The sequence below is a fragment of the Rhinoderma darwinii genome, chromosome 2, assembly GCF_050947455.1.
Source record: "Rhinoderma darwinii isolate aRhiDar2 chromosome 2, aRhiDar2.hap1, whole genome shotgun sequence".
NCBI classification, from domain to species: Eukaryota; Metazoa; Chordata; class Amphibia; order Anura; family Rhinodermatidae; genus Rhinoderma; species Rhinoderma darwinii.
Genome location: NC_134688.1, coordinates 106,863,998 through 106,993,954, shown reverse-complemented (window position 1 = coordinate 106,993,954; position 129,957 = coordinate 106,863,998). Strand labels below are relative to the sequence as shown.

Sequence of the window (129,957 nt, the reverse complement as noted above, 5' to 3'; positions counted from 1 at the left end):
TGTTCTTTCAGGTTGTTTGTTCACTGATGTTTCTCGCCTGACACTCCAATGTCCATCAGTTTGATGAAGCAGAAAACATGACTCATCGGAGAAGGCAACCCTTTGCCAATAATCGGTGGTCCAATTCCGATACTCCTGTGCAAATTGAAGCCTTTTTGTCCGATGCACCTTTGTTAGCATAGAAGCAGTGACCATCAGTCTGCTTCAGAGTCTCCATACGCGGTAGCGTTCGCTGAACTGTTGTTTTAGACACATGTCTGGTAGCCTCCTGGTTGATTTTCACATTGAGCTGCTCCCCTGTAGCGTGTCGTTCGGCCCACATGCACCTTCGTAGCCGACGTTCACTTCTCACATCAATGGCATGTGGTGCTCCGCAGTTTCCACGTCGGTTATTCCCAATGGTGCCATTTGTCCACTCACGATACACTTTCACCACAGCAGCAGACGAACAGTTCACAAACTGCGCTGTTTGAGAAATACTGCCACCCTTGGCCCGAAAGCCAATAATCATTCCTTTTTGCAACTCTTATAAATCACCCCTTTTACCCATGGCAACGAGTCATATGTGTTCACACAGCCTATCCCACACCTTATATACCCACCAAGAGCCCATGACATATCACTTCCTTTATGGGATACGCACTGCCAACATCAAAATTAGGAGGTGGTCATAATAATGTGACTCGACTGTGTACTTCTGCAGTTCATCTCCTAAAATACATTCAAATATTTTACATACCACAGATGTCAAACTTACTGTACGGTAGTTACTCGATTCCACTTCTTACCTTTCTTAAATATTGGTACAACATCAGTCATCCGCCAATCCTGTGGCACTGATCCTGTTACAAGAGAGTCTAAGAAGATGAGATGCAATGGTCTGTGCATTACTGAGTTAAATTCTCTCAATACCTCTGGATGAATGCTGACTGGGCCAGGGGCTTTATCAATATTTAATTTGCTCAGACACAGCTGTACTTCCTCCTGTGTTAAGCAGGCAATATTGGGTAGAGAACCTTTATTACTTTCCCCCTGAATATCTGGCACTGGGAGCTTATCAGTGAACACCGAGGAAAAGTATGTCTTTAACCGTTTCCCGACCGCCCACTGTATATTCACGTCGGCTTTTGCTGGGCTCTGTGCAGTGCCGATGTGAATTCACGGTTGGTGTTAAAAGCACGATCCGGGTGTCTCAGAGTAGTTAACCCCTGCCTCTGGTCCCGGAGACATGACCGGGACCTAATTGGTTCAGGTCCCGGTCATGTGATCGCAGGGAAAGATTGTTGTAGCAACGAACTGGAAAGTTTGTTACTACAACAAACTGGAAAGCTTGTTGCTACAACAAACTTTCCCGGGGACTGATTGCAGGTGCTGCAGTCGGTTATAAGGCAGAACCGGGGGCCACACAACGGCCCAGGGTCTGCCATGCACGGCAGCCTATGAGAACCAGCCGGAGGCCGGTCCTCATAATCTTCCTGTCAGGGTGACTCTCAGCGTCACACTGACAGTTTATAATACGTTACACTACCTAGGTAGTGTAATGTATTATAGCAGAGATCAGAGCTGCCAGTCGTCAAGTAAAACAAGTAAAAATTAAGGTAATAAAAATGTTTTCTAAAAGTGTAAAAACAAGTTATAAAAGTTACAAAAACAAAAAATGATATTTTTCCTATAATAAGTCTATAAAAAGTACACATATTTGGTATCACCGCGTTCGTAACGACCCAAACTATAAAACTATAATATTATTATTTTTCCCGCACGGTGAACAGCGCAAAAAAAATGCAGAATCACTATTTTTTTGGTCATCAACCCTCCAAAAATATAGAATAAAAAGTGATCAAAAAGTTGCATGTACCCTAAAATAGTACCAATAAAAACGACAACCCGTCCCGCAAAAAACAAGCCCTTACACAGCTTTTTTGACTGAAAAATAAAAAAGTTATGGCTCTCAGAATATGGTGACACAAAAAAGAAATAATTTTATCGAAAAGTGATTTTATTGCGTAAATGCCACAAAACATAAAAAAAACTATATACATCTGGCATCGCCGTAATCGTATCGATCCGCAGAATAAAGTAAAATGTCATTTATAGCGCACGGTGAAAAGTGTTAAAAAAAAAAAGACAAAAAACATTGTCAGAATTTGTTTTTTTGTCACTTTGCTTGCCAAAAAAATCTAATAAAAAGTGATAAAAAAATCACATGTACACTAAAATGGTACCAATAAAAACTACAGCTTGTCCCGCAACAAATAAGTCCTTGCACGGCTCCGGTGAAGAAAAAAGAAAAAAAGTTCTGGCTCTCAGAATATAGCGACAGAAATAATGCAGTGTCCAAAAGCTGATAAGATCGGGCCCCATTTATCAGTACGACATCAGCCACATATCTGCGGATTATTATTTATTTACCAAATTATTATGCCCTCTTATTATGTGCTGATGTACTCCAGGGCCGCCATCAGGGGGGTATTAGGGGTACTGGTGTGAGGGGCCCGGCCAAACCTAATTGAAAGGGGGGCCAGGCAACTGCCGCGACTTGCCTTTGGTAGGAAAAAACGGGCCCCTGCAATGGGGCCCGTTTTTTTCACCAAAAGAATGTCGTGAGCTGCGGGCCCCCCCTCTCGTCATGGGGGCCGTGAAACCGCCCGCGCGCGTGACCGATCGCGCGCACAAGGAAACTCCGGCGCGTGCACACCCGTGAGCACGAACGGCCGCACTCGAGACCACGCACACCCGCGAAAGCCCGGAAGCGCGCAACCGCGATAGCTCGGGGGCTCGCAGCCGCGATCGCCCGAGCGCGCACCCGCGAACGAAGCGCGCGCAGCTGCGGACACACATGGACACAACTTACCTGGAGCCTGGCTGGAGGTGAAGGACTGGACGTCTGGACCGAAGACATCGCCTGGAAGACATCGCCCGAAGAGGACTGGAGTGTGGGAGCAGCTCTTCTGACACAGTGGGTAAAGTATCTCAAAGTTCTGTTTATGTATGGCCCTGTTCACACAGAGTATTTTGCAGGCAAAAAAAAATCTGCCTCAAAATTCCTTAAAAAATTTTGAGGCAGATTTTGACCTGCCCACACTATCTTGCCGCGTATTTTTGCTGCGTTTTTTGCCCGCGGCGATTGAGGACAGCAGACAAAAAATGCAGCGAAAAATGCATTATCTGCCTCCCATTGATTTCGATGGGAGGTCAGAGGCGGAACCGCGGCAAGAAAGGACGTGCTGCTTTTTCTTTTTTCTGCGACTGGCTCCCATTGATTTCAGATTAAATTAATGGGAGGCGGTTTTGGAAGTTGTTTGGTGCTGATTCTGACGCAGTGTCCGAGTCAATATCAAAGCCCAAAAACTCTGTGAACTGGGCCTTATTGTTAGGGCTTATTCAGACGAACGTGTAATACATCCGTGCAACGCGCGTGATTTTCACGCGCCTCGCACGGACCTATGTTACTCTATGGGGCCGTGCAGACTGTCAGTGATTTTCACGCAGCGTGTGTCCGCTGCGTAAAACTCACGACATGTCCGATATTTGTGCGTTGTTCGCGCATCACGCACCCATTGAAGTCAATGGGTGTGTGAAAATCACGCCCAGCACTCCCGCAGCAGTATAAACTATGAATGAAAACAGAAAAGCACCACGTGCTACAAATATACAAACAGAGTGTCATAATGATAGCGGCTGCGCGAAACTCACGCAGCCGCGCATCATACGCTGCTGCCACACGGAGCTGTTATGGACCTTTTGCATGCGCAAAACGCCACGTTTTTTGCGCGCGCAAAAAGCACACGCTTGTGTAAATCCGGCCTTAGGGTAGGAACACACTAGGCATGAACACTGCGGATTTTATGCAACACATTTTATTGCGGAAAATCCACAGCGTATTACAGTCGCAGCAGAGTGGATGAGATTTGAACAAATCTCATCCACACGCTGCAAAAAAAAAATTGACCTGCAGTGTGGCTTTTTAAGCCGCAGCATGTCAATTTATGCTGTGGGATCGCTGCTCCTCTGTTGCGGAAATGCTGCGGTTCTGCTGCAAAAATCACAAAATGAGAAAAAAAAGAAGAACTTTTTTAAATTAATAAAAAAGTTTAGACTTGCCCCGGCCGTAGTTTAGGCGACGCGATCCTCTACTCTTAGCGCAGCCCGGCCTCCTGTCATGACGTTTCATCTCATGTGACTGCTGCAGCGGTCACATGGTCTACAGCGTCATCCCAGGAGGCGGGGCTACGTTCAGAAGAGAGAGATGTGTCACCTAAACTACGGCCGGGGCAAGTCTAAACTTTTTTTTCCCTGCAGGATTCCCGCTGTGCTGCCACTTTCACTTTCCGTTGCGGGGTTCACCCGACGGAAACCTCAGACGGAACCCCGGAACGGAAGCGAACGGTGATGTGAACAGGCCCTAACACAAAAGTTTTGTATTTTTTTAAGCTGGTTCACAAAAAAAAATAATTCCAAATTCTACAGGACCAATTGCCTATTTAGAGACAGGCAGCAGCCCCAGGAGCGACATCATAAGGGTAGGAACACACTAGGCGGATATGCTGAGTAAAACTACACAGCTTATCCGCCCCGGTAGCCGCAGAGAATTCTGCCAGCAAAACCGCACCAAATAGTGGCGCAGGTTTCATGAGGCATGTCCGCTGCGGAAATCCTGCAGGGAAAAAAAAGTTTAGACTTGCCCCGGCCGTATTTTAGGTGACGCATCTCTCTCTTCTGAACATAGCCCCGCCTCCTGGGATGACGCTGTAGACAATGTGACCGCTGCAGCAGTCACATGGGATGAAACGTCATGACAGGAGGCCGGGCTGCGCTAAGAATAGAGGATCGCGTCACCAGGACTACGGCCGGGGTAAGTATAAACTTTTTTATAAATTTAAAAAAGTACCTTTTTTTTTCTCATTTGTGATTTTTGCGGCAGTACCGCAGCATTTCCGCAACAGAGGAGCAGCGATCCCACAGCATAAATTGACATGCTGCAGCTTAAAAAGCCACACTGCAGGTCAAATTTTTTTTGCAGCGTGTGGATGAGATTTGTTTAAATCTCATCCACTCGGCTGCGACTGTTAGGGGGGATTCACACGAGCGTGTATTCGGTCCGTGCGGGCCGCGTGGTTTTCACGCGGCACGCATGGACCAATACAAGTCTATGGGGCAGTACAGACAGTCCGTGCTTTTTGCGCAGCGTTTGTCTGCTGCGCAAAAAGCGCGACAGGTTCAATAACTCTGCGTATTTCGCGCATCACGCACCCATTGAAGTCAATGGGTGCGTGAAAATCACGCGCACCACACGGAAGCACTTCCGTGGGACGAGCGTGATTCGCGCAACAGCAGTGAAAAGGATGAATGAAAACCGAAAAGCACCACGTGCTTTTCTGTTTCCGAACATCCAAACGGAGTGTCTTTGCGATGAGCGAAGCCGGACAAGCGTACCGAACTTCACCGGGTTCGGCCAAACTCGTTTTGGCCGATCCCGGCAAAAAAATTATCGGTACGCGACGTCGGGAGAGATTCACTGTGCATGGTGCTGAAAGAGTTAAACTGTTTCAGCACCATGGACAGTGACTTGCGATCCCAAAATACATGAACCTGTAAAAAAAAACGAAGTTCTAACTTACCGATTACTCCTGTCTCCTTCCTGCAGTCCGACCTCCCGGGATGACACTTCAGTTCAAGTGACAGCTCCAGCCAATCACAGGCCAAGCACAGGCTGCAGCCAATCACAGGCTGCAGCGGTCACTTGGACTGCCGCGTCATCCAGGGAGGTGGGGCCCGATGTCAAGAGAGGCGCGTCACCAAGGACGCGTCACCAAGGACGCGTCACCAAGGCAACGGCCGGGAAGTTCTCGGTAAGTAGGAACTTTATCTTTTTTTTTTACAGGTTTTTCGCTGTTGTGTTCGGCATTCACTGTCGAGGGTGCTGAAAGAGTTAGCTCTTTCAGCACCTTGGACAGTGACGGGCGTCGACAAGCCTCATCTCTATGATGCCGGCTGCGCGAAAATCACGCAGCCGCGCATCAGACACGCATGACACACGCAGCTGTCAAATGGTTTTTGCGCACGCAAAACGCCGCGTTGTTTGCGCGCGCAAAAACGCAACGCTCGTGTGAATCTCCCCTTAGGGTATGTTCACACGCACTAATTACGGACGTAATTTTTGCCCCGAATTACGTCCGAAAATAGCGCCTCAATAGCGTTGACAAACATCTGCCCATTGAAAGCAATGGGCAGACGTTTGTCTGTTCATACGAGGCGTATATTTACGCGCCGCTGTCAAATGACGGCGCGTAAATAGACGCCCGCGTCAAAGAAGTGACCTGTCACTTCTTTGGCCGTAATTGGAGCCGTTATTCATTGACTCCAATGAATAGCAGCGCCAATTACATCCGTAATGGACGCGGCATTCAAGCGCCTGCACATGCCGGTACGGCTGAAATTCCGGGGATGTTTTCATGCGGAAACATCCCCGTAATTTCAGCCGCTACGGACGCCCTAGTGTGAACATACCCTAATACGCTGCGGATTTTCCACAATAAAATGTGTTGCATAAAATCCGCAATGTTCATGCCTAGTGTGTTCCTACCCTAAGGCCGGATTTACACAAGCGTGTGCTTTTTGCGTGCGCAAAAAACGTGGCATTTTGCGCATGCAAAAGGTCCATAACAGCTCCGTGTGTCAGCAGCGTATGATGCGCGGCTGTGTGAGTTTCGCGCAGCCGCCATCATTATGACACTCTGTTTGTATGTTTGTAGCACGTGGTGCTTTTCTGTTTTCATTCATAGTTTATACTGCTGCGGAAGTGCTGGGCGTGATTTTCACGCACCCATTTACTTCAATGGGTGCGTGATGCGCGAACAATGCACAAATATCGGACATGTCGTGAGTTTTACGCAGCGGACACACGCTACGTGAAAATCACTGACAGTCTGAACGGCCCCATAGAGTAACATAGGTCCGTGCGAGGCGCGTGAAAATCACGCGCGTTGCACGGACGTATTACACGTTCGTCTGAATAAGCCCTAACAATAAGGCCCAGTTCACAGAGTTTTTGGGCCTTGATATTGACACTGCGTCAGAATCAGCACCAAACAACTTCCAAAACCGCCTCCCATTGATTTAATCTGAAATCAATGGGAGCCAGTCGTGGAAAAAAGGAAAAGCAGCACGTCCTTTCTTGCTGCGGTTCCGCCTCTGACCTCCCATCGAAATCAATGGGAGGCAGAAAATGCATTTTTCGCTGCATTTTTTGTCTGCTGTTCTCAATCGCTGCGGGCAAAAAACGCGGCAAGATAGTGTGAGCAGGTCAAAATCTGCCTCAAAATTCGGTGCGCGGTTCCAGGCGGTCGCGGGCGGGCGGTCGCGGGTACGTGCGGTTGCTGGTGTGCGCTCGTGGACGCGGACGCTCGTTAGTGCGCACGCGCGGCAGTTTGCGGGTGCGCGCGATCGGTCACGCGGGCGGTGTTTGACGGCCCCCATGACGAGAGGGGGGGGGCCGGCAGCTCACGACATTCTTTTGGTGAAAAAAACTAGCCCCATTGCAGGGGCCTGTTTTTTTTCTACCAAAGGCAAGTCGCGGCAGTTGCCGGGTCCCCCTTTCAATTAGGTTTGGCCGGGCCCCTCACATCAGTACCCCTAATACCCCCCTGATGGTGGCCCTGGGTAGCATGATATAGTGCTGGACGGAGTACCCTTAACAGGCGGTGCCACGGTAGGGGGGCCCAGAAAATGTAGCTGTATGGGGCCCGGAAATTCCTGATGGCGGCCCTGATGTACTCTGCCCAATTTACACATACCCCCACATCATAAACTGAAATACCAGCAAAACCCCAAACAGAACAGTTACCAAGCAAACTCTGCGCTCCAAAAGCCAAATGGCACTCCCTCCCTTCTGAGCCCCACAGCGTGGCCAAACACCAGCTTACGTCCACATATATGATATTTTATATCCGGGAGAACCCGCTCAACATTGTATGAGGTATTTGTCTTCAGTGGCACAAACTGGGCACAACATATTGTGCGTTAAAATGGTATATCAGTGGAAAATTGTAATTTTCACTTTGCACCATCCGCTGCGCATTAACGCCTTTGCGCACCACGACTTAATAGCATGTCGTGGTGCGGGGGGTTATATATGGAGCGGGCTCATGCACTGCACCCGCGCCATATCCTGCAGGTGTCTGCTGTGTATTACAGCTGACACCCGGCACTAATGGACAGGAACAGCGATCGCGCTGTTACAGGAGGCTGTAGAAATGATATTATACTGCAATACATTAGTACTACAGTGTATTGTACCAGCGACCTAATGATCGCTCGTTGCAGTCCCCTAAAGGGACTTTTGGGAGGTTTCCACTGTTTTGGTACCTCAGGGGCTTTGCAAATGCGACATGACACCCGAAAACCATTCCAGCTAAATTTGAGCTCCAAAAGCCAAATATTGTTCCTTCCCTTCTGAGTCTTGCCGTGGGTCCAAACAACAGTTTATTACCACATATGGCGTATTGCTGTAATCAGGACAAATTGCTTTACAAATTTTGGGGTGATTTTTCTCCTTTATTCATTGTAAAAATTAAACATTTCTATGCTTTTTCAGAAAAAAGTCGATTTTCATTTTCACGGCCTAATTCCATTAGATTCAGCAAAAAACCTGTGGGGTCAAAATGCTAACTATACCCCTAGAAACATTCCTTGAGGGGTGTAGTCTACAAAATGGGGTCACTTTTGGGGGGTTTCCACCATTTTGCTCCCTCCAGGGCGTTGCAAATGCGACATGGCACTGAATACCAATCCAGCAAAATCTGCGCTTCAAAATCCAAATGGCGCTCCCTCCCTTCTGAGCTCTGCCGTGGGTCCAAACAGCAGTTTAGTACCACATATGGGGTATTGCTGTAATCGGGAGAAGTAGCTTTACAAGTTTTGGGGTGCTTTTTATTCTTTATTCCTTGCAAATATCTTTTTTTTAAATATTTTTTCAGAAAAAAAGTAGATTTTCACTTTCACAGGCAAACTCCAATAAATATAGCAGAAGACCTGTGGGGTCAAGATGCTAACTATACCCCTAGAAAAATTCCTTGAGGGGTGCAGTTTCCAAAACCGTGTAACTTTTGGGGGATTTCCACTGTTTTGGCACTACAAGACCTCTTCAAACCCGACATGGTGCCTAAAATATATTCTAAAAAAAGGAGGCCACAAAATCCACTAGGTGCTCCTTTGCTTCTGAGGCCGGTATTTCAGTCCATTTTCACACTAGGGCCACATGTGGGATATTTCTAAAAACTGCAGAATCAGGGCAATATATATTGTGTTGCGTTTCTCTGGTAAAACCTTCTGTGTTACAGAAAAAAATGTATTACAAATGAATTGCAGCAAAAAAAAAATAATTTATCAATTTCCCCTCTACATTGCTTTAATTCCTGTGAAACGCCTAAAGGGTTAAGAAACTTTCTGAATGCTGTTTTGAATACTTTGAGGGGTACTGTTTTTAATATGGGGTGATTTATGGGGTCTATCTAGTATATAAGGCCCTCAAAGCCGCTTTAGAACTGAACTGGTCCCTGTAAAAATCGCCTTTTGAAATCTTCTTGAAAATGTGAGAAATTGCTGGTAAAGTTCTAAGTCTTGTAACGTCCTAGAAAAATAAAATAATGTTCAAAAAACTATGCAAATATAAAGTAGACATATGGAATATGTGAAATAGTAACTATTTTGTGTGGTATTACTATCTGTTTTACAAGCAGATACATTTAAAATTAGAAAAATCATAATTTTTGCAAATTTTCTCTAAATTTTGGTGTTTTTCACAAATAAGCAATGAATTTATTGACCAATAGGCAAAAGCATTCCGGAGTTATTACCACATAAAGTAACACATGTCAGATTTGAAAAAATGGGGCTGGTCCTGAAGGCCAAAATGAGCTCAGTCTTGAAAGGGTTAAAGGATCACTCCACTTTTATTTTTATTGTGCCCTTCATATGTACATTGCTGTTTCAGTGAGGTGCTGTGTGGAGAAATACTTACCAATCTCCGCAGCTCGTCTTTTTCAGGTCCAGCGCCACTCACGTGATCTTCCCTCTGACTTGTCTTGAATCTATGTGCTTTTCGGAAAAACGGTAGTAAGGCTCTCAATCACTGGCGTAGCTATAGGGGTCGCAGCGGTCGCAATTGCGACCGGGCCCCGAAGCCAGGAGGCCCACAGCCGCCCGCACCACATCAATAAAAAGTTACCATAGTAACTCGGGCCGCGGGCCCCTGTTACTATAGTAACAGACTGTACTTACGTTCCTGGTTCCGGATCGCAGCGGAGGTCCTGACGTCAAGCGGTGTGGGCAGCGCATGACGTCACAGCGCAATGCGCCGTGCACAGCATCGAGAGGACAGAACTTCCGCCGCGGCTGAAGAGGAAGGTAAGATTAGCCCTGACTGGCGGGGTCCGACTCCCGGGACCCGCCAATCAGCTGTTTTGAAGGGGCCAAAGCACTCATACGAGATCTGCTCCCCTTCATTCCGGTCACACTGTGAATCGGTGTCAGCGATTCACAGTGTGAGCGAGTAGTGAAATGAAGGGGAAGCAGCTCTCGTACGAATGCTGCGGCCCCTTCAAAACAGCTGATTGGCGGGTCCCGGGAGTCGGACCCCGACACATGAGCTATTGATGGCCTATCCTGAGGATAGGCCATCAATGTTTAGGGACTGCACAAACCCTTTAAACCTACGATGTAGCAGGCTTAGAGGACCCATTAGACAGGATCACAGATTGTGTGATCCTGTCTGCTGGTCCCTGTATCTAAGCCAATCACATGGTAGGCTTAGATACATGGCCCATGTGTGATCCTGTCTGATGGGCCCTGTATATAAGCCTACCACACTGTAGGCTTAGATACAGGGCCCAAGCACACAGTAATCTTATACTGTATAAGATTACTGCCTGCTGGATCCTGTATCTAAGCCTACCTTGTGGTAGACTTAGATACAGGGTCCCACAGACAGTATCACACATGGGCCCTGTATCTAAGCCTAACACATGTGTTACTAATCGTTTTTTTTGTGTTTTCTTACAGGTTCGGTCGTTGGACTACGTCGGATTCCAGGACTACTTCGATGACGGCTTTTTTTTATTATCAATAAAATGGTTAATGAGGGCTGTGTGTTTTTTTTTTATTTCAATAAAATATTTTTTTCTATGTCTTTGTGTTTTTTTTTAAACTATATTACTACCGCCTTAGTAATGGCCGCCGGCTGATTGACAGCGTCCGTTGCTAAGGCGGGGCTTAGTGCTAGCCGATGCAGAGGCTAACACTAACCCCCTTTATTACCCCAATACCCACTGCCACCAGGGGTACTGGGAAGAGCCGGGTACCATCCAGTACCTGACCATCTGTAGGGATGGTCGGGCACTGGGGTGGCCGCAGGCTGGTATTATCAGGAGGGGAAAAGCCAAAAACAGTGGCCCTTCCCACCCTGGTGATGCTAGGCTGCTGCTGCTTTATTGTATCTGGCTGGTTATGAAAAATGGGGGGGACCCCACGTCATTTAAAAAAAATAAAATAAAAAATAATTGGAAAGAACGATGTCGGGTCCCCCCCCCAATTTTCATAACCAGCCAGATACAACACAGCAGCAGCAGGCAGCATTACCAGGGTGGGAAGGGCCACTGTTTTTGGCCTTCCCCAGCCTAGTACTACCAGCCTGCGGCCACCCCGGTGCCTGCCGTCGCTACAGATGGTCGGGTACTGGTTCGTACCCGGCTCTTCCCAGTACCCCTGGTGGCGGTGGGTATCGGGGTAATAATGGGGGTTAGTGTTGGCCTTTGCACCGGCTAACATTAAGCCCCGCCTTAGTAATGGAGGTTGTTAATCAGCCAGCAGCCATTACTAAGGCGCTGATAATAAAGTTTAAAAAGATACAAGCACATAGAAAAAATATTTTATTGAAATAAAAAAACACAACCCTCATTAACCATTTTATTGAGTATAAAAAAACGCTGTCATTGAAGTCCTCGTATCCGAAGTCCAACAACCGAACCTGTAAAAAACACAAACACACAAAAATAATCAGTAACACATAAAGAAGCAAAATTATTATTCTTACCTTTCCTGGGTCCAGCGCTGGAGCCGCAATGTCAGCGAGCTGAGTCCTGTATCTAATCCAATCATGTGTGATACTGTCTGCTGAGCCACTGTATCTAATCCTATCATGTGTGATACTCTCTGCTGGGCCCTATCTCTAATCAAATCATGTGTGATACTGTCTGCTGAGCTGTGTATCTAATCCTATCATGTGTGATACTGTCTGCTGAGCCACTGTATCTAATCCTATCATGTGTGATACTATCTGCTGGGCCCTATATCTAATCCTATCATGTGTGATACTGTCTACTGAGCTGTGTATCTAATCCTATCATGTGTGATACTGTCTGCTGGGCTGAGGTATCTAATCCTATCATGTGTGATACTGTCTGCTGAGCCACTGTATCTAATCCTATCATGTGTGATACTGTCTGCTGAGCCACTGTATCTAATCCTATCATGTGTGATACTGTCTGCTGGGCCCTATCTCTAATCCTATCATGTGTGATACTGTCTGCTGAGTCACTGTATCTAATCCTATCATGTGTGATACTGTCTGCTGGGCCCTATATCTAATCCTATCATGTGTGATACTGTCTGCTGAGCCGTGTACCTAATCCTATCATGTGTGATACTGTCTGCTCAGCCACTGTATCTAATCCTATCATGTGTGATACTGTCTGCTGAGCCACTGTATCTAATCCTATCATGTGTGATACTATCTGCTGGGCCCTATATCTAATCCTATCATGTGTGATACTGTCTGCTGAGCTGTGTATCTAATCCTATCATGTGTGATACTGTCTGCTGGGCTGAGGTATCTAATCCTATCATGTGTGATACTGTCTGCTGAGCCACTGTATCTAATCCTATCATGTGTGATACTGTCTGCTGAGCCACTGTATCTAATCCTATCATGTGTGATACTGTCTGCTGGGCCCTATCTCTAATCCTATCATGTGTGATACTGTCTGCTGAGTCACTGTATCTAATCCTATCATGTGTGATACTGTCTGCTGGGCCCTATATCTAATCCTATCATGTGTGATACTGTCTGCTGAGCCGTGTACCTAATCCTATCATGTGTGATACTGTCTGCTCAGCCACTGTATCTAATCCTATCATGTGTGATACTGTCTGCTCAGCCACTGTATCTAATCCTATCATGTGTGATACTGTCTGCTGAGCCAATGTATCTAATCCTATCCATAGTTGATAGGGTCGTAGTGCTATAAATATGCTGTCTCCTATACACACATTTTTTTGGGGCGGACACATATGTATTGGGGCTATTTCCCCTGACATTTTAAGTCCTTAGTGATGCCCCCGGCTGCTAGTGCTGCATTGTTGGGTCACTTAGGAGACTCAGCGATGCAGCTGAAAGTTGCGGACCGTCGGCCATTAGAAGTTTGCGGGGGGGGGGCCCAATAAGAACTTTTGCATCGGGGCCCATGAGCCTTTAGCTCAATGCATTCCAATGGAGCCTCGTTCTGGCTCCCATAGTAATGCATTGAGAGCCTGAGTTCCGGTTTACTCAAAAGCACAGTGACTTCAGAAAAGTCAGAGGGAAGATCATGTGAGCGGCGCTGGACCCGAAAAAAACAAGATGCGGGGATCGGTAAGTATTTCTGCACACAGAACCCACTGAAACACCAATGTATAAAGGGAGGGTGCAATAAAAAAAAGAGGAGTGCTTCTTTAACCCCTTCCCGACATTTGTCGTAAGTACACATCATTAAAAAAGCCAGTGCTTCCTGCAAAATGTTGTATACTTACGACAAATGGATGGCACCGGCTCAGAGTCGGTGCCATCATCCCCGGATGTCAGCTGTATCTTACAGCTGACACCCTGCTGTAATGGTGGGGACTGAAGTTATCTTCGATCCCCGCCATTAACCCCTTAAATGCAGCGGTCAAATGTGATCGCTGCATTTAAGGTGTTTGCATCTCATCGGCACCCCAGCAATTGAATCGCCGGGGTGTCGGGGGCTGTAATGGCAACCAGAGGCCTAATATTGCCATGCAATCAGGGCTGCGGACTGCTACTATGGCAACAGGAGACCTAACAATGGCCTCCTGCTCTGCCATTACGGAAGCCGATTAGGCCCTGCCCGGAGGCGAAGCCTAATCGGCTTGCTGTCAGTGAATGACTGACAGATCTAATACATTGCACTACATAGGTAGTGTAATGTATTAGAAAACAAATCTGACAGTGGGACCTTCAAGTCCCCTAGTGGGACTAAAGAAAAGTGTAAAAAAAAAAAGTGTAAAAAAAGTGACAAAAAAAAGGTGAAAAAAAATCTAATAAAAGTTTCAAGTAATAAAATAAAACACAAACGCCCTTTTTCACTTATCAAATCCTTTATTATTGAAAGAAATAACTAAACCACACATATTTGGTATAGCCACATCCGTAACAGCCTAAACTATAAAATATAATGTTATTTATTCCACAAGGTGAGCGGCGTAAAAAAAAAACCCGTAAAAAACAATGCCAGTATTTCTGTTTTTTGGTCACTTTGCCCTACAAAAATTGAAATAAAAAGTGATCAAAAATTTGCATGTATCCAAAAATGGTACCTAAAAAACTATAGCTTGTCTCGCAAAAAACAAGCCCTCATACAGCTCCGTTGATGAAAAAATAAAAAAGTTATGGTTCTCACAACATGGCGACAGAAAAAATACATTCTTTTTACAAAAGTAATTTTATTGTGCAAAAAGTTGAAAAACATAAAGTGCTATAAATTTGGTATCGGCAGAATCGGACTGACCCGCAGAATAAAGTTAACATGTAGTTTATAACGCATGGTGAATGCTGTATGAAAAAAAACAATGCCAGAATTGCTGGCAAAAGATAGGATAAAAAGTCATCAAAAAGTCACATGTATCCCAAAATGGTACCAATAATAACTACAGCTCATCCCAAAAAAAAACACAGCCCTTATACCACTACGTCCATGAAAAAATAACAATTAATTAAGGCTCCAATAAGTCAGGAAACAAAAATATGCGGTTATGCAGGCCCGAGGGGAACATTTCTTCTGTTTCAAGAGGCGATTTATCGAGGCCCTAAAATTAGGGAACCAGGAAGGGTAGAGCCCAAACATATCTGCTGGAAGCGAGGGTGCCCGCATTATACCAGGACAACACTTCCCAGCAAAATTCCCCAAACTGCAAAGGTGCAGAGTGTGGACCAAAAGGCGGATAAGGAAGGAAATAATTTATCAGTGCTACAACGGCCTATTTAGAAAGGATTGCTTCACAGCGTAACACACATCTATGGATTATTATTTTTTATTTTTTTTACCCCATTATTATACCACCTGACTATGCCCTGCTTACATGTACCCCCACATTATAAACTGAAATACCACTAAAACTCCAAACAAAACTACTACCAAGCAAAATCTATGCTTCAAAAGCCAAATAACGCTCCCTCACTTCTGAGCCCTACATTGTGCCCAAACAGCAGTTTACTTCCACATATATGGCATCATCATACCCTTTTAACAATTTTTTGGGTGTGTGTCTCCAGTGGAATAAGCTGGGCATGACATATTTGCCACTGAAATGGCATATCTGGGGAAAAATTGTCATTTTTACTTTGCACCATCCGCAGCGCAATCATTTAATGCATAATAAATACCTTGAGGGGTGTAGTTTCCAAAATGGGGTCACTTCTCAGGGGTTTCTTTTAGTATTTCACATCAGTGCCTCTACAATCGTGAACCAATACTGTGTAAGTTGCCAAATTAGGCCTCAACTTCGCATGGTACTCTTTCACTCCTGAGCCCTGTCAAATGTCCAGGCAAAAGATTAGTAGCAAATAGAAATAATATATATACAAGGGTTCGCTCACCGCATTTCCACTGCGTTATTCCATGTGTTTGTCCAAACCACGTTATGAACGGTGATGGTGCTCGTAGATATCCAAAGAAAGGTCCTGAGTCGACCGCTCATAGCTATGATTAAGAACCCTTGAGGTTTGAAACGCGTAAGTGGTCCCGGGATTATAATTTTATTGTTACTGTTTTTTTTAAATGACCAAATAAATTGTTTATTTTACAGCTTGATATCTCGCTCCTAAGCAAAGGATTAGTGCCCCATGTAGGGTGATTCTAAAACCGGGAAACACTGCATAATAATTAGAGAGCTGTTTTGTTATGGTGGCACAAGCTGGCCATATTGGCATATCAATGGAAAAAAATCCAGTTTTCACTCTGCAACATCGCGTGCAAACTAATTTCTACAAAACACCTGCGGGGATAACATGCTCACTACACCCCTAGGTGAATACCTTGAGGCGTGTAGTTTTCACAATGGGGTCACTTCTGGGGGTTTCCACTTGTTTTGGTCCCACAGGGGCTTTGCAAATGCGCCATAGCGACCAGAAACCAATCCAGTAAAATCTGCACTCCAAAAGCCAAATGGCGCTTCTTCCCTTCTGAGCCCTGCCGTCTGCCCAAACAGCAGTTTATGGCCACATGTGTGGTATTGCCGTGCTCAGTAGAAATTGCTTAACAAATGTTGGGGTTCTTTTTTTCTTTTATTTGTTGAGAAAATGAGAAATTTTGAGCTAAAGCTATGTCTTATTGAAGAAAAAGGATTGAAACCCCTGTGGGGTCAAAATCCTCACTACACTCCTAGATGAATTCCTCAAGGGGTGTAGTTTCCCAAATGGAGTCACTTTTTGGGCGTTTTCACTATTTTGGTCCCTCAGGGGCTTTGCAAATGCGACCATGGCCTCCGCAAACCATTGCTGCTAAATTTGAGTTCCAAAAGCCAAATGGCACTCGTTCCCTTCTAAGCCCTGCCGTGTGTCCAAACAGCTGTTTATGACCACATGTGGGGTATTGTTTTACTCGGGAGAAATTGCTTTACAAATGTTGTGGTGCTTTTTTTCCTTTATTTCTTGTGGAAGGGAGAAAAAATTACCTAAACCTACATTTTCTTTGAAAGAATGTAGATTTTCATTTTCATGGCCTACTTTCAATCATTTTTGTAATAAACCTGCAGGTTCAAAATGCTGACTATACCCCTAGATAATTTCCTTGAGGAATTGTTTTACAAATGGGGTCACTTTTGGGGGATATCCACTGTTTTGGCACCTCAAGAGCCCTTCAAACCTGACATGATGCCTAAAATATATTCTAATAAAAAGGTGGTCCAAAATCCTCTAGGTGCTCCTTTGCTTCTGAGACTAGGACCACATGTGGGATATTTCCTAAAACTGCAGAACCTGGGCAATAAATATTGAGATGCGTTTCTCTGGTAAAACTTTGTGTTACAAAAAAAAAATGGATTAAAAATGAATTTCTGCAACAAAAAAAAATATAGGCCTCATGCACACGACCGTAGCCATGTGCACGGCCGTGATTTTCCGGTCAGACGGCCGCGGAGTGTCACCTGCGGGCCGCCCGCAAATCGTGGGCCGTGCACATGGCCGCGTGCATTAATTTCTATGAGCCTGGACCGCAAAACACGGCTGTAATAAGACATGTCCGTTCTTTTTGCGGTCCAGGCTCCTGGGCCATGCACGGACCGTGGAAACCACGGCCGTGTACATGGGCCCATTGAAATGAATGGGGCCGCAATTCACTTGCAGATTTGCGGGTGAATTGCGGCCGCAAAAATACGTTCGTGTGCATGGGGCCTAAATGTGTAAATTTCACTATTTTACTTTCATTCCTGTGAAACGTCTAAAGGGTTAAGAAACTTTATAAATGCTGTTTTGAATACTTTGAGGGGTGAAGTTTTTAAAGTGGGGTGACTTTTTGGGGGTTTCTAATATATAAGGCCGTCAAAGTCACTTCACAACTGAACTGGTCCCTGAAAAAATAGCCTTTTGACATTTTCTTGAAAATGTGAGAAATTGCTGCTAAAGTTCTAAGCCTTGTAACGTCCTAGAAAAATAAAAGGATGTTCATAAAATGATGCAAACATAAAGTAGAGATATGGGAAATGTTAACTAGTAACTATTTTATGTGGTATAACTACCTAACTTACAAGCAGATACATTCAAATTTAGAAAAATCTTAATATTTGCAATTTTTCACTAAATATCTGTGTTTTTCACAATTAAATACTGAATGTATCCATCAAATTTTGCCAGTAACATAAATTCCAATCTGTCACGAGTAAAGTGAAACATGTCAGATTTGAAAAATTAGACTCTGTCAGTAAGGTCAAAAGTGTCCAAAGCGGGAAGGGGTTAATGTCTCAGCCCTGCCTTTGTCCTTTACATTTATATTCCCATGGTCATCTTTAACCCATTAGTGACCGCCCATAGGTGTTTTTACGGCGGCCACTAACAGGCTTTATTCTGATGCATAGGCCTTTTTACGGCGCTGCATCAGAACAAATAAACAGAGAAGGGAGCCGTTAAATCTCCCTGTTCTTAGCTACTAGAGGTAGCTGAGAGCAGGTAGCAGACCTTCTCGAATGGGCGAGATCGATATCAGTATCGATCTCGCCCGTTTAACCCCTGAGATGCGGCGCTCAACTGCGAGTGCGGCATCTGAGTTGTTTTTGAGAGCTCCCTCTCTCACCCCACCGGCACCGTGCGTAAGATCGCAGGGTGTTGGTGTCTAATAAAGGCCCCCAAAGTCTGCCTCTAGTTAATGCCTGCTAGGCCATGCCTCTGGCATGGCCTAGCAGATGCCTGTCAGTTTTACACGGACAGGCAGTAATACACTGCAATTCAAAGGTATTGCAGTGTATTATAAAAGTGATCGGATGATCAGATAGTGAAGTCCCCTAGTGGGACTAGTAGGAAAGTAAAAAAAAGGTTTAATAAAGTTAATAATAAAAAAAATAAGTGAAAAAAAATAAATTAAAAACTCACTTTTTCCCCTTAGAAAATGCTTTATTATAAAAAAAATAACAAAAAAAAGTTTAAAAAGTTGCACATATTTGGTATCGCCACGTTTGTAATGACTCCATCTATAAAGTTATTACATAATTTAACCTGCTCAGCGAACACCGTAAAAATAAAATAAAAAAACAATACTAGAATTGCTGTTTTCTGTGAATCATGCCTTACATTTTTTTTTATAAAAAGTGATCAAAAAGGCGCATGTACTCCAAAATGGTACCAATAAAGACTACAAGTCGTCCCGCAAAAAAAAAGGTCCTCATACAGCTGCATCGATAGAAAAATAAAAAAGGTTATGGCTCTTCAAATATGGAGACACAAAACCAAATAATTTTGAAAAAAAAAGTGTTCTTACTGTGTAAAAGTAGTAAAATATAAAGTTATATAAATGATTTATAGTATGCATTTGTGAGGCCGTCTGGTCCAGGTGATTTGTCTGGGGGTAGTTTAAGAATTATGTTATTTATTTCAGATTCAGAAATCAGGGCATTTAGAATATGTATTTGGTCCTCCGTTAGTTTGGATAAGGGAATGTCGTTCAGGAAATTTTGAATGTCATCTGTAGTGGGGTGAGACACGAACGGATCAGTATTCAAATTATATAAAGATTCATAAAAAACCTTAAAACGATCGGCGATGTGTACCGGATGTGAAATTTGATCTTGCGAGATAGGGTCAAGTAAAAAGGGGATTTTTGTCTTTTGACGCTGTTGTTTAAGACGAGAAGCTAGCAGTTTACCCGCTTTGTTATTTTGCAAATAATAATGAATTTTCGTTTTGCGCAAGGTTCTCTCATACTCAGATACCATAGCTAGTCTCAATTCTTGACGCAGTCTATTCAAGCTCTCAGCTTGTTGAGCTGATGGGGCGACCTTATTTAACGCTTCTAATTTGTATAGTCGTTCCGTAAGGTTAATAATTATAGCTAGTCGTTGCTTTCTTTCTATATGTCCCATACGGATCATGGATCCTCTTATATATGCTTTATGAGCATTCCAAAGCATGTTAATTGGTACCTCCCCAGTATCATTAGTCGTAAAGTATTCAGTAAGATCTCTCAATATGTCCTGTTTATATTTATAAGGGGTTGCATCTCCAGACGAAGGTGCAGTTGGCGTTGTTATTTTCCTGTAGTGTTAGGGTTATGGCTGCATGGTCTGACCATTTAATGCATTCAATCGTGGAATTAACCATACGGAGCAATGAGTTTTTATCAATAAGAAACATATCTATTCTAGAGTAACCGTTATGCGGACTAGAATAAAAAAAAGAAACCCCTTTCTATAACATGGTGTAATCTCCAGCCATCATACAAATCTTCCCGCTGGATCAATGACTTAAGTAATGGTTGACCCGATCTGTTACTAGAAGTAGAATCCAGAGTTGTGTCCATTACCATGTTAAAATCTCCACATATGATCACTTTTCCGTCCTTGTGTTTATCTAGTGCTCTAAACATTTTGTGCAAGAATCTTAATTGATGTGTGTTGGGAGCATATAAGTTTACTAGCGTAGTTTTTACATTGTTAATGACACACACCAACAGTATATACCGGCCGTTAGGATCTATGTGAGCATGCACCAGTTGAAACGCTACAGTGTTCTTATTAGCAAGCACCACACCTTTGGATTTGGTCTTGTAATGAGAGTGGAATATATGTGGGAAAGCGGGGCACTTAACATGGTGTGAATCTTTGGAGAGGAAGTGAGTTTCTTGTATGCAAAGGATGTCACAAGCTAAGGATTTAGCCTCTTTCCACAGAAAGTTTAGCTTTTGGGGGGTATTAAGCCCATTAACATTTAGAGATGCTAATTTAAAGAGGCTCTGTCACCACTTTATAAGTGCCCTATCTCCTACATAAGGAGATCGGCGCTATAATGTAGGTGACAGCAGTGCTTTTAATTTAAAAAAACGAATGAGAGGAGTGCATGACGCTGATTGGTCACTGATTGGTCAGCGTCATACACTCCCCTGTACAACGCCCACTTGGTCTAAAGTAAAAATACGCCCACTTGGGCATTAAGCAACTCATTAGCATAAATCTAAAATCGCTAATAAAGTGGTCAAAATAGATAGTTTTTTTAAATAAAAAGCATTACTGTCACCTACATTATAGCGCCCATCTCCTTATGTAGGAGATAGGGCACTTATAATGTGGTGACAGAGCCTCTTTAAGCGTCATTGATTACAGTAAAAAAGTGTGCTGCAAATACTTCCCCATATACCTCTCGTTAAGGACATGAACCGACCCAACATTAATGCATAAGAATTGACCCAGAGGACTATCTGATTGTATAACTAAATACAAAAATATTGATATGAGAGATAATATTAGTATCACAAATTTCAAAAGGACACTTGTTCTGCCCAGAGAATTAGTAGAAAAGATTGTAAAGTCATATGTAAAGCACAGTTTTCAACACAAAAATAATACAAAACCACAGAAAAAGAAAACAAGAAAACAGCAAAAGCTGAGAAACATACGTGTGTGGGGGAAAAAAAAGTCAGTATGAAGTAGAATTCAAGATGGACGTCTTGTGCACCACATGAATGTAAGAAAAAAGCCCTCTACAAAAGGCCGCCGATTACCGTCAACGGTGCTGTTGTGATTTCTGAGAGTTCTGCTGCCAATCTACCACCAAATGATGTGGTTGTTGCGTCACTGGTTTTGATGGAAGATGAACCTTTATATTCCATTGCTGTAACAACTTCAAACCATCTTCCAATGAACCTATGACATGCATAGTGTTGTGTCGCTTCACCAGAAGTTTGCCTGGGAAACCCCATCTATACAGGATTTGACTTTCTCCGAGGGCTGATGTTATGGGGATCAAATTTCTTCTCATTAGTAGAGTCACTGCCGATAAATTGGTGAAGACCGAAATCATCTTAAATTGAGATGGTATCCTGTCCTTCTTTCTGGTAGCTTCCATCAGACGTTCGTGATATGAAAAAAATGGATACGTGCTAAAACATCTCTTGGGACGTCCGTCTTTTTTATTATATTTTTTACGTTTTTTGCTGTATTTTTTTTTTCTTCCACATGGTGGAAAGTATTAAAAATTAAATAATAATTTAACATGTTTTCCTATGTTGGCCACCAGAGGGAGCACTTCCCAGAATAACAGCAAGGTGAATAAGGCAAAGCAACCTGACACACAGCAGCCGTAAATAAGGGAGGGAATCTCACCCGCCTCCTACAAGCCAGGAAAAGGTGTCTTCAAAGTGCTAAGCAATGTCCTGCTGCCATTTAGGGAGTGATTGTACAAATGGCAGCTGGCAGAAGCTATAGGACACACCAAAAGGCTAAGGGTATGTTCACATGCTTACTAAAAAAAAGTCTGAAAATACAGAGCTGTTTTCAATGGAAAACAGCTCCTGATTTTCAGCCGTTTTTTAATCAAACACACTTTTTTCGCAGCGTTTTTTACGGCCGTTTTTGGAGCTGTTTTTCTATAGAGTGAATGAAAAACGGCTCCAAAAACATCCCAAGAAGTGACATGCACTTCTTTTTCACGGGCGTCTTTTTACGTGCCGTTTTTTGAAAATGAGGTGTAAAAGAACGCCCCATTCCAACAGAACGCCGTATTTCCCATTGAAATCAATGGGCAGATGTTTGGAAAAACCGGAAGCAGAACGCCTACAAACATCTGCCCATTGATTTCAATGGAAAATACGGCGTTCTGTTCCGACGTGGAGTTGCTAAAAAAAAACGTCTGAAAATCATAAGTAGTTTTTCTTTGAAAACAGCTCTGTATATTCAGACGTTTTTGATTTTGTGTGTGCACATACCCTAAGAATGATGAAAGTGAAGTGAATGACTTTTCAGTTGGCAGGTTCACACGGCATGTATTTGACACGTTTTTTTGCACACACACACACACACACACACACACATACGCGAGCACCCACAGCTCTGCTCCGCGAGCACACACAGCTGTGCTGCGCGAGCACACACACAGCTCTGCTGCGTGAGCACACACACACAGCTCTGCTGCGTGAGCACACACACACACAGCACTGCTGCGCGAGCACACACAGCTCTACTGCACGAGCACACACATAACTGCTGTGCGAGCACACACAGCTCTGCTGTGCGAGCACACACACACAGCCTGCTGCGCAAGCACACACACAGCATTGCTGCGCGAGCACACACACAGCTCTGCTGCGCGAGCACACACAGCTCTGCTGCGTGAGTACACACAGCTCTGCTGCGCAAGCAGACACAGCTCTGCTGCGCGAGCACACACACCTCTGCTGCGCGAGCACACACACAGCTCTGCTGCGCGAGCACACACACAGCTCTGCTACACACAGACACACAGCTCTTCTACATACATACACACACAGCTCTGCTACACATAGACACACAAACACAGCTCTGCTACACACAGACACACACACACACACACACACACAGCTCTGCTACACACACACAGCACTGCTACACACACACACACACACACACAGCACTGCTACACACAGACACACACAGCACTGCTACACACACACACAGCACTGCTACACACAGACACACACACAGTTACAGCAGGTGTGCGAGGGGTCGCAGGGGGGTCGCGAGTGGTGGGTCATGAGGGGGGGTCTGTGAGAGAGAGAGAGAGAGAGAGGGACAGACAGAGACACAAACACCTTACCTGCACTGTGGCCGGTCTTCATAATGGCACCTGCTATCTCCCTACAAACCAGCTTCTCTGCTGGGTCGCTCTGAACTGCGCTTGCGCAGTACAGAGCCAGATGGCAGATGCAATGGACGGGAGCCATTCGTTATGTCCTATGCCCTGTAGCTGCCGTATTCCATCTGTGTATGTGTCATTAAGAGACACATACACAGATTAAATAAAACATGGCAGCCCCCAGTACAGTAAGAAAGTGTTAACAAAAAAAAACTGTGTGAAAATTAAATAAAGTCAATATAATATTTTATTAAATAAAAACACATAAATTAATATGAGAAAAAAAAAATCATGACACTGTCCCTTTAAGGCCTAATATAGGCTGGTCACTAAGGGGTTAAGAGGGCTAATATAATCAGATTTCTTTTTGGCATTAATATATTTATAACAAAAATGCAGGATTCATTTTAACGTCGTTAGTGATATGTTTTTTTTTGTGGAGTACTTTGCTTTCCTGATTTAATTTTTACATTTTCTATTGAGATCTTTGTACGTCTGGAATGCTTTTGCTGAACTCTCAGCCTTCAATGTTTTGAATGAATTTTTTTTGTCTTATTATACTCAGTAATTTCCTATTCATCCATTTTGTTATCAGAGTGTATAAACCTACTACCCGATTCATCTAATTGATCTTTAAAGTTGTAAGGCCTCATGCACACGACCGTAGCCATGTGCACGCCCGTGATTTTCGGGTCGGCCGGCAGCCGACTGTCAGCCGCAAGCCGCCCGCAAATCGCGGGCGATGCACATGGCCGCGCCCATTATTTTCAATGAGGCCGGACCGCAGAAGACGGCCGTAATAAGACATGTCCGTTCTTTCTGCGGTGCGGGCTCCCGGGCCATGCACGGACCGTAAAATCTACTGTCGTGTGCATGGCCCCATAGAAATTAATGGGGCCGCAATTCTCCCGTGGATTTTCGGGGGAATTGCGGCCGCAAAAGCACGTTTGTGTGCATTTAGCTTCTGTATCCCTATTTGCCATTATATGCTCCAAGCCAACAAGTCTAAGTGTTTCCCGTAGTCGATTGAATTTTGCTTTTCTAAAATTCCCGTTTTTGTAGCTCCCATTCGTACTCTTTTTTGAATATTATATTAAAACTTACCATATTGTGGTCACTGTTAGCCAGGTACTTACCAGCCTTTACATTTGCTATTGTATCTGGTCTATTAGATAAGACCAGATCTAGCACCTTTCCCTCTCTGGTTGATCAACCAACTGCGCAAAATAATTTTCTAAAATTGTGGATAAAAACGTACAGCTTTTAGGACATCCAGCGGCCTCTATGTTCCAATTAAAGTCAGGATATTAGAAATCTCCCATAATAAGGACCCCATTATTATTTGCTGCCTTTTCTATTTGCTGCAGCATTTCATCCTCAGTCCATTCTGCTATGTTCGGTGGCTTATAACAAACTCCAATTAATAGCTTACTGTTAATGCCTGCTCCATGAAAAGTTACCCATAAAGACTCCACACTGTTACAGTCCAGCCCCCCCAATGTCTTCATTCTGCACTGGTCTTAGGCTGGATTTTACAAAAATGACAAACCCCTCCCCCTTTTAAAAAAAAAATATTTTCTATCCCTTCTGAATATGGTGTAGACCTCCACATTTGTTACCCAGTCATGGCTCTCATCCAACCAGGTTTCTGTTATGGCCACTACATCATAATCCATGTCAGCCATTAGAATCTCCAACTCGTCCATTTTATTTGCAAGACATTTTGCATTTGCCAGCATACATTTAATCTTATCATCACCTTTATATTTCTTAGGTCCCTATATATTCCTAGTCACCTCCCTACTTGGCTTACTAACCCCATCCTCCACCAAATCCCCATTAACCCCTGCTGTATCCTACTCTCTATCTACTCTATCTAACCCTATGTAACGTCCAATGGGGTTGTGGATCCACTGGGCTAATCCGTTGGATCGGAGTTGCTGCCCGACCAGACAGGTGTTAAACAGTCACTGGTAGATGGTACCTTGGTGGCAGCTGGATACAGGCAGATAGTGGAACAAGCTGGGTTGCCGGTTTACTGGAAGCAGGCTGGTGCCTTATTACTAGATGCAGGCTGGTGCTGGATTACTGGAAGCAGGCTGGTGCCGGATTATTGGAAGCAGGCTGGTGCCTTATTACTGGAAGCAGGCTGGTGCCAGATTACTGGAAGCAGGCTGGTGCCGGATTACTGGATGCAGGATCCTGACTGGTAACGGACACTCGATACAGGATACCGACTGGTTATGAGCACAGGATACCGACTGGTCAAGGCACCAGAATAAGGTAATCATTATACAGAAACCTTAGCTGGATAGCACTAGGAAGTACAACATTTCTTAGGCACTGGGATAGTGGGCAGATTTCCTTAAATAGTCCTGGATGTTCAGGAATAGGCTGGGGGCACTATCCTGGCACGCGTACTAGCCCTTTAAGGAACATCCGGAGCGCGTGTGCGCAACCTACAAGTCGCAGGAGGCAGAGGGCACCGGCATCCCAGGGAAGGGGGAAATGGACGCCAGCGGTAAGTACATACAGACTGATGGCCGCTGGGATGGGGGAGATGCTGACGGTCCGTGGCCGTCGGCGCTACACCCTGCTTGTGTATGGTACCCCCCCAGATCATAGTTTAAAAGATCCTCCAGCCGTCTGACCTTTCTTTCCCCCTGAACAACTGCATCCTCCCTATTTAGGTGCAGCCCGTTCCTACCAAAGAGCCTGTAGATGACAGAGAAGTCAGCCCAGTTCTCCATGAACCCAAACCCTTCCATCCTGTGCCAATTTCTAAGCAACTTGTTTAACGCCTTTATTTCCCACAGTCTTTCTAGTGACGCTCGTGGCACTGGTAGTATTTCTGAAAACACTACCGTGAAGTTCCTAGATCTCTAAAATAATTTCTAAAGACCTTTCAACTCCCACTGTCTTTGTCATTGGTCCCGATATGTACCATGGCCATCGGGTCTTCCCCAGCCCCACCCAGCAATCCGTCTATTTGTTCCACAATATGCCAAATCCGAACACCTGGCAGACAGCACATGCAATTTTTTTTATTAGTTTTTATTAAATTTTTTGAGAGGCAAGTTGATCAAAAAAACAGCAATTCTTGCTTTTTTTTTTTTTTTTTACAGCATTTACCGTGTTTTATAAATGACACGTTAACTTTAGTCTATTAGAGTCATAACCTTTTTGTATTTTCATCGTTGGTGCTGTGTAAAGGGCTTATTTTTTACAGGACAAGTTGTAGTTTTTATTGGTACCATTTTGGGGTTACAGAGGCTGAAAAAAGACATAGGCCCATCAAGAACAATCTTTCTCAATCAATTACACGTCATTCATTCCTTATATCACTGAGCTTCTGCGCCTGTGCCATCAGCTTTCCATAACAGTACGGCAAACCCCTTGCTGACGATGACGTACAATTACGACAAATGACGGCATTGGGTTATGCTAATATTTAATGTACTTAATTGTTTGTATCATCTCACGTTATGTATATAAACTCCTCTGCATTTTATATGTATAGCGCTCTGGTAGTTAATGGTGCTATGATAATACTAATAATAATAATAATAATAATAACTGCATGCATTTGAACACTTGAGACTAGATTATCTTACTTTGTACAGCTAACATCATGAGCTGCTGGGTTGTTATTTATTTATTGGACCAAACTGATCTGCACAATACATTTGAGGACCAGAACAAAAGAAGTATTGATAAAATTAGAACAGCTCAGATAATAAGTTGGAAGCCTGCGATATGACCTAGTTTGTCCTAAATTCCTAATCATTATTTTGTTAAAGGGACACTCCGGCCAAAACTAAACTCTCCCATGTGCTTCATTCCATGTGTCAGTCTCTCACCTGTTATTTTTCTTGCTGCCTCTATCTCTATATATCAGACTGGGATGGTTGCTTAGCAGCAGTGTGAATCAGACTCGATGACACGCTTTCCCTACTTGACCCCTGATGAAGCCGTACCAACGGCGATACGCGTGGGGTCTCAGCCCCACTCTTGCCCTCGCAGGACCCGGCCTTTAACTCCACCAGCATGGTGTGGTAATCGCATCTTTTCCTATCTTGCACACTATCTTTATTTATTTGCATCGTCTTTGCATTCTATATTTGACACTGCATTTCCAGTCATTTAAATGCAGATTTTTCCGGGTGTCCTTTCTTTTAAGTGACATTTCTCCTGTTTAAGTTCTTATAGGGCAAAAGTGGGGGTCCCTTTGGCATTTATTCAGGCCAGGGACATGTGCTCTCCTTTTTTTCTTCTAATTTAATTGTTTTTAGAGGTTTTATTTCCCTTTTGAGTACTGCTGTGCTCGTTGTTTGTACTTTTTCATGTATATTATACAAATAAAGTATTATAATATTATATAAAGTAATTTCAATTGGATGTGCGACTCTAATAGCATTTGTCTTTCCTCTTTTTTTTGTGTAATTGTTACACATTTGTTTCAGTATTTTTTTTTACATATAGCGTCGTGCCCATCTTTTTTCTTTGTTACCCTTTCTCTACTTGACTCTATAGAGAACTATGTGTCACCCATCACAGGCTTCAGCAGTTCCTGTACCACACTAGTTTTGCACAAGGAGGGGGGGGGGGGAGACAGAAACTTCTATCATCATCTACCACTGATACTTAGACAGGTGCCTGTCACACAGGAATCATGTAGAATATAGTGTGCAGCCTCCCTGTCCGTATTCTTATGGTTTCTCTGCTTATTTAGGACAATATAGAGAGAATGATAATCAGAGTGTCCCCCAGCATACAGAAATGGTATGGTCTGTAGCGGGTCATGTGATGCTGTACTAAAGCATCATGGGATTGATAGCAAAGCAGAGAGGAATAGAAAGCTGGGGAAATCTAAGATTTTTAAAGCACTGACAAGGCAGCAGTTCAAAAAGTAAGTACAGTATATATAAAATAAGTGTAGAGTGTGGTATACAGTCAGGTGGGGAATGCAGACATTGAAAATTGTGTTTGCACTGGAGGTCTTCTTTAAGTAGTTTTTTTTTTTTTTTTTACATTTTGTGAAGTCAGTGATCCTTTAATGGAGACAACTATACATATAAGATACAACTCAAAGATTACCATTCAATACCAAACATTAAGTGGAATAATATTTTTTATGTGACCTGCTACATTCATATGAATAGGCCTGTAGATAAAGGTCTATAGATAAATCAATAGAAGTAAGAGAGTAGTACTTTATTAAGTATTCTTTCATGAAGACAACCCCATATGCTCTATAGGGTATACGGACATCATAGAAGGGGATCACAACTTGGGTCCCCCCTCAATGAGCCATAGTGGACTTAAACTCACAAAAATAACTTCACGCTCTCGCAGACCCAGCGGCCACTGCCGAGGAACTGTAAGGCAGACCGTAGTTTCCCATGCTGATAACAGCTGATCGCCTGGGGATTCTGAAACCGAACTGGCATTGATCAGCTGATCACCGGGCCGGCTTCAATTTTAAAAGAGGTTGCCGAGACAAGACAAGCCCTAAGGCCCCATGCACACGACCGTGCCCGCAATCACGGCCCGCGATTGCGGGCACGGCCGGCCACTGACTGACAGCCGCATTTTCGGGCCGTGCTCCCATACAAAGTATGGGAGCACGGCCCGCAAAATGCGAAAGAACGGACATGTTCCATAATTCCCGGAACATTTCCACAGCACTGACACCCTTCCGTAGTGCTACGGAAAGGTGTCAGTGTTCAATGAAAGTGAATGGCTCCGTTTTTGCGGACCGCGATTGCGGTCCGCAAAAACGGAGGTTTTTTACGGTCGTGTGCATGGGGCCTAACTCAAGCACTCTAACTCATAGTGGTGGGAGTGGGTATGAAGCCCAACTTGCAGAGAAGACAACCAAGAAGATCTTGCATTTTTAACGTTTATAGTCTCGGTAATGTTTTTATAAGATCTGATAAATTACTAACATGGCAGATTGTCACTTTATAGGAAAGCTCCACCTTTAGAGACACTTTAAATATTATATTATCTCATTTTAGAACTAGCATTTCTCTATATAATTGTAATATCTGTCACTCACAGATGGGAACAATTATGATAATAGATTCATAAATGTAATAACATATTAAGGGACTGCTAGCTAATCATTTATCTAATATAAACAATATAAACATTAAAGTGGAGCTTCCCGGTAAAGTAAATCTATTACTTTATAAATTATGTCATATTAAACAAAAACATATCTCCACAATAGCGCTCTTGTCATTTACACACATTTCCAAAGCTTGATTTTATGGAGTCCTTTGAAATATCTAGTAAAATATTTGCACTGTAGACCGGGGTAATTATCACAGCTTGAAAACTCAAGCCAATGTGTTAATCACACACGTAAGCTATAGAAAGAATGAAAATAAATAAGCCAATCTCTTTATGTGCTCCATGGGAGAAAGGAAAGACTTATTTGTTTAAAAATTCTTCTTAGCTGCATTCTTTGCACCAGGACAAAGGGACCGATCGACTTTATGGCTCGGAGAATCTTAGAAGGTGTTTGCCTTTGCATAAGAGGATATCCTGGGCTACAAGAGCCACAGAAATGATTGCAGCTTCAGGATATATAGGATCATTTCCTGATAGTGAGTGTTGCTAACAAGTGTAAAATAGTCCATGTCACTTGCTGCAGAGAAAGAGAGAACGGAAGAGCTAGAAGAAAGTCTGAACTAAATTGTAAAAAACCTGTACAGCCTCGTCTCAGGTAAGAAACCCTTCTGAGATGTTGAATTAATACGATTCCATTATACGGGTGATAGAAAACAGGTGGAAACAGCTGCAGGTTTTTATGCTGGCACGTAGGATATAGCTTTGTCTAACATGATTATTACAAGGGGTCTCCTGTTGAAATTTTAGAATATTACTCTACTGTGGAAATATCTGTATATTTGATATAAAGGTTGTGATCTATACTGGTTTCTTTCTCTTCCACATTACATCATATATAGAGGTTATCACTACAATACCATGTTAAGAGTCTACACTGATGGGCATGGGTTGCGGATGCGTCACCATTATATTTGCATGGTATAGTACCTCTACAGAAGTGCATCAGTGTCTTTTCTTATTATATTCTTACTGATTCTGCTGGTCTCTTGATATACTTGGTATACTTTGCACCATGCAATTTGAAGTATCTTTTTGTATATCTCGTAGCACTAGGATTTTACAAGAACAATTTTTCAATATTTAATTTTAAAATATATAGTTTGTAATATAGTAATTACAATAGAAAATTGGAAGTTTCTTCAACTTACAACTTGAAAATGTCTCTAGGGCTTTAATGAATCGTATCATTTTTGTGATTACTATTAGTGGGGGTATGCATTAGGGAAAAATTGTATTTTAAACTATTACTAGTAGTAGTAAGAAAGCAACTAAAATGACATATTATATGATTTATATAGCACCAACATTATACAGCGCTGTACACAGGATGCATACGACCACATCAGTCACTGCCAACCAGTGGGGACAACACACACACACACACACACACACATACATGCACACACACACGAAGAACAATTTCATATGAAGTCAATTGAAGTATTAGTATTTTTATGGAGTTACAGCTACAAAACAAAATCAGATACTGTATGTAGAAACAATTGTGTAACCATGTGTATGCTTGTAATAGTACTGCACGTGTAGCCTACACATTCATGTCTTTTGTTCTGCGGGTCCACTATTCTCTCAACAGATAAATATTTCCACACATTTCCTCTGTGAAGCTGGGATAGAGGGCATAACCTCTCATTGTGGAACACTTTGGGAAAATAACTTTCTATGCACCTACTAAATATCAATCAACATGAAACTATTTTTTATCTTCCTTTTGAAATTTTAGTGATATTTCTTTATCTATGGAATGTGTTATGGATCTGTTATTCTAAGGGGCAGTGGTGATGTTTATACTATGATGCTGTTGATCTCGGAACTATATATGGAGAACTTCCCAGTATTTGTCCAGTCCATTTATTACCAACTAAATTTAGCTAGATATAACGAGTTTCAATACTGTTGTCACGTTGGGTATGTGGACCTACTGGGCCGTACCGCCTTGACGGTATGGCAGCTGGCCAACAGGACACAGGTAACAGTCTATAGTTCGTATAGTGTACTTGTGGTAGCTCAGACAGTAGCAAGACAGGCTCGGCTGGGACTAGGCGGCAGGCAGGCACCAGGTGCAGCATAGAAGGACAGGCGTGGTACACAACACAGCATGACTTCAGCTCAACACAGCACTTGACCAGGATAGCACGGGATACAGGTTATAGGCAGCTGGAACGGGAAACACTGGGAGCTGGAAAACACTTAGGAGACCATTTGCATAGACATACTAGGATAACGACAACAAGGCTCAGGCATTGAAGGGAGGGGCACAGCCCTTCTTATAGTCCAGGGTGCTCTGGGAGCCATCAGCTCAATCTCCCACCTGTGTGCGCTTTGGCTCCTTAAGTCTGGACTGAGCTCGCGAGCGCACCCTGGTGGTCACTGTGGAACAGGATGGCCGCATGGGCAGACATCTCTGGAGAGAAGGGCGTCGACCAAATGGAAGGAGTTACAACTGTCATATAATATACTGTATAACTAAAATGAAGGGCTTACTCACATTTAGCATTTAATTTTTTTATTAATAATAATAATAATAATGATGATAATAATTCTTCACAATGGATCCCAATAAGGGGAGGGTAACATTTTCATTTGGACAAGTTTATTCTTCTATTGTCTGTAGCATTCATTCTAACTGTGAAAGAGTCTACTTTGGACATTCCCTTTTTGTTAGTGCAGCCCCCCAATGATAAACTGATGAAAGAGTGTCCTGCTGTGACCCACAGTGATCATGTGTAATCTATTGAGGAATTTGGCAGCAAGAGTTAAATTCTTCTAAAGCTCTTCTACAGGGGAAATCAAGAAAACATAGTGCCCAAATACATCAATGGGCAGTCCATGTAGTGCAGGGATTTGCCTGGCCCTCCAGAGACAGTAGCTTGTTGTACCTGCTCTTTGTTTTGTCTTTAAGGTACAGATGTGTTTTTTATGTGTTAGGGCCTGTTCGCACCAGCCTTGCCCTTCTGTTGAGGGGTTCCATCGTAGGTTTCCGTCAGGTTAACCCCTTAACGGAAAGGCAAATGAAAACCTTAGCTTCCGTTTCCCTCACCATTGATCTTAATGGTCACGGAAACGTTGTTAATGGTTTTGGTTGGTCACCGTGGTGACAGGGTTCCGTTGTTTTGACAGAACCAATAGCGCAGTCGATTGCGCAGGTTGGACATTGCAGGTGAGGCATGGGTATCTGGCCTGCTCTGCTCCCCGTTCAGCATCTCCTGCTGCGTGTGTGTGTGTTTGTTTGGGGTTCTCCTTTGTGGAATAGATAGTTTTCTTTAGGAAACAGCCAGCGTGTCTTCACTGCTTCTGTGTACTTATCTTAGTGGTATTTTGGTGGAAAAAAATATGAAATAATGTTTTAGTAGGCAGCCAGTGGTTGGAGTCTTCCTGTGAATTTTTCTTTTCTTTTTTTAATTGCTGTGTGATGAAAAATAAACAAAAAAACGAATCAGTACTCCCCTTTCTGGCAAACTACAAGCCCAAGCGTCTGTGTGCACATTGAGCCCATTGGTATTCCACTATTTTCCACTGTTGCATGCCTCTTTAACAAACAAGACCAAGTAGGATTCCAAAAATGTCCTTCCTTTACCCAAATATTACAATCACCTAGTATTTTCTTACTGCAGAGACCCCCCATATAACATACTGTATATACTATAACAGTTCAAAGGCAGGAAATTCTGTAACTTCATTCTGGTTCTACTACTTAAAGGAACAGTGTCACCAAATTTTTTTTTTTAATATGTTAAAGATGTTAGTGCTTTATTAAAAACGTTTGGATTAATTTGTGTGTTTGTGTGTTACTTTTTTTTATTTTTACACTTTTTCTTCCCTATGGGGGCTGCCCTTTTTTTTTTCATTTCTGTATGTGTCGATTAACGACACATACAGACATGGAATACGGCAGCTCCAGTCCCATAGGGACTGCGAACGGGGCCCGTTCCATCCACTATCGTGTACGCCGCTGTGTGGGAACGGCGCATGCGCCGCACCCACGCAGTTCAATTTGCAATGCGCGCCGTCCGGCGCCATTTTCCTGTGGACCGGAAGTCGCGGCCGGACAGTAAGATTACTACTTCCGGTCGCGGCTTCCGGACTTGTGCACATGGAGCAGCGGCAGCAGACGGAGCGGATGGACCGGAGGGAGCGGCGGCGACTGGAGCCAGTAAGTTATTTCTATGTATGTTCGTGTTTCAGTGTGTTTTACTACTGTATGTTAACCTTCTACACTGTGTGTTAGCTCAAAAAATGGTGACACACAGTGTAGGAGGTTAGACCGTTCAAACCCCTCGTTTCTCCCGGCACTAGCCAGGATAAAGGAGGGGGGGATTCTGAGAGCTCACTAGAGCGAGGGATTTTTACCCAATTTTGCAGCATAAAGCAATGTGGTTGCTTTACCACATGCAATGCTGCAATTTTGGGAATGGCTCCATCTAGTGACCAGTGCTGGGAAATATTATAAATTGAATCCAATTTATAATATTTCCTGACTCGTGAAAAAAAAATAAAAAATTAGAACAATGTTTAATCACCTATACACTAACTGTTTAACTAAAAAAAAAAACATGTTTTGCTGGCAACACATTCCCTTTAAACTTTTAGTTGCAAATGGGGTTTCGGGACAATTTTAACACTTCTGATATACTGCATTAAAATAAAACCTGAATCATAAAATAAAAAATTTAAATGACACCCCAATGCTTATACTGTATGTTTTTTTTTTAAGTAGACTCCAGACACATGAAAATACCACCCAGAACTTTACACTCACTTTCACGCAATTCGGCATCAAATAGTAACAGTATTTTAAGTAAAAAATTGCATTTAACGCAAATTTGCAAACATAATTCATAATCGTCATCGCTATGCCTTAAATATATATAGCTAGAGAAGCAGTAATAGGGTTTTTCACTAAAGATCAAGTAGGGACAGAGATGGGAAGAGTGTAAAAAGTATAAACTTTATTAAAATGTGCGTGTTCATGCATCTTGCTGACTTTGAAGAATTGCTGTTATTCAAATAACAGAAGCGGCTAGGGGTGTGGTACTGTTTTCTTTCTAAAGCCCAGAATATAGTACCTTTACTGTAATATGTGTTTTACCAGTTTGATTTTGATGCAAATTAAAATGAACGCTGATAATTCGCCAATACACCAGTAAAGCAAATTTACAGTACATCAATTCCCTAATATACAAGTATAAGTTTTAGTGCAGCACAGTGACTCAGTGGTTAATACTGGAGTACCGGGTCTGAATTCAACATCTGTATGGAATTTGTATGATCTCCCCAATGTTTGCGTGGGTTTCCTACAGCTTCTTCCAATACCTGAGATAGGGGATTGTAAGCCCCATTAGGAACAGGAGAAATTGTAGGTAAGGGGAGAGAAGGAAAAAGGAGCATGGATCCTTCTGCTATTACACCAGTCGGTATCAATACAACAATTGAAGGCGACATTTAACCCACCATGCTCCTTTTTCCTTCTCTCCCCTTACCTACAATTTCTACGATTCAATAGGTGGTGTACACCTGAGCATGGAGGGAAAACCAAATTAAATGTAACATCAAAAATTATAAAAAGTGGAGGTCTCCTCTACTAATTTCCATTAGGAACAGGAACTGATCTGATTGCTGACAATGTCTGTAAAGAGCTGCAGAATATGTCGGTGCGACAGTACATAGAAAATGGGAAATAAAGAAAACAGTTTTTAAAGGAAAATTATTATAAATAAATGTAATTTGTAATAACATATACCAACGTTTGGAGCATATTTCTGAACATTTCCCCTTTTCTTTTAGGCTCTTTTACCTTCACTTCAAATGGCTGAGGGCAATATTCACAACTTTACAGAGCTTCTGGATTTTCTCAACAGTTCATTTACTCTATGTGAGGATGACCTGGATGAAGGTGTAAAGAAGGTCTTCCTCTTCATTCTCTATCTTGCTACATTTGTTCTTGGATTGGCTGGAAATCTGCTCGTGGTATGGGTCAACTGGCAATCTAGAAGAAGAAAAAGCTCTATTAACCTCTATATCCTCAACATGGCAGTGGCTGACCTTGGAGTGGTCATTTCCTTACCATTTTGGATGTTAGAAGCAATGATGAATTACACTTGGCTGTGGGGTGGATTCCTGTGCAAATTTACCCATTACTTCTATTTTGCAAACATGTTCAGCAGTATTTATTTCCTCACTGCTCTGAGTGTGGATCGTTACTTAACTTTAACATCTTCCTCTGTTTTCTGGAATCAAAACCAACAGAAAATCCGTAAGGCTCTTTGCATTGGGATCTGGGTGATATCGGCCATATTTCCTATACCAGAAGTCATTCATATGCAATTGGTGGATATCATAGACCCCGAGTGTATGTTCATGGCACCATTTGAGACTTACGATGAATGGGCTCTGGCTGTTACCCTATTGACAATTGTTCTTGGATTCCTGATTCCTTTCTTCATAATCCTTATCTTTAATGTGATGACGGCCTGTTATATCAGGAAATCTGGAAGACCAGAAAGTAATAGACACTGTCGGCTTATCTATGCCTATATATTGACGTTCCTACTTAGCTGGCTTCCCTACCATTCTACTCAGATTATACTAGTTCTGCATGGAAGCTACATCTATCTTAACTGCCGTGTTACAGTTGTTCTTTATTTCCTATATGATATCATTGACTGTCTGTCATTGTTTCATTGTATGGCAAATCCAATTCTTTACAATGTTTTCAGTAAGGACTTCAGAGGCAGATTTATTAATGCAGTAGTTAAGTACATTCCTAAGGAAAAACAAGGTAATGCAAATCCAGCTGAACAATCTACATCCATCACAGATCATTCTGTTGTGATAACTACGGAACCCGCCATTGTGACAAGTGTAGTCCAGCTCTCAGAAGATAAAGTCCTGTAATATTAAGCTTTTCCTTAGCATTATAACAGTCACTTCTTCTCTTGTATACCATATGCATACTTGTTAAGAGGTCCATTGCCTGTGTAATTCGGGATCATCTGTCCAACCTGTTGCTTGGCACATGCATTCTGGATTGTAAAACTGGAAGGATCCATCATACTGACTTGTGGGCTTACTAATCTTATTACAATACAAACATCCACAAGTCTGATATTTTACCATTCATGAAAATTATTTGGTTAGTAGCATTCTTAGGAATGTTTTGGGACATAGGAAGCTTAAAGAGTCTTGAATCGACAACCCTTTTCTCAATCGACGCCAGCCTGATGATCCTTGCAGTATCAATGTAGTATTACATACCAGCCATTCAAATGAATAGCTGATAATATAATACATGGATGGACCAGATCCACCACAGTCAGAGTCACTCTTTGATAGCAGTATTCCTCTCTGGTTTTCATATAGGGGAGTCCCTTATGGGCCACCACCACCCCAGAGATGAGACAACCGCTTTAAAATTAAAAGGAAAAACTGATATAAATGAGAAATCAAAGGCCATCTGTAGATAAAAGTTTGTTTGAATAAGTTTCAGTTCATCCTCTGACATTGTAAAAGGCAAAAATAGTATTAAATATAAAGTTTGCTGTATTTAGACATATTTATCAACTCGTCAGCTCAGAAAAAGGACTAAGAACATCACAGAGTTCTAAGAAATCATTTGTAAATACTGAACATTTTGTATCAAATAACTGTATCATATGTGTAAAACTGTATTTTCATTAAAAATATGGAAAACTTATTTTTGGATATAATCAGTCTCTATTTGCTTCAGCCTCTTCCCTAAATTACACTACAAACTGTCGATATTTTCCAAGATTATATTGCAACCAAAATATGTAATTCCCCAATGATTCATTTTCTTCCATATATACAAGATGTCCTTACTCTTATGATAAATATAATATGGTTTTACTTATGAGTTATTACACGTAATTCCTCTTGACTGAAGTCACATATGCAGCATTGCTTTCTGATGATCATTACAATTTATATAGTAAAATAAAATGAATTTCACATCCCACAATTTGATGTGCTGCTTGTGCCTATCTAGGAAAGACTGCGGGGACAACCAGAAAGTTGGTCGATATCTCCCATAGATAATAACTAAGAGTGCACACTCTATCAGTTAGAACATATAACTGCTCTCAAAAAGTGGCACTCGCTCTGGTAGACTGTATGATGTACAGTACTGTAGTCATACACATAATTACATAAGCATGTAACACTACATTCCCCCTACAGAAGCCTATGGTCAGACATCGATTAGAGAAGCTGGGTCTGCAGAGATCAGCGGATCACAGGGCTTGCTTCTATTTACAAAGGGGTTGTTAAAGGTTAACCCATTTAACTAAATTGCAGTTTAAAGGAACGCAGGAGATTTGAAGCTCTGTATAGGGGAAAACGGAGGATTGACCAGTATAAAAGTATATTAAGAAATTAATCAGTACAGAATTTTGGACCTATTTAGATTAAAAAATAAAAAAAAAGATGAAACAATAGGCTCACTTTAAAATAATTTAAACCCATTAATGACCAAACCATTTTTTTATCCTCACATTTTATACCTTTTTTTTTTCCGTCAATGTAGCCGTATGAGGGCTTGTCTTTTTCTATGCCACCATTTTGGGGTACATATAATTTATTGATTAGCTTATTTGCTGTTTACTGTGCAGTAAAAATATTCTACAGGTCGGTACAAAAGCAGCAATGCCTAGTATTTATAGTTTTCTTTACATTTTAGTACTTTTACACAATAAAACATGTTTATAGAGAACTGCTTGGGATAAGTTGTAGTTGTTATTGGTACCGTTTTGGGGTACAATACAATTTAATGAGTAATTTCTATACGTGCGGTTCAAATGATAAATTATCTTTATTCTATGGTTCGTTACAATTGCAGCGGTATCTAATACGTTTTAGTTGTTTTTAGGTAAACCATTTTTAGGTAAACCATTTTTAAAAAAGAAAATACGTTTTTTTGAAAACAGGGTTTAATTACGAAAATGTTGTCAATGCAGGACAGGCAATCTTAAAACCTGCCCCATAGTACATATACGGCACAGGTTTAAGCCCTTAAAGTCCAAGACATTTTTTGAAATTCTATGTGAGGTGGAATTGAAAAAAATATATATAGAGGAAGGATTAGTATCTAAGATATAACTTTTAATTTTTAAATTTTTAAAAATAGAATAACAATGATGGTATCCATTGTGCAATTGAACGTATAGCGTATACACAATTTAGCATTGAGCTTGCCAAATCCTTGATTTTCGTTCCATATTGTATACAGCTGGATTTCTCAGGATCATGGGAATAACACAATGGTATTCTGCCTGTCCCTATAGCCTATTATATTCCTAACTGTTGACAACGTACCTTGCACCCGTTCTAAAAAGAACGACCCCGTGGTCTCCGGAACCTGTCCCTGTAATAAAGTCCGTATTTCTAACTACAGCTCCTGCTCCTACGCGTTTCACCAGGTTTGCTGGCGCATCAGGGAGATAGTGAGCATGACAGCGTGACAGATAGTGTGACAATGGCAGCGAGTCCATGGGAACACATTATTTTTGTGTATGTATGAGCTCCGCCTCTTCCGGGGGCTCGGTCAACAGACGTCCAATAGGATGAGAGCGCTACTATGTCATCACCTTCCCATTACTATCGTGTCCTAACTACCTCCACAGTCTGCTGGATTAACGATATCGTATCAGGGATTGATTCAGCCATACCCCTATATGGCTTATAAGCTTTCCCAATTCATGATTGCATTTGTAATGTAATGGGTCTAAGAGGGCAAAGAGGAGATTGCAGCATTAGACGTTTAGATAGGAGAAAGATGATACAAAAATCGATAGTTTAACCTATCGTGTGCCATGATGGCATACTGCATATTCTGACATTAACGCACGTATTGATAATATAGTATATTGTGGTATACACATCCTGTACTATATATATATCTCCAGCTCTTCTCCACTGTCTAGAGCTCGTATATATATTTATTTTGTATGTCCTTATCTATCCTTAGATGTACAGTAGATATTTTTATGCCCCAAAGGCTAGAGTGAATTATCGAATTTCAGAGAATACAGGCATAATTTAAATTATCATTAAGACCTTCAGGAGTCACTGATCTAATTCTATGGATCCAGTGACATTCCACTTGTAATAGATCCCTATCCCAATTTCCACCGAATAGAATACCATTGTGTTACTCCCATGATCCTGAGCAATCCAGCTGTATACATTATGGAACGGAAATCAAGGATTTGGCAAGCTCAATGCTAAATTGTGTATACGTTATACGTTCAATAGCACAATCGATACTATCATTGTTATTCCATTTTTAAAAATTAAAAGTTATATCTTAGATACTAATCCTTCATCTATATACAGTGAAGGAAATAAGTATTTGATCCCTTGCTGATTTTGTAAGTTTGCCCACTGTCAAAGACATGAACAGTCTAGAATTTTTAGGCTAGGTTAATTTTACCAGTGAGAGATAGATTATATTTTAAAAAAAACTGAAAATCACATAGTCAAAATTATATATATTTATTTGCATTGTGCTCAGAGAAATAAGTATTTGATCCCCTACCAACCATTAAGAGTTCAGCCTCCTCCAGACCAGTTACACGCTCCAAATCAACTTGGTGCCTGCATTAAAGACAGCTGTCTTACATTGTCACCTGTATAAAAGACTCCTGTCCACAGACTCAATTAATCAGTCTGACTCTAACCTCTACAACATGGGCAAGACCAAAGAGCTTTCTAAGGATGTCAGGGACAAGATCATAGACCCGCACAAGGCTGGAATGGGCTACAAAACCATAAGTAAGACGCTGGGTGAGAAGGATACAACTGTTGGTGCAATAGTAAGAAAATGGAAGACATACAAAATGACTGTCAATCGACATCGATCTGGGGCTCCATGCAAAATCTCACCTCGTGGGGTATCCTTGATCCTGAGGAAGGTGAGAGCTCAGCCGAAAACTACACGGGGGGAACTTGTTAATGATCTCAAGGCAGCTGGGACCACAGTCACCAAGAAAACCATTGGTAACACATAACGCCGTAATGGATTAAAATCCTGCAGTGCCCGCAAGGTCCCCCTGCTCAAGAAGGCACATGTACAGGCCCGTCTGAAGTTTGCAAATGAACATCTGGATGATTCTGAGAGTGATTGGGAGAAGGTGCTGTGGTCAGATGAGACTGAAATTGAGCTATTTGGCATTAACTCAACTCGCCGTGTTTGGAGGAAGTGAAATGCTGCCTATGACCCAAAGAACACTGTCCCCACTGTCAAGCATGGAGGTGGAAACATTATGTTTTGTGGGGTGTTTCTCTGCTAAGGGCACAGGACTACTTCACCGCATCAATGGGAGAATGGATGGAGCCATGTACCGTCAAATCCTGAGTGACAACCTAGTTCCCTCCACCAGGACATTAAAAATGGCTCGTGGCTGGGTCTTCCAGCACGACAATGACCCGAAACATACAGCCAAGGCAACAAAGGAGTGGCTCAAAAAGAAGCACATTAAGGTCATGGAGTGGCCTAGCCAGTCTCAAGACCTTAATCCCATCGAAAACTTATGGAGGGAGCTGAAGATCCGAGTTGCCAAGCGACAGCCTTGAAATCTTAATGATTTACAGATGATCTGCAAAGAGGAGTGGGCCAAAATTCCATCTAATATGTGTGCAAACCTCATCATCAACTACAAAAAACGTCTGACTGCTGTGCTTGCCAACAAGGGTTTTGCCACCAAGTATTAAGTCTTGTTTGCCAAAGGGATCAAATACTTATTTCTCTGTGCACAATGCAAATAAATATATATAATTTTGACTATGTAATTTTCTGTTTTTTTTATTTTTATATAATCTATCTCTCACTGGTAAAATTAACCTAGCTTAAAAATTCTAGACTGTTCATGACTTTGACAGTGGGCAAACTTACAAAATCAGCAAGGGATCAAATACTTATTTCCTTCACTGTATATATTTGCTTCTAAGTAGGAGGGTATAACGGGAACCAGCCCGTTGTTTCATTACTGGGAATATACAATTTATAATATACATAGCCAGTTTGGATAGCTTCCTAACAGGTGCACTTAGTACAGACAATTGGGTCTCGGAGGCCAAAGAGGTGTTTTCAGATAGCGACTACAGTCAAAATTCAACCTCCATGAATGTAAAAGGTATTTTCAAAGAACTAACCAAGGCTTATAAGGACTATATCTCTTCCTGGTGGGATATCCAGTCCCTTAGAAATAATATTGTACCCAGGGGATTACGCATTACCCTTTCACCTGCAGAAAGAACAAGAACCACTAAGCTTATGAGTAGATGGAAACAGGAGGCTACCGCTAGCACCTTAAGATTTATGAATATCCTTCTTGAGGAAGAAAGATCATCTTGGGTATCAAAAGTTCATAAACTTAATGAATTGAGAGAACAAGCTCTAAAATTGTTAACTGATATACAGTTTGATTAAAAGGAGGGGATTCTACAAGGAGTAGTAGAGTGCTTCCAGTATCCAATAAGAGAAAGAAAACACTCTCCATTTGTAAAGGATTCACAAGAGTTCAAAGAGAATCGAGCGCATACCTACCCGAATTGCAAAAATGACCATAGGGAAACTGAAACTGAGATCTCATCATCAGAAGCAGAGGGATCAGATACAGAGAGAGATATATCACATGGAGAAAGAGGTGGTAGGGTAAATAGAACTCCCAGAAACTACTTAAGGGGATATAACAGGACAGGGGGGAGAGGTAGGAAGTATCAGGATAATCAACATGATTTTTTATCCAGGCCCCCATCAGTGAGCCAATATCTACTACGAAATAGAAAGTAACACCTTGCATTCATAAGACTAGTATTCCAAAAAATTAGATCATTAACCTATCCAAACACGTGCTCAGTGAATCAGAAAGGTCTGTGTTGGAGAGGGGTCTGTCATTTGTCCCGATGAACAAATATGATTTGTTCGCCTGGACAAAGGACATAGCCCTCTTCTCAAGAAAACTTCACTGGCATAAGTTCTTCAAAGAAAGAGATAAAAGAACTTGTCAGGAATATAATCTAGAGCTTGAAGATTTGGCTACTGCTAGAGATTTGTCAGATCTAATTGAGGATAACAATAGGGATAGAGCGAAAAGGCCCTTTACCAACCTCAAACCTACCAGCAAACAGATGCCACCAGTTTGCAACAATCCCAATATCGAGATTTTTAAAAATTTGTTGAAAAAGATCTGAGGGTACTGGAGAGCTACAAAGTAGACCATACTAATTTGTCAAAAGTTGAGAGACATACCTTACAATCTCTATCAAATAATAAAGAAATCATAATAAAACCGTCAGATAAAGGGGGTAATGTGGTCTTCATGGACATTGAGAACTATATAGACATGTGTAAAATGGTTTTAGATGATAAAGAGACATATCATCGCTTGGAAGAAAATACCACTGAAATCTTCAGGGGACAATTGAAAGAGATTAGAGATGAGCGAACTTATCAAAAGTTCGGTTCGGCTAGTTCGCCGAATTTCACAAAAAAGTTCGGTTCGGACCGAACTAGTTCTGACCGAACCTGTCACTTCCGTGCGCCGAGCATGCTACTGTCCGGGGTGCTGATAGAGTTAATGGGCTGCACTAACTCTTTCAGCAACCTTGACAGTACATGCTCGGCGCGCGGAAAATACAATTTAAATGTAATAAAAAAATAAAAATTATACGTTCGTACTTACTTTCCTCCTGTCCGGCCTCCAGCGATGACGTTTCATCCCTTTCGCCGCTGCAGCCAATCACAGGCTGTAGTGGCGGTCACGCACGTCAGGATGACGCTTCATCCCACGTGACCGCCTCTGCAGCCAATCACAGGCTGCAGCGGCGACATGGATGAAACGTCATCGCTGGAGGCCGGACAGGAGGAAAGTAAGTATGAACGTATTATTTTTTTTTTTGGGCATGTATGTATGTATGTATGTATGTATGCATGTATGTATGTTGTCATGTATGTATGTATGTATGTATGTATGTATGTATGTATGTATGTATATCTGTGCATGCATATATGTGCATGTTTGTATGCATATTTGCATGTATATATTTGCATGTATGTATGTATGTTTGCATGTGTGTATGTTTGCATGCATGTATTTTTGCATGTATGTTGTCATGTATGTATGTATGTGCATGTGTGTATGTATATTTGTATGTATGTATGTATGTTTGCATGAATGTATGTATGTTTGCATGTATGTGTGTTTGCATGAATGTATGTTTGCATGTATGTTTGCATGTATGTATGTTTGTATGTATATTTGCATGTGTGTATATATATATATGTATGTATGTATGTATGTATGTTGTCATGTATGTATGTATGTATGTATGTTGTCATGTATGTATATATGTGCATGTATGTTGACATGTATGTATATATGTGCATGTGTGTATGTATGTATATTTGCATGTATATATTTGCATGTATGTATGTTGTCATGTATGTATGTATGTATGTATGTATATATGTGCATGTATGTTTGCATGTATGTTGGCATGTATGCATACATGTGCATGTTTGTATGTATATTTGCATGTATATATGTTTGCATGTGTGTATGTATGTTTGCATTTATGTATGTATGTTTGCATGTATGTATGTTGTCATGTATGTTTGTATGTATGTTGTCATGTATGTATGTATATATGTGCATGTATGTATGTTAGCATGTTTTTATTTTTGCATGTATGTTTGCATGTATGTTTATATATATATGCATGTATGTAATTATGTTTGCATGTATTTATGTTTGCATGTATATTTGTGCATGCTTGTATATATGTATGTATGTATCTTTGCATGTTTGTTTGTATGTATGTATGTTTTCATGTGTGTGTATGCATGTATGTATGATAGTTTGCATGTATATATGTGTGTATGTTTGCATGTATGTATATTTGCATGTATATATGTGCATGCTTGTATGTATGTTTGTATATATGTATGTATGGCCATGTATGATACTGTCTGCTGGCGCCCTGTATCTAAGTCAACTTCACGGCAGGCTTCTATACATGGTATAACAGTCAGTATCACACATTAAACTGAATCTAAGCCTACGACATGTTTTATTTCATTTTTTTTTTTTTACAGGTTTGGTGTTTGGACTACGTCGGTTTCGAGGACTACTTAGATGACGCTTTTTTTTTCTACAATAAAATGGTTAATGAGGGTTGTGTTGGGGGTGCTTTATTTCAATAAAATATTTTATCTATATCTTTGTCTTTTTCTTTTCAAATTTTATTACTACCACTTTAGTAATGGTCGCTGTCTGAGTGACAACATCCATTACTAAGGCGAGGCTTAGTGTTAGCCGGTGCAGAGGCTAACACTAACCACCATTATTACCCCGGTACCCACCACCACCAGGGGTGCCGGGAAGAGCCAGGTACGATCCAGTACCCGACCATCTGTTGTGATGGTCGGGCTCTGGGGCGGCCGCAGGCTGGTACTATGAGGCTGGGAAGGGCCAAAAACAGTGGACCTTCCCACCCTTGTAATGCTAGGCTGCTGCTGCTGTGTTGTATGTGGCTGGTTATAAAAGTGGGGGGGACCCCACGTCATTTTTTTAAATTATTAATTTATTTAAATTTTTTTTTAAAAAAAGACATGGGGTTCCACCCAATTTATCATAACCAGCCACATACAACACAGTGTTATTAGCCTGGGAATGGACAAAACCAGTGGCCCTTCCCACCAATGTAATGCCAGACTGCTGCGGCCTTGTATATGGCTGGTTATTAAAAATGTGGGGGACCCGTCTATTGCTAAATCTGTTAAATTCAAAAAAAAAAACGACATGGGGGTCCCCCCATTTTTATAACCAGCCTGATACAACACAGCAGCAGCAGCCTAGCATTACAAGGGTGGGAAGGTCCACTGATTTTGGCCCTTCCCAGCCTCATAATACCAGCCTACGGCCGCCCCAGTACCCGACCATCACAACAGATGGTCGGGTACTGGATCGTACCAAGCTCTTCCCGGCACCCCTGGTGGTGGTGGGTACCGGGGTAATAATGGGTGGTTAGTGCTAGCCTCTGCACCGGCTAACACTAAGTACCGCCTTAATAATGGATGCTGTCAATCAGCCAACTGCCATTATCTAGGCACTAATAAAGTTTAAAAAAAAACACAAAGACAATTCTTTTTTATTGAAATAAGAAATCCCCAACAAAACCCTCGTTAACCATTTTATTAAAATTTCAAAAAACGTAGATCTACGCAGTAGTCCAACTAATCGAAAATGTAGTCCAATCGGTACATCAAAATCTGCAACAACATAAAAAAACAGTTATCAATGTGAACAATAACAATACTTCTACTCACCTACACACATATATACACGCACACACAAACAAACAACCATACACAGACACACACATATATACACAAACACAACAAGATATACACACACACACACACACACACACACACACATAAACAGACAAACACACACACATATACACGAACTCACACATATACAAACAAAAACACACATATCCAAACACACACACACACAGTTATACACACACACACACACGAACACATATACACAAACACATATACAAACAAAAACACACATACCCAAACACACATATACACAAACACATATACACAAACACACCCATATATACACACAAACACACACCCATATACACACATATACACAAACACACACATATACAAAAACACACAAACATCTACACACAAACATATACACAAATACACCCATATATACACAAACATATACACAAACACATATACACAAACACACCCATATATACACACACACACACACACACACATATACACAAACACACATATAAAAACAAAAACAGACAAAGTCACATACCCAAACACACATATATACACAAACACACACATACACAAACACGGTTTCTTTTAAATGCTGCTGGGGAACCCGCTCGATCCACTATATAAGGCTGCGCTACAGTGCAGCATTTAAAAGAAACAGGATCCTGACCTGTCCATAGAGTTTAAGGCAGCACAGAGTATTTCAGGAGATGAGCGTGCAGATTCAGTGCTGCTGTGAACTCTGCTCTTACCATTACGTAGCTCTCAGTCTGTTACCTCTCCTCCACTCCTGCCCTCCAGAACACCTTCACATGATTGGCAAGTCACCACGTAATGGTAAGAGCAGAGTTCACAGCAGCACAGAGTATTTCAGGAGATGAGCGTGCAGATCTTGTGCGGGGTGGTGACTTGTCAATCATGTGAAGGTGTTATTGAGGACAGGAGTGGAGGAGAGGTAACAGACTGAGCTACGTAATGGTAAGAGCAGAGTTCACAGCAGCACAGAATCTGCACGCTCCTCTCCTGAAATACTCTGTGCTGCTGTGAACTCTGTTCTTACCATTACGTAGCTCAGTCTGTTACATCTCCTCCACTCCTGTCCTCTATAACACGTTCACATGATTGGCAAGTCACCACCCCGCACAAGATCCGCACGCTCATCTCCTGAAATACTCTGTGCTGCTGTGAACTCTGCTCTTACCATTACGTGGTGACTTGCCAATCATGTGAAGGTGTTCTTGAGGACAGGAGTGGAGGAGAGGTAACAGACTGAGAGCTACGTAATGGTAAGAGCAGAGTTCACAGCAGCACTGAATCTGCACGCTCATCTCCTGAAATACTCTGTGCTGCCTTAAACTCTGTGGACAGGTCAGGATCCTGTTTCTTTTAAATGCTGCACTGTAGCGTAGCCTTATATAGTGGATTGAGCGGGTTCCCTAGCAGCATTTAAAAGAAACAGGATCCTGACCTGTCCACAGAGTTTAAGGCAGCACAGAGTATTTCAGGAGATGAGCACGGGCAGCCGTTCGTTTTTCCGAGCCGTGCTCCCATTATGCACACGACCGTAAAAACACCCGTTATTGCGGGTCGTAATTACGACCCGCAATAACGGGCTCATAGACTTCTGTTACCCACGGGTACCTTTCCGTTTTCTCACGGGAAGGTGCCCGTGCCGTTAAAAAAATAGAACATGTTCTATTTTTCTATTTTACGGGCCGTGCTGCTATAATTATAATGACAGCACGGTTCGCAAAAGCGGCCGGCTGCCCGTGGCCGGCCGTGCTCTTAATTACGAGTCGTAATTACGAGCACGGCCCGTAAAATAAAAAAATAGAACATGTTCTATCTTTTTAACGGCACCTTCCCGTGAGAAAACGGGAAGGTACCCGTGGCTAACAGAAGTCTATGGGCCCGCTATTTCGGGTCGTAATTACGACCCGTGATAACGGGTGTTTTTATGGTCGTGTGCATGAGGCCCCGTAATGACGGGTGGCTACATGTGTGCACCCGTCATTACGGCAGCGTTGCTAGGCGACGTCAGTAAGGGTATGTGCACACACACTAATTACGTCCGTAATTGACGGACGTATTTCGGCCGCAAGTACCGGACCGAACACAGTGCAGGGAGCCGGGCTCCTAGCATCATATTTATGTACGATGCTAGGAGTCCCTGCCTCTCCGTGGAACTACTGTCCCGTACTGAAAACATGATTACAGTACGGGACAGTTGTCCTGCAGAGAGGCAGGGACTCCTAGCATCGTATATAACTATGATGCTAGGAGCCCGGCTCCCTACACTGTGTTCGGTCCGGCACTTGCGGCCGAAATACGTCCGTCAATTACGGACGTAATTAGTGTGTGTGCACATACCCTAAATAGTCACTGTCCAGGGTGCTGAAAGAGTTAACTGATCGGCAGTAACTGTTTCAGTACCCTGGACAGTGACTACCGATCACAGTACCTGTAAAAAAAAAGACATTCATACTTACCGGGAACTCCCTGCTTCCTCCAGTCCGGTCTCCTGGCCGTTGCCTTGGTGACGCGTCCCTCTCGACATCCGGCCCGACATTCCTTGATGACGATGCAGCCCATGTGAGCGCTGCAGCCAATCACAGGCTGCCGCGGCCTCTGCAGCCAATCACAGGCTGCAGAGGCCTCTGCAGCCAATCACAGGCTGCCGCGTCAGAAAAGGTCGGACTGGAGGAAGAAGAGGGACTCGTCACCAAGACAACGACCGGGTACGTATGAAATGCTTTTTATTTTATTTTTAATCAGCAGCCTCTTTTCTCTATCAGTGATTGATAGAGACAAGTGGCTGCCGATTTGTATAATGTTTTTGACCGGGTTCGGTCAAAACGGGTTCGGCCGAACCCGGTGAAGTTCGGATTCGCTGCGAACCGAACTTTTCCGGAAGTTCGGACCGAAACCGGGTTCGGTTGTCCCGGTTCGCTCATCTCTTTAAGAGATCCTAGACAGGGCTCTATCCAGGAGTCTGATCAAAAAAGCGGAATTTAATTTCCTATGGCCAGAATCACCAAAATTAGCAACCTTTTACGCTACACCTAAAGTTCATAAAGGGACCACTCCGGTGAAAGGGAGACCCATTGTCTCAGGCATAGAAAGCCTGAACCAAAATCTAGGGGTGTACATTGACCAAATCGTATGCCCATTTGTCTTCAGTCTCCCATCTTTCATGAGAGACACTAGTGATCTCCTTCTGAAACTGGAAGGCATAACGATGGAACCTAATATGATATTTGCTTCAATAGATGTTGAAGCGCTCTATAGTTCGATCCAACATCATATAGGACTTACAGCTACATCCCAATTCCTGAAAACAAGAGGCAACCATCTCAATGAGCATAACTCATTTGTTACTGAACTCTTGGAATTCAATCTTACAAAAAATTTATTTCTTTTTGGTGGGCACTACTACCACCAGCTCAGAGGTACAGCATTGGGGAGCCCCTGTGCCCCCTCTTATGCTAATCTACTTCTGGGCTGGTGGGAAGAAAATGTGGTCTTTTCAGACACTTATGCCAAATGGCAGGATTCAATAGGCCTCTGACTAAGATTCATAGCTGATGTATTCATCCAGTGGACAGGGACTCAGGCAAATTTTTAACAGTTTGTCTGAGCTAAATAGAAACCAATTTGGTCTTAGTTTCACTTTAGCCAGTGATCCGGATAGCCTGGCATTCCTTGACGTCAGATTCTCTAGAAGAATGGGAGGAAAGATGGAAACTGAGGTCTTCGGGAAGACTACTGCAACAAACAGTCTCCTGAGATGGGAGAGTGCCCACCCATATGCCCTTATAAGAGGCATACCAAAGGGACAATACCTCGGTCTCAGGAGAAACTGCTCTAATACTAAGTCTTCCTGACACAAGCGGCAGACCTTAGAGATAGGTTCCACCAGAGAGGCTATCCAGATCATATCCTAAGAGATGCGTTTAATAATGCGATCCAGGCCAAAAGAAATGATTTACTCATGCCCAAAGCAAAAGCATCTGCTAATAAAAATATGATGCATATTATAGGGACATTCGATGGAGCCCATGAACAAGTCAGAGAGGTCCTACAAAAGCACTGGGGGATACTCATGGAGGATGCTGAGCTGAAGGAATTATTGGGTGAAAAACCCCTAATTACCTTCAGAAGAAACAAAAGCCTGAGAGACAAGCTAGTACAAAGTCATCTCAGACCAGCAACTCCCTGCAATTGCTGGATTAATAGAAGACCCATTGGCACTTATAAATGTGGCAAATGTTTGGCATGCGACTCTATAGTAGTATCCAAGACGTTTGCTAGTACAACCACAGGCATAGAATACACCAATACAGAATTCATAAACTGTCTTTCAAAAGGGGTCATATATATGGCTAAATGTTCGTGTCCTATGGATTATATTGGTAAAACTAAACGAGAATTCAGGAGATGCATAAGGGATCACTACAATGATATCCTCAACAAAAAAGACACGCCAATTGCCAGACATATTTGGGCAATGCATGGAGGGAATCCTAAAGCCATCAAATTTCAGGGTATATAATATATTGAACCGAACCCAAGAGGTGGAAATTGGGATAGGGATCTATTACAAGTGGAATGTCGCTGGATCCATAGAAATAGATCAGTGACTCCAGAAGGTCTTAATGAAAATTAAAATTATGCCTGTTTTCTCTTAAATTCGATAATTCACTCTAGCCTTTGGGGCATAAAAATATGTACTGTACATCTAAGGAAAGATAATGATATACGAAATAAATATATATACACGCTCTAGACAGTGGAGAAGAGCTGGATATATAAATATAGTACTGGATGTGTATACCACAATATACTATATTATCAATACGTGCGTTAATGTCAGAATATGCAGTATGCCATCATGGCACACGAGAGGTTAAACTATCGATTTTTGTATCATCTTTCTCCTATCTAAACGTCTAATGCTGCAATCTCCTCTTTGCCCTCTTAGACCCATTACATTACAAATGCAATCATGAATTGGGAAAGCTTATATGCCATATAGGGGTATGGCTGAATCAATCCCCGATATGATATCGTTAATCCAGCCCATTGTGGAGGTAGTTAGGACGCGATAGTAATGGGAAGGTGATGACATAGTAGCGCTCTCATCCTATTGGACGTCCGATGACCGAGCCCCCGGAAGAGGCGGAGCTCATACATACACAAAAAGGACGTGTTCTCATGGACTCGCTGCCATTGCCACACTATCTGTCACGCTGTCATGCTCACTATCTCCCTGGCGAGCCAGCAAACCTGGTGAAACGCGTAGGAGCAGGAGCTGTAGTTAGAAATACAGACTTTATTACAGGAGCAGGTTCCAGAGACAACGGGGTTGTTCTTTTTAGAACGGGTGCCCGGTACGTTGTCAACAGTTAGGAATATAATAGGGACAGGCAGAATACCATTGTGTTACTCCCATGATTCTGAGCAATCCTGCTGTATACAATATGGTACGTACGGAAATCAAGGATTTGGCAAGCTCAATGCTAAATTGTGTATACACTATATACGTTCAATAGCACAATCTATACCATCATTGTTATTCCATTTTTAAAAATTTAAAAATTAAAATTTATATCTTAGATACTAATCCTTCCACTATATATATTTGCTTCTAAGTAGGAGGGTATAACGGGAACAAGCCCATTGTTTCATTACTGGGAATATACAAAGGGAATTGAAAAAAACTGTGATTCCTCCATTTTCACCATGCGGTAAAACCGACAAATTAACTTTATTCTGCTGGTCAATACGATTACGGCTATACCAAATTTATATAGTTTTTTTTTAATGTTTTACTCTTTTTACTAAGAAAAAACTATTTGTTAGAAAAAAAGCATTTATGTTGCCATATTCTGAAAGCCATTGCTTTTTTATTTTTTCGTCGGTTGATTGATTTTTTGGTACATACTTTTGATCACTTTTTATTCCTTTTTTTTTTTAACCGCTAAATTGAAAAACAGAGATTCTGGCATTTTATATTCTTTTATTTTTACAGCGTTTACCATGCGAGTTAAATAATGCTATATTGTACTATTTCTGACTTTTACGGACACAGCGATACCAATTTTGTTTATTTTTTACATTACTTCATAAAAAAAACTTTTCCCCTTTTTTGTCTAAACTTTTAATATTTGTTTTATTGTTTTTTCACTACTGAAAACTACCTTTTTTTCACTGTTTATTAGTCCCCCTAGGGGACTTGAACCAGCGATCATCTGATCGCTGGTTGAATACACTGCGATACTAATGTATTGCAGTATATAGCCATTTTTACAGGCTTCTGTTAGTTTAACAGAGGCAGAGTGAAGCCAAACCTGGGCTTCCATGACAACCATCGGCACCCGATGATTGCACCCCGTGACAACCGCGGATGCCCTGCTCTTTCTAGTGCCTTAAATGCTGCGGTCGCTATTGACCGTGGCATTTAAATGCTTAAACGGGCAGGAACAGGACGATCAGTAGTCCAGGGTGTCAGCTGTAATACACAGCTGATACCCACAGCTTATGGAGCAGGCTCAGTGCGTAAGGCCGCTCTATACTTCTCCCCCTGAGCCAGGACGTAGCGGCACGTCATGGGGTTAAGTTTTAAGTTCTAAAATAATAATAATAATTCTGTGTATACATTTTCAAAAAAAGAAACTGCACTCTTCCCGAAAAAAAAAAAAGGCCCAAAAACCACGTCGCTAGACCACAAATGAAAAAGTTATAGCCATTGAACCTATGCTAAAAATGTCTAAACAGCGTCTGGTCCTGAAGGCTCAAAATAGCCTGGACCTGAATCAGTTAAACTTTATGAAACTCAAAGCTTAATTTTTTCTTTGTCCCACTAGGGGACTTGAAGCAGTGATTCTTAGACCGCTTGTATAATGCTTTGGAATACTTAATGTTCCAAAGCATTACTGCCTGTCAGCATATCACTTAATGTTCCTTTAACCCACTTGCCATTGCAAACAAATCACTGAAAAAGAACTACAGGGTGGGCCATTTATATGGATACACCTAAATAAAATGGGAATGGTTGGTGATATTAACTTCCTGTTTGTGGCACATTAGTATATGGGAGGGGGGAAACTTTTCAAGCTGGGTGTTGACCATGGCGGCCATTTTGAAGTCGGCCATTTTGTATCCAACTTTAGTTTTTTCAATGGGAAGAGGGTCATGTGACACATCAAACTTATCGAGAATTTCACAAGAAAAACAATGGTGTGCTTAGTTTTAACGTTACTTTATTCTTTCATGAATTATTTATGTCATTATGGGTGTCAGGTCCGAGCATTCCTAGATGAACAGTTTCCTGGAAAGTGGATTGTTTATCATGGGCCAGTTGAATGGCCCCCTAGGTCTCCCGATCTGACCCCCTTAGACTTTTATCTTTGGGGTCATCTGAAGGCAATTGTCTATGCTGTGAAGATACGAGATGTGCAGCAACTGAAACTACGGATACTGGAAGCCTGTGCTAGCATTTCTTCTGCTGTGTTGCTATCCGTGTGTGAAGAGTGGGAGAAGAGGGTTGCATTGACAATCCAACACAATGGGCAGCACTTTGAACACATTTTATAAGTGGTCAGAAACTTGTAAATAACTCATGAAAGAATAAAGTAACGTTAAAACCAAGCACATCATTGTTTTTCTTGTGAAATTCTCGATAAGTTTGATGTGTCACATGACCCTCTTCCCATTGAAAAAACTAAAGTTGGATACAAAATGGCCGACTTCAAAATGGCCGCCATGGTCAACACCCAGCTTGAAAAGTTTCCCCCCTCCCATATACTAATGTGCCACAAACAGGAAGTTAATATCACCAACTATTCCTATTTTATTTAGGTGTATCCATATAAATGGCCCACCCTGTATATTAAATTTAAAATCACTGAACAGGCCATACTAACTCATAAGGGCAGGTACACACACCACTTCCCCGCAGGACGCAGATAAACCAAAATGCTACATAGAGGGAGATTACACAGGTGTAATAAAATGATGAACAGACACTCTCATGCCTACTATTCATGAGGGGGTGGCTGCTTAGTATTAAAACACAGATATAGATTTTAAAAGTGTGTCAATCACATGGTTACATGTAGTGCACCATGCTGGCATACAGCCTATTAGTCACGCACATACCATTAGACCAGGCGGGCATGTGACTGTACCATAAAAGGGTTAACTAACTGAGAATTTGCTGAATTGTTGTTAATCCCTTACATGCCCGGCATTGGAAGGATCAGTGTGCTGGAAACAGTGATTTTACATCCTGTTCTGTTTTTTTTTCTTCTTTTAATCGTTTCTCTGTCGGGGGAGGGTGAAGGATGGTGAAGTCTGTTATTAATTTAGTACAAGGTCAAGGATCACACAACAGAGCGTATCAGAAATATAACTATCCTGGTCATTTATAGGGTGTGCTCTATTGTGATCTCGCAATAGGGTGTATAATAAATAAAAACAATCTTGTGCATTTACAGGCCATGCTTTAGACATGAGATTTTGATGGCAGGATCTTTGAGGTTGGATTTTAACCAGCCCAATACTCTGTTCCCCTGGAGATAAGAGGCGTCAGAGTTGTCTGTCAGCCACTTATTCTCCTGTTCCTACTTACAAAAAATATACACACTACACTGATCTTTTTGGCCAATAGTTATCTTACGGAGATCCTTTTGTTACAAAACAGCAATGAAAATAAAAATGCCCAAATAATGTAAAATAATCACATTTGTGATATTGAAAGTGAAACATTTAAAGGCAAGTTAAAGTGTATGTTCACAAATGCCATAAGTCTAGCAAGCAAAATGGGGGAGCTGGAGGCCTTGCTACTGGAGGAACATATAGATATAGTTGGTGTTGCTGAAACATGGCTGGACTCTTCACATGACTGGGCTGTAAATCTATAGGACTTTACACTGTTTCGGGAAAGACAGGGAGAATAGGAAAGGTGGTGGTGTATGTCTGTATGTGAGAAGTGATATGACGGTGAGTGTGAAAGAGACAATAGTGGGTGAAGATTGTGAGGAGGTTGAAACATTGTGGGTGGAATTACAAAGGGAGGTAAACACTGAAAAAAATACTTTTGATGTAATCTATAGACCCCCCAATATAACTGAGGAGATGGAAGTTCAGCTATATAAACAGATGGAGCGGGTTGCACAGGCTGGTACTGTAGTGATAATGGGAGATTTTAATTACCGGGATATTAATTGGTGTCATGGTTCGGCTTCAACTGCAAAGGGGAGACATTTCCTCAACCTGGTGCAGGAAAATTTTATGGGCCAGTTTGTGGAAGACCCGACTAGAGGTGAAGCTCTGTTGAATCTGGTCATTTCTAATAATGCAGAGCTTGTTGGGAATGTCAATGTTAGTGAAAACCTTGGTAACAGTGACCACAATATAGTTATATTTTACCTATACTGTAAAAAACAAACACAGGCTGGGAGGGCAAAAACACTTAAAGAGGCTCTGTCACCAGATTTTGCAACCCCTATCTGCTATTGCAGCAGATCGGCGCTGCAATGTAGATTACAGTAACGTTTTTATTTTTTAAAAACAAGCATTTTTGGCCAAGTTATGACCATTTTTGTATTTATGCAAATGAGGCTTGCTAAAGTCCAACTGGGCGTGCTTAAAGTAAAAGTCCAACTGGGCGTGTATTATGTGCGTACATCTGGGCGTGTTTACTTCTTTTACTAGCTGGGCGTTCTGACGAGAAGTATCATCCACTTCTCTTCAGTACGCCCAGCTTCTGGCAGTGCAGACACACAGCGTGTTCTCGAGAGATCACGCTGTGTCGTCACTCACTTCCTACCCCAGGTCCTGCATCGTGTCGGACGAGCGAGGACACATCGGCACCAGAGGCTACAGATGATTCTGCAGCAGAATCGGCGTTTGCAGGTAAGTCGATGTAGCTACTTACCTGCAAACGCTGATGCTGCTGCAGAATCAACTGTAGCCTCTGGTGCCGATGTGGCCGACACGATGCAGGACCTGGGGCAGGAAGTGAGTGACGTCACAGCGTGATCTCTCGAGAACACGCTGTGTGTCTGCACTGCCAGAAGCTGGGTGTTAACGAACAGAAGTGGATGATGCTGATTCGTCAGCATCATACACTCCCATTCCTAACGCCCAGCTAGTAAAAGAAGTAAACACGCCCAGATGTAACACACATAATACACGCCCAGTTGTACTTTTACTGTAAACACGCCCAGTTGTACTTTTGCAAGCCTCATTTGCATAAATACAAAAATGGTCATAACTTGGCCAAAAATGCTCGTTTTTTAAAAATAAAAACGTTACTGTAATCTACATTGCAGCGCCTATCTGCTGCAATAGCAGATAGGGGTTGCAAAATCTGGTGACAGAGCCTCTTTAATTTTAAGAAAGTCAATTTCCCCAGGATGAGGGCTGCAATTCAGGATATAGACTGGGAAGAACTAATGTCATGTACTGGTACAAATGATAAATGGAAGATTTTAAAATCTACTTTGGGTAATTATAGTGCAAAATTTATTCCTATAGGTAACATGTATAAACGTCTAAAATTAAACCCCACATGGCTTACACCTTCTGTAAAAAGGGCAATACATGACAAAAAAAAAGGGCATCTGAAAAATACAAATCCGAGGGTACAGCTGTAGCCTTTGTAAATTATAAAGAGCTTAATAAAATCTGTAAAAAGGTAATCAAATCAGCAAAAATACAAAATGAAAGGCAGGTGGCCAAGGATAGTAAAACAAATCCCCAAAAATTCTTCAAGTATATAAATGCAAAAAAGCCAAGGTCTGAACATGTAGGACCCCTAGATAGTGGTAATGGGGAGTTGATCACAGGGGATCAAGAGAAGGCAGAGTTACTAAATGGGTTCTTCAGCTCTGTATATTCAACAGAAGAAAGAGCAGATCTTGTAGCCGGTGCCAGTGCTGTTAATATATCAGTTGATATACTGAATTGGATGAATGTAGATATGGTCCAAGCTAAATGAACCCCTTAATGACAGCCAATACGCCCTTTTCACGGCGGTCATTAGTGGGCTTTATTCTGCTGCAATAGGCTTTTCATGGCGCTGCATCAGAATAAATAAACACAGCAGGGAGCCGTTAAATCTCCCTGCTCTCAGCTACCAGAGGTAGGGCTGGGGGCATCCCCTTTCGAACGAGTGAGATCGATATTATTATCGATCCCACCCATTTAACCCCTCAGATGCGTCACTCAATAGCGAGCACCGCATCTGAGTGGTTTTGGAGAGAGGGAGGGAGCTCCCTCTCATCCCACTGACACCCAGCGATAAGATCGCCGAGTGTCTGTGTGTCTGATGGCAGCCAGGGGCCTAATAAAGGCCCCCAGGTCTGCCTGTAGTGAATGCCTGCTAGGTCATGCCAGAGGCGTGGCCTAGCAAATGCCTGTCCGTTTTAAACGGACAGGCAGTAATACACTCGATCGCTTTTATAATAAAATCCCCTAGTTGGACTAGTAAAAAAGTTAAAAAAAAAAGTTTAAGAAAGTTAATTAAAAAAAATGTGAAAAAAAATGAAAAACCTACTTTTTCCCTTTACAAAATGCTTTACTATTAAAAGAAAACAAAATAAAGCAAAAAAACACATATTTGGTAATGCCGCGTCCGTAATGACCCCGACTATAAAGCGATTACATTATTTAACCCGCACGTTGAACTCCGTAAAAAAAATTAAATAAAAAATTTCATAAAAAGTGATGAAAAAGTCGCATCTACTCCAAAATGGTACCAATAACAACTACAAGTCGTCCCGCAAAAAAAAAGCCCTCATACAGCTGCATCGGCGAAAAAATACAAAAGTTATGGCTCTTCAAATATGGAGACACAAAAACAAATAGTTTAGAAAAAAAAGTGTTTTTACTGTGTAAGTAGTAAAACATACAAAATCTGTACAAATTTGGTATCGTTGCAATCGTAACAACCTGTTCAATAAAGTTATTGTGTTATTTATACCACAGAGTAAACGGCGTAGATTTAGGATGCAAAAAAAAGTTGCAACATTTCAGGGTTTTTTCTATCCCCCCCAAAAAAAGTTAATAAAAGTTAATCAATAAATAATATGTACCAAAATGGTGCTATTAAAAAATACAACTTGTCCCGCAAAAAACAAGACCTTATACAGCTATGTCGACGCAAAAATAAAAAAGTTATAGTTCTTCTAAAGTGAAGATGGAAAAACGTAAAAAATGGCTTGGTCATTAAGGCCCAGAATGCAAGCAGGGGGAAGGTGTTAAATAAAATAAATGTACACAAGGCACCGGGACCAGATGGGTTACACCCTAGAGTTCTTAAAGGAACAGTGTCATGGCAAATAATTTTTTTATATGTTAAAGATGTTAGTGCTTTAATAAAAACGTTTTTATTCATTTGTGTGTTTGTGTTTTACTTTTTCTTATTTTTACACTTTTTCTTCCCTATGGGGGCTGCCATTTTTTGTTCCATTTCTGTGTGTGTCGATTAACGACACACACAGACATGGAATACGGCAGCCACAGTCCCATAGGGACTGCGAACGGCTCCCGTCCCATTGACTGCCGTGTACGGCGTCTGTGTGGGAACTGCGCATGCGCCGCTCCCACACAGTCCTATTCGAAATTGGCGCCGTCCGGCGCCATTTTCCTGTGGACCGGAAGTCGCGGCCGGACAGTAATATTACTACTTCCGGTCGCGGCTTCCGGACTTGTGCACATGGAACAGCGGCAGCAAACGGAGCGGACGGGCCGGAGGGAGCCGCGGCGGCAGGAGCAGGTAAGAGATTTCAATGTATGTTCGTGTTTGTGTGTGTTTACTACTGTATGTAAACCTACTACGCTGTGTGTTAGCTCAAAAAATGGCGACACACAGTGTAGGAGGTTACACCGTTCAAACCCCTCGTTTATCCCGGCACTAGCCAGGATAAAGGAGGGGGGGATGCTGAGAGCTCACTAGAGCGAGAGCTTTTAACCCAATGTTGCAATGCTGCAATTTTGGGAAATAGCTCCATCTAGTGACCAAAAATGGGTAGTATTATAAATTAGAAATAATTTATAATATTTCCTGACTCGTGAAAAAAATAAAAAAAATTTGAACAATGTTTAATCACCCACACACTAAATGTTTAATTAAAAAAAAACAAACATGTTTTTCGGGCAACACCATGCCTTTAAAGAGCTTAGTTCAGTTATTTCTGTCCCCCTCTTCATAATATTTAGAGATTATCTAGTGACTGGTATAGTGCCAAGGGACTGGCGCAGGGCAAATGTGGTGCCTATTTTCAAAAAGGGCTCTAGGTCTTCCCCGGGTGATTATAGACCAGTAAGCTTAACATCCATTGTGGGGAAAATGTTTGAGGGGCTATTGTGGGACTATATACAGGATTATGTGACAAAAAATAGTATTAGAAGTGACAGCCAGCACGGTTTTACTAAGGACAGAAGTTGTCAAACCAACCTGATTTGTTTTTATGAAGAGGTGAGCAGAAGCCTAGACAGTGGGGCCGCTGTGGATATAGTGTTTTTGGACTTTGCAAAGGCATTTGACACTGTCCCTCATAGACGTCTAATGGGTAAATTAAGGACTATAGGTTTAGAAAATATAGTTTGTAATTGGATTGAGAATTGACTCAAGGACCGTATCCAGAGAGTTGTGGTCAATTATTCCTACTCTGAATGGTCCCCGGTTAAAAGTGGTGTACCCCAGGGTTCAGTGCTGGGACCACTATTATTCAACTTATTAATGATATAGAGGTTGGGATTAATAGCTCTATTTCTATTTTTGCAGATGACACCAAGCAATGTAATATAGTTCAGTCTATGGAAGATGTTCGTGAATTGCAAGCGGATTTAAGCAAACTAAGTGTTTGGGCATCCAGTTGGCAAATGAAGTTTAATGTAGATAAATGTAAAGTTATGCATCTGGGTACCAACAACCTGCATGCATCATATGTCCTCGGGGGAGCTACACTGGGGGATTCACTTGTTGAGAAAGATCTGGGTGTACTTGTAAATCATAAACTAAATAAGGCCTCATGCATACGACCGTATTTTTTCCCACCCGTAAATACTGGCGTAAATACGGGTCCGGCGTCACACGTATTCGACCCGTTTTGCACCAGTATTTACGAACCCGTGCCCGTAAATATGGGTCCGGTGTCACCCGTATTCCACCCGTATTTACGGGCACGTTTTTGGCGGCAAAATAGAACTGCACTAATCGGCAGCCCCTTCTCTCTATCAGTGCAGGATAGAGAGAAGGGACAGCCCTTTCTGTAATAAAAGTTAAAGAAATTCATACTTACCCGGCTGTTGTCTTGGTGACGCGTCCCTCTCTTCACATCCAGCCCGACATCCCTGGATGACGCGGCAGTCCATGTGACCGCTGCAGCCTGTGATTGACCTGTGATTGGCTGCAGCGGTCACATGGCCTGAAACGTCATCCAGGACGTCGGGCCGGATGTCGAGAGGGACGCGTCACCAAGGCAACGGGCGGGAGACCGGACTGGAGGAAGCAGGAAGTTCTCGGTAAGTATGAACGTCTTTTATTTTTATTTTTTACAGGTTTATACTGATCGGTAGTCACTGTCCAGGGTGCTGAAAGAGTTACTGCCGATTAGTTAACTCTTTCAGCTCCCTGGACAGTGACTATTTACTGACGTCGCTTAGCAACGCTGCCGTAATGACGCGTGCACACATGTAGCCACCCGTCATTACGAGAGCTCCATAGACTTCTATGGACTGTCCGTGCCGTTATTACGGCCTGAAATAGGACATGTTCTATCTTTTTCAACGGCACGGGCACCTTCCCGTGAGAAAACGGGAAGGCACCCGTCGCCAATAGAAGTCTATGAGCCCGTTATTACGGGTCGTAATTTCGACCCGTAATAACGGGAGTTTTTACGGTCGTGTGCATGAGGCCTTACAACATGCAATGTCAATCAGCTGCTTCAAAGGCCAGCAAGATATTGAATATCGTGTATTAAAAGAGGCATGGACTCGCGGGACAGGAATGTAATATTACCACTTTACAAAGCATTAGTGAGGCCTCATCTAGAATATGCAGTTCAGTTCTGGGCTCCAGTTCATAGAAAGGATGCCCTGGAGTTGGAAAAAAATACAAAGAAGGGTAACTAAGCTAATAAGGGGCATGGAGAATCTAAGTTATGAGGAAAGATTAAAAGAATTAAACCTATTTAGCCTTGAAAAAAGAAGACTACAGTAAGGGGGGACATGATTAACTTATATAAATATATTAATGGCACATACAAAAAATATTGTGAAATCCTGTTCCATGTAAAACCCCCTCAAAAAACAAGGCGGCACTCCCTCCGTCTGGAGAAAAAAAGGTTCAACCTGCAGAGGCGACAAGCCTTCTTTACTGTGAGAACTGTGAATCTATGGAATAGTCTACCGCAGGAGCTGGTCACAGCAGGGACAGTAGATGGCTTTAAAAAAGGCTTAGATCACTTCCTAAAACAAAAAAATATTAGCTCCTATGTGTAGAAATTTTTTACTTCCCTTTTCCCGTCCCTTGGTTGAACTTGATGGACATGTGTCTTTTTTCAGCCGTACTAACTATGTAAACTATGTAACTATGTCAATCAGGTGCTTCAAAGGGCAGCAAGATATTGTCGTGTATTAAAAGAGACAGGGACTCGCGGGACAGGGATGTAATATTACCACTTTACAAAGCATTAGTGAGGCCTCATCTAGAATATGCAGTTCAGTTGTGGGCTCCAGTTCATAGAAAGGATGCCCTGGAGTTAGAAAAAATAAAAAGAAGAGCAACGAAGCCAATAAGGGACATGGAGAAGCTAAGTTATGAGGAAAGATTAACCCGTTAGTGACCGGCCCATCGTGTTTCTACGTCGGTCACTAACGGGCCTTATTCCGATGCCATAGACTTTTTACGTCGCGGCATCGGAATAAGTAAACAGAGCAGGGAGCTGTCAAATCTCCCTGCTCTCAGCTGCCAGAGGTAGCTGAGGGCTGGGAGCGTCCCTGCTCTGCCGGGTGAGATCGATATTAGTATCGATCTCACCCGTTTAACCCCTCAGATGCGGTGCACAATAGCGTGCACCGCATCTGAGTGGTTTTGGAGAGGGAGCTCCCTCTCTCTCCCACCGACACCCGGCGATACGATCGCCGAGTGTCTGTGTCTCTAATGGCAACCGGGGGTCTAATAAAGGCCCCCAGGTCTGCCTGGAGTGAATGCCTGCTAGATCATGCCGCAGGCATGACCTAGCAGATGCCTGTCCGTGTTCAACGGACAGGCAGTAATACACTACAATACAAAAGTATTGCAATGTATTATAAATGCGATCGCAGAATCGCATATGATAGTCCCCTAGTGGGACTAGTAAAAAAGTAAATTAAAAAAAAAAAGTGAAAAAAAATGAAAAAAACAGCTTTTCCCCTTACAAAATGCTTTACTATTAAAAAAACAAAATAAAGTTAAAAAGTTACACATATTTAGTATCGCCGCGTCCGTAACGACCCCGACTATAAATCTATTACATTATTTAACCCGCACGGTGAACGCCGTAAAAAATGTCATAAAAAACTATGAAAAAATTGAAAAATGTGATAAAAAGTGATCAAAAAGTCGCATCTACTCCAAAATGGTACCAATAAAAACTACAAGTCTTCCCACAAAAAAAAAGCCCTCACACAACCGCATCGGCGAAAAAATAAAAACGTTACGGCTCTTCAAATATGGAGACACAAAAACAAATAATTTTGAAAAAAAAAGCGTTTTTACTGTGTAAAAGTAGTAAAACATACAAAAACTATACAAATTTGGTATCGTTGCAATCGTAACAACCCGCTGAATAAAGTTATTGTGTTATTTATATCACACGGTAAACGGCGTAGATTTAAGATGCGAAAAAGAGTGCCGAAATTTCAGGTTTTTTTCTATTTCCCCCCCAAATAAAAGTTAATAAAAGTTAATCAATAAATAATATGTCTCCCAAAATGGTGCTATTAGAAAATACAACTTGTCCCGCAAAAAACAATACCTTATATAGCTATGTCGACGCAAAAATAAAAAGGTTATAGCTCTTGGAATGCGACGATGGAAAAACGTAAAAAATGGCCTGGTCATTAAGGCCTAAAATAGGCTGGTCACTAAGGGGTTAAAGGAATTAAACCTAGTCCGAGCTGTCCCATTTTGGAACATGGTCCAACTTTAAGATGAACTTCTCCAAGTCTTTGAATGTATCCCTTCCACCCTCGACGTTATCACTCCTCAAAAGTAATTTCCCCTTCTCCTGGGCTGCTAGGGGTATAACATATCTGGGTGCACGTATAAACGCTGATCTCTCCCAACTGTTTGCCAATAACTTCACCCCTTTACTAGATAAATTTCGCACAGATCTCGCCTCTTGGCATAAAAAGAAATTCTCCTGGTTTGGCCATATTAACATTATTAAAATGTCACTCCTCCCCAGGTTGTTGTAACTTCTGCAGACAATCCCTATCTCCATCCCATCCTCTTATTGGCTACGTATCCAACAATGTGTTGGATCCTTCATATGGCCAATGGGTCGTCCCCATCTGAGTAGGACGATTCTTACTCGCTCCAGGGAGACGGGTGGGGTTGGTCTGCCGGACTGTCGGCTTTATTATCTGGCGTCGACTAACGCTCGTGTCCTTGACTTCTTTCAAAATCATGACTCTAAACTTTGGGTTCGTCTAGCCCAACAACTCTGTACTCGTACCCTATCTACTCTGCCATGGACCCTGCCTGGGAATAGACCGACTCCCGCCTCCTTTGTTGTTCTCCATACCCTCTTGGCACTGAGGTCCTCTGGGGTGGGGGGCTCACTCGTTGATCCACTGGGTCCACTGACCCCTATTACTGACAACCCTGCCTTTCCTGCGGGGGAGGCACGTCTTTCCTTCTTGGGTAGGTCTCCTGCCAACCCCATGTACTTCACTTAGGTCCTAACCGATTCCTCTCTACTTCCATTGGCCAATATCTGCCCGGCTGTTATGCCCTCACCACGTCACATATTTGAATACTCCCAGTTAAAACATTTCTATAGTGTTACTAAGCGCCGGGCTCACCTTCATCGGCCGCTTACGGACTTTGAGCGTTTATGTGTCTCCACCCTGTCCCCTACGCACGCCATTTCCATACTCTATAAAATACTCTTCTGCCAGCGATCTCCTCAGCTCCCATCCTTCTGCAGGGCTTGGGAGACAGAATTGAATGCAACATTCTCTGACGTGCAATGGAGATTATGTTTTTCCCTTTCCCAGAAAGCTTCGATAGCCATACGAGCTCAGGAATCTAGCAATAAAATTATTTCTAGATGGTATCGGGTCCCCACTGCCCTGCATAAATGGTACCCGTCACATGCTGGCGTTGTGGGGCGATGGGGGAAAACATGTCACACATTTGGTGGAGTTGTCCCTCCTTGCAGTTTTTGGGAGACGGTTCTCCAAATTATATTAGAAGTTACTGGGGTCTCGGTCCCTAGCTCACCCAACCCTTTTATTTATTTTTCCTATGCCATTAACCATTTACAAACGCTCTCTACTTAGACACCTCCTCCAAGCTGCCAAATCAGTTATTCCCCGCAGGTGGCGAATGGCAGTCCCTCCACTGCTGGATGAGTGGTTCCAGGAGGTTGCCTTACTGAAGCGAATGGAGCACCTTCTGGCTCATTCTGCGGCTGCTTCTACCAGATACATGTACACTTGGTCTCCGTGGCTTATGTTCCTTTCTTCTTCCACCTATTGTAATGCAGTGACTTGAGCTACACTGCATATCCTCTTCCGTGGGACTTCCTCGGGGCAGTGACTACATACGGATGTGTGGGGATTTGCTTGCTCTATTCGTGTCTCTGCAAGGTGCGTAGCTGCTTCTTATTTACTCATGATACACTGGAACCGGAGTCCAGGTTCACCATGAACTCCCCCTTCGCCCTTCTTTGCCTTTGTCTGTCTCCCATTCTATCTTCTCCTTCCCTTTTTGTGTCTTTCTCAAATGGTCATTGGATTCCTGTGATTGCGCTCACCCACTTTTGCCATTGCATTTTAGGACGTATGAGAAGCTGAACTGTTGTACTCTTATTTTCTTTCTTAAGCAATGCTCCTTTCTCATATGCTTCCTTAGACTGCTGTAGTATTTTGTGCTTTCTATAGGTTGTGATGTTCACCTTCATGTTTGGGCTGTGCCCTCATTTGTCATGTTCTTTCTATTGTAGGGACACGTTTTTCCTAGCTGTATTTGTACCTGTGTGTATTAAAACCAATAAAAATGTTGAATATGAAAAAAAAAAAAAAAAAAAGAATTAAACATATTTAGCCTTGAAAAAAAGACGACTAAGGGGCGACATGATTAACTTATATAAATATATCAATGGCGGGGGCGGAGCTTGCCGCTGACTGGAATGGCGGTGTAGTGAAATCTCTCCTGCTTCACTCGTAGCATAACTGCGGCTCACAGCGATATCCGACCTTGTATTGCGGTACAACTTACCTTGGAGGCTCCCTGATTAGGCTGACCCAAATGTGGAACATGACCAGGAGAAAACAGTCAAAATCGGAGCCGAAAAAGCTTCCGGACTACTTTCCCGCCTCGGGCCGTTCACAAGATGGCGCCGGATCCCTGACTGAGCTGGAAGCGCGGCAGCCTTACACACAACCATCGGCTGTCACAGGTCAGTTCACAGATGGCGACACACAGGGCAGGATGGAAGAGGTGTCTGGCCCTGGAAAACGGGGGGCGACTAGATCGGTCTCCTCCTCACCTAACAGTAAGGGCCCGGCGGTTAAAAAAGCACTATTTCCCCAAAGTCTCCCATCTCCTGGAACACATCTCTCTGACCCTGTCCTGTCTGGGATGTCAGAAATACCTGACGATGCTCCCCTGACCACAGCCATTATGAAAGGGCTTATGCATACACTGCAGAATTCAATTTCTGGGGTACTAGATAAAGTACTGGCGCAAATTCATACATCTATGGATGATCTCGGGTTCCGCACGGACCATATAGAACGAAGTCTGGGATATCACGCCAGGGCTCATAATGATCTTATAGACGCTCATGCTGAGCTCACAGAAGAAGTAAAGTGGCTAAAAGATAAACTGATGGACCAGGAGGACATGTCTAGGCGAAATAATCTCAAGATTCGAGGGATTCCAGAAGAAATTTCACCATCCGAACTACCCAACTTTCTACAAGTTATGTTCAAGGCTCTGGTTCCAATGTTTACTTCACTGGACTTAACTTTGGACAGAACACACAGGATTCCTAAATCCCGGGCCGCTCCGGAAAATGCTCCCAGAGATGTTCTATCAAGGGTGCACTTTTACCAAGCCAAAGACCGCATCCTGCAGGAATCCAGAAAACTGGGGAAACTTCCACCCCCCTATGCTCATATCTCAATTTATCCGGATCTGTCTGCTTCTACCTTGATGCTCCGAAAGCAATTTCAAGCGATTACTTTGGCTCTCAGGGAGCAGAATTTGAAATATAAGTGGGGTTTCCCGGTCAAATTATTGGTCTCCAGGAATGGCTCCACACACGTTATCCCTACACCTTCAGATGGGATCGCTCTACTCCGCCAGTGGAACATTCCTGTCCAACCTACAGGATCTGCTCCGACCAGCAAACCACCGAGACGACTTCATCCGGAATGGGAATCGGTACAGGGACAAGCCACCACCTGATCTTCATGCTGATTGTATGGTCATGTATTAATGCTACTTGTTGCTAATATTTCTTTCCTCTCTTCCCCATGGAGGTCTGTACGGCGCAGAGTAGGCGCCATGCTTTCTACATTTCTGTTTTTCTGTTAATATTCTTGTATTTGGTAACACTGTATTGTCCACTTCATGGTTCACAAGATCCTAATTGTCAGTTCAGTTTTAGTGCTAAATGCGCAGCCAGGCCTAGTATGTTTTTTTACACTACCTCATGCCGTTTATTATTTCCTCCCTAAATGTCAAGGGGCTAAATAGCCCTTTTAAAAGACGACAGATGTGGAAGGAGGCTCTGGCCCTTCGTAGTGATGTTCTTTTCGCTCAGGAAACTCATTTCTCCTCCCTTAATCCTCCGAAATGTACACATTTTAAATTTCCCCACATTTTTCAGGCATCTAATTCCAGCAAAGCAAAGGGTGTATTGATCGCTATAAAAGATTCGGTTGCATTTCAGGTACATGATGTTTTGTTAGACCCTCAGGGTAGATTTTTAATACTTGTCTGTGACATAAATAATATCACTTTCACATTAGTTAACATATATCTTCCTAACTCACATCAGCTTAAGGCCTTTCACAAAATACTCAGAAAGGTTCACAAAATGGCAAAGGGTATGTTGATGAAGTTATGCACCCATCAATTGACTCCTCTAATGTCCATAGACCACACTCCAATCTACATCATACGATACATGTGGAAGAGTTATATGATGTATGGCGCTGTCAACATGGTAATGAACGGGATTTTACGTATTTCTCTGCACCACATAAAGTATACTCTCGAATAGATATGTTTCTGGCGAGCAAAATCAGCCTCCGATGTATCTCGTCATCCACTATTGGAGACATATCGTGGTCAGACCATGCCCCTGTTTCTATAGAGATTTTAGATCAAGTACCATCGCCTCCTTTCTCTTCCTGGAGATTAACTGATGTAGTTCTAGATCACCCGCTTACTAAAGATATGATGGACACCCACGTCCAAACATATTTTGAAGTTAATGTCCCTTCTTCAGACAATTGCTTTTCTCTGTGGAATGCCCATAAGGCATATATGCGGGGGATGGGGATTCAGGCCGCCTCCAGATTAAAAAAACATAGGGAGAAAACCACCAATGATATTCTCACCCAACTGCACAATTTGGAATCCCTTAATAAAACTAAGGTAACTTCAGACACATCGCAAAAGATTAAAGTCCTTCGAGACCAACTTCAAGTTGTGCTTATGTCCTGTCATATGGCCCTGTTTAAAAAACTACAATTTGGTTTTTACCTTCATGGTAATAGACCAGGGGCACTTCTAGCCAAAATGATAAAAAAAAGAAGCGCTAAGCAGAGAACGGCATTTTTCATAGACAAAAATGGTAATAAGGTTACCCATCCTCAAGAAATCAGTGAACAATTTCGAAGTTTCTACCACAATTTATATAATCTCAGAGAAGATAACGCTACCTATCAGCCATCAGTATCGGATATAAATAACTTCCTAGGCGGTCTGAATCTTCCCTCCCTGTCAGAAGAAGATAGTTCTAATTTACAATCCCCCTTTACGGTATCTGAAGTTTCTCAAGCTATTAAAGGTTTAAAACTAGGGAAAGCCCCAGGCCCAGATGGGTTTACCAATCAATACTACAAAAGATATGTCACGATACTAGCCCCTAATTTGGTTAATGTGTTCAATGGAGCTGCCACTGTGGGATCTTTTCCAAAGGAGATGCTCTCTGCAACCGTAGTCACTTTACCGAAGCCTGGGAAAATACCGGACTCCCCTGCCAACTTCCGTCCAATATCTCTGTTAAATACAGATGTTAAATTATACGCTAAGATATTGGCTAGTAGGTTGGCTAATCTACTCCCTAACTTGATACATGAAGCTCAAGTGGGATTCATAGCTGGAAGACAGGCACCAGATGGTACTAGACGGCTTATAAATCTGATACATTGGGCAAGGTCCCGTCGAGTGCCTTCCGTACTCCTCGCTTTGGATGCGGAGAAGGCATTTGATCGGGTACACTGGGGATACTTGGAGGCAGTTCTGGCCAAATTTGGATTCGGTGGGTGGATAAAATCTGCTATTATGGCATTATACTCCAATCCGTCAGCTAGAGTTTTGACCTCTGGGTTTATGTCCACCTCATTCCCTATCTCTAACGGTACCCGACAGGGGTGCCCGCTTTCACCCCTGATCTTTGCAATGGTGATGGAACCCCTAGCTATGTCTATTAGGCAGAACCAGTCCATTACAGGTATACGGATTGGCCAATCTCACCACAAGATAGGGCTATATGCAGACAACGTAATCCTCTCACTCTCCAATCCCTTGACATCCCTTCCTGCAGTACAACAGACCCTAGATATGTTTGGGAGGGTGGCTTACTATAAAATTAATGCTGGAAAATCGCACCTGTTAGACGTGGGGCTCCCGGTAAAAGTTGGGAATGAGATTCGTAGCTCCTTTCCTTTCCAATGGAACTCACTAAAAATTTCATATTTGGGTATACAACTCACTAATTCTACAAGCCTTCTCTTTAAACATAATTTTACCCCTCTTTTAAAAAGTATTCCACAATTGTTATCTACATATGGTAAAGTCTGCACATCTTGGGCGGGGAGAATAGCAATTATTAAAATGATGATTTTGCCCATCATTCTTTATGCATTCCGTGCACTGATAATTCCTCTTCCCGGTCCTTTTTTGAGGAATCTCCAAAGAACACTAAACAACTTTGTATGGGTACATAAAAAACCTAGAGTGCGGATGCACACATTATTTCGACACTGGAGGCAAGGAGGTATGGGAATGCCAGATGTTCAAAAGTATTATTGGGCAGTTTCATTAGATCAAATGAAGTCTTGGTGTACATCTTCCCCCTTACAGAGGTGGTTACATATTGAACAGGCATTAGTAGATCGTCCGCTTATATCATTATTAGGGGTTGGTTCACACTTGCCTCCTAAAACATATAACTATGTGTCTCCAACTATCTCGGCTTCCCTGAAGGCGTAGAAATCCTACACTTCTAAGCTCCCCACAATGGCTCTTACTCAACTTCGAAAACTACCCTTACGATATTTACTAACCTTCTTACCAGGGATATCCTTGGATAATTGGATAAGTTCAGGGATCTCCCATATATACATGTTATTTAGTGATCGTATGCTCTGGGCATTTTCAGATTTAGTAAAAATGTATGGTATCCCTAATAGAGACTTCTATAAATATCTATGTATCAGACATTTATTTGGGTCCTTAGATGTCAATGCCTTAATATTTCCCTCTATGGCTCTCCAGCAGTATTTTAGTCACATGGGTAAGAGTCGGGGTATTTCAGGTTTCTATGGGGATCTGTGTGAACACCTCCTTCCCAATAGACCCGCTTACTGTGATAAATGGGAGGAGGATTTTCAATCCTCCTTCTCTCTGATAGAATGGCGTAAAGCCTTTTCTTGGACCCAAAAAATTTCCAGGGGGGTTAAACATTGGGAAGCTTCTCAAAAACTGCTACTACGCTGGTATCTAACTCCATCTAGCTTCGCGAAAACTGACAGGTCTTTACCGGAGTTGTGTTGGAAGGGATGCGGATGTAAAGGATCATATTTTCACATGTGGTGGCAATGTCCGGAAGTATACTCATTTTGGAGACAGATATTTGATATCATCTCACAAATATCGTCTTGTATTGTTAAGCCGGATCCAGCCCTGGCTTTATGTTTTCTCAATATACACAATATCCCACACCCTTTTCGAAAGGTGTCCAGTCACATCATAATAGCAGCACGTTTGCTCTTAGCTAAGTACTGGAAACTGCCCACTCAATACTCCATTCCTGAATTGATTAATCAGGTAAATGTCTCCTTTAGTATGGAACGCATGTATGCTTTGAGATCCCATAGGCTTCCTCACATCCTTACTCTATGGGAACCATGGACCAAGTATCTCTCCTCCTCCTCACAGGGCATTCAGCTGATTTCCCTTCTTCCACCTGTAGTTTGACATTTGTAAGTCCAAGACATATGTTTTAGGTTTTTAATTTAGGTTGCCAGACTCATACCACTAGTATGACAACATATTCTTCATAATCTAACATATTTACCCGGCAGGTAATATTTGTGGTGTTGATGTAACCATACGAATATGTCAATGTAATGCTGATAATACGTTGAGTTCAATGTGATATATAATCTGAGGCCATGATATTAATAATATTGTTATAATATTATAATATAAGAAACCACAGAATCTATATGTTTGAAGTTTCTTGTGTGGACCTAATATTGTTATAGTCCGATATCGTTCTTGTTTTTCTTTCTTTTTCTTTTCCTGTAACTCTGAAAAGTTAATAAAAAATGTAAACTTGAAAAAAAAAAAAATATATCAATGGCATATACAAAAAATATGGTGAAATCCTGTTCCATGTAAAACCCCCTCAAAAAACAAGGCGGCACTCCCTCCGTCTGGAAAAAAAAAGGTTCAACCTGCAGAGGCGACAAGCCTTTTTTACTGTGAGAACTGGGAATCTATGGAATAGTCACCGCAGGAGCTGGTCACAGCAGGGACAGTAGATGGCTTTAAAAAAGGCTTAGATAATTTCCAAGAACAAAAAAATATTAGCTCCTATGTATAGAAATTTTTTACTTCCCTTTTCCCATCCCACTTCCCCTTTCCCATCCCTTGGTTGAACTTGATGGACATGTGTCTTTTTTCAACCGTACAAACTATGTAACTATCAGGGGCGTAACTAGGAAAGACTGGGCCCCATAGCAAACTTTTGACTGGGGCCCCCCTCCCCTGGGTGTCACACAACCCCCCCCTTGTAGATAGTGCCTTTTTTACAGCCCCCCTATAGATAACGCCATACAGCCCCCCCTCTGTAGATAGCGCCATACATCCCCCTGTAGATAACGCCATACAGCCCCTCTGTAGATAACGCCATACAGCCCACCTGCAGAGAACGCCATACAGCCCCCCCGTAGAGAACGCCATACAGCCCCCCCTGTAGGGAACGCCATACAGCCCCCCCTGTAGAGAACGCCATACAGCCCCCCCTGTAGGGAACGCCATACAGCTCCCCCCCTGTAGGGAACGCCATACAGCCCCCCCTCTGTAGATAGCGCCATACATCCCCCTGTAGATAACGCCATACAGCCCCCCTGTAGATAACGCCATACAGCCCCCCTGCAGAGAACGCCATACATCCCCCCCCTGTAGAGAACGCCATACAGCCCCCCCCTGTAGAGAACGCCATACAGGCCCCCCTGTAGGGAACGCCATACAGCCCTCCCCTGTAGAGAACACCATACAGCCCCCCTGTAGGGAACGCCATACAGCAACCCCCCCTGTAGGGAACGCCATACAGCATCCCCCTCCCAAAAAAATGTGACCTACAGTGTGTTAAAAGAGGCATGCCCCAGTTACAGGGAAAATCAGCCCTCTCATAGTGACTATTGTCACTAATAGGGCTGTGCTGGGTCTAGTAAGACCCAGCAGCAGCCTGCCACTAACGGCACCCGGCGATCATGTGACCAGTCACATGATCACCGGGAGGAATAGAGACAGCGCCGCTGCTACTGTCTCTATTCCTGTACACAGCGCGCATTCAGCGCTGTGTACAAGTGATCAGAGAAGACAGAAGCAGCGAAAGCTGCTTCTATCCTCTCCTCAGGGTCCCCGGCAGTCACTGACAGCCGGAGACCCGACATTCAGCTGCCCGATCGCGCGGGCAGCAAGTTAAAACCCGAGCCGTAGAAAGTCTATGGCTCGGGTTTTAAGGACCCTGACCGCTGGCCGTAAAAATACAGCCAGCGGTCGGGAACCAGTTAATGGCAGAGCGGGGGAGATACCTCCCTGCTCTGCCGTAGTATTCAGTGGCGTCCCGCTGTAGCAGCCATAGCGGCTGCTAGCGGAGCCTCCGGCCATGGTGGGGGCCCGTGCCGGCGGGCGACACGGGCCCCCTCATGCCGCGGGCCCCGTAGCAGCCGCTACTGCTGCTACGGCGGTAGTTACGCCACTGGTAACTATGTAACGTCTATAGCCACTTTAATAGCCCTGGAAAAATACACAAACTTGGGCCATCTCATTAACAGTGGGCTTGTCAATGCACACAGTATTTCTAGATCTTATTGATTTATTCGATGCCAGCAGAATTTATTTATTTTGGTCTATTAAAAGTATTTATTAAAATTACATTTTAATACAAAGTTTTACACATCATAGGCTGTGTTCACATCAGCGTTGCCCTTCTGTTTCCGTTGGGTTAACCCCTCAACGGAAAGGGTATGTTCACACGGCCTATTTTCAGACGTAATTCAGGCATTTTACGCCTCGAATTACGCCTGAAAAAACGCCCCTAATACGCCTACAAACATCTGCCCATTGCTTTCAATGGGAATTACGATGTTCTGTTCCCACGAGCCTTTATTTTACGTGTCGCTGTCGAACTACGGCGCGTAAAATGACGGCTCGTAAAAAGAAGTGCAGGACACTTCTTGGGACGTTTTTGGAGGCGTTTTTCATTGACTCCATTGAAAAACTGCTCCAAAAAGGGCCGTAAAAAACGCAGTGAGAAAACGCGAGTTGTTAAAAAAAAACGTCTGAAAATCAGGAGCTGTTTTCGCCTGAAAACAGCTCTGTATTTTCAGACGTTTTTGCTCACTGCGTGTGAACATACCCAAAGGCAAACTGGAACCATAGCTTCCGTTTCCCTCACCATTGATCTTAATGGTGACAGAAACTTTGCTAAAGGTTTCCATTTGTCACCGTTGTGACAGGGTTCCGTTGTTTTGACGGAATCAATAGCGCAGTAGTTTTAATGGAACCATGTGGCCATTTCATCAATAATAGGACTGGTCCTACTCCTGTCCGTTTTTGATAGAACAGTCTCTGCATTTTCATTGATTTGGTCCGTAAAACAATGGACTGCACACGGAAGCCATCCGTGTACGGTCCGTAATTCACGGATCCATCATTAACGACCGTATGACAGCCAACGGAAGTGCGCACGAGGCCTAACACACGACTGAGTGCTTCAATGTTTGTTTTTTATTCGAGTGTCCATTTTTTTCCATCCATTTGTGTCCAAGTTGCATCTGTTTCCGTTTGTGATCCAATCCGAGTATCCGTTTCTGTTCCGTTTTTCACTGATCAGTGAAAAAAAATGAATGGTGTCATTTTTTGTCAAAAATTTTGTCCCATCCCACTGAAAACACCCACAGGAAAGTCACATGATGTGCCAGACGCCATTTTCTCTGGATTGTACAGCATACAGAGCATTGTTAGATACCTCTGCTTTCTTGCCTTTGGTTTCTGGCGTTTATTGGCGTATTTCATCTTGCAACATGTGCTCATCATCTGAGGAAGATGTCTTCTTGGCCTGGTTTCTCTCTCGGCTCTTTGGAAAGCAATCTGACATGCTGGAAGAAGAACCGACGAGGAAGAGGTACTGGGTCCATCCCATTGTCTCCCAGCAGGCCTGCAAGGGACACTTCCATACCCTGTACAATGACCTTCGTCAGCACCAGGAGATGTTTCACTCCTTCTGTCGAATGACTGTCCCTACATCTGACCGCTTGTTGGAGGCTATTTGTCCTAGTCTCACCTTCCAGGACACGAATATGCGATTCTGCATATCACCTCAAGAATGGCTCGTCACCTGAGGTAAGCACACACACTACTCCTGTACCCCCATGTGCTCCTGATACAGGTAGCAGAACAGTGTCACGGTGATACAGCTAGTACTAGCGTGAATGGCCCTGTGTCCTATCACGCCCTGTCACCTTGATACAGCTAGCACTACCATAAATTGCCCTGTGCCCCATCCCACCCTGTCACCAGGGAGGAATATGACAGTTCTCATTTTTTTTTAAACTTTTTCAGATTTCTGGCAACTGGAAATACTATTTCCTCACTCCACTTTGAATTCCTGTTGGGGACCAGTACCATAGGAAAAATAGTCCGGTTAACTTGTGATCTTATATGGAACACACTTAAGGAGATGATGATGATGCCTGTGCTCATTGCTGAAGACTGGCTGTGTATCGCCGCCGGGTTTATGGACCATGCACAGTTTCACAATTGCATCGGGGCACTGGATGGAGAATATACGTGTCAAGAAGCCGCCACACTCTGGCTCCCGATTCTATAATTACAAGCAGTTTTTCTCGGTGGTGCTGTTGGCCTTGGCTGACAGTTCTTACCGGTTTGTAATTGCGGACATCAGGGCCTATGGAAGCACTGCAGATGCTCGATTCTTCAGGGCTTCCAGAATGGGGCAGCGTCTTCTCGACAACCAGCTTGCCCTCCCTGAGCCACGCTTCCTGCCTGGATCATCTGGACCACCAGAACCCTTTGTTGTAGTTGTTGACGAGGGCTTCGGACTGTCTGCTCACGAGATGCGCCCATACCCCAGATGCGGTTTGGATGACCGGAGGCGCATTGTTAATTACCAGCTTACTAGGGCCTGTCGGTATGTGGAGTGCGGCCTTCGGAATTGTGGCCAACAAATGGAGGATCTTCATGTCTTACATCCAGATGGATTCGGACAACGTAAACCTGGCGTTTCAAGCTTGTGTCATCCTGCATAATTTCACCAGGATTTAGGATGCAGGTTTGGATGGGGACATGGAAAAACAAGGGACCGTCTCAACAGTCACTGAAAACCAGACAATGTATGGAAGACCTGGTTCTGCTGGAATTGCTCATCGGGAAGTCTATGCAGACTATTTTGTTTCCCACGAGGGAGTGGTTCCTTGGCAGGAGGACTATGTTCATTTAGATTTATAATTTTTCTCTGGCTGCGGGCACTTGCTTCTGTTTTTTCAGAGTTAGTTCATTGTTTATTTTTTGTCACATAGAGTAGGGACTCGCAAGACAATTAGGACCCTTGACAGAGGTTGTGAGCTTACGTATTTTTGGCAAAATACTTTTTTTTAGATTTTTTTAATCCACTATGTCAACCTTTTGTATTTTGGCAAAAATATAAACAAATACATCATTAAAAGAAGGTTGTATCCAAAATAAAAATAAAAATGAGTATCACCTTAATTGTCTGTGTATACTTTATTAATATTGTAATTATTTTATTTTATTTCAGGCTCTATCACCAGGATACTACAGAGATGGTGTATAGTTGCATGTTAAATCTGTTGAACCTGCTCTTATATCCGGAATGTTCTTTGACCTGTTTACCCACCCCAACTCCCACAAGGCAAAATATATATTTTTTAGCCTTTTAAAAACCACCCTTATTTTCTTTTTATCGGGTGCTAAAAGTGCTAATTTGCACCAACATGGTGCTAAATACAACTAACATTGCACCAACATAGTGCTAATTTTTTTTAGACATGTAAAAAAAAAAAAAAAAAAAGATACTACTCAAACTGTTGCATTGTTGGCACACCTGGACTAGCTGATGGACTCTCACCACGATCTGGCTAAATAGTTTGCTGGCTGGGGTTAGAAGGCCCAGGGGGAGGAAGGCAAAAATAATCTGGGCCTGAGAGCTGGTCTGTCCTGTGTATATAGGTGAGCTTTCATAAGCCATTGGCCAAAAGTGATGGTGCCATTATAACATGATACGGTGTACACATAGTGCACTGTAGCATGATACAGTGCACATGATGAGCCTGTTTGTGTAAAAAATAATTTTAAAAAACAACAACTTACAGGCGGAGATCCATGACACTGCTTAGAAACCTCAACTGCTGGGTAAACAGGTAGGGCTTCCGGGTAGGTGGGGCATCTCCACTCCTCTTGGCTTGATGGATCAGCTCCTTCCGGAATTGGTCGCGGCAGCTGTTCCACCTGCCCTTTACATCTTTCACTGGAACAAAATATTTGCATTTAATAATTTACTCACATCACATGGCACAGGAGACCTCAAGGTACAGGGGGCACATGCACGTAAAGTTTGTTTCACGTTCTGTTTTTTTCCCTCTGGACCATTTGTTTGGGAAGATCTCCTTGCGACTGCCTCCCACGCAGCATCTTTTTGATAGCGATAGTGGTACACTCCAGAGCGGCTGTCCAACAATACTGGCCGGTCTTGTACCAGCGTGATTAATTTTTCCACATCAAACAGGCGTGGCATGGCTCTTTCAGCAAACTTGTGGTGAAGTAATATCTCCAGGCCTTGTTCCACAATGCTTAGCAAGGCCATTGAGATATTTCCTGCTTTGACTTTTTTTTAAAAATATCTTTAATATATCATGTCTCTTAACAACTGATCAGTGAAAAACGGACGGCACACGGACAACATCCGAGTGCTGTCCGTTTTTTCCATTGACCCAGAGACTTGAATGGAAACTCGGATCACTGAAAACTGACATGCATAGGACATGTTCTAAAAATAACGGAATGGACGCATGGATCAGTTAAAAAAACAGAAGTGTACATGAGCCCTACTAAATGCATTGACTTTAGTGCATCCGAATGCTGTTCTTTAAAAAAACGGACAGAACTCTTAAACAAACATCAGTTGTGTGCATGAGCACTTAGGCTCTGTTCACATTAGCATTATGACAGCTATACAAACAGATACAGACAAATATGAGACTGATCAAAAATACTGGAAAACCTGACGGACTAGCAATAACACCAGTGTAAACCGAGCCTCTCACTGACTTTTCCCCACTCAACGCAAACTCTGCGAGATGCCACACCACACAAATCCAGTCGACACCACAACTCTTACCGACATCTCACACCACATAGTTAAACAGCTATGCATGGTTACTAGTTTTGACATTTTTTCCTACACGTGTTGCGTATCCATGTATTTCTTTTAGGTTCAGTGGATTTGAAGTTATAAGGCATCGTTCACATCTGCGTTAGAGGCTCCGTTGGGGGCCTTTGTCACAGATCCGGCAGGGATTACCAGAGACAATAGCGCAGCATGCTGTGCTATCGTGTCCGGTAAAATTATGGACACCTCGACGGAAACCACTGAAATCAATGGGTTCCGTCGGTCGCCAGTGGTGTCCGCTGTGCAACGTAACGGTTGCTTCTGTTATTCCATTGCTCTGCTCCTCTGACGTAGCAGAACAACGGAATGTCACAATGCAGGTGTGAACAAAGCCTTACGGTGTTATATTGATTTAGTATTTTTTTCTGCTTTCAAAAATTGTGCTTCAAATCCAAATTACAGCACAAAGAAACGTTCAGAAACGTTTCAAAATATATGTAGCTTTAGAACCAGCTTTAATGATAGGTCTGTGCCAGTGATCAGTTGTGGGTAATATACACATTCTTTTTCACAGGACTTAAAGGAGTTTTTTAATTGCAGTTATTGGTTGTTTTTGCCATTAATTACATTATAAGGCTATGTTCAAATCAATTTTTTTGGGCCTAAGTTTGATTTATATGCTGGAAAAATGTAAAGAACCCAAAAAACGGGTTAAAAGAGTTATATGAAATTGGAACAAATGGGTCATTGTTGTCCATGGGCTTTGTCTGCTATTCAGGTAAATGGGCTGAGCGGTTACCGATCACATCTAAGTTCATAAATGAGATGTGATCGGCAACAGGTGGATCCTGCGTGTCCTGTCAATGTGAACCTGTCAGTGCCGCTGACCTAACGGTTTCATGTCTCAGCAAAATATACAGCTGCTCTGTATACAGGATACAAAGCAGCTGTATCTGAAAAAATAAAAATTATTTTTAAATAAAAAGTATTTCCAAAGTTGCACCAAACACACTGATACACATTTTTATTAAATAATAATAATAATAATAATAATAATAATAATAATAATGATAATAATAATGTTTTCAAAGGTATACATAGTCTTTAACACTAATTCTACAGGACTGAACAAAAATTGAATTTATTCTATCCAGAGATATACAACACATTGTCGTGTTGGAGGTTGTCACGACAGTAATGGAGGATGGTTATATATAATGTCTTTAATGTAAAGGGTATTTAATCATGAAATGGTTTATAAAAGGACTGCTCAAGCAAATTCCATAACATTAGTCAACCACTTTTAAGAAAACATCCTTCCCTAATGTAATTACGTCTTTCATCAATTTTACATAGTCTTCAGTATTGTAACATTATAAAATACATTCATAAACAGGTCAACGGTCTGATAAAGTTCTTACTCGTTTACAAAAGTTTATAAAAATGACTTTAAACAGAAATATATGTGTAACCATCCCTTTGAATTTCTAAGGAAAACATATCCACCAACTAATGATATCAAATTGAAGTAAAGGGGAGGAAATTGTCCTCAGTCCCCTTTCTCTTATATAACTTTTATCCCTCTGGTTAGTCTTCTATTTCCCCATTCTGCTAGGAACTACAGATTATATTTCACTGTATCTTAAAAGGGGGTTGTCCGGTTTCAGCAAATAAATATTTTTTGTATAATTAAAAGTTATACAATGTTCCAATATACTTTCTGTATTAATTCCTTACGATTTTCAAGATCTCTGTGTCATGTCCATGGCCGCAGGCCGTCAGGTTCACTCACCTCCTGACAGCGGCAGCCATGGGTCTGCGAGCGCTGGCCCCAGTCTCCTCCTCAGGAGACGGCAGCGCTCACTTCCACTCATCTCAGCTGGGTTCCGTAGGGTAGCGCGCGCACTAGTCTTTAATGTGAAATCAGCCCATAAGTGCCCTGGACTATAGGAAACGCCCAGCCCCTTGCTTCCATGCCTGAGCGTTGTTTGTCACATCCTAGTTTGTTTAAGCAAATGGTCTCCTAGTGTTTTCCAGTGTTCCCTGTTCCTGTATCCCGTGCTATCCTGGTCAAATGCCGTTCTGTGCTGTATTCCACACCTGTCCTATTACTCCACGCCTGACGTCTACCTGCTGCCTAGTCCCAGCCGAGCCTGTCTTACTACTGTCCAAGCTGCCACAGGTACCCTATACGTACTATAGACTGTGACCTGCGCCCTGTTGGCCAGCTGCCATACCTCCAAGGCGGTACGGCCCAGTGGGTCCACGTACCCTACATGACAGTACGCTCAGGTCATGGATCCCACTGGTCGATCCAAGACCAAGATGATGTCACAAGAGATGCGGACGGATATGCTAGACCTCTGGTCTCGACAGGACCAACTCCTCCAGGCCTTGAACATTCTCGCACGTCGGCAGGAGGCCGTTCCTCCTACTACACCTCCTGGCAGTACTGATCCTCAGACTACACATCCTGGCAGTGTTGATCCTCGTTTTTCTTTGCCACTTCCTGACCGCTATGATGGAGACGCAGGAACCTGTCATGGATTTTTGAACCAGTGCCAGATCCACTTCAGCCTGTATTCAAGGCCATTTTCGTCTGATGGCACAAGGGTCGCTTTCATCATCTCTCTTCTTACTGACAAGGCCCTTGCATGGACGAACCCTATCTGGGAGAGACAAGGACCAGAGACCGGTTACTTCCAGGGGTTCCTCCGGACGTTTTGCACGGTGTTTGAGGAGCCTGGAGGAGTCTCCTCTGCAGCGGCTTCCTTGATGAACCTACGCCAAGGAGACATCTCCATTGGCGAGTACGCCATCCACTACCGCACCCTGGCGGGAGAACTGTTGCTTAACAATAAGGCCCTGGTGGCTAAATTTTGGCATGGACTGTCTCCTAAAAATAAGGACAAACTTGCCGCTCGAGACCGGCCATCTACCCTGGATGACCTCATCCTTCTGGCCACACGGATTGATAGAAGGCTCCGAGAACGGCTCCAAGAGGTTCGTCGGGAAGGTCTTCCTAGTCTGGTCCCTACGTTGCAGCAACCCCTGCTGTCCTCAGATGCCGATCCTCCTAAGGAGTCTGTGAGGATGGACCAATGTAAGCCATCTACCCGGGAGAGACAAACGCAGACGCACTTCGAGACTCTGTCTTTATTGCGGCCACGGAGGCCATGTTTTGCGTCTGTGTCCCCAAAAGCCCCCAAGTCTGGGGTTGGAAGGAGAGACAACCTAGGGCAAAGAAGGACTCCCGTCTAAATTGTCCATATCCGGTGAGAAAACGCATCAGGTCTCTGCGTATCTGGATTCTGGATCCGCTGCTAATTTCATTTCTACAGACCTGGTGGACCTTCTTCAATTATCCACTACCCCTCTGGAGAAACTGTTGATGGTTGCATCGGTAAATTGACTACCTCTGCCAGACCCTGTTATAGCTGTGACCAAGCCGCTGAGGCTTCAAGTAGGGGCTCTCCTCTCCGAACTTCTATCATTCTATGTCCTATCCAAGGCCATTAACCCTGTGCTGCTGGGCCTGCCTTGGCTCCGACTACATGCCCCAGTCCTCGACAGGAACTCTGGAGAGGTTCTCCAGTGGGGCCCCGAGTGTCACAGCTGTTGCCTGGTGCAGATTCGTTCGGCTCAGCCTCCTCTGCCTCGGACATTGGCAGGATTGCCTCGTCATTATGCTGCATTTTTGGACGTCTTCAGTAAAAGGGAGGCGGAGACACTGCCCCCACACCGGGCGTATGACTGTCCTATCGAGCTGATTCCTGGTGCATCCCTTCCCCATGGTAGGGTATATCCTCTTTCCTTGCCAGAGACTCTGTCCATGTCCGCCTATGTTAAAGAGAACTTGGAGAAGGGCTTCATATTGTAGTCTTCCTCCCCGGCAGGAGCCGGGTTCTTCTTCGTCAAAAAGAAGGATGGCTCCCTGCGTACATGTATTGACTACCCGGGTCTCAACCAGATCACGGTGAAAAATAAGTATCCGTTGCCACGGATCTCAGAACTGTTTCATCGTATACGTGGTGCCAAGATTTTTTCCAAACTAGACCTGCATGGGGCTTACTAACTAATCCGGATTCGCCGGGGTGATGAATGGAGGACTGCATTTAACACCCGTGATGGACACTATGAATATCTAGTAATGCCCTCCGGCCTGTGTAATGCTCCCGCGGTCTTTCAAGAGTTCGTTAATTACATTTTCCGTGACCTGCTCTACGTTTGTGTTGTGGTCTATCTTGATGACATCTTGATTTTTTCTCCAGATCCTATGACGCATCAGAGACATGTCCGTCAAGTTTTGCTGCGGTTAAGGGAGAATCCTCTGTACGCCAAGTTGGAGAAGTGCGTGTTTGAAAAAGAAGCTCTACCCTTCCTGGGCTACATTGTCTCGAATAGAAGTCTCACGATGGTGTAATGATGGGGGTAGGGAAACAGACAAGTGAGCACTAATCTACCCGCCACTCAGTCCCTGCCTACTTGCAACGACCCGCCCTAGGCGACGGGGTACAACTGGGCGACGGTCCCTACACTCAATAAGTGAACGACAAACAGACAAGGGAACACAGAACCTAAGGGAAACGGGGCAGTTGCCCACGGCAACACCGTGAGCAACAAGAGTAGTAAACGAGCCGAGTCAAACCAGGAGAGTACGAGGTGCCAAACGCAGAGCAGGAGAGGAGTGAACAAGCCGAGTCAAACCAGGAGAGCACGAGGTACCAAACGCAGAGCAGGAGAGTAGTCAACAAGCCAGGGTCAATACGAAGCAGGGACAAATAGTACAAGAAGCTGCAGCAGGTCCAGGAAACCAACAGAGAAGATTCACAAGCAAGGAGGAACAGGAAAGGCAGGTATAAATAGACAGAGGGCGGGAGCTAGCTCCGTCTGGCCAGGCTGCGATAGGCTCTCCCACTCCTAAGCCTGCCATCCTAAGTGGTGGAAGATGGAGTCAGTCTCACAGATCTAGAAGCAGGTGCAGACTGATTACCTATGGGCGTAGATAAAGAAGCTGTGCCTGGCAGATCCTTTACAGATGGATCCTGAAAAGGTAAAGTCTGTCCTGGAATGGCCACGCCCTCAAGGCTTGAGGGCCATACAGCGCTTTCTGGGATTCGCCAATTTTTACAGACAGTTTATTCCAAACTTCTCCTCACTGACATCTCCTATCTCTAACCTCACTAAGAAGGGCATGAACGCCAAGGTGTGGACTCCTGAGGCAGAGTCCGCATTCAATAGCCTGAAGAGTGCCTTCACGTCAGCCTCTATCCTCCATCATCCAGATGTGTCTCTACAGTTCTTGTTGGAGGTGGATGCATCCTCTGTCGGTGCTGGTGCACTCCTGTTCCAGAGAGGTTCTAAGGGCAAGTCCAATGGTATGTCGATATTTCTCTAAGCTCTTCTCTTCCACAGAACGCAACTACTCGATTGGGGATCGGGAGTTACTGGCCATCAAATTGGCCCTGAAAGAGTGGAGACATCTACTAGAGGGCGCAGCTCATCCCATCCTGATTTTTACAGACCACAAGAACCTCACCTATCTCCAGATGGCCCAACGGCTGAACCCTCGTTAGGCCAGGTAGTCGCTGTTCTATACCAGGTTCCAGTTTGAGCTCCATTATCGCCCAGCCGACAAGAATGTGAGGGCCGATGCCTTGTCCAGGTCTTTCGAGACAGAATACACCATGGAAATTCCACAGAACATTATTGATCCGTCTTGCATTGTCTGTCAATCCCCTGCAAGTTGGGGACATTCCTCCAGGGAGAACTTTTGTGCGCCTGGCTGACCGAGGGAGAGTCCTCTGCTGGGGATACTCCTCCTGACTGGCAGGTCACGTGGGGACCCATAAGACACGGTATCTGGTTGCCTGTCATTTCTGGTGGCCTACGTTGCCCAAGGACATTATGGACTTTGTTTCCTCCTGCTCAGTGTGTGCAGTTAACAGGGTCGCTCACTCCAGACCCGCTGGCCTGCTCCAGCCATTGCCTGTGCTCAATGCTCCCTGACAGCATATAGCTATGGACTTTATCACTGACCTGCCTCTCTCTGCTGGATGCAGCACTGTCTGGGTGGTGGTGGATCGATTTTCGAAGATGGCCCACTTCATTCCTCTGACTGGTCTTCCTCCTGTTCCTCAACTGGCCAAGCTTTTCATCCAACACATCTTCCGCCTGCACGGCTTACCGCAGCTTATTGTGTCTGATCGGGGGATTTAGTTCACCTCGAAGTTCTGGAGAGCCCTCTGCGGACTCCTAGGTGTAAAGTTGGATTTTTCCTCGGCCTACCATCCTCAGTCCAATGGTCAGGTCGAGAGGATCAATCAGATCTTGGAGAACTACTTATGGGACTTCATCTCCAAGAAGCATGATGACTGGGTGCAGTTGCTCCCGTGGGCTGAATTCTCTTAAAATAATCACACCAGTGAGTCCACAAGGAATACACCATTCTTTATTGTCTATGTCCAACACCTACGAATTCCTCTCCCGGTGCCTGATATGTCCAAGGTACCAGCTGCTGACACGGCTGTTAGGGACTTTCTGCAGATCTGGCAGCAGACTCGATACTCCATCCTGCTGGCAGTCGACCGCATGAAACTGAAGGCGGACAGGAGAAGAGAACCTCATTAGTTTCTTCCTGGCACGAAGGTCTGGCTGTCCTCCAGGAATATTCGACTGAGTGTGCCGTCGAACAAATTTGCTCCCAGGTTCCTCGGACCCGTCGAGATCCTGCAGCAGATCAACCCTGTCACCTACAAGCTTCGGCTGCCTCCTACACTCAGGATCCCCAACTCCTTCCATGTCTCTCTCCTGAAACAGGTGGTTTTGTACCGCTTTACCAAGACTCCTAGCCCTGCAGTTGCCTCCAGCGGCACTTCAGACACCTTCGAGGTTAAGTAGATCTTGGACACCAAGAGAGAGGAAATACTTTTTATTTGGTGGATTGGAGGGGGTTTTGTCCTGAATAGAGGTCCTGGGATTCAGAGAACCTCAATGCTCCTACCCTTCTGAAGAAGTTTCTCTCTCGCTCTGGCCCCAAGAAGAGGGTGCGTAAGAGGGGGGATACTGTCATGTCCATGGCCACGGGCTGTGAGGTTCACTCACCTCCTGACGGCCGCAGCCATGGGTTTGCGAGCGCTGGCCCCAGTCCCCACAGGAGACGCCTGCGCTCACTTCCAGTCACCTCGGCCGGGTCCCATAGGGTGTGCACATACGGTCGTGCCCGCTCTTAAAGGGGCAGCACGCACACCAGACTTTAATGTGAAATCAGCCCAGGAGTGCCCTGCACTATAAGAAGGGCCCAGCCCCTTTCTTCCATGCCTGAGCGTTGTTTGTCGTATCCTAGTTTGTCTAAGCAAATGGTCTCCTAGTCTTTTCCAGTGTGTCCTGTTCCTGTATCCCGTGCTATCCTGGTCAAGTGCCGTGCTGTATTCCACGCCTGTCCTACTACTCCACGTCTGACGTCTACCTGCTGCCTAGTCCCAGCCGAGCCTGTCTTACTACTGTCCAAGCTGCCACAGGTACCCTATACGAACTATAGACTGTGACCTGCGCCCTGTTGGCCAGCTGCCATACTGCCAAGGCGGTACGGCCCAGTGGGTCCACGAACCCTAAGTGACACTCTGCTTGTTGTTATTCAGTAGAAACATTTATTATTTACTTCAAGTGGATAAAATTCTGTCCATTGATATTTGACCGTCAGATGAAACGCTTTCTAATTCTATGAAATATTGTTTGATTAGCTCTAAAGTATTACCAAGTATCGATAGTGCCAGAAAAAATACCCGTATATGACAACTTTTCTATTGCCATTTTTTAAGGAAAATTTGTACACCCGTCAAGCTCTTTAAGTTTTGTAAAAAGGTGGAGGAGATACATAGATGTGATTTTTTTGGCTCCTAAGGTTCAAGGATGAATTATATGGGATTATATTTTAGCTTTGTATATTCCAATGTATAGATTTTTTTGGACACTCCAAAGCTGGTAAATTGACTACAGATTTGTGCAGGAAACAAACCAATGGAAATAATCTCATATATGGCAGAAGGCATTTAAGGTCCCTCCTAAACAATCATTTATTGAGTGTTAAAAAGGTTGTTGGAGGAAAAAAAAAATGTTGAACAGAGGTTAGATAAGATGTGTGAAAGATTTATTAGAACAGCAGATCTCAGGAAATTGGTCCATCAACAAGAAGAGAAGGATTACAGAAACGGACAGCAATGTTGTATAGTATATATAAAGTAAAATAATTTATTTTACATCAACCTAAGCTGGGCATACATTAAAGATAGCTGCCAGTCTAATGTTCGTTCAGCAGGCAGCTAATTCTACCAACTCCACAGTAAACATGCACGCTCTTCAGAGCTTGAATATTTTTTCAATGGTGAAAGGGGAATAAGCCATGGCCAGACCCTTCTGGCAGCGTCTTATCTCCTATGGGAACAAAGGATCGTGCACGTTGAAATCCAACATTGGTAAGCACAGGTGTGGGATCACATAAGAAAAATCTGATTTTGCGCAAGGGTCATCAATCTGATCTTGTAACTTATGTTATTGAGTGCCCCTGTGGACTCATCTATGTGAGGGATGCGAAGCAGGAGTGCAGGTAAAGCACAAATATAACAACCAAATTAATCTATTGGACCACTCGGTACCTGACCATTTTAGACATAGTCACAGCTTAGATTTAGGATGATCAATAATCACTGTGTAAATGAATAGAACTGCCTAAACTGCATGTATAAGTTTGCAGTAGGCTCCCATGATCCCTCTAGTGGTGGCTGCAGACAGAGAACAAGACTAAATCTGTGTAGGGGATTTAGAGCTCTGTATCAGAAAAGCGGTGCTCCCACCGCTATAAAGATACACTTTATGGACAAAAGTATTGGGACACTTAAACATTACACCTACAGGTTTTATGACATCCCATTCTAGACCCATAGGCATTATTATGAAGTTGTACCCCTGCCCCTCGCAGCTTCAACTCTTCAGGGAAGGCTTTCTACATGGTTTGGACTGTGTCTGTGGAAAGGTTTGCCCATTGATCCAGAAGAGCATTTGTGAGGTCAGACACTGATGTTGAATGAGGTCCTGGCTCGCAATCTCCATTCTAGTTCATCCCAAAGGTGTTCGATAGGGTTGAAGTCAGGGCTCTGTGTGTGCCGGTCAAGTTCTTCCACAACAAACTCACCCGACCATGCCTTTATGGACCTTGCTTTGTGCACTAAGGCGCAGTCAGGCTGGCACAGAAAAAGGTCTTCTCCAAACTGTTCTCACAAAGCTGGAAGCCTACAATTGTCAAAAATATCCTGGTATGCTGAAGCATTAAGATTTCCCTTCACTGGTACTAAGGGTCCTAGGCCAAGTCATGAAAAACAACCCCATAACATTCTCTCTCCTCCACCAAACTTGGCACAATGCAGTCAGGCAGATAACGTTCTCCTGGCATTCACGAAACCCAGACTCGTCCATCAGACTGCCAGATAGAGAAATGTGATTTATCACTCCATAGAAGACATTTCCACTGCTCCAGAGTCCAGTGCCTGCATGTGTCAGCAGAGCGTTAGTGACTTTTATGCACTATATACCTCAGCTCTTTGCAACCCCCTCTGTAAATTTGTTTACTGGTTAGAAAAAATGATGTACTGCACTCCTGGACAGGAATATTCAGGCGCTATAAGGGTTAGGGACCGATATCCCACAATGTAGTATAGTAGAAGAACCCAACCACTCTATAGAAATGAACGCAGAAATAGATTTTCTCAAATAATTGGTTTTTTATTCAAAGTAATTCAACTTTTTGTTATGTTGTTTTTTGTCTTGTTATGACACATTCACTTTAGAGTGTCTGGCAGATGCCATAACAGGACATGGACATCCTTCTCTTATACAGCGATTCTGACGAAGGCCTGCGATGGGCCGAAACGTCTTTAGAAAATCGCCTGACAAAAAACAACATAACAAAAAGTTGAATTACTTTGAAAAAAACAAACAATGATTTAAGAAAATCTATTTCTACGTTCATCATTTCTATAGAGTGCTTGGGTTTTTCTACTATACTACTTTGTTTACTGGTGGCAAGGAAAACCCTATCTATCCTCCTAAAAATACGCCCTATGAATGTTGGGCTAAAGGAGACTCACTTCTCCCGTAGAATTGCTATCCCTGATTGAGGCTAGATTATAGGGATATTGTAAAGGATCTGCCAGACACAGCTTCTGTGTCGACGCCCGTGGTTAATCAGTCTACATCTGCTCCTGCGTCTGATAGAGTGACTCGATCTGCTACCACTCAGGCTGGTAGGCTGAGGACTGGGAGAACCTATCACAGCCTGGCCAGACGGTTCTAGCTCCCGCCCTCGGTCTATTTATACCTTAATTTGCTTCTTGTCTTTGCCTGTGATTCTCTCGTTTCCTGGCTCTGCTGTTCCAGCTATATCTATTGACCTCTGCTTCATATTGACCCTGGCTTTACTGACTACGCTCCTGCTCTGCGTTTGGTACCTCGTACACTCCTGGTTTGACTCGGCTCGTTCACTACTCTTGTTGTTCACGGTGTTGCCCCAACTGCCCCATTTCCCTTAGCTTCTGTGTACCCTTGTCTGTTTGTTTGTCGTGCACATACTGAGCGTAGGGACCGTCGCCCAGTTGTACGCCGTCGCCTAGGATGGGTCGTGCAAGTAGGCAGGGACTGAGTGGCGGGTAGATTAGGGCTCACCTGTCTGTCTCCCTAACCCATCATTACATAATCACAGGCCCATATACCTTTTCTACCCTGGTCCCTACACAACTATGGACCCCATTGAGACCCTGGCTCAGCAAATGCAGGGTCTCTCCCTACAGGTCCAAGCCCTGGCTCAGAGGTGCGACCAGCGTGATGCTAACCAGGTAGTCTCAGGGAACGACGACTTGAACATTTTTGTGCCTTCTCCTCTGGCTCCCCCATGATGGCTCCCGAGATTTCGTTGCTTCATTCTTCCACGGGAATCTCGGATGAATCAATGCAACTTGGGGCCTCCGTGTCTCCCCAACAATGTAGAGAGCTCCGCAGGAAGAATGGTCTCTGCTTCTACTGTGGGGATGACAAGCATCAAGTGAACAACCGTCCTAGGCGTAAGAATAAGCAGCCGGAAAACTTCCGCGCCTAAGTGACCATCGTGGAGGTCGCTTGGGCGCACAGGTATTTCCCATAAATATGAAACCTAATAAGATCTTGCTTCCCTTTCAGGTCTTTTTTGAGGGTAGGTCTGCCACCGGCCGTGCCTTCGTGGATTCAGGGTCTTCTGCTAATATTATGTCTGTGGAATTTGCTATGTCTCTAGCTTTGTTATTGATTGATTTGCCTAAACCTGTCCCGGTAGTGGGTATCGACTCCACTCCACTTGCTAATGGTTATTTTACGCAGCATACCCCTGTTTTTGAATTCATTGTTGGCTCCATTCATTTGGAGCAGTACTCTATACTGGTGATGCAAGGATTATCGTCCGATTTGGTTTTAGGCATTCCCTGGTTGCTGATGCATAATCCCATTAACTGGAATACTGGGGATCTTACTAAATGGGGTAATGAATGCATGACGTCCTGTTTTTCCATTAATTTGGTTTCTCTCGCTGAGGAGGTGAACACTCTTCCTGAGTTTATTCAGGACTTCGCTGATGTTTTTTCTAAAAAGGCCTCCGAAGTGTTACCTCCTCATAGAGAATACGATTGCGCAATCGATTTGGTAGCAGGAGCTAAGCTCCCTAAGGGTAGGATATTTAAATTCTCTTGTCCCGAACGTGAGGCCATGAGAGAATATATCCAGGAAAGCCTGGACAAGGGTTACATTCGCCCCTCTACTTCTCCGCTAGGTGCTGGCTTCTTCTTCGTAGGGTAGAAGGATGGTGGTCTTAGGCCGTGCATCGATTACCGAAACTTGAATAAGGTCACTGTAAGGAACCAGTATCCCCTTCCTTTGATTCCTGATCTCTTTAATCAGGTTCAGGGGGCCCAATGGTTCTCTAAGTTTGATCTTCGGCGGGCTTATAATCTTATCCAAGTCAGATGAGGGGATGAGTGGAAGACTGCGTTTAACACGCCCGAAGGTCAATTCGAATACCTCGTCATTCCCTTTGGGTTGTGTAATGCACCCACGGTCTTCCAAAATGTCATAAATGAGATTTTAAGAGACTGCCTGGGGGTATTTCTTGTAGTGTACCTTGATGACATACTTGTGTTTTCCAAGGACTGGTCTTCCCACATTCAGCATGTCAGGAAGGTGCTCCAGGCCCTTCGGGAAAACAAACTCTTTGCTAAATCCGAAAAATGTGTGTTTTGGGTGCAGGAGATACCATTTTTGGGTCAAATCCTCACTCCTAATGAATTCCGCATGGACCCTGCCAAGGTTCAGGCTGTGGCTGAATGGGTCCAACCTGCCTCCCTGAAGGCGTTACAGTGATTCCTGGGGTTTGCTAATTATTACAGGAGATTTATTGCTAACTTCTCGGTCATCTCCAAGCCTCTTAAAGAGGCTCTGTCACCAGATTTTGCAACCCCTATCTGCTATTGCAGCAGATAGGCGCTGCAATGTAGATTACAGTAACGTTTTTATTTTTAAAAAACAAGCATTTTTGGCCAAGTTATGACCATTTTTGTATTTATGCAAATGAGGCTTGCAGAAGTACAACTGGGCGTGTTAACAGTAAAAGTAAAACTGGGCGTGTATTATGTGTGTACATCGGGGCGTTTTTACTTCTTTTACTAGCTGGGCGTTAGGAATGGGAGTGTATGATGCTGACGAATCAGCATCATCCACTTCTGTTCGTTAACACCCAGCTTCTGGCAGTGCAGAGACACAGCGTGTTCTCGAGAGATCACGCTGTGACGTCACTCACTTCCTGCCCCAGGTCCTGCATCGTGTCGGACGAGCGAGGACACATCGGCACCAGAGGCTACAGTTGATTCTGCAGCAGCATCGGCGTTTGCAGGTAAGTAGCTACATCGCCAGTTAATGGGCATTTGAAGAGTGGCGCCACTTCTTGGAGGGGGCTAGGCACCAGGTAACGGTCCTTACCGACCATAAGAATCTGTTTTTCCTAGAATGTGCCGGGAGGCTAAACCCGAGACAAGCTCGATGGGCGTTGTTTTTTACTAGATTCAACTTTGTGGTCACCTATAGGGCTGGGTCTAAAAATATTAAAGCTGATGCACTGTCGCGTAGCTTCATGGCCAGCCCTCCTTCGGAGGAAGATCCTGCTTGTGTTTTGCCCCCAGGTATAATAATATCCTCTGTTGATTCTGACTTAGTCTCCGAAATTGCGGCTGATAAAGGTTCAGCTCCCGGGAACTTTCCTGAGAACAAGCTGTTTGTTCCCCTGCAATTCCGGCTAAGGGTACTCAGGGAAAATCATGATCTGCACTATCTGGCCATCCAGGCATCCTGGGTACCAAGCACCTCATTGCTAGAAACGATTGGTGGCCTGTGTTGCCTAAAGACGTTAAGGCCTACGTCGCCGCTTGTGAAATTTGTGCTAGGTCCAAGACTCCCAGGTCCCGACCAGCGGGCTTACTATGTTCTTTGCCCATTCCCCAGAGACCTTGGACCCATATCTCCATGGATTTTATCACCGATCTGCCTCCATCTCAAGGCAAGTCGGTGGTGTGGGTTGTAGTAGACCGCTTCAGTAAGATGTGCCACTTTGTGCCCCTCATGAAACTACCCAATGCCAAGACGTTAGCTATCTTGTTTGTCAAACACATCCTGCGTCTCCAGGGGGTTCCTGTCAATATTGTTTCTGACAGAGGGGTACAATTTGTTTCATTGTTTTGGAGAACTTTCTGTAAAAAGTTGGAGATTGATCTGTCCTTCTCCTCGGCCTTCCATCCTGAAACTAATGGCCAAACAGAGAGGACTAATCAGTCTCTAGAACTATATTTAAGGTGTTTTAACTCTGACTGTCAATATGATTGGGTCTCCTTCATTCCCCTCGCCGAATTTTCCCTTAATAACCGGGTCAGTAACTCGTCAGGGGTCTCCCCCTTTTTCTGTAATTTTGGGTTTAATCCACAGTTCTCCTCCGTTTCACATGGTGGTTCCAACAATCCCGAGGTAGATGTAGTCCATCATTAACTGCGCACAGTCTGGGCCCAGGTTCAGAAGAACCTAGAGGCGTCCCAGAGCCTACAAAATACTCAGGCAGATAGAAGACGTTCTGTTAACCCCTTGTTTGTGGTCAGAGATCTGGTGAGGCTGTCTTCAAAAAATGTGCGCCTTAAAGTTCCGTCCAAAAAATTTGCTCCCCGGTATATAGGGCCGTATAAGGTCATCGAGGTCCTTAACCCTGTCTCCTTCCGGCTGGAGTTACCCCCGTCTTTTCAAATACACGACGTGTTTCATGCCTCCCTCCTGAAAAGCTGTTCCCCGTCCTTGGTTACCTCGAGGAAACCTCCGGTCCCTGTTCTCACCCCTGAAGAGGTAAAATTCGAGGTGGCCAAGATTGTGGACAGCAGGATGGTCCAAGGCTCCCTCCAGTACCTGGTCCATTGGAGAGGATACAGGCCTGAGGAAAGGACTTGGGTACCCGCCCGGGATGTTCACGCTGGGGTATTGCTCAGGAGGTTCCATCTTCGCTTCCCCAATAAGCCAGGTTCACCTGGGAAGGGTCCAATGGCCCCTCATAAAAGGGGGGGGGGGTACTGTAAAGGATCTGCCAGACACAGCTTCTGTGTCGACGCCCGTGATTAATCAGTCTACATCTGCTCCTAGGTCTGATAGAGTGACTCGATCTGCTACCACTCAGGCTGGTAGGCTGAGGAGTGGGAGAACCTATCACAGCCTGGCCAGACAGTTCTAGCTCCCGCCCTCGGTCTATTTATACCTTCATTTGCTTCTTGTCTTTGCCTGTGATTCTCTCGTTTCCTGGCTCTGCTGTTCCAGCTATATCTATTGACCTCTGCTTTATATTGACCCTGGCTTTACTGACTACGCTTCTGCTCTGCGTTTGGTACCTCGTACACTCCTGGTTTGACTCGGCTCGTTCACTACTCTTGTTGCCGTGGGCAACTGCCCCCTTTCCCTTAGCTTCTGTGTACCCTTGTCTGTTTGTCGTGCACATACTGAGCGTAGGGACCGTCGCCCAGTTGTACGCCGTCGCCTAGGACGGGTCGTGCAAGTAGGCAGGAACTGAGTGGCGGGTAGATAAGGGCTCACCTGTCGGTCTCCCTACTCTGTCATTACAGATATATTAACTACAGGACTCGGACTCAAATAAACCAGGGATCACTCTTTTCAGAGCGCACGAATAGCCCTTGGTTGGTTACTATCAGGGATAGCACTTATACAGGGGAAGTGAGTCTTCTATAGCCTAACATTCATAGGGCGTATTTTTAGGAGGATAGATACCACTCTGCTTGAGAAACAACGGCATTATAAGGTATACTTATCTCAAATATTTAAAATCAAGTATTGCTATACTTTTCTTGAGTCTGTGCTATGTCCTGAATTGCCTAACAGTATCCATCACAAGACCAACATCAGAGTGTTTTGTTACATATATGGATTCGATTTTATTATTAATAAAAGTTAAATTTTAAGAACGGTTTTCCCTGCCACCAGTAAGCAATATTTTTGACCCAGCAGGGAATATATGTAGTTGAATTTACATCAATCAGTTAGGGCCTGTTCACATCAGCGTTGGCTTTCCGTTCCGGGGTTCCGTCGGGTGAACCCCGCAACGGAAATTCAAACAAACCACAGCTTCCGTTTTCGTCCCCATTGATATCAATGGTGACGGAAACATTGCTAATGGTTTCCGATGGTCACCATTCCATCAGGTTTCCATTTTTCCGACGGAATCAATAGCGCAGTCGACTGCGCTATTGATTCCGTCATTAAACCGGAAACCTGCAGGAATGGTGACTAACGGAAACCATTAGCAATGTTTCCGTCATCATTGATATCAATGGGGACGGAAACAGAAGCTGTGGTTTCAGTTTGTCATTCTGTTGCGAGATTCACCCAACGGAAACCTCAGACGAAACCGCTGAACGGAAAGCCAATGCTGTTGTGAACAGGCCCTTACTTGGTAACCCACTCTGTAACTTTACGTGGTGTTTCTGTGGTCCCTAAACACTTCCACTTTGCAATACTACTACTCACAGTTGATGGTGAAATATCTAGTGGGAAGAAATTTAACAACCTGACTTGTTAGAACGATGGCAACAGTACGACACTGGTATTCAGTGAGCTCTATAGAACGACCCATTCTTTCATAAATGCTTGTAGAGACAGACTGCATGTCTAGGTGCTGGATTTTCCACACCTGAGGCAATGGAACTGAATGACATCTGAATTCAATAAATAAAACGTGTGCCCCTAAACTTTTATAATGTATATTAGGAAATTATTTCACACAGAATTTTGAACCTATTTAGAGCAGAACACACAAAATTTTTTTCAAGGGTGGCAATTCACGAAGTTATATTCACATTTGCTGCACTGCATTGACGGGATGTCTAGCGATATTTTGATAGATATATTACTTCTATTTTGTGCCTAAATGTGGATTTATCCCTTGAAATAGATAGCCATATACTTACTGGCTACATTTTAGAAATTGTAAATTGTAAGGACATTGTGGATTATTTTAGAGGATACATCTTCATTTAAGCATATTCCTACTGTTAGAATTCCACATGGTGCAGCTGAGACTTTAGCACAGGAGAAACAACACTTACCAGGAAGCTGCAGCACATCTGTCTGTGTCTTTTTCACTCTGCTCTCTCAATAGACTTGTATTGGCAGCCTGTGTCTTTTTCACTCTACTCTCAATAGACTTGTATTGGAAGCCTGCGTCTTTTTCACTCTGCTCCTCTTTCAATAGACTTGTATTTGCAGCCTGTGTCTCTCAATCTGCTCCCCTCTCCATAGACTTATATAGTCAAGAAGTGAAGTGACAAACCCCCACCTCCTGCAGTCTGTCAATTCTGCTCTGTAACTAGGGACGGATTTTGACAACAGGAGATGGACAACAGATTACAGGAAGGAAGACACCTAGTGGCAGTAGCTTCAAATAGAATTTGCATGGATAAAACAACTACATTTTAAACGATAAGTAAATGACAATTTTAAACAGTAAGTAAATTACAATGTTATACATCAGGAATACTATTAGATTAGTATAAGCTGTTTGAAAAGTTTGTGTCCATTTAGGGCAAGAGTTCATTTCTATGTTTAGACCCTGGAATGCAGAGTACCCAGAGTATATATCCAAAAAGTTTATTTTATATTTTATTAACGAATTGCTGAGATTCTGAAACGACGTGTCCTCATCATCCATGAAAGGTGCACATTTTTGAAGCTTCTGAGACCTAATAGACAATTTGGTGACTTCATTGAATCATTATCTGCGCAAATTATTTATTTGATATTTACTGTCCGCAGTAATTGGACATTTTCAATTCGTCTATTAACATTACCCCTATCTGGAACCACCCAGTTGTCAATTTTTTCATAAATTTCTAAAAGGAATAACAGAGGAACAACACAATGCAAAGTTCTAGGAAAAGATGCTCCAGAATTGACATTCCATGGGGAATACAATCATTTACTAAAACAGACATGTCAGGAGAGGTGTCAGGTCCTCTTTAAAAGGGGAAATAAATCAAATTCTGTATCATATTTAACATAGGATAATTTATTCAAATTATGTAACATATTGTGCTGCTCCAGTTTATTATGTTTTATCTAGAATAACGATTTGTTTTAATCAAGTGAACTGAATCAGATACATTTCACTCATAGTCCATTAATTTCACCACATTATTTGACCTTTATCCTTGTGCCTCTCTCTGACCCTGTTCTGTTTCAGGGACATGCTGTGCGGACAAGCTTTCCATGTATTGTTTGGCTCTCTCTGACATACATAACATTTTCTGGTCTGCTCTGAAACCCTGCCAGAATCTTGCAGTGCAGTTATGTAGAGTATGCCAAAACCTCAGAATAGCTCAAGCAGGTTGGGGCCGGTGAAGAATTATCACAGGGAGAACGAACATAACTCTACAAACTTTGCAATGCAAAAAATAAATAAATACATACACTGAGAACTATATAGAAAACAGGTCACACAAAAAAGGGATACCCACCACAGAACAAAGTCACAAGTTTGCCATCTGCATGTTGAAAAGGTGATTTTTTTTTTTAATGTTTTTTTCTTTTAGAAAATTGAAATATTGTAGGGAGAAAGTGCAGCTTCACCCTGAGTCGAGGTTCTTTTTCATGGTCATACTTTGGCTCCACTTTTCCTAATAGGGGGGAGAGAGAGAGAGAGGGTGAGAGAGAGAGAGAGAGGGGGGGGGGAGAGAGAGACAAAAAGGACACCTGGAGCATAAGATTAACAAAAGTTAACCCGAATACAGAGCAAATCTAAGTTGATGAACTTAAATGTCATCAGCATTAGGGTTATTTTCAAGGCTAAAGACACACAAGAGCCGCTGTCAGTCCAGCTGACTGGCAGATTTGGCTAGCAGCGGCGTTCTTCAGCTTCTAGGTATAGTGGATACATAGAAGCTGCAGCACAAAAACGAAGTAACATTTTTAATAAATGTCAATTGCAAAAATGTATGTAAACAATAATAATTTTAAAAAAATATAGATATATATATAAAAATACTACAAAAGGTTTACATAGCCTTGAAGTTTTTCTAATCAAGTGCTCTAGCCACCAAATCATCTGCTTTAACTTTTTTTTAAATTATCCACATACATTACTACGGTATGCTAAATCCCCATAGAAAAACTGCTAAATAGGTGGCCTCTGATGCTTTTAACCCAATTAAAATAATACCTTATTGACAATCAAATCTAAAAGGGTAACTATACTTTCAAAAAACATCTGACATGTCAAAGTTTTCTGAAAGTTTAGTTACACTTTAATGGCGAAACTTACACTTCAAAACGGCAATGAATTATTTGTAGGCTATAATGGATTTTAAATTGACGAGTGGTCTTAAATTTAATGTATCTGTTTTATATCCCCTACATGTTTATATTTCAATAAGTTGGATTGAATATTGTACGAGCAATATATGACCAAGTAACACTTGGGGCCCATTAGGATTGTTAAACTTAAAAAAGTCTAAAGCATGATTTCATTACACCACTCAAAACTGGAAAATGTGGTCGTTGCAGTTTATTTAATATATCAATTTCTTCCCCGATTTCACCCAATTAACTAAAAAGCGGCACATGACAAGTAGACTGGGGCTCTCCCTATTATGTTTGGTGGGGAAACCACAACGGGTTTTCCTTTCACAGTAGGAGATGCAGCGTCAGACAGGGCAGTTATGCAGGAGTGACTTTCGACGTTATAGGTTTGCTTTGGCAAACCGCCCCATCCTGTTTGACGTTGCATCTCCTGCCACCGCTTTGCAAATTTCAAGAGTTGCGACTCGTGAGTGTGACACATTCAGGAGTGGTAAGGAGAGGTTGAGTGACATCCAAAGCACAACTGTCCTGACTGGTTTTTTTTCTGCCACCATACAGTGGTCACATTCTTCCACACCGGCCTCCTTACGGTATGTTTTTTACTATCACTGTCTATGGTTGTAGAGTGTATGCCACTGTATTTGAGATGTCCTCTTGCTGTCACTTATGATGGTCTTGTTGCTGTCACTGTTAAGCCATCCGTGGCAGGTGCTTCATGTTAGTATTTTGTGTTCATATTTAGGCTGAGGCTAGATGGGACAGAAAATCTCTGAATTGTTGTAAAATCTAGGAGTTTTTGAAATTAGCAATTTTCACTGTGTCCAGGAAAGTATTGGCACCTTGGAACTCAAGAGAATTCACGAAAAAAGTGTTGCAGATTTGGGTACACATTGACAAAAAAAAAATTAGCCACCCCTGCCCTAGGGCAACCTCTATTTTTATTTGCAGGTGCAATAATATTGACAGGTCCCATGTAAAATAATTATAAACATCGGACTATGAGAGAATAATTGGAAACCTTGTAAAGAAAAAAATATTATTTTTCCATTTTTTTTATTCTAAATTAAGCTCACATGGTGTTATACAAAAAGAAAATCACAATCTAAAAATGTTTACAAAATATACAAAACTGTACAGTGATCAATACATGTTTAATATTAACAGGTTAATGTCTACAGTAACCATTAAAAAAAAAAAAAGTTTAGAGGTAATCTAATGTCCCTAAAATGTCATTATTTTGACTGCATACAATAAGTTGGACACACAATTCTAATAAGTTTATGATCTTAGCAGATACTTGGATAATAGGGGGGGGGGGGGGGGGGGGGTTTACAGGAATTGTGCAAATTAACATCTACATGAGGTGCACTGATCGTCATGTTTTAGGAGCATGTCATGTAACAACCATGACCTCTAGAGGCCATAACAGGGATAACATTTGAGTAATGTCGTTTCAACATTCAGACCTGACACAGTTTTAGGCATAACCCAGCTAAATGTCTTAGCAGCATTTAGCCATTGTGATTTTTTTTCCACATTTGTCTGGTTAATTCCTGATAAATTTGTAGTGCTTAAGATTCCAGAGAAGGTTATATGTAACTACAAGCATGTTTCTTTTCCTTCTACACATTTTTACTTCACATTATTTCTGGACATCATGAAACACACTCCATGGGCATTTTGTACAGTATAAGGCACACACCCTGTTATGCAGGTTCCCCACGATGTACCACTATTGTGAATCTATAAAGTACATAACTGTATCTAAACCTCCAAAAATAATCCATAACCATCATTGCTCACGTGTCGACACAATACATGAAGAACAAGCCATAAGAAGGCATTAACAAACTGATAGACCAGCTACATTTACATGAAAACACATTTCAGAGCGTAGATTCATTTATAGATTCAACTGGCAGAAGGGTCGTATCTTCCAGCAGGTGCTAAGCTACTAAAAAAACAGATTATAAAAAGCCAAATTTGGTAAGGATCATAAACTGAAAACCAGAACATTTCCAAAACAGTTTAAAAAAAAATTAAAAAAAAAAAAAGACAAAAAAGGTATAGAGAACCTTGTAAAATGAGAAGAACACGTAGACTGAAGTAAAAGTCATAGTAATAAAGACAACCAGGAGGTAGAATACAAAAAAAAAAAGGCATTTTAGGCTGCATTCACATCTGCATCAGGACTCCGTTCCGTCGGAACGGAGCCCCGACTGACACAAATGGAAACCAGTGGTTTCCGTTTCCATCACCATTGATTTCAACCCCTGCACAACCGAGAGAAACTGAAACCATTTGCACCGGATCCGTCACCATTGAAGTCAATGGTGATGGAAATGGAAACCTATGGTTTCCGTTTGGGTCAGTCAGGGCTCCGTTCCGATAGAAAATTTTGACGGAACGTCGGAACGGAGCCCTGACGCAGATGTGAACGCAGCCTTAATAATATCGATTGGAACCATAAAGATCAACAAAGGCTTCTTTAGTGCGAGGGTTACAATATTGCTACCGCATACATATCTGTTATTAGCCACATTTAAACAGATCCCACCCTAGGCAAGTCTCTCTCTTGACTAGATCTCTTTTGCACATTCACGGACAATGGGATTCTATGTATATTAAAAATGTATCCAAATAGTAGATAAAAAAAAATAAAAATTTAAAATACACTACAGAAAACATAAAAATTTAATCGCTGATGTCAGGTAACACACACGTCAGGTAACGATCATTATTAGGACTAAAAACAACTGGATCTAGTCAAGTATCCTATCACAAGAGGATGAAGCAATACGGTTTATGAAAAATACATCTCCAGGCAAAAGAAACACTCCTCGAAAACGGGTACACTGTGCTATGCCTTGTGCAGGAGCTGAGGGGGCAGTGCGTGACTAAAAGTCAAAAAGCACCAAAAAGAAAAGTCATGCCCCGCCCCTCAGGCCTGATGCTAAGCAGAAGTGTATTTCCAGGTGTGTTCCTTTAAATGGCCCCTGCAATAAAGGCATTCTGCTGTTTTTTAGCTTCCTATTGATCTCAAAGGAAAGTTTCAGGCAGGTTTTGCCCCTAGATAGCGCTTTTTCAGAAAGCCGCAAATTCAGCACCGTATGAATTACGGGACTGATTCCCAAGTAGAAATATTTTGCACGTGGATTCGGACGTTGAAAATGTTTCGGGATCAACATGTAAAAGAAGCAATTTGAACATACCTTAGAATGGTCATATGCTGCACAGTTCTCGCCCTGCAAGAGGGTATGTGCACACGCTAACTGTATTTACGTCTGAAATTACGGAGCTGTTTTGCGAGGCGTCTTTGACGGCCGTAATTGTGAGCTGTTCTTCATTGGAATCAATGAAATACGGCTCAAATTACGTCCAAAGAAGTGTCCTGCACTTCTTTGACGAGGCAGTAATTTTACGCGTCGTCGTTTGACAGCTGTCAAACGACGACGCGTAAATTACAGGTCGTCGGCACAGTACGTCGGCAAACCCATTCAAATGAATGGGCAGATGTTTGCCGACGTGTTGGAGCCGTATTTTCAGGCGTAAATCGAGGCATAATACGCCTCGTTTACGCCTGAAAATAGGTCGTGTGAACCCAGCCTTACACATAACAGTATGAGAAAAGGAGAACATAGGACGATCTTCAAGTCTCAAACATAAAACTACTTCTCACAAACTGAAGGAGCCGATCAAACCGAACCTCTTACACATCAGTCATCAATATACTGAAGGCAGATTCTATGGTCCACAGACCGTGGGAATAAAATGTGCAATCCAAATTAAATACAGAGAAGAGTTTATGGAGTCTGCATGTTAAGAGTCTTTACTCTGGAAGAAACTTTTTTTTAATTTATTTACGACTGCGGCCAGATAAGAGTGAATGAGAGAAAAACACTACGTGGAATTTTTTAAATGTAGTGCCGAACATGCATCTTTCAACAGAAAACATCTATGAGAACACAAAACCATAAAAAATGTAGACGGATAAAAACAAAAATACGGCTAAATTATTGCAGCAATAACCGCACGTTCAACTTTGTTTGGCACACCATTGCATGAACCCACCTTCCATTTAGTAAGGAGCATTATAAATGACATATACAACTTTATAGGTGTCTAGACTTTTCACAAAATCAGACATCAGTCATCTCGAAAATAGCATCGATTTACACATACAAATATGTGCAGAATATTAGATTTGTGGCACTAAAAGTAAACCTGTTAAGTCTCTTTTCCGCATAATTATAAAGTAATTTTTATTTACTACTGTGCACTGTAAATGCACAGATACCTAACAGGTCGTACGATTTCAATATTATGTCTCAAACTATCAGGCCACCTTCACACACAAAAAAACTCCATGCATTTCAAATCTTTTTTTATTGGTGTGGGTTTTTTTTGTGTCATTTTGAACATACATTTTTCCAGTACTGTAGATAAGCATATGGGAAAAACACCATACCGAGAGAATGCTTTTAAAAATAAAAAAATGCTACACTGCCTATAAAAATCCACAAATCAAAACGCTGTGTATATGAAGTCTCTCATATTTTACTATAGATGTTAAACTAACATCTGGCTGCAGTGTTTCTTGGAATATAAAAAACGTGCAAAAACAAAAAGCTGTGAATACCGCCACTGAAAACGCGAATAAACGCTGTGTGAATCCAGCCTAATGGCCTCCTAATCATTGGGTCATTTCAGTAGATTTCCATGATAGAAACTAGAAAAAATATATACATTTTGGACCTTTGGAGGTAACAAATTTAAACCTAAAATCGACCTGTCAATGTGTTGATAATGCCCTATCGGAAGGCTTCATGTGTTAGGCAAGGAGCTGCTGAGACCAACATGTGTGTTTACCGTGCAGTAAAAACTTGGTATTACATATGTAAATCTTCACTATTGGACTTCTCAGCATTAGTAAGTCTGGAGGGCGGTCTACTTCACCAACAGCCAATGATTGACAGCTTCCCTTGTGTTCAGGATTATACAGGGGACCCTATCCACATGGGTGAGGTAGACCACCCACTGATCTAGCGCTGAGAAGTGAGTGCGCTAGTGAAGATTCACAAGTTTATACTGCATGATTTGCAATGAGTTACATATATGCTCAGTGGTTCCTTAGAACGTTGCCCTCATATAGGGCAACTTCAACACTGACAGGACCGATTTAACTTTTATTGTTGATCAAGCAGAGTTGCAGGTAGCTCGACCACCCTTATTACAGGTACTACCCAACCTATTCTGATTCAGGGTCAGAGTCAGGAACACTCTCCATGTAGGAGAAAAATGTAGCCTGTTAACCTATTGGTGCATTGTCCTAAACAACTAGGACAACGTTTTACCAAAATTTGTATACATCACGGTCCCACGCCGTCAACCTGTGCGATCATATTCAAAGCATTTTTAAGTGTCCAGCATTTATCAATGACAAATTGACTACTTATCTGGTGATACATAGAGCAGCGAGAACCTCCATCATTCCCTATAGGACAATACATGGCCTAAGAGTGGTTTGTACGTAGGAAGAGTCTAAAATGATTCCTAACTGCAGCATGTACTGAAAAAAAAAAAGAGTTTGCAATTAAATAGAAGGCTTTTCTCCATGACATACATTGATTTATTAAATATATTAAAAATATAAAAAGGTGTGCGGTCAATAAGATCTTCTCTTCCATCGTGAATTAGACGATCACTTCACTCTGGAAATGAAAACCATTCAGTATCCAAGTAGGTGGCGGCTCATTACACAGATGAATTTATCAGGCTCCGCACTTAAAAATATTAAAGATTAACAACTGGCATATGATATGTAAGTAGACCGCTCCTTCACATCGGGACTATAGTTTCTTCAGAACAAAGTACGCAACCCTCTGTGACATTGTGGACACGAAAATGGTGAATATTAAATGTATATATAAAAGGAAAAATGGTGTCTGAAAAATAAATACATAATAAGGTCACCCACCGTACATTTATACTTAAATGGGAATGAAAAGCAATATGCTAAAGAGGAACACAAATAAAAAATAAAATAAAAACAAAATTGCTGCAAGTGTAAAAAAACAAAACCCAAACGTTATAATTTTTATACTTGGCAATGTTGCTGCCGCAGTCATATGGATCTGTCTAATCTTCTATTCGTCATCGCGCAACAATGACATATCCCCTGGTGGCACAGGAATGGAGCTAAATTTATTTAGTACATTTATTTTTTTACATTTGGAGACATTTGCTCTTTGGGAGGTCAGAAAACTGCTTTAAATGACGGATAAGACGTTACATCATTCACACCTACATTAATGCTGCTGAAATAGGGCTGCACAAACTCCATGAGCCGGGTAACCAATGCGCCTAAAAACCTGCCGCTGGTGTTCTCTTGATAATTTTCTATTAAATGGTTTGTCTTGGCACAGGGCGGTTTTATATATTGATAACCAATCCACAGGATAGGTCATCAGTATATGATCGGTGGGAGTCCGACACCTGTACCCCACACACCGATCAGCTGTTTTGGCTGCCTCTGTGCACCAGATGTCCGTGCCGGAAACATATGGCTCTAGTCACAGTAGAGCAGCCATGTCGCAGTACTGCAGCTCTCCTCCTATTCAAGTGAATAGGAGGAGAGAAGCAGTAACCCAGCATGGCCACTATACAGTATACGGAGCGAGCCACCTGCATCCGGCACTGAACACTGCATAACATCTGGTGCCCGGAGGCAGCTGGAACAGCTGATCGGTACAGGGTCCGGATGACAGACCCCCACCGATCATATACTTATGACCTATCCTGTGGATATGTAAATCCATATAAAAAAACAGCCCCATGCCCAGATAACCCCTTTCAGGTCTATTTGTTGTTATTGCCCAGACACTTACATATTTTAATTGACTTCTGCATTGCTATAACTGGTGTCTGTGTCAGAGTAACTAAATTTGCTAAGACAGAAGACAAAACGATATTTAACCAATGCATGGTTAATAAATGGGTTTGTGTCAAGTAATGTACCATAGACTAAAAATATATGAGCGTTCATTGACCATATATTGTAAAAAGAAGATTCCTCAGTTTACTTTTAGGGTCAATGCACACGATATAATAACCTATATCAATATATTTCTTACTAGTTCATTATACTCAAGATACCACAGTATTCACATAGTAAACCAAAAAAGGAAATCTTGATATCATACAATTATATTTGTCAAAATACAATTTTATTAAACAAATTTACAATTTATTACACATCAGTACAAAAATAACCCCCCTCCCAAGTATATACTATAGACGTTTAAAATATATTAAAAGAAAGCCAGGTGACTCATAATATGATATCGTAGATCATGAGTGATACTAAATCTTCACAAAATCATATAATCCTCAGGTGAAATATGAATTAGATACCATGTGTGTTACTACAATCGGAATAAGGGATCCAAAAAATGGCATAACCATTTAGGATAGTAATACTACCTCGGTGTCCAGGTGCCTTATCACACTTTCATCATGTCTTCCTCAGGTATGCTTAATTATTACCACCATTAACTTGAAATTAGTGTGTGTTACCAATCGTATTTTCATCTTTTTCTTACACTGTTTTGAAATAGTATTACTATCCTAAATGGTTATGCCATTTTTTGGATCCCTTATTCCGATTGTAGTAACACACATGGTATCTAATTCATATTTCACCTGAGGATTATATGATTTTGTGAAGATTTAGTATCACTCATGATCTACGATATCATATTATGAGTCACCTGGCTTTCTTTTAATATATTTTAAACGTCTATAGTATATACTTGGGAGGGGGGTTATTTTTGTATTTTGTACTTTTTGTACTGATGTGTAATAAATTGTAAATTTGTTTAATAAAATTGTATTTTGACAAATATAATTGTATTATATCAAGATTTCCTTTTTTGGTTTTCAATGCATACGATGTGTATTACGTGCGGTTCTGCCGTGAGTATTTGCGTGTGTCAAATCGGCAGCGTAATACAGTACCAGCACAGTCCATGAGATTCCAGGAAATCTCATGTACACGCTGCGGTATTTTTCAGGACAGCGGTGAATTTATCTTGTATTTCTGCTTGCGAATTGTATATGTCTAGTGCTGTGGAAAATCGCACCAAAACCCACAGCATGAAAATGCACTGAAAGACGCATCAAAACGTAAAAACTGAACGATCCGGTGCGGTTTTTACCTGCGAATTTCCTGCGGTTTTGGTGTATTTTTCCACACAAAAATACTCAACGTGTGCATGTAGCCTTAGTATGCCCTTGAAAACTGCATGATTTGTTAAAAACTCTCAGTCTTAACATTCCTAATGTGGACAACAAAAAAGAAAGAACAAGAAAGAAAAAAAAAAAGACATACAGTAGCCGGGCAACAAAACACAACACACACAATGCAATTTTATGGACACCGAGCAAACATCTAAGCCAACCACGATCAGTATTTCATGTGAACATCTTTTATGAGCTGTAGTGTCAGGATAAATATATCAATGCAACAAGTTATGGTGACTTGTGAAACTCATTGTAGGACAGTAACCAGGTTCATAATGACATTTTATTCTAAGAACTACAACTGATAAATAATTCATAGTCATACGACATTTCACAACGCGTTTTGTACTAGAGACATTAAGCCAATGCTGAACAAATCTGAGGAGCCAGGTAGCTAAATCCCTATACACTCTTACTGGTGCCTAACTTTTCTATTGAAGGTCTATCAGCGTTCTCATTGCCATTTCTACAGTATTTTGTCCATCTCCGCATTATCCATTCGTATTGTAATCAGATGTTTTTGTCCTGATTCTAGACATAGATATTTATTGGATATTGGTTGGCAGATACAGACAATATTATTTTAATGAGATAGACCATTAAAATCGGCTGGATCATCCAACCAAAATGTAATATCTATAGTCACTTTACAGCTGGCCATACATGGGATTTTTCTCCTACCATTACTATACATGCACGATCAGCTCAGTTGAGCATGCATGTTTATTTCAAAAGGGAAGGAGGAAATAAGCTGCTGCCAGACCCCACTATCCACGGCTGCACTGCCACAGGATCAAAGGGTCAAGTTTGTTCAAACCCAACTGCATTATGAATCTTTTCCCCTGACATCAGCTGTCGTGTAGTTGGTCAGGCTAGTTGATCCCGCCAAATTTATGTTTATGGCCAGTGTATGCCTTTTTGACCTCCGCACAATTATTATTTTTTTTAGAACAAATTCAGGTTCTATGATCATTACATCTATAATTAATATAGTTAGTATACCTATAATACACACGTTTTAAAGCAGTAGGTGTCGACTCTAGTAAAATATTGGGAGATGATAGGGTTTGGCCTGTTTACACAACGCAATTGATAATAATTGTTTGCCAAATAGCCCTATCATTTGGATTGTTAACACCAACAAAAGGAGCAAGTAAACTTCCAATGTGTGCAAGGAGGATAGTTCATGTATAACAATTGGATCTATTTCATCAAAGGTAAGAAATGCTGGATTGTCCATTTCCATTTTGTTCATTCATAAGGGGCAGTCATGGATCGGAGACAATTGCTTAGTGTAAACGAACTTTCATTGTTTCAAGCTTTAACACACATATGCTGTTTTATCGATATGCATTTTTGTGTAAATAATGTAAGAAAAATAAAAAGATCTATATAAGAAAAGGAATGGAAGCGTATGAAAACATGGGGAGCCTTAAAAGTGCTCAAATGTGATTGTGTCTAATACCAAACACAATGGGATTTTTCCACGGTTTTCTATACTTCAATGCATGTTATTAAAACATGGAAAAAAAAAACCACAGTAATAGAACGGATGGTTGGTATCTTATTTGGGCAGCTGATGATCCTCTTGAACAACAAAATGGTTTAGACGACTGTACTAAAGGGGCCCATACACATTAGATAAATATTGGCCAGGGACCAACCAATAATAATGTGCGTGGGGGTGTGCCGATTCGCTCCTGGCAGCAGATGTCGGAGGAAGGATAGGTCATGTTGGATTCAACATGGCCGATACTTTGTTCTCATGGAAGAAAAAAAAAATGCCTCCAGGTGTCTGGCAGCGGCTTATTCCCTTCTTCCCATTGAGAATACATGCTATATGTATTTGTTGGAATCAGCTGTACAGATATCTAAGGTGTTTGGCCACCTTAAAGTATATTTTATTTAGACTACAAACCTTTACACACAACTCTTTCAAAGTGTAAAACATCTATCAGCCTAAAAATATGTTGAACTTAAGAGACTTCTAACATTCACAAATATGTTAGTAACATTGAAAAACAACGGTGATGGCTCCCAACGAGTCTGTAGTCAACATTTACACTCCTATATTTAGATTATAGGGACCCACTGATAAAATGGAGAAGGTGGCATCGTGAAAGAGCTGTTCCTAACCAATCACATCCGCCGTCTCAGGCCCTCAAAGAACTTTTCTTCCATAGGGAAAATCTCTCCTCAAAACGCACACATTTATAGAGCAGGGCTCATAAAACAACACATACTTGTGAATATTACATTTCTGAGTTTGAGGATTGTGCTTTTGAGGTGTACAAGGTCTGAGGTATTTTATAAGAAATGTACCTTATGAGTAGATTCAATATAGCTAAATAACATTGAAGATAGCTAGTGCAGGACTGTAGGCAAATTCATCGTGTAAGTATTACCAACTATAAGAAAAAGTCCAGTCATCAAGTCGTTGATAACTCCCATGTAGAAAACGTATTGCGTACTTGTGATGATGGCGCTTGAAAACAGTTCTGATGTATAAATCCCTTTTTTTATGATAAATCATTTCCAATTGCCGTTGTTTTTCTCCACCCAAGGAGGCGCTTGGTTGTCACACGACCGTGTGCTAACTAAACCCTGTGTAGAAAGGGGCTATTAAACAATCGTTGATATTCGCTGGCCTGGAATAAGGTTCTTTTCACACCACGTGGTGTACTTTTGCCGTATACACGAAGCGACTGAATAGTATTTTATTGGGCCCGGCATATGCCAAAATAAAGTGTCATTTTAGAATCCATTTGGGCAGTAGAAGTTGGCATACCTTCCATTGAAAACGGTTTACATATGGTTTATCAAATAGCGACATATACGCAGCAGTGTGGCATATAGCTGTATACGTCAGGGCTATAGGCTCGACATATTTTGGGAGATTTTCCCGCCGAACCTGCACCAAATAGTGGTGGAAACTTGGAAGTAACAACCACTTGGTGTAACAACGTAGAAAATATGTCAACTGGGAGCCCAATGTAAGGATAGAAAACATATATAAAACACTTTGTGGTAGTTAGTGCCTCCTTTTCTAATTTTTTGTTTTAAATATTATAAAATAAATAGACTGAGTTTTAGGACTGGCTAAACACAAACTACAAAATACATTAAAAAAAGTCAGGAAACCTGATTGGCTGTGTACCTTGTTACATAGTGACCAATACAATGATTTTATCCATGTATCTACTGAGACAAATTATAAAATTCTTAACTCCAACATTGAAACTTAAAAAACCCCAAAAGTTATTGTCGGATATAAAGGATAAATAAAATAAAAACAAGAACAAACACACAGAAAAACATTGTTTTAGTAGCAAACATTTCAATAAAGACAGCTTAGCAATGAGGTGGGATTGATTTAAAATAAAAAGATAGCCCTATACCAAGTTCCTCTTTAAACACATCAGCTTTCAGCACTCTTGTCTGTTTCTTTGGAGTGGATAGTATACATAAACGTTTGGTCAATGGTAAAGTCCGACGGCAGGTTGCCGCGGTGCACTGCAATGTGCTCACCCATGAGGTTCAAGGTGGAGCTGTAGTGTCCACATACAGTACACCTGTACATAAGAGCCCCCGCATGTGTCTTCAAGTGGCACTTGATGGTAGAACGGCCTCGGAAGAACTTGTGACACACTTTGCACTGATACGGCTTTTCCCCGGTATGAATGCGCCGGTGGTAATTAAATTCACTGGTATGAGAAAAGCACTTACCACAAACCTTACATGTATACTTGCTATGGACTGGTTGTCCAGCCATTGCATGATCGTCTATTGAAAAATCCTCTGGAACTTTTCTTTTTGACACTGGAGCTTGCAGTTGGGAAAACTCTGAAAATCCAGTCCGATCTGCTGGAATACTACCACAACGATGCTGGTTCAGGTGCTGTCGGTAAGCTACTTCAGACTTGAAACCTTGGGAGCAAAGATGACAGCGAAATAACGCTTCATCCAAACTCTGGTGGACTGCCATATGCTTCTCCAATAGGTGGCGGTCAAGGAAGCTACTGGCACACACAGAACAAGAGAAAACAGATGCAGACATGTGAGATAAGACATGCCACATAAGACCACAAAGTGTTAAGTGTCGTTGATCACACAATCCACAGGACAAGTTCTTGCTGTTAAGGTGCTCCAAAGCATGAGAACGCACAGAATGAAAATCACGTAACATGGTCCTATGACATGCGCCACATGGCAGTTCAGTACCCATTGCTCCTACAAATGTATTCACCTCCCCTGGAAGAGGTTGACCTGGATGGACTATGATATTATGATCTGATGTAACTCCTTCTTGTCCTCTGTGAAGGGTGAGTTGCCACTGGCTGAAGAATTTGTCTTCACACATATCACAAGAGAAAAGAAAAATGCCAATGTGTGATAAAACATGAGTGATCATAGCACCCCGGTCATGGAAACGGGCCTGACAGACTTTGCAACTACCATTGCGTAGCTCTATATGTTCCCGGGCATGTTGTCGGATATGCTGCAGGTTCGGTTCCAGCACTTTCTTGCACACTTGGCATGGCATGGCTTTGCCACTTCGACTTTCACCCTGGCCAAACAGTAACAGCTCATCTTCACTACCATCACTTAACTCAATAATTTCCCCAGATGGCCCGGAGTCTTCATCTCCTGCTTCATCAAACTGCAACTCTTCCTCTTCTAATTCATCAAGGTGGAGGTCACCCATCGCTTCAAACCCTCCAGTAGATTCCTTAGAATTTCCACTGACAGAGGAGTCCCCAGGAAAATAACCCGTTTTGTTAAAATCACCATTGTGCTGAGTTTTAAAAGAAGGGCAAGTACTTGTTGGAACAAATCCAGTGTTCACTGAGCAATGAGAAGACTGGAACCTCTCCGAGGTGCTTTGTTCTTCAGTCTTTGCAGGTAGTGGAAAGTGTGCTGCTTGAGTCATATTAGGCTCTTGGTCTTCTCCTTTGAACGAACAAATTCCATCTCCTGGCGTGCTAAAATTTTTGTCTTCAGGAGGGATGTGGTTATCTAATCCATTACCCCTAGATTCTGCTGGATTGGGTTCAACTGATGTGCTGGAACGTCCCTCACTAGAGGAAACAGAGCACTGATATTTCTGACCCGAAGAACCCTCCAGGTCAGGAAATGTTGCATGACAGGCATTTATTAAGTCCTCCATGCCAAGCTTCTCAGCGACTTCATAGATCACCCCCACATTAATAAGGTCAGTAAACAGCTCAGAAGTGTAGATGAAGTTAAGCACTTTCTCAAAATTGGCCGGTGTGATGAAGTCCACCACATAGGTTCGAGCAATATCTAATTCAGTACTTGAGAACAATTTTTGAAAATAAGTTGCTCCAGAACCGAGCACAGCTTTATGAGCAGCATAAGAGCGGTTTCCAACAACAATATTAACATCACAAAGAGTCCCTGACAATCGGGATTTATTCAGCTCACGTAGCAGGTTGCTGGGGTGGTCGCTGCTGTTCAGTTTGATCCGCATACCCATCTTTATAAGCCAGAGTCAGGATGTTTTCTCTGTGCAATGTTTTCACACCCGGCTCTTTAATCTGATTACGTTTTCCACATACGGAGAGGCACCTCATCCCCCTTGTAATGAACAGTGAGAACGTACCTAGAAAACATAAATAAAGTGTGAGAACGCATGACGTAAAGACTCTTTTTTCCTTTTTGTTCAGATAGAAACATGTGTTATACGTTTGGATTCATCTGCCCACATTTTTTTTTTTGTGGAGTTGAGTCGCAGACTACGCCATTCAAAGCCCAAATAGTACTAACTCCCTGTTTGGCGAGGCCTTCTCATTCATTTACACGGCACTAAGCAATAAATACAGAAAATTACAGCAGGACTGGAGGTCAAGATAGTGTGAGTCGGGTAAATACTAGTGCACCGAAAACTAAAACCATGCAGTATTTTCTAACCTTCCTATCGTGTACTCCATGCAGCCATAGCGCTTCCTAAATATTTGCACATCATTTAAAGAGGCTCTGTCACCAGATTATAAGTGCCCTGTCTCCTACATAATATGATCGGCGCTGAAAAACAATCATTTTTGAGCAAGTTATGAGCAATTTTAGATTTATGCTAATGAGTTTCTTAATAACCAACTGGGCGTGTTTTTACTTTTTACCAACTGGGCGTTGTACAGAGGCGTGTATGACGCTGACCAATCAGTGACCGATCAGCGTCATACACTTCATTGTTCCAATGTGATTGTGCAGTGAAAGAAGCTGGACTGGAACAATGAGAAGTGTATGATGCTGATTGGTCACTGATTGGTCAGCGTCATACATGCCTCTGTACAACGCCCAGTTAGTAAAAACACGCCCAGTTGGTCATTAAGAAACAAATTAGCATAAATCTAAACTTGCTCAAAAATGATTGTTTTTCAAAGTAAAAACCACTGCTGTTCTCTACATTCCAGCGCCGATCACATTATGTAGGAGATAGGGCACTTATAATGTGGTGACAGAGCCTCTTTAAATAACCCAAACAAGCCTGGCCATGGTTTTTTTGATGGCACTGCAGAGTTTGCAGCCGCTTGTGAAATGAGGGAGACCGGGCTGGTTTATCAGTCTCTTTATCCATAATCGCTAAATAATGGCACTGAGCTGTTTACACCACAGGTCGCACGTAATATTTTTAGTAAAGCAAAAATACCCTTCCTGGCATTCCTTAGGCCGTGTTCACACGGAGGATTTTGCAGGCAGAAAAAAAAAAAAACTGCCTCAAAACTCCCTCAGGGAAAAAAACTGCGAAAAACGAATTCTCTGCCTCCCATTGATTTCTATGGGAGGTCAGGAGCTGAGCTTAAGCAAGAGAGAACATGCCGCTTTTTTTCCCCCGCGAGCGGCTAAACGCCTCCGCCTCTCATTTAAATAAATGGGAGGCGGTTTCAGACTTTTTTTGGCGCAGATTCCTTTGCAGTTTTCGTGTCAAAATCAGCACCAAAAAAATTCAGTGTGAACAGGGTCTAAGGAGTATTTCTAGCTAAGGAGTATATTATTTGCAGTAATGATAGCAAATAGGCAGAAACATATTTGGTGGACTACCTGACCACAGAACAGCGTGTCTTACTACACATATATAATATATGGTCACTAACCTTTATCCATTATTTAGGACAAGAACACTGGTGTAGACAATCCTGGCAGGGGCAGGAGATAGAAATTAGGGTATGTTCACACGACCAATTTTCAGGCGTAATGGAGGCATTTTACGCCTCAAATTACGCCTGAAAAGACGGTTCCAATACGTTAGCAAACATCTGCCCGTTGCTTGCAATGGGTCCTACTTACTCACTTCTGTGCAGACGAGCTGTAATTTTACGCGTCGCTGTCAAAAGACGGCGCCTAAAATTACGGCCGCGTCAAAAAAGTGCAGGACACTTCTTGGGACGTAATTGGAGCAGTTTTTCCATTGACTCCAATGAAAACCAGCTCCAATTACGTCCGTAAAAGACGCCGCGAAAAACGCGTGCACTGTAAAAAAGTCTGAAATTCTGGAGCGGTTTTCTCCTGAAAACTGCTCCGTAATTTCAGACATATTTTGCGTTGCCGTGTCAACATACCCTGACTATGAGGGGAACGGTGCAGTGAGGGTTGAGGCAAAAAAACATTGGAGTATAATAAATAAATAAATATATATTCATCTAGAGTGTGCTGGAATAAGGCCCCATTCACATCGCGTTTGTGCTATCCGCCGGGCGTATACGTTTTTAAACACTAAAAAAAGTATTGAAATGTATAGTTTGGCGTATACATAGACAATAATGGGTCAAACATAGACCAAAAAAGCATCAGTTTGGTCTATGTTTGTCATGGTTTATGTTGGGATACTGTTTTTTGAAAGTACTGAAAAGCGTAGTCTGCTACGCTATTCTGTACTTCAAAAAAGATTATACGCGACGTAACGTTTTGTTTTTTTAGCATTGATCTTAACGGACGACGTATGCAAATCTAATGCTCTACATGTTTGTATCCGTTTACATACAGTAAATCTATCAGTTTTCTTCTTTTTTGTTGTTTTTTTTCTGTCTGTGTTCACTTTTTTTAAAAAAAGGGACAGAAACGTATACCGTCGTATGGGTATATGCTAAACGTACACGTTATAAAAGCCAGACGTAAACAGAAAATGGTACACGTTTTCAATGGTCCACTTTTTTTTTTTTTTAAACGTTTACGCTCGGCGGAGAGCACAAACGCGATGTGAATGGGGCCTAAAGTGCACCCAATTGATGGAGGCGCACGTCTGTTAACAAACTAGACACACTGGCCGTCCGTGCCCCAGAAAGTCAAATCTACTCCAAGTAAGAGCTGGGGTAAATTTGAGCTATAAGTTACTCCAATTTATGGCATAAATTATAGCAAATCTATTGGACCTGCCCCTTTCTGCTGAGCCCCATCCACTTCTTGGTAGATGCCATGATTGGAACAAAAGTCACATCGTTTTGTGAAAATTGTGGTTTTTGCTGCACTTGTGCCTGTTCTACTATACAGAAATGCCATAAAACAATTAATAAATTGCTCACGGTGTGCTTCATTTAACCACTGGGTGCTGCTACAAAATGTTAAAAAATAAACAAAAAAAACCCTTGGAATGCAGCTGGCTACAGTCACACGAGCATATCAGTTTCACGCGCGTCAATCGGGTGCGTGTGTGTTGCGTTATGTAGGTGTGCTTTGCGAGTGACATGCGTTTTTCACGCACTCGCAAAGCACTTTTTTTTTCAATCTAATTGATGCGCAAGTCACGCACCGCACACGGATGTGCATCTGTGTGCGGCGTGTGATTTTCACGCACCCACTGACTTCAATGGGCGCCTAGGTGCGTCAAAATGCATCAATATAGGACATGCAGTGAGTTTCATGCAGGAGACTCTCGCTGCGTGAAAACTGACGCATGTGTGAGCGGCCGCATTGAAATCAATGGGTCCGTGTGATGCGCATGATTTCCATGTGCAGCACACGGACGTTATTCACGCTCGTGTGAATAGGCCCTTAAGGCTATATTCACACGGGCGTCAGAGATCCGAGGCTTATCTCAGATTTCTGACACGGATGTGCAGCAGATACATTAGCCTCGCGGTTTTTACAGGTGAAATTTTTTTTAAATGTTTCTTCTGTAAAAACATTTGTTTATTTACGGTTTGTGACGTGGAAGAGACACGTGATATCAATGTAGTTGAGGGAGATTTGATAAAAAAAATAAATATGGTCAATTTTACTAGATAGCTTACAATGCTTGTCAGCAATATTGTGAAAACTCTGAATGCAGGCCCAACCCCCCCTCCCCCCCAAAAAAAAAACAAAAAACACAAAACACACATTTCTGCACACTCCTCATACACATGAAAAATTAATTGAAAGAAGCATTTTATTCAATGTTGGTGCGGCCTTTGATGAATGTTGCCGCTAGTCAGCAAAATGGCAAATCTTTGTAATACAGCTTAAAGGCTATGAACACCATTTTAAACTTTTTTGTTTTTTAATTTTAAAAAAATGTGCATCAGTGTGTTTGGTGCAACTTTATAATGACTTTTTATTTAAAGTTATTTTTACTTTTCGAGACCCAGCTGCTTTTTATCCTGTATACAGAGCAGCTCTATCTAGCGCTGAAACCTGTATCCATCAAGTCAGCGGTCAGTGTCAGCAGGTCCTGCTCGTTATGAACTTAGAGGTGATGGATAAGAGGTGGATCCTTGTGTGTCAGACACGCAGGACCTGCTGACATTGAACTCTTCAGTCCTGCTGACCTGACAGGTACAGGTCTTAGCGCAAGATACAAAAAAAGAAAATACAAGCTGTACATAGCCTTTACCTACTTATTTTCCATGCTTTATTATTACTTATTTCTGGAGATTGTTTGTGCTCTCCTATTATTACCTGGGGACCACCAACAAGCCCACCTTATTAATACATGGAAATCCACTGCAAGGATGTTCCAGACTATATGGGTATTAGGCTTTATTCACACTCGTGGTAGTCCTTTTCCATCATCAGGTTTCTGTTGGTTTTTAAAGGTCAGAATAGTGTAGCCTACTGCAATATAATCCAATAAAAAAAAATAAAAAAAATGGATACCTAACAGAAATTTGACTTTGCACGCTTTATTTATGTGGATTTTCAGTTCCATATGCCATGAATACAAACACGGATTAGCCCCAATTAAGAGGGCTAATCAGAGCATGGAAATATGACGTGGCTTTTCCATGTGGAATCTGGGCCATGAAGCGTCAGGTCCCTTTTTTTCTGCAACGCGGATTTAAAATCAATCGCAGTGTACGAGCCTAAAATCACGTGAAATAAACTATGTGAACACAGCCTAACTCTCCCATGTATAGTAACACTAAAAATATAGAATACATGACGTAAAAATATTCTAGCAACATTACTTAAGCAGCACGAGTATCAGGCAGGATGGTCACTTATAGTGTAAATAGTGTTTTGCTGCATATTTCTCTGAACATGTGAATGACATCTGAGTCTAAGGTCACCACAGAGGTGGAAAACTCGGCTTCAAATTGTTCTCCTCAAGAAGCATTTTTTTCATGGAACCTATAAAATAAAAAATGAAAAAAAAAACAAACAAAAAAACCCAGAAAAAAACAAGTACCCAGGAAATATTTATTGCTGGAATTCTTCTCTCACCTGTCGCCGCTCTTTCTTCTCTCCCGTATGATAATTAGGCGTCCATGACATAACTAAGATCACATGACCACATAGTCCAATAGCTGCTGTAGAATGTTCTTGCACTATGGACGCAACCTTACTTCAACCTGTAGGATTTGGATGCCGTGGTCACGTGATGATACGTCACTATGGAGGCAGTGTCACTGGAGCATATTCATCACGCAGAATGGAAGAAGGGGGCAGATTAATTCCAACTGTAAGACCTTGTTCACACAGTGTAGATTTGATGCAGATTTTGCATGTATTTCTTAAGTCAAAGCTAGCAACGGAAACTTAACAGAAGTATCTTCTTTCCTGGATCCATTTCTCGTTATGGCTTAAAAAATGCATGCAAAGTCTGCAGAAAATCTGCATGGTGTAAACAAGGACTAAAGCCTCATGCACACGAACGTATTTTTTTCCTCCTGTAAATACGGGTCCTTGGTCACACGTATTCGACCCGTATTGCACTAGTATTTACGGACCAGTGCCCGTAAATACGGGTCCGGTGTCGCCAGTATTCCACCCGTATTTACAGGCACATTTTCCTGCAAAATTGCACTGCACTAATCGGCAGCCCCTTCTCTCTATCAGTGCAGGATAGAGAGAAGGGATAGCCCTTTCCGTAGTAAAAGTAAAAGAAATTCATACTTACCCGGCCGTTGTCTTGGTGACGAGTCCCTCTTTCGACATCCAGTCCGGCCTCCCGGGATGACGTTTCAGCCCATGTGACCGCTGCAGCCAATCACAGGCTGCAGCGGTCACATGGGCTGAAACGTCATCCTGGGAGGCCGGACTGGAGGAAGAAAAAGGGAGTTCTGGGTAAGTAGGAACTTCTATTTTTTTTACATGTTGATCTATACTGTGATCGGTAGGCACTGTCCTGGGTGCTGAATGAGTTACTGCCGATCGTTTAACTCTTTCAGCACCCTGGACAGTGACTATCCCCTGACGTTGCCTAGCAACTCTCCCGTAATTATGAGTGCACACACGTAGTCACCCGTAATTACAAGAGCCCCATAGACTTCTATGGGCCTGCCCATGCCGTTATTACAGCCTGAAACGTTCTATATTTTTCAACAGCACGGGCACCTTCCCGTAAGCATACGTGGAGGTACCCGTGGCCAATAGAAGTCTATGGGCCCGTAATTACGGGCGTTTTTACGTTCGTGTGCATGGGGCCTCAGGCTGGATTCACGTGGGACATAAATTATTAAAAGGCATCATTCACATCTGCATTGGAGGCTCCGTTAGGGGCCGCAAATACCGGAAACAATAGAGCAGTATGCTGCGCTATTGTTTCTGGTACAGCACACAAGAAAATGGCGACCGCACACTGCAAACACTAATGCCACCTAAGGCCCTAAATATAAATAAATATGCACTACTGCTAAATCTACTTACAATACGGAGGTTCTTAGCGCACATTTTGATCAAATTGTGTGAGCCCATCTGCCACGACAAGGCGACCTCTATGAGGTGGGAACCTACGCTGCACATACACCCAGAACTGGGACTAAACCTACATATTCTTGGGGATGGTAGGAACCAGCATTAAACGAACGAAAATCACCCAGGGCAGAATGGGAGGAGGGCAAGATAAAAAAAAAAAAAACAGAGGCAGTCACTAACCCCACATATATGAATCACAAACACAAAAGTTTGAACAGCACATTCCAACAAAATGAAACGAAACATGTATACAGGTGCAAGAACGCCTGTGACTGCAAATTTATACAGCACACAAGAGAATGGCGACAGAACACTGCTAACACTAATGCCACCTAAGCCACTAAATATGCATTACTGTAAATTTACTTACAATAGGGAGGTTCATAGTGCACATTTTGATCCAATTGTGCGAGCCAACCTGCCACGACAAGCGACCTGTAACATAGGTTCCTATCTCAGAGGTCGCCTTGTCATGGCAGGTGGGCTCACACAATTGGATCAAAATGTGCACAAAGAACCTCCCTATTGTAAGTAGATTTAGCAGTAATGCATATTTATTTATATTTAGTGGTTCTGGTGGCATTAGTGTTAGCAGTGTGCTGTCGCCATTCTCTTGTGTGCTGTATAAATTGGCAGTCACAGGCGTTCTTGCACCTGTAGACGCGTTTTGCTTCATTTTGTTGAATGTGCTGTTCAAACTTTTGTGTTTACGGTTTCTGATACAACCACGGACACTTTGACGGAAACCATTAAAATCAATGGGTTACGTGGGCTGTCGGCGCTTCCGATATTTCCAATCTTCTGCTGCTCTGACGGAGTGGTACAACGGAAAGCCAAACGCTGGTGTGAACCCAGCAAAAAACACGCGGATTTCGATGCAAAAACGCTGTAGATAATCTGTGAAAAATCGGCAGCATTTCCAACGCTTAAGAATCCAGCCTACGGCTTTAGTACCAGTTCTGGGTGTATGTGCAGTATAGGTTACCACCTCATAGAGTTTGCCGTGGCAGGTGGGCTCACACAATTTGATCAAAATGTAATGCTTACCCTTAAAAGGAACCCCATTGAGATGAACGGAAACAATTTCTGCAGCGTGTCCATGGGACCTAAGGCCTTGTTCACATCTGCGTCGTCCTCTGCCAAAATTGTGGCATGATGGATCCAAGAGACGCCATTAAAAGATGGAACCATTAGAAGTCTATGCGGTCCGTTGGGGCGCCTTCAAGTTTTCCATCGCTTTAATAGCAAGAACAGTGCTGCGCTATTCTTGTCAAAAGTGACGGAAACCTTGACGCAGATGTAAACATGACCCAAGCCCTCATTCAGAAGGCCGCCATCTTCATTTTACGGTTTTGTACACGAAACAGCGCCAACAAGATGGGAGATGATAAAAGAAACGTCGTACACATGAGACCGCAGGTGAATCGCAGACCGTACGCAAAACTTTACATGCAGTTTTAAAAATAATAAAATAAAGTTTTGCACAAAAGTTGCTTCTTCTATGAAATCCTCAGCAACACTGTTCTCATAGAAGGATGAGCAATACATAAACCCGGAGCCGTAGAATGCCTGCAGAGGGACTACACACAAGTTATCATCCTCTACTCATAGACGCAGCAGTCCCTCTGGAGATGCTGGGACTTGTAGTCCATTCGCTGCTACACGTCTCCTCCTCAGGCCCGCACAGTACACAGTTCTAGGCGGAAGCATTGGACTCTGGACGTAGATGTAAACAGAAAGCCCGGGCTCTCTGTGGAAGCGCTAGTTCTAGGCACTCACAGAGTCGCTGACATTACACGTTCTCCTGTTTACAATGGAGCGGACATACGCTGAACGCGAATAACCGGTGAATCTTACCGAAGACTCCTCGGTGCCTCACTGGTCGGATAACACAAAGGCAGCTCGGTAGATCCGGCCTCCATAGACGAAGACGAGAGCTCCGCGGTCCAAAACAAGAGCGCCAACATCTTGCTACTCACGGGGCGTGTGTTAGAACAGCGCCATCTTGTGTTTGGAGGCTGAAGTAGAGGTTTACGGTGTGATAGAGCTGTCCTATACGTTGTATTCATATTCAATTTAGGTCAAGCGCAATTCTTTAAAATTCTTCCATATGAACACCACATCTAATGCAGGAGGAGGGGGGCAGGCAGGATGCTTGTTAACTTTAATAACAGTCTTATTGAGAAAAGCGAAGAACAAGCAGTACATATAATTATCTCTGATCTACTTGTGGCTTCTAGCTGTAGAGAGACTACAACTCCCAGCATGTACAGAAGTGCATAACGACTCTGTGCCTGAACCGTTATTATTTATAGCTAATGGCGGGATAAGGATCAGATCCCATCCTGTAACATCAGGAAAGCCTTACCCAAAGCTGGCCATATACATAATGTAAGGCTGGATTCACACGAGCACATTACGTCCGTAATGGACGGAACGTATTTCGGCCGGAAGTCCCGGACCGAACATAGTGCAGGGAGCCGGGCTCCTAGCATCATACTTATGTATGACGCTAGGAGTCCCTGCCTCTCTGTAGAACTACTGTCCCGTACTGAAAACATGATTACAGTACGGGACAGATGTCCGGCAGCGAGGCAGGGACTCCTAGCGTCGTACATAACTATGATGCTAGGAGCCAGGCTCCCTGCAGTGTGTTCGGTCCGGGATTAGTGGCCGAAATACGTTCCGTCCATTACGGACGTAATGTGCTCGTGTGAATCCAGCCTAAGGGTATGTGCACACACACTAATTACGTCCGTAATTGACGGACGTATTTCGGCCGCAAGTCCCGGACCGAACACAGTGCAGGGAGCCGGGCTCCTAGCATCATACTTATGTACGACGCTAGGAGTCCCTGCCTCTCCGTGGAACTACTGTCCCGTACTGAAAACATGATTACAGTACGGGACAGTTGTCCTGCAGAGAGGCAGGGACTCCTAGCATCGTACATAAGTATGATGCTAGGAGCCCGGCTCAATGCACTGTGTTCTGTCCGGGACTTGCGGCCGAAATACGGGCTCCTAGCATCATACTTATGTACGATGCTAGGAGTCCCTGCCTCTCTGCAGGACAACTGTCCCGTACTGTAATCATGTTTTCAGTACGGGACAGCAGTTCCACAGAGTAGCAGGGATTCCTAGCATCGTACATAAGTATGATGCTAGGAGCCCGGCTCCCTGCACTGTGGTCGGTCCGGGACTTGCGGCCGAAATACGTCCGTCAATTACGGACGTAATTAGTGTGTGTGCACATACCCTCACTGTCACCCAAACACTTACTCAGCCCACATCTATCCTGACTCCGCCATAAACACACCGGCTGAGCATGCATTTTGTTTGCCACCGTGGGATGAGCTATTGCCCAATATGCGGGAAAACAGTATAGACCTTAATAAATTGACCTGCGGTTCAGAATTTAAATACGCAGCATGTCAATTTATGCTGCGTTTTAGTTGATTCTCCATTGCGGGTTTTCCCCATTGAATTCAATGGGGATGCAAATCCCGCAACAGAAAGCCAAGTGATGCGACTTGTGCGGCGTATTCACAGCGATTACGCCGCAAAAATCGCAACTACGGAAAAGGAAAAAGAAACATACTTAGCCAGAAGTCTGTGTTTCTTCGTCCAGTGCGGCCTCCTGGGCTGACAATCACAGGCTGCAGCGGTCGCATGGGCTACAGTGTCATCCAGGGAGGCCGGACCGGACTGCACAAGAGGGACGCATCGCCATGACAATGGCCTAGGAACGTATGAGTGTTTTTTACCGCTGCTTTCCGCAGCGAAAAATCTGTCCGAAAAAACACACCAAAATGCAGTGCGATTTTTCAGACGGATTGTACTGCGGGTTCCAGGTCGAACACACTGCGTGTTTTTTACGCAGCGAATCCGACCTGTGAGAACCCGGCCTTAGGGTTTCCAATAGAATAATTTTTTTTGGAGATGTCAACCTGGAAGAGCCCTTCACAGGTTGATACTCGAGCAGCGTGGAGCGGAATGAATGGCAGTGGCCTTTTCAAGGAGCGTGGCTTATATAAAAGGGTGAGGCTAAATATATTCAGACCCAAGACCAGATCCCTATATTAATATCAGACACCAGACGAAATATATTGAGACGCCCTATATCTATTTCAGACCCCTAAAAAAACAAATATTCAGACTCTCGCTCAGCTTAATTTGCATTTAGTTCCTGCAAAAAAAAAAAAACATTATTAGTTAACGCATTAGATTAGGTTTAGGGATTTGTGATCATGGTTTAGGGTATGTGCACACACACTAATTACGTCCGTAATTGACGGACGTATTTCGGCCGCAAGTCCCGGACCGAACACAGTGCAAGGAGCCGGGCTCCTAGCATCATACTTATGTACGATGCTAGGAGTCCCTGCCTCGCTGCAGGACAACTGTCCCGTACTGTAAACATGATTACACTACGGGACAGTTGTCCTGCAGCGAGGCAGGGACTCCTAGCATCGTACATAAGTATGATGCTAGGAGCCCGGCTCCTTGCACTGTGTTCGGTCCGGGACTTGCGGCCGAAATACGTCCGTCCATTACGGACGTAATTAGTGTGTGTGCACATACCCTTAGAATCACAGTTCATATAGGGTGATTACAAATGATAAACATATATAATCCACAATTTAATTTGCAGGCAAAAAATGACTGTCGCTTTCCCGTGGTTATCGCATTTTTTTACACAAGCTACCGTGAATGTAGACATGTGTGGCATGGATGAACTCCTCACATCTTACAGTTTTTCGTAGAGTAAGGCTGGGTTCACACGTGGCGGAATTTCACTTAAATTCCGCTGCGGACACCCCGCAGCGTTAATCCGCAGCGGAGCCGTTTCTCCATTGCCTTCCACTTCTATTTAGAAGTGTTCGTTTAGACGAGGCGTAAAATTCCGCTGCGGAGCATAGGCTGCGGAGCGGAATTTGGTGTCCGCAGCATGCTCTGTCTGTTGCGGAGCAGTGGCGGACTCATGGCGGAATTTCTCCATTGACTTCAATGGAGATTCTAAATTCCGCAATGAAGTCCGCAGCTGTCATGCACATGTTATGTGTGCTGCGGATGCGTCTTGCTTTTTTGCCATGACATTTCTTCATTCTGGCTGGACCTATGTATTTCTAGGTCTACAGCCAGACTGAGGAAGTCAATGGGGCTCCCGTAATTACGGGAGCGTTGCTAGGAGACGTCAGTAAATAGTCACTGTCCAGGGTGCTGAAAGAGTTAAGCGATCGGCAGTAACTGTTTCTGCACCCTGGACAGTGACTACGATCTCAATATACAGCAACCTGTCAAAAAAATTGAAGTTCATACTTACCGAGAACTCCCTGCTTCTGTCTCCAGTCCGGCCTCCCAGGATGACGTTTCAGTCTAAGTGACGGCTGCAGCCAATCACAGGCCAATAACAGGCTGCAGCGGTCACATGGACTGCCGCGTCATCCAGGGAGGTCGGGCTGGATGCCGAAGGAGGGACGCGTCACCAAGACAACGGCCGGTAAGTATGAATTTCTTTGACTTTCACAAGGGAAAGTGCTGTCCCTTCTCTCTATCCTGCACTGATAGGGAGAAGGGAAGTACTTTTACCGCAGTCCGCAGCAGCTAGTCCGCATCAATTTACTGCACATTTTGTGCAGATCCGCAGCAGAATCTGCAACGCAGATTCTGTGCGGCATTGATGCGGACAGTTGCGGAGGAAATCCGCCACGTGTGGTCATGCCCTAAGTTTTGTTTGCATAAGGCGACTGCTTGAGTAAGAATTTTAGTTGCAAATTAAAATTTTTGTGCAATTTTTGCCTATAATCGCTATTTGTTGCAAAATTGAGTAAAGGTGGTTGTGTGTATAAATTATTATGTTCTATTTTTATACACGTATGCTGTGTGCTCTCCAAAAATTTTGATTTTGGTAGCATTGTAGCTGTTTGGGGTGTACAGTATATATTTTTATTACATTTGTGGATAATGGCCAAATATTGCACGGCCTCTCTTAGGGTATGTGCACACACACTAATTACGTCCGTAATTGACGGACGTATTTCGGCCGCAAGTCCCGGACCGAACACAGTGCAGGGAGCCGGGCTCCTAGCATCATAGTTATGTACGATGCTAGGAGTCCCTGCCTCGCTGCAGGACAACTGTCCCGTACTGTAATCATGTTTTCAGTTCGGGACAGTTGTCCTGCAGCGAGGCAGGGACTCCTGGCATCGTACATAAGTATGATACTAGGAGCCCGGCTCCCTGCACTGTGTTCGGTCCGGGACTTGCGGCCGAAATACGTCCGTCAATTACGGACGTAATTAGTGTGTGTGCACATACCCTTAGTGTATTTTTGAGAGTACAAGTTCTTGTTGATGTAGATCCTTGTAGTATATATATATAAAAGTAGAGATCTTGCAGCACTCAAAGTGGTGAAAATAAAGTGGTTTATTCAGCCAACAAACAGAAACGTTTCTGTCCAACAATAGGACCTTTATCAAGCATGGTAACATACTGAGTGAGCATGGTATATAAAGAGTGAAAGAGCATTTGCATAATTAATCTCAATAGCATACATGTGACGTGCAAAGTGCAAGAAAAAAACCAAACACAATGTGTTTAAATAGTATCAAGACTGATCAAAGCATTGACACATAAGAAGCACAAGTGTGAATACATACATAGAATACAAATATCGCATGCAAAAACATATAAATATAAAATTACGGCATAAACATATATGCAACAGTTGTGTTGAAACAGATCACGTTGCTTTTCCTCACCAATCAGAGCTTCAGGACCTTCGTAATGCAAACACATACAGGTTATCCAAATAGCAATAATAAATGCACCAAATGCGGTCTTGCAACATGTGTGAGTGTGTGTGTATATATATTGCCAACTTCCGGTTGATAAAACCGGAAGTATTACCGTGGCCTAGCAACAGGACGCTGTAGGAACATAGCGGCAGATACGTAATCTCGCCGAAGGCATCCCTCTCGCAGCGCGTCCATCGTTGCCAGGTAACATCCAATCACACGACTCCATGTGATTGGAAAGGTAAATATAGTGACGCAATCACCGTTGTTGTCAAGTGTAGTCCATATAGAAAAAGGATCAAAACTTGATCACAAATATGCTCGTAGGTGGTCAGTAATGATGCAGCAGTATTTCTAATAGTACGTATATATCGAAAGGACAAGATACACCACAAAGTCCACACGCGGGTATACCCGATCCCTGGCCACACTTCCGTGGTCAGGAGGGAACGGTTCCCCAGAAACTCCAGAATCACTCCAACCACAACTAAATGTATATGGGGGATCCAAAGAGATCGTGAACGTGTAACGGACCTCTATTGTCGATGTAATATCAAGTCCGCAGAAACAATGTCTGTAATAAGAGAATATGAATCTGGGTAATCAGCCCAGTATTGTTTACTGACAATCCACATACGAGACAAGAAAAAAATATAGTAAAAGCTATCTTTATATGGAATAGATTGGGACTAAACAAGACAGCAAGAGTACATTTATTTGTGGTTGGAGTGATTCTGGAGTTTCTGGGGAACCGTTCCCTCCTGACCACGGAAGTGTGGCCAGGGATCGGGTATACCCGCGTGTGGACTTTGTGGTGTATCTTGTCCTTTCGATATATACGTACTATTAGAAATACTGCTGCATCATTACTGACCACCTACGAGCATATTTGTGATCAAGTTTTGATCCTTTTTCTATATGGACTACACTTGACAACAACGGTGATTGCGTCACTATATTTACCTTTCCAATCACATGGAGTCGTGTGATTGGATGTTACCTGGCAACGATGGACGCGCTGCGAGAGGGATGCCTTCGGCGAGATTACGTATCTGCCGCTATGTTCCTACAGCGTCCTGTTGCTAGGCCACGGTAATACTTCCGGTTTTATCAACCGGAAGTTGGCAATATATATACACACACACTCACACATGTTGCAAGACCGCATTTGGTGCATTTATTATTGCTATTTGGATAACCTGTATGTGTTTGCATTACGAAGGTCCTGAAGCTCTGATTGGTGAGGAAAAGCAACGTGATCTGTTTCAACACAACTGTTGCATATATGTTTATGCCGTAATTTTATATTTATATGTTTTTGCATGCGATATTTGTATTCTATGTATGTATTCACACTTGTGCTTCTTATGTGTCAATGCTTTGATCAGTCTTGATACTATTTAAACACATTGTGTTTGTTTTTTCTTGCACTTTGCACGTCACATGTATGCTATTGAGATTAATTATGCAAATGCTCTTTCACTCTTTATATACCATGCTCACTCAGTATGTTACCATGCTTGATAAAGGTCCTATTGTTGGACAGAAACGTCGCTGTTTGTTGGCTGAATAAACCACTTTATTTTCACCACTTTGAGTGCTGCAAGATCTCTACTTTTATATACTACCTAGTCCTTGGATCTGGATGGCTTGCTTGGCACCTGTGCATCTTCTCTAGTGAGTGCTGCTGTTTTCTTTTGTTGCTATATATATATATATATATATATATATATATATATATATATATATATATATATATATATATATATATATACACACTACCGTTCAAAAGTTTGGGGTCACCCAGACAATTTTGTGTTTTCCACGAAAACTCACACTTATATTTATCAAATGAGTTGCAGAATGACTAGAAAATATAGTCAAGACATTGACAAGGTTAGAAATAATGATTTTTATTTGAAATAATAATTTTCTCCTTCAAACTTTGCTTTCGTCAAAGAATGCTCCATTTGCAGCAGTTCCAGCATTGCAGACCTTTGGCATTCTAGCTGTTAATTTGCTGAGGTAATCGGGAGAAATTTCACCCCATGCTTCCAGAAGCCCCTCCCACAAGTTGGATTGGCTTGATGGGCACGTCTTGCGTACCATACGGTCAAGCTGCTCCCACAACAGCTCTATGGGGTTGAGATCTGGTGACTGCGCTGGCCACTCCATTACAGATAGAATACCAGCTGCCTGCTTCTTCCCTAAATAGTTCTTGCATAATTTGGAGGTGTGCTTTGGGTCATTGTCCTGTTGTAGGATGAAATTGGCTCCAATCAAGTGCTGTCCACAGGGTATGGCATGGTGTTGCAAAATGGAGTGATAGCCTTCCTTATTCAAAATCCCTTTTACCTTGTACAAATCTCCCACTTTACCAGCACCAAAGCAACCCCAGACCATCACATTACCTCCACCATGCTTGACAGATGGTGTCAGGCACTCTTCCAGCCTCTTTTCAGTTGTTCTGCGTCTCACAAATGTTCTTCTGTGTGATCCAAACACCTCAAACTTCGATTCGTCTGTCCATAACACTTTTTTCCAATCGTCCAATGTCTGTGTGCTTTTGCCCATATTAATCTTTTCCTTTTATTAGCCAGTCTCAGATTTGGCTTTTTCTTTGCCACTCAGCCCTGAAGGCCAGCATCCCGGAGTCACCTCTTCACTGTAGACGTTGACACTGGCGTTTTGCGGGTACTATTTAATGAAGCTGCCAGTTGAGGACCTGTGAGGCGTCTATTTCTCAAACTAGAGACTCTAATGTACTTGTCTTGTTGCTCAGTTGTGCAGCGGGGCCTCCCACTTCTCTTTCTACTCTGGTTAGAGCCTGTTTGTGCTGTCCTCTGAAGGGAGTAGTACACACCGTTGTAGGAAATCTTCAGTTTCTTGGCAATTTCTCGCATGGAATAGCCTTCATTTCTAAGAACAAAAATAGACTGTCGAGTTTCACATGAAAGCTCTCTTTTTCTAGCCATTTTGAGAGTTTAATCGAACCCACAAATGTAATGCTCCAGATTCTCAACTAGCTCAAAGAAGGTCAGTTTTATAGCTCCTCTAAACAGCAAAACTGTTTACAGCGGTGCTAACATAATTGCACAAGGGTTTTCAAGTGTTTTCTAATCATACATTAGCCTTCTAACACAGTTAGCAAACACAATGTACCATTAGAACACTGGAGTGATGGTTGCTGGAAATGGGCCTCTATACACCTATGTAGATATTGCATTAAAAACCAGAGGTTTGCAGCTAGAATAGTCATTTAGCACATTAACAATGTATAGAGTGTATTTCTGATTAATTTAACGTTATCTTCATTGAAAAAAACTGTGCTTTTCTTTCAAAAATAAGGAAATCTCTATCTCTTTTGAACGGTAGTGTATGTATATATAATAAATATTATATAGCGCAACATATTCTGCAGCGCTTTACAATTCAGAGGGAACATGAACAGACAATATCAGACATTACATAGTGACAAAGCTAATTTACGATTCAAACAAGAGCAGTGAGGACCCTGCTCACAAGAGCTTACAATCTATGAGGAAAAAGGGGTGACACAAAATGTAAAAAACAGCTTGTTATGTATAATGGTACAGACATTTTTTATACATATGGGGTAGTACACATAAAGCTGCATGAGCCGGTCACCAGCCAGTATCTATGACAGATATGAAGTACATTAGGGTGCAAGGAGTGTGGGCGATACTGCTGAATGAGGGGTCAGGTTCTCATAACTATGTAATAAAGGGGCCAAGGAAAGGAGTCAGATTAGGGAATGTGATAGGCCTGTCTAAAAATATGTATTTTCAGGGCATGCTTAAAACTGTGGATATTGGGAACTAACCTGATTGGGGCAGCGCATTCCACAGGACTGGTGCAACATGAGAAAAATCCTGGAGGCGGGAGTTGGAGGTTCGGATTATAGAGGATGTTAAAGGTCATTGGCATGATAAACAAAAATAATCATTATAGCTTTTGCAAATAGTCAATTGCCAATATTATATGCCCATGCTACATATATGTACAGGGTCGATCTGGCCCACCAGAGAACCAGAGGATCCTCTGGAGGGCCCAGGTACTAACACAGTAATGGGCCTTAAATGTCCAGCAGAAGACAACCCCATTTGTAGCTCTTTGGAGCCAATCACTTGCCACTAGGATCTATTTCTTACAGGATGATTCACAAATTATCTATTAGTATTAGACCTTATTGATTATATGACCTGTGTGTACAATGATAACAAGGACTATAATGAAATGAAAAGTGGACATGTACATGTTCTATGTAGATGGAGGGTGGGCCCTCTAAATCATTTCAGAAGCATCTCCTCTTGTGGGCCCAAGTAACCTCAACCCGACACTGTATATGTATAGGAGAAGAGAAAGGAGTTGTTCCAGCGCTGTATGAAGTGGTTAAAATGGAAGCAGGTTTCCAAGTTTAATTGTATTCAATTAAAATAGTCCAGAAGAATAGTCCAGTGTGAGGGTAAGCGGGCGGTAATGTCCTCAAAAGCCTACGCGTTTCGGATGCTCCTGCATCCTTAGTCTTGGCTGTGGTGTCTGTTTTTGAATAGCGCGCGTTGTCTCGTATTTATCCCGGTTTGTATAATACAGCTGATTGCTGAGTGCGTTCCACTGTTGTTATACTGTGGAACGCAAGCCGGAAGTAAGAATGGTTGCTGCCCATTCTGTTATTTGTGTTTTCACTTGCGTATTCTCAACTGGTGACAGCATTAATGTCGTGATCTAGAATATAGGGTTATGTAAGTTCAACCTAACCTGAGTGTGTTATATATTTCAGATAGCGTTATGTTGTGTGGAATGGAAACTATATCGACGGAAGACGCCGTCACTTTGCCTACTCGTTATTGTCCAGATAGCTATCTCACAGACGATGGTGCACATAAGATTGGTAAGTATTTATTTATTTCTAGAATTTCAAACAAATTACTTGGGCAAAGTTGGTGTGCATAGTCCTGTAGGTGTCAAAGTGTTATACTTTGAATCTATAGGATGATGTATTTTATACTGTCAATAATGGTACGCTGTTGTAGTTATATATTGTGATGATTGAATGTAGAATTTAGGCAGTGTTGTTTAATCGATGTTAAATTCTGGCTTAACGAAGGACAGAGACAGGCGCTTACTTTTGATGATGAGGATGTGACCAGGGAGGGAGGTGAGGGTAGGACAACAACTGGAGCAAAAAATGGTTAAAAACCTAATTGGTGATTGTGACTAACGAAAAAGTGGTTTTAAAAATATGAACAGTGATGTACATGGCAAAAAGCACATGTTATGCATGTACAGGCTGTAAATATGCGGGCAAGGAGTCCTGGAGTAATATGGTAATAGATGGTCTTCAATAATATATTATTTTGTTGAAATTTTTATTATTATTGTAGTTATTATTGTTTGTCTTGGTCTTGGTAACTACGAGGGGGGGCTAGGAGATCTATATATTAATACTGAAACATTAGGTCTCTTCTAAGATTTAGGCCATCTGGATATCTAGTTTTTAATCTGTAAATCCAAAATGCCTCCCTCAGGTGGGTTTTATGTTTAAGGTCACCTCCCCTTTTTGGGGGGTAGATTTTTTCAATAGCGTAGCAACGTAAATTTTTTGTGTTACGGTTGTGTTGTACAATAAAATGTTTTGATACATTGGAGATGTTAGTGATATTAATATTTCTCACGTAACTAAGGTGTTCAAGAATTCTTGTTTTCAGTTTTCTGTTTGTACAACCCACGTATTTTAGTTGACATTCAGTACATTCTATAACATAGATTACGGATTCGCTGTTACAATTGATATAATTCTGGATGCTGTATGTATCTGTTTGTGTAGAGTTACTGAAAGTTTTAGTTGGATGGGCAAAGGAGCAAGTCTTACATGGATGTTGCCCACATCTGTAGAAGCCTTTTGTTTCTAGCCATGTTGTTTTAACATTTTCGTTTGGTGTGAACAGTGACGGAGACAGCACGCTGCCCAAAGAGGGTGCCTTTCTTGCCACGATACGACAACCTTTGGCCAAGATGGAACGTAGACCGTCATCCTCTTGTAGGATAGGTAAGTTATTGGTGACTAATTTTTTAATTTGCATAAACTGGTTACTCTGTTGTAGGATTAAAGTAGGTTGGGTGTCCTTCGATTGAATTTTAGGATTTTTTTTGGTATGTTTATTGTTGTATGCGAGTAAATCAGTTCTGGGTATTTTGGTCATAATTTCAC

The 129,957-nt window shown here is 42.6% G+C and overlaps 2 protein-coding genes and 1 long non-coding RNA gene across 4 annotated transcripts; 1 reads left to right on the top strand and 2 right to left on the bottom strand.

The window, feature by feature from the left end:
- The first annotated feature begins 30,271 nt into the window (after nucleotides 1-30,271).
- ACKR5 (atypical chemokine receptor 5) lies at nucleotides 30,272-37,490 on the top strand. The gene is made up of 2 exons (XM_075850175.1): nucleotides 30,272-30,374; nucleotides 35,582-37,490. The coding sequence occupies exon 2, from the start codon at nucleotides 35,603-35,605 to the stop codon at nucleotides 36,689-36,691; it is 1,089 nt and encodes a 362-aa protein (XP_075706290.1). The 5' UTR covers nucleotides 30,272-30,374; nucleotides 35,582-35,602; the 3' UTR covers nucleotides 36,692-37,490.
- On the bottom strand, nucleotides 32,332-94,473 carry LOC142740752 (uncharacterized). Its single transcript, XR_012880871.1, has 4 exons — nucleotides 94,249-94,473; nucleotides 35,862-36,024; nucleotides 35,592-35,783; nucleotides 32,332-33,202 (listed from the first exon to the last, which is right to left on the bottom strand). It is a non-coding gene; the product is annotated as an uncharacterized LOC142740752 (long non-coding RNA).
- Nucleotides 94,474-95,226: 753 nt separating this feature from the next.
- On the bottom strand, nucleotides 95,227-118,897 carry ZBTB39 (zinc finger and BTB domain containing 39). Of its 2 annotated transcripts, XR_012881363.1 has the most exons (3): nucleotides 118,787-118,897; nucleotides 110,243-110,420; nucleotides 95,227-95,814 (listed from the first exon to the last, which is right to left on the bottom strand). XR_012881363.1 is itself a non-coding variant. In XM_075852016.1 (2 exons), the coding sequence occupies exon 2, from the start codon at nucleotides 110,292-110,294 to the stop codon at nucleotides 108,216-108,218; it is 2,079 nt and encodes a 692-aa protein (XP_075708131.1). In that variant the 5' UTR covers nucleotides 110,295-110,420; nucleotides 118,787-118,893; the 3' UTR covers nucleotides 108,103-108,215. The 2 variants fall into 2 exon arrangements, 1 of the variants encoding a protein (XP_075708131.1); XM_075852016.1 differs by lacking the exon at nucleotides 95,227-95,814 and having other exon boundaries at nucleotides 108,103-110,420; nucleotides 118,787-118,893.
- Nucleotides 118,898-129,957: the final 11,060 nt, after the last annotated feature.

Bases quoted from the DNA above. Each gene is read 5' to 3' on its own strand.
- ACKR5 (XM_075850175.1), top strand. From the start codon at position 35,603: ATGGCTGAGGGCAATATTCACAACTTTACAGAGCTTCTGGATTTTCTC.
- ZBTB39 (XM_075852016.1), bottom strand. From the start codon at position 110,294: ATGGGTATGCGGATCAAACTGAACAGCAGCGACCACCCCAGCAACCTG.